This window comes from Nycticebus coucang, chromosome X (assembly GCF_027406575.1).
Source record: "Nycticebus coucang isolate mNycCou1 chromosome X, mNycCou1.pri, whole genome shotgun sequence".
In the NCBI taxonomy this organism is placed as follows: Eukaryota; Metazoa; Chordata; class Mammalia; order Primates; family Lorisidae; genus Nycticebus; species Nycticebus coucang.
The window spans coordinates 89,981,008-90,125,186 of record NC_069804.1 but is presented as its reverse complement, the minus strand read 5'-3'; the positions used below and the strand labels follow the sequence as shown (position 1 = coordinate 90,125,186).

The following is a 144,179-nucleotide window of genomic DNA, read 5'->3' as shown; positions in this document are numbered from 1 at the left end:
CATCAGGTGGCACTGTAGTTTTGGGGGATGGACAACATAGCTGATAACCTCTCTCTAGATCTCAGGCATAGACCAGATCCCCAACTTAATTTTCCACAGTGATCACCTGATTATTTCCTCAGTATTAATATTCTACTGGGTTGGGAACTCAGGTCTCTTCATAATTCTTCAGAAGCAAATCTCAGCGTGGGCCCACAAGAGTTCTCATGGAGTGCTGGAGTCCCTGAGCCTGTCATGACTGGAGGTCTGATCCTAGCAGATGGAATTAAAATGTCTATGTCCCTGTAGGAGACCTGCCCTCACAACCTTTCCATAATGGCTGACCCCTTGGTACCAGGACCAGAATGGCCATCTCTACCCTGCCAAACAGATAGAAAATCCACTTCAACGGGCCCTCAAATATGGCTGCTATATAGGTTTGCACACTCTTCCAGGCAATCCACTCAACACACTTACCCTGAGAACTGAAAAATGCAAAAAAGGCTCCCTCACATCCTGGATTTCTGCATCTCCCAGCAGCACTGCCACCTGCAGCTCTCACCAGCAGCTCCCACAAGACTTGTGTAATGTGACAGACCTTTTCCCCACCACTCCAGTTGGCATAAAGCAACAAGCACCCCCTCCCTCATAGCACATCCTGAGCTATATCACCAGGGAAACTCTCCTCACCAAACACAGACCGAGTAACTCTCATTTCTCAGTTGCTCTAGGAGAGCTCAGCCCAAATGTCTTCCTGATTCTGCATCTTGCTCTGCCTCCTCTCAAATTAGTTTTGATATGCATTTATTTGATGATTAGGGAAGATGAGCATGGAGAGTCCTAGAGACCTTAAAACATGCCTTCCTTTCCAATTTATCCTGCAATCCCATTAGTACCCATCTACCTAGAAGAAAAAATATCATTTTTTCATAATGACATCTACTTCCTAACTTCAACTACTCCAAGTTCACCTCAGTCTAGTTTCTCTCCTTCTTGATGAGACCTTCTGACCAAAACTGCCTCTAATCAGCCATCTTGCCCCCACCCTTCAAGTTTAGCAAAACACATATTTCTTTTCCCATCATCTGTTCTCAAATCATCACTAATAAGTTTAAATCATATTCTTGTATTCTTCCAAAGAATTTCCCTGATTTTTATCTCCACTCATACATCAACTTGCTTATCCATTTTGACTCTGTTATAATTTCAGAGTATTTGACTCTAACATTAGATGAAACTTATAACCCTACTTTAGGTAATAATATTTGTTTTAAATTTTTGAAACATGATGAAGATTTTTGTAGATGATCTTTTAAATAATACATTTTGAATCAAATGGAAACATCTGATTACTTCCTGTATCTCCTTACAAGGAAATATTTTATATGAGTTAGATTGTTCTCAGCTCCAAGTAACAGAATTTTTGGTTCAAAATGGCTTAAGTAATAAGACTTATCTCACAGAACAAGGATTTCAGAGGTAAGTCTAGAATTAATTGACTCAGACACTCAATAATGCTATTAATAATTCAGCTTCCTTTTATCCATCTGTTCTGTCTTCCTCAGAAAGAAAGATAACCCCTGCCAGGGTCTGTTAAGACCTGTGGATCTGGCAGCAACTGGCTGAAGAAATATGAAGCTAGAAACCATGAGAGAGAAAGAGACAAGACAAACAGAATAGAATTTTCAAAAGTGGGAGCACGAGGGACCACTGCCCATTTGTGGGATTCTGACGGTGTGCCAAGTGTTTGTTCCACACAGTTTTTATTGAAGGGTATTTGCTCATTAGCCCAAAGGGTAAGCTAAGAAGGGAACAAACATGCCAGCAGTTTCTCTGAGCAAACATATCAGCTCCTATTATTTCTATAATCATCAAATTTAAGGGTCTGATCAGTCTTGAGAAATCCGAAACCTGAGCCTTGTGTGGGGGCAGCCTCCTGTCTGAGGTCACATACACAGATTCATAGGGAGATTTTAATCTCTTCTACTTTTCTGTGGAGTAAATCACCACTGGCATCAATCTCCTCTGGGAGGAGAGGAGAATCAGTGGAAAAGAGGAATTTTCCTCTCATCAACACCACAGAGGGTCTTCCTCTGTGATAAGGAATATAAGCCCTCCTGCCCATATTTCAGTGCTCTAGCAGTTCCCTTGACCTCTGTCCCAGCCAAATACAAATCTCCACAATGGGTATTTGCTTTGACTGTTCACTGGGTAGGAAATGGCCTAGTTAATTTATCTTTATAGGCCTTGCCACAACATCTTCTGTGGCCATTATTTATTCAGAGTGTTCACAGATCCAGCAGGGGTGATTGCAAGTTGTATTCCTAATAGAACAGTCTTCTGTGAAAAGCAGAAAACTTGTTCAGATAAGAAACTTAAACTTATCAGTGGCTGGTTTAAAGATAAACTAGCTGACTTTCCTTTGTTCTGTCTCACTTAGCTTACTTTTTTATTTTCCTCATTTTCTGGGAGTATTTTCCCTTAGCAAGAATGGGGTCTTTGATCCACATTCTGTCTGAAAACCACAACAAATTATGATGTTATATCAAAACGTGACTATATTCAGAAAAAGAAGCAAGGATTTTTAATCTTGTAGTTCTTTCTTATGCTTCTAAACTACCATAGCAAATTTCATATCATGTTTTAACCAGAAAATGTTATCTACCCATGCCTAAACTAGTTAATGGCAATAGGACTGTTATCACCCTTAGACCATCATACCCTATTCTGAAGAATAAAGCAAGGTTAGCTTTTGTCCACCTCCATTCCTGGATGAAAGAAGGGGGTACATTTGACAATGGATAGACAATAAACAGTGTCTACTGCATAAGCCTGATAAAATTGTGCATTATGGGCTCGACACCTGTGGCTCAAGTGGCTAAGGCACCAGCCACATACATCTGAACTGATGGGTTTGAGTCCAGCCTGGGGCCCACCAAACAACAATGATGGCTGTAACCAAAAATTAGCCGGACATTGTGACAGGCACCTGTAGTCCCAGCTACTTGGGAGGTGAAGTCAGGAGAATTACTTGAGCCCAGGAGTTGGAGGTTGCTGTGAGCTGTGATGCCATAGCACTCTACCCAGGGTGACAGCTTGAGGCTCCGTCTCAAAAAAAAAAAAATTGTGCATTCTGGAAACTTAAAAGATGGAAGACATCAAAAATGAATATATACATATATTAATCTAGTCAAGCATGGAAATCCCACTCTGGTTTCCCTGAACCTAACTAGAAACTACAACTATCTGGCACCAACCATGTGAGCATTCATTACATTACATTCCACACTCTGTTGAGTGTTTACTATATACTAAGCTTTATAATAAGCATGCAAGTTATACAATAAAAATGAAAACATTGTCAAATTCTTAATGAAGATGAAGAACCAGCCTGTCTTCTGGTTCAGGAGCAAAACATTCTATAATATAAAAGATGCCATAGATAGTAATGTATTTAGTACATGCCAAGAAAAGTTGTATGCTTTATGTGGGAGTTATGAAGAATTGTTACTAAAAGCCACCCTACTTCTCTCTAAGGAAAATGACCCAGTCCTTCCAGTCCACACAGAGGGGTGACAGCATTGTCTTTGTGTGAATTATGTAATGTAATTATTTTTTAATCTTTGCCATTTTTTTGTTGTTTGTTTGTTTTATTTTGAATGATTAGCCATTGTGGTTTATTTTTGTCCCTGAATGTGAAATGTATGAAGGCTTTTTGCATCCCTGGGAGTAGGTGGATGTGTGGAGGCAGCCAGGGCTTACAGACTTGAGATCAGTTCAATAAAAATGCATACCTTACAATCAATAAAAAGAATTAAAATTCTACAGTGTAGACTGGAGAGATCTTCAAAGTTTTGTTCAATTTTCAAAGATTTTTTTTTACAAAATACTTCAAAACTCTCTTATACAATACTTCCCCCTCAAATCTTAGAGGTCTGAGGGTTAAGCAATACTAACTTCTATCGTATTTTAGTTTAGATATCTAACCCTCATTTAGCTAAATTCATAGAGCTCACCATTCAAAATACTAACACTCTCTGAACCAAAGCCAGAGCAAAAAAGGTCACACTATGAAGTGAGATCTCAAATTCTTCCAAGGAGTTGCTCTCCTCACTGTAACTCAAATATTATATTATTTATGTGTGTCAGGAACTTCTCTGGAAAATAAATACAAATGAGACCTATTCTCTCACTTGGTGGGTTTTTATGGAAATTACCAACAAATTTAAATTATAGGACAGAATTTTAAGATAGAGTTAGATACAGAGATAATTTTTTGAGGAAGACAGTCAGGTACACAAATCATTGTGCTAGTATAATATAATAATTTATAAAATTAGAACTAAATAAAGTGTGTTAGAAAAATTAAAGGTGAGTTATTATTTATGACCCTGGCAAATTGAGAAATCATAGGAAAGGTAACTTGGAATCAGGAAAGGTAAAATTCACATATTTTGCCTCTCTCAAAATTCTACTTTCCTTTCATCATAAGTTTGTATAGCCATGAGCTAGATATAACTCTTATTACATCCATAGTTTTTCCATTAACTCAAAAAACTATTAAATAAACCTATGAGTGACTATTTTAAATTTCCAATTGATAGCTGGAGAACCTTAGTCTTATTTCTTCAGAACTAATTTTCCTCATAACTATGAAAAGAGAAAGTTAGTTTAAAATTTTGTTAAGTCCTTTCTTTTTTGTTGTTGGGAATTCATTGAGGATACAAAGCACCAGGTTATATTGATTGCATTTGTTAGGCAAAGTCCCTCTTATAATTGTGTCCCGCCCCAAAAAGGTGAGTCACACTCCATGGCCCCCCCACCACCCTCACTCCTTCACTCTCTTTGCTCTCCCCTTCCACCACTCCCAATAATGTTATTCCATGGTATGCATATACCACATATCAGAATTGAGTAAATAGGTTTCTTGTTTCTCCATTCTTATAATGCTTTACTAAGAATAAGTTCCACTTTCATTCACATTAGTAGAAAAGATGTAAAGTCTCCATATTTTTAATGGCTGAATAGTATTCCATCATATGCATATACCACAGCTTGTTAATCCATTCCTGGGTTGATGGGCATTTAGGCTGTTTCCACATTTTGGCAATTTTAAATTGAGCTATGATAAACACCTAGTGTCCTTGTAGTAAAAGGATTATTTTCCTTCTGGGTAGATGCCCAGTAATGGAATTGCAGGATCAAATGGGAGGTCTAGTTCGAGTTCTTTGAGGGTTATTCACTCTTCCATCTAAAAGGTTGTATTAGTTTTCATTTCTACTAGCAGTGTAAAAGTGTTCCCTTCTCTCTACATCCATGCCAGCATCTGCACTTTAGAGATTTTGTGATGTGGGCCATTCTCACTGGGGTTATATGATATCTCAGTGAGGATTTGATTTACATTGCTCTGATAATTAGGTATGATGAGCATTTTTTCATGTTTGTTAGCCATTCATCTGTCTTCCTTGGAGAAGATTCTATTCGTGTCTCTTGCCCATTGATATATGGGAATAAGAGATTCAATGCCATACCTATTAGGTGGCTGTAAGATGTTAGTTTCATTTTCTTGTTATCTGTTCAATCCCAGATGTCTATGTCTCTATTTTTGTGCCAATACCATGCTGTTTTAACCACTATGGCCTTGCAGTATAGCCTGAAATAAGCCCATTGGCTTATTTCATGTGGATTAATTTGAGCTCTCTGTAGATCCTAGTTATCAAGCTTTTGTCTGATTCAAAACATGTAAATATCCTTTCCCACTGTGTAGCTTGTCTATTTGCTTTGGTTGTTGTCTCCTTCCTCTTCTGTTGTACAGAAGCTCTTTAGTTTAATTAAGTCCCATTTGTTTATTTTTGTTGATGTTGTGATTGTCATGGAAGTCTTCTTCATAAAGTCTTTCCCCAGGCTGATATCTTCAGTCTTCTCCCCACACTTTCTTTGAGGATTTTTATCATTGCATGCCTGAAATTTAGGTCTTTTATCCATCTTGAATCAATTTTTGTGAGTGGAGAAAGGTGGGGGTCCAGTTTTAGTCTATTACATGTAGATATCCACTTCTCCCAGCACCACTTATTCAATAAGGATTATTTTCCCATGTATGTTCTTGTCTGGTTTATCAAAGATTAGGTGGCTGTAAGATGTTAGTTTCATTTTCTTGTTATCTGTTCAATTCCAGATGTCTATGTCTCTATTTTTGTGCCAATACCATGCTGTTTTGACCACTATGGCCTTGCAGTATAGCCTAAAGTCTGGTAGGCTGATGCCCACAGCTTTGCTTTTATTACTAAGAACTTCCTTAGCTATATGGGATTTTTTTCTGTTTCCATACAAAGTGAAGATTTTTTTTTTCAAGTCTTGAAAGTATAGCATTGGTATTTTAATAGGTATGGCATTGAATCTGTAGATTGCTTTGAGAAGTATGGACATTTTCACAATGTTGATTCTTCCCAGCCATGAGCATGGTATGTTCTTCCATTTCTCAATATCTTCTGCTATTTTTTTTTTTTGAGACAGTCTCACTATGTCACCCTTGGTAGAGTGCCATGGAGTCATAGCTCACAGCAATCTCAAACTCTTGGGCTTAAGCAATTCTCTTGCCTCAGCCTTCCAACTAGCTGGGACTACAAGCACCCCGCAAAATGGCTGGCTATAGTTTTTTGTTGTTGGAGTTATCATTTTTGCTTTAGTTGGCCCAGGCTGAGTTCGAACCCACTAGTCTCAGTGTATATGGCCAGTGCCCTATCCAGTGAGGTATGGGTGCCGCCTGCTTTTTGTTTTCTTAGGGTTTCATAATTTTCTTTACAGAGGCCCTCACCTATTTTGTTAGGTATATTCCTAGGTATTTCATTTTCTTTGAAGCTTGTGTGAAGGGGATTGTGTCCTTAATTAACTTCTCATCTTGGCTGTTATAGGCATATACAAAGGCTACTGGTTAATGGACATTGATTTTATATCCTGAGACAATACTGTATTTTTTTTATCACTTCCACTTGTTTTGTGGTGGAGTCTTTGGCGATCTTTAGGTACAAGATCACATCATCAGCAAATAGAGAGAGTTTGACTTCCTTTGCTCCCATTTGAATGCCTTTATTTCCCTCTATTGTCTAATGCTATAGGCTAGAATTTCCAACAATATGTTGAATAGTAGTGGTAATAGAGGAAAACTTTGTCTGGTTCCAGTTGTAAGTGGAAAAGTTTTCAATTTTACTCCATCCAGTAAAATATTAGCTGTGGGGTTGTCATAGACGGCTTCTACCAGTTTACAAAATGTGTCCCCTATGCCTATACTTTTTAGTATTCTAATTAGAAAAGTATACTGGATTTTATTGAATGCTTTTTCTACATCTGTTGAGAGGAACATATGGTCTTTGTTTTTGCTTCTGTTAATGTGGTGAATTACATTTATGGACTTGTGTATGTTAATCCAGCCTTGCATCAATGTGATGAAACCTACTTGAACATAGCATATAACTTTTTGATGAAAAGCTGCAATCTATTGCCTAGGATTTGGGCGAGAATTTTTACATCTATATTGATTAGTTAAATTGATCTGTAGTTCTCCTTTATACGTGGCCTTTTTCTGGTCTGATATCAGGATAACATTTGCTTCATAGAATGTGTTGGGGAAGATTCCTTCCTCCTCAATTGTTTGGAGTAATTTCTGTAGTATGGGAATAAGCTCTTCTTGGAAGAGTTGATAGAATTCTGGTGTAAAGCCATCTGGACCAGGGCATTTTGGGGGGACACTTTTTATTATTTCCTTGATCTCAGTGCTTGAAATTGGTCTTTTCAAGAGATCTGGTTCTTCCTTGCTAAGTCTAGGGAGAGGCTGTCATTACAAATATTGATCCATTTCCTTCACGTTGTCAGATTTCTGGGCTCAGGTTTTCTTGCAATATTCAGAGATAATCTCTTGTATCTATGGCATCAGTTGTTACTTCCCCTTTATAATTTCTTATTGAGGTTACTGGAGATTTTAATTTTCTATTTCTGGTTAGTCTGGCCAAAGTTTTATCTATTTTATTTTATTAAAAAAACTCCTTGTTTCATTAATTTTCTGAATAATTATTTTGTTTTCAATTTCATTAATATCTAATTTAATTTTGGATATTTCTTTTCTTCTGCTATATTTAGGGTTAGATTGTCTTCTTTTTCCAATTCCATTAGATGTTTTGTGAGTTTGTTGATGTGCTCTCTTTCTGTTTTTCAGATGTGGGCATCTAAAGTGATAGATTTTTCTCTGAAGATGGCTTTTGCTGTATCCCACAGGTTTGGTAGCTTGTGTCTTCATTGTTGCTATAATCAAGGAAGTTAATAATTTCCTCTTTTGTCTCTTCCTGCACCCAACTGTCATTCAGCATAAGGTTGTTTAATTTCCATTTCTTTGTGTGAGGTTGAATGTTTTTGTTGAGGTTGAGTTCCACCTTTAATGCCTTGTGGCTGAGACAATACAGGTAAAATTTTATTTCTTTTGATTCTGTTGAGGTTTATTTTGTGTCCTGGGATATGATCAGTTTTGGAGAATGTGCCATGGGATGATGAGAAGAACATATATTCTTTAGCTTTGGGATGGAATGTTCTATATACATCTATAAAGCACAGTTATCGTAGGGTCACATATAGGTTCCTTGTATCTTTGTTTAGTTTATGTATAGAGGATCTGTACAGCTCTGTAAGAGGTGTGGTAAAGTCCCCTGCAATTATGGTGTTATGGGATATCATATTGCTAAGACTAATTAAGGTCTGTTTCAGGAACCTGGGAGCATTTAAGTTGGATGCATAAATATTGAAGAATATTGAATTGAAATGAATTGAATTGAAAGAATTGAAATGTCTTTCTGTTGTATTTATCCCTTGGCCAATATGAAGTGTCCATTTTTGTCTTTTTTAACTTTAGTTGCTTTAAATCCACTTATATCAGAAAATAAGATTGCAACCCCTCTTTTCTTCTGAATTCCATTTGCCTACAAAATTGTCTTCTATCTCTTAACTCTTAAGTTTCAATTTGTCCTTTTAAGCTAGGTGTGTTTCCTGAAGACAGTGAATGGATGGCTTGTGTTTTTTTTTTTTTTTATTTAATAAGCCAGTCTATGCCTCTTCAGTGGAAAATTCAAGCCATTAACATTTATTGAGATTATTGATAAGTTTTGTGGCATTCTATTCATCTTATTTTGTGGAAGTCCATTGCTTAGTTTTATCTTTTGCATCCTTGTGGAAGCTAGGTTTTATCCTTTTTTTTTTTCTGGGTGCTTACTTTGCTGGTGGTCCATTGTGATGGTCGGTGTGTAGAACAAATCAAAGTATTTCCTGTAGAGCTGGTCTTCTGGCAAACTTCTTCAATCTTTTCATATTCATAAAATATTTGATTTCTCAATTAAATTTAAAGCTTAGCTTTGAAAGATATAGAATTCTGGGCTGTAAATTGTTTTTTTTTTGTTTGTTTGTTTTGTTTTTTAAGTAGATTAAAGATAGATGACCATGGTCTTCTGGCTTGAAAAGTTTCATTTGAGAAGTCTGCGATCACCCTGATGGATTTGCTCAAGAAGGTCAATTGGTGCTTACTCTTTGTGGCTTGAAGAATATTATCTTTTGTCTTGACTTTGGACTGGCTCATCATAATGTGTCTTGGAGAAGCTTTATTTGAGTTGAGGCCACCTGGGGTCTGATATCCTCTGAAAGGAGTGTGTCAGAATCTTTGGTGACATTGGGAAATTTTAATTTATAACATTCTCCAGTATGTCTTCCATTCCTCTGGGGGCATTCTTCCCCTTGTGGGATACTTGTAACTAGTATGTTTGAAGGCTTCATGTAGTCCCATAATTCTCTTAGTGAACTTCTGCTTTCTTTTTCTGCCTCCTTAACCATCTGAAGAGCTTTGTTCTCTACCTCTGACATTATTTCTTCTGCATGGTTTAATCTGTTATTGGTACTTTCAACTGGATCTTTAAGTTTTCTAAAGCCTCAAGTTTTTAGTTCTGCTATATCCTTTCTATATTCTTCATATCATTTATTTCTTATTTGATTCATTTTTTGGATTTCCTTTTGGTTATTTTCCACTTTCTCAGCAATTTCCTTCATTGTTTTTATCATCTGTATTTTAACTTCCTCTTCTGTCATTTCTAACATATCTTAAAACATGGAATCCTCTTCAGTAGCAACCTCATGGTCCTTTGGGGGATGGGGGTGTTGTTCTGGTCTGTTTTTTCATGTTGCTAGCATTTTTCTGCTGTTTCCTCCTCATGGGTGTTTTCTTTTGTCAGTTTTCCTGTCCTAGTTTTTCCTTCACTTCTACTTGCTCTTTAAGTTACCATGACTCTGACCTAAGGTGTTCATGAGTCCTTTTGGTACAGGACTAATAGGATGAAAATATTGAAGAAAAACAAATGAAAAAAAAAAAAACAGAAAAAGAACAAAAAGAAAAAAGAAAAGGAAATAGGATAAGTAAAAGGGAAGACTTACAAGAGGAAAAGAGGCACAGAAAGAGGGATATAAGAGTAATAAAGGTATACAGTAGGGTACTTTGGACCCACACCTTAAAAAAAAACAACCTTTGTCAGTGCTGGGTTGGGTGGTTCCCTTGACATCTGCAGCTCTTTGTCAGCCTGAGCAGACACAGTACCCAACCTCCACCAATCAGAGAGGAAAAACAAAAATATAAGTCAAACCAAAGAAAACAAACAACCTTACAGGATAAAATTGGTTGAGAAACCAAATAACAAGGGCAGAAACACTAGCAAAAATGAAGTTCTTATTATTAAAGAAGAAAATAATGAAAACTTATATTTACACTTAGAAAAATTAAGAAAAAGAAAGAAAAAAGAAAAAAAGGAAAAAATCTAGGGGGGGGAGTTGAAATTAAACAAAAAGGAAAAAAATAGCAAGAACAAAAACAAAGCAACATATACATATCTTATTAAATATTGCCTGGGCAAGAGGTGACTTTGTGGAGTATGATATGCTAATCACAATGCTGATACAGCTGTATAAGATAGAGACTGAAGGCTTCTGCTGACTTCTTTGCCCTCAAACCCACAGGGTTGAGAGCCTGAATCTCTCCTCAGCCCAATTTTGGCTAAGCAGGAAAGCATGTGTCACTGAGATATCTCTTGAAGTGGCTGCCCACTTATCAGATGCACCAAAACTGGCTTCAGTCTAAGCCCCTGAGGGCCAAGACTGCCAGCCAACTCTCCTACTGATGAACACTGAAAGCTCTGCCTTCTCTAGAGGATTATCCCCAACCTCTGGGCTCTGTTCAAAGTCATTAGGTCACTCACCCAATGTCTTCTAGCATGGGCCTCGCTCTAGGACCTAGAGTGTGGGGTCTGCAGGGCAGCTCTCCCACAAAGGCTGCAGGTGCAGCCCACAGCTAACAATGAAAGCTCTATTCTGGCCCAGTGGCCAACTCCCGAACTCTGGGCACTGCTCAAAGTCACTTACACATGCACCCAAGGTCTCCCAGCATGGGCCTCACACTGGGACCTTGAGGACAGAGCCTGCAGGGCAGCTCTCCCACAATGGCTGCCTTTGCCCCACAGCCAAACAATGAAAATTCTGTTCCGGCCCAACAGCTCACTCCTGAATTCTGGATACTGCTCAAAGTCACTTACACACTCGTCCACGGTCTCCCAAGGTAATTCAAGCAAGTTCCCAAGTCCAAAAAAACAAGACAACCCATAGGGAAGTCATTCCTTGTCTGAAATCTCTGTTGCTCTAGCTACAGCCATGACAGCCGCAGCCTCAAACTGAACACAGCCACTTGCCACTTCTCCACTGCTTTTTTCCTCCATCTGGGGTCCAGAAGTCTCCCGCTGCCACTCTGCATCCCCAAAGGGATGTTTCTGGGAAAAGCCCACAAGTCAGAGATGCCTGGTTTCTTTTCTCCCCAATCTCACTGCACCCAGTTGCAAAGAAGCTGTTACTCAGCTGCCATCTTGCTCCACCCCTGTTAAGTCCTTTCTGCCTTCAACATTCTAAGATTGTCAGTCCACCCAAGACTTGCAGACATTGTTATGCAAATGTTTAGATAGTAATCTGCAGTTAATTATGGAAAAGGAATAGGGCCTCTGTCAGTTTTGTGCGGTTCTCGCATGTCAAAAACTTCAGCCTTAAATTTAGTTTTGATAATTACTAGAACCACAGGGAATCCTAAGCTATCAAATCAAGGGGACCTTTGAGATCATCTTATTTATATTATTAAGGAAATTGAAGCATCATATAGTTGGCTAGGGAATCTTTCTAAGTAAGTAAAATCTTTTTTCTTCCACCTTCTCTAACCAAAAGCATATGAAAATCATATGTAGTATTCTTCCTTTATAATCTAAAATATAATTATTTCACTGTCTTTAGAATGCAGAGAGTCATAAGAGTCATGCTATATTTAAAATGGAGTTATGAAGCATAAGAAAAATATTTATAGCTGCTAGTTAGTCAAAACAAAACAAAACAGAAAGACTGCCACAGCTCATTATATTTTGCATATTCACTTACATTCATTTGGGCAGCTACTCCTATTAACTTTAACTGGTAAGACTACAGTAGAGGCTTTATTAGTTCAAGTATATACATCCAACATTGAACTCTTTTCTAAACCAGACCAAGAGTACAACAAATATCTCAATCTGTTAATTATAGATCTGCCTGAGCAAGAAGATTTTGCACCCTTTTTGTAATTGATATAAATCCACTAATCCTAAAAATCAGTAGATTGATAGCTCTTAGGTACTACAGTTTTTATGCACATAGGTTAAATATGTTAGTTGCAGAATAACATGAGGAAGTATAAATCATGTCCAAAAATAGCTGCCAACAATAGACTTTACCATCTCTAAACTTATATAATTAGAATACTGCTTCTCTGGTGTACTCTTCTGTGTGATTTAGTATAAAATGAAGATTCAAAGCACTATGACTGATTATCAATTAGATCAAAATATAAGAATTCATACTGATAAAAATCATATTTAGTGATTAAATATTGAAGAGATTCCAATTAAAACCAGGACAAATAAAGAACTCCTATTTTTTAACTGCTCTAACAATATTCTAGAAGCTATAGCCATCAGGTGAAAAGGTGTTTTCTTCTTAACGAAATGAGAATATGTGTTTTTAAAGAGCATAAAAATATAGCTTTGGTTACAGACATGATTTTTTATATAGTAACCCACAGAAAATCAATTGAAAAATTATAAAAATCAGGCGGCACTTGAGGTTCAAAGGGGTAGGGCGCCGGCCCCATAAGCCAGAGGTGGCAGGTTCAAACCCAGCCCTGGCCAAAAATTGCAAAAGAAAAATTATAAAAATCATACAAATTCAATAATATATCTTATTAACTAATAAATATAGAAAAATTAATTTCCTTTATGTACACCAACAATAATCAGTTTGAAAATCTAATGAATAAAAAAAACTTTTTGCCTATAAGAAATTTTATATAACTGCTAGGAAAAAAGAAAGACTTGAAAGATTCATATGAAGAAAATCTCATGTCCTTGCAAAGAGTGTAGAACCATGGTTACCAGGGTCTGGACATGAGGGAAATGGGCAGATATTAATCAAAGAGCACAAACTTTCAGTTATAAGGTGAACACATTCTAGGGACCTAATGGACACAATGTGTGGTGATGGCTATGTTAATTAATTTGATTGTGATAATCATTACATAACACAGAGGGTACCAAAAATGTGTACATATTTTAAGAAAGGAAAAAACTATCTTAAAATTGTAATACTAAAGTCATGTTTCACTTCTACAATTATAAGAGCTACAAGATATATTGGGCAGCACCTGTGGCTCAAAGGAGTAGAGCACCGGCCCCATATGCTGGAGGTGGAGGGTTCAAAACCATCCCCAGCCAAAAAAAAAAAAAAAAAAAATGCAAAAAAAAAAAGATATAATATAAAGATAACAAATGTTATCAGTGTATAATGAGTACAACAATTTTAATATAAGTTTCCTTTTCTTAAAATGCATATATATACATACATATATATATGTATGTATATATATATATATAGGTGTGTGTGTGTGTGTGTGTGTATTTTGGCACCTTCTCCATACACACATATCAAATCATCGTGTTAGATACATTGAATATATAAAATCTTTATTTATTTTTTTATTAAATCATAGCTGTGTACATTAATATGATCATGGGGCACCATACACTTGGTTCATAGACCGTTTAACACATTTTCATCACACTAGTTAACATAGCCTTCCTGGCATTCTCTTAGTTATTTTGCTAATACATTTACATTCCATATTTACTAAGTTTCACATATACCCTTGTAAGATGCACCGCATGTGTAATCCTATCAATCCACCTCCCTCTACCAATCAACCCCCTCCCTCCCCACCCTTTCCCCCTTCCCCCTATTCTTAGGTTGTAACTGGGTTATAGCTTTCATGTGAAGGTCCTAAATTAGTTTCATAGTAGGGATGAGTACATTGAATACTTTCTCTTCCATTCTTTTTTTTTTTTTTTTTTTTTTTTTGCAGTTTTTGGCTGGGGCTGGGTTTGACCCGCCACCTCTAGTATATGGGTTCAGTGCCCTACTCCTTTGAGCCACAGGCGCTGCCCACATTCTCTTCCATTCTTGAGACACTTTACGAAGAAGAATATGTTCCAGTTCCATCCATGTAAACATGAAAGAGGTAAAGTCTCCATCTTTCTTTAAGGCTGCATAGTATTCCACTGTGTACATATACAACAATTTTTTGATCCCTTCGTGGATCGATGGGCATTTGGGCTTTTTCCATGACTTAGCAATTATGAACAGGGCTGCAATAAACATTCTGATACAAATATCTTTGTTATGATTTGATTTTTGGTCTTCTGGGTATATGCCCAGTAGAGAAATTACAGGATTAAATGGCAGGTCTATTTTTAGATCTCTAAGTGTTCCCCATATATCATTCCAAAAGGAATGTATTAATTTGCACTCCCACCAGCAGTGCAAAAGAGTGCCCTTTTCTCCACATCCACATCAAAATCTCTGGTCTTGGGATTTTGTGGTATAGGCTAGTCTCACTGGAGTTAGATGATATCTCAAAGTAGTTTTGATTTGCATTTCTCTGATGATTAAAGGTGATGAGCATTTTTTCATGTGTCTGAAGGCCACACACCTGTCTTCTTCAGAGAAGTTTCTCTTCAAGTCCCTTGCCCAGCCTGCGATGGGATCCCTTGTTTTTTTCTTGCTAATGCATTTGAGTTCTCTGTGGATTCTAGTTATTAAACCTTTGTTGGAGACATAACCTGCAAATATCTTCTCCCATTCTGAGGGCTGTTTGCTTGCTTTACTTACTGTGTTCTTGGCTGTGCAGAAGCTTTTTAGTTTGATCAAGTCCCAATAGTGTATTTTTGAAGCTGCTTCAATTGCCTGGGGAGTCTTCCTCATAAAAAACTCACCCAACCCAATTTTTTCAAGGGTTTTCCCTGCACTCTCTTCTAGTATTTTTATACTTTCATGTCTTAAGTTTAAATCTTTAATCCAGTGAGAGTCTATCTTGGTTAATGGTGAAAGATGTGGGTCCAGTTTCAGTCTTCTGCAGGTTTCCAGCCAGTTCACCCAGCACCATTTGTTAAATAGGGAAACTTTTCCCCATTGAATGTTTTTAATTGGCTTGTCAAAGATTAAATAATGGTAAGTACCTGGATTCATCTCTTGGTTCTCTATTCTGTTCCAGACATCTACTTCTCTGTTTTTTGTGCCAGTACCATGCTGTGTTGATCACTATCAATTTGTAGTATAGTCTGAGGTCTGGTAGCGTGATTCCTCCTACTTTGTTTTCATTTTTGAGTAATGCCTTGGCTATTCGAGTTTTTTTTGGATTCCATATAAAACGAAGTATTGTTTTTTCTAGATCTTTAAAGTATGACAGTGGAGCTTTAATGGGGATTGCGTTGAAATTATATATTGCTTTGGGTAGTATGGACATTTTAACAAGGTTGATTCTTCCCAGCCATGAGCATGGTATGTTTTTTTATTTGTTAACATTCTCAGCTATCTCTTTTCTTAGAGTTTCATAGTTCTCTTTATATAGATCTTTCATGTCCTTTGTTAGATAAACTCCCAAATATTTCATTTTCTTTGGCACTACTATGAATGGGATAGAGTCCTTAATTGTTTTTTCAACTTGATTACTGTTGGTATATATAAAGACTAACGATTTATGGATGTTGATTTTGTAACCTGAGACGTGGCTGTGTTCCTTGATCACTTCTAAGAGTTTTGTAGTAGAGTCCCTAGTGTTTTCAGATATACAATCATATCATCTGCAAAGAGCGAAAGTTTGATCTCTTCTGACCCTATGTGGATGCCCTTGATCTCCTTTTCTTCCCTAATTGCGGTGGCTAAAACTTCCATTACAATGTTAAAGAGCAATGGAGACAATGGGCAGCCTTGTCTGGTTCCTGATCTGAGTGGAAGTGATTCCAATTTAACTCCATTCAATATGATATTGGCTGTCAGTTTGCTGTAGATGGCCTCTATCAGTTTAATAAATGTCCCTTCTTTTTCCAATTTTCCAATTTTCTTAAGTGTTCTGATCATGAAGGGATGTTGGATGTTATCAAAAGCTTTTTCTGCATTGATTGAGAGAATCATATGGTCTTTGTTTTTTTAATTTGTTTATGTGCTGAATTACATTTATAGATTTACGTATATTGAACCAGCCTTGAGACCCTGGGATAAAACTGACTGGGTCATGATGTATAATTTGTTTGATGTGTTGCTGGATTCTGTTTGTTAGGATCTTGTTGAATATTTTTGCATCTATATTCATTAGTGATATTGGTCTATAATTTTCTATTCTTGTTGGGTCTTTTCCTGGTTTGGGGATCAGGGTGATGTTTGCTTCATAAACGTATTGGGTAGTTTTCCTTCTTTTTCTACCTTCGGAACAGGTTGAGTAATATAGGCACTAATTCCTCTGACGTGAAACCATCTGTTCCCAGGCTTTACTTTTTGGGGAGGTTTTGTGTGGTTGATGTTATTTCCGAACTTGATATGGGCATGTTCGACATTTCTATTTGATTCTGGTTAAGTTTTGGAAGGTGACGTGCTTCCAAGTATCGGTCAATTTCCTTCAGATTTTCATATTTCTGAGAGTAAAGTTTCTTGTAATATTCATTAAGGATTTTTTTGGATTTCTGAGGAGTATGTTGTTATTTCATCTTTGTTATTTCTGACTGATGAGATTAGAGATTTTACTCTTTTTTTTCCTGATTAGGTTCGCCAAAGGTTTATCTATTTTGTTGACCTTTTCAAAAAAACAGCTTTTTGATTGATTGATCTGTTGTATTATTCTTTTGTTTTCAATTTCATTTAGTTCTGCTATGATTTTGGTTATTTCTTTTATACTACTGGATTTGCGGTTGGAGTGTTCTTCCATTTCCAGTCTCTTGAGATGTCCCATTAAGTTGCTTACTTCCTCTCTTTCCGTTTTCCTGAGGAAGGCTTGCAGTGCTATAAATTTCCCTCTTAGAACTGCCTTTGCAGTGTCCCAGAGATTCTGGTAGTTCATGTCTTCATTGTCGTTTTGTTCCAAAAATTTGGCAATTTCCTTCTTGATCTCATCTCTGACCCAGTTATCATTCAGCATAAGGTTATTTAACTTCCATGTTTTTGTTATAGTATGCAGATTCCTGTTGTTACTCATCTCAAGTTTTATTCCATGATGGTCTGAGAAGATGGTGGAATAATTTCTATGCCTTTAAATTTACTGAGGTTAGACTTGTGACCTAAGATGTGATCAATTTTGGAGTATCTTCTGTGGGCTGATGAGAAGTATGTGTATTCAGTTTTGTTGGGATGAAATGTTCTGTAGATGTCTGCTAAATCTAAATGCTGGATGGTTAGATTTAAATCTAATTTCTTTACTCAACTTTTTTTTGGAGGATTGATCCATCACTGCCAAAGGCGTGTTAAAATCTCTGACTATTATGGAGTTGGAGGAAATCAAGTTACTCATGTCTGTTAGAGTTTCTCTTATAAATTGAGGTGCATTCTGGTTGGGTGCATAGATTTTAATAATTGAAATCTCATCATATTGAGTCTTACCCTTAACAAGTATGAAGTGACCATTTTTGTCCTTCCTTACTTTTGTTGGTTTAAAGCCTATTGTATCCACAAATAACATTGCAACACCTGCTTTTTTCTGGTTACCATTTGCCTGAAATATGGGTGACTATCCTTTCACCCTGAGTCTGTATTTGTCTTTTAAGTTAAGATGTGACTCTTGTATGCAACAAATATCTTGCCTGAGTTTTTGTATCCAGTCAGCTAACCTATGCCTCTTTAGATGACAGTTTAAGCTATTCACATTAATGGAGAGTATTGATAAGTTTGGTGAAATTAGGGGTATTGAGTTTTTCGAAAGTCCAGTGGGCATTTTTAATCCTTTTGCCATTGTGGAAGTTGGAGTTTGATCAGAAGTTTCTGAGTGAGTTTACCTTTGTGGTAGAGGATTGTGCTGGTCATTATGGAGGATAGGTCTGAGAATATCCTGAAGAGCTGGTTTGGTTATGGCAAATTTCTTCAACATATGAATGTCATTAAAGAATTTAATTTCTCCATCATAAATGAAACTCAGTTTAGCTGGATACAAGATCTGGGGTTGAAAGTTATTTTGCTTTAGGAGATTAAAATTCGATGACCACCCTCTTCTGGCTTGAAAAGTTTCAGCAGAGAGCTCTATAGTCGTTCTAATGTTTTTGCCTTTGAAGGTAATCGTTTTCTTACACCTGGCTGCTTTGAGAATTTTCTCCTTCATATTAACTTTAGTGAAGTTAATTATGATATGCCTGGGAGATGTCTTATTGGTGTTGAGTCGTGCTGGGGTTCTGAAGCTGTCTGCTGTCTGAATTTCAGATTCTCTAGGCATGTCTGGAAAATTCTCTTTCATAATTTCATGTAGAAGGGCCTCTGTTCCCATTGAGGCCACTTCATCAGTTTCAGGAATTCCTATGAGTAGGATATTTGCATTCTTCAAGTTATCTCAGAGTTTTTCTAGAGAATGATCCAATTTTGCTCTCTATTTCTCTTTCCCTCTGAGAGTTTGGGAGCATTCAAAGGCTTTATCTTCAATGTCAGAAATTCTTTCTTCTGCTTGGTCCATTCTGTTGCTGAGGGATTCTACTGTATTTTTCATATCTTTGAGGGCTGCAAATTCTTGCTTCAGTGTGTCTAAGTCTTTGCTGGTTTTGTGTTTAAATTTGTTAAATTCTTGAGACAACTTCTGAATTTCTCCTCGGATTCCTAATTCCATTTTATTAACCTTGTCTGCACTCCAAATTCTGAATTCGATTTCTGACATGTCAGCCAGTTGTTTATGAATGGGATCTTCAATTACATCCGCCATTCTTTCCTTGGGGGGTTGATCTATTCTGGTTATTCATGTTACCAGAGTTTTTCCACTGATTCCGCCCCATGGTTGTTTTACTCCCTTTGATTTTTCCCCTGGGGCTTTGTTGAGGGCCCGTACAGCATTGTGGCCTGAGAGACTGGGGCCCTGTCTGGTGTGGTGGGGCTACGTGGTTCTATCTTATTTTCAGCTGGTTTCTGTTTGACCCCAGTGAAGCACTTATTCTGGGTCGAAGTCTCAGTGCTCTGAGTTGGCCCTGCCCTGGAAGCTTCCCGGGTCTGTGAGTCACTTCAGGCAAATCCTTTACTCAGGTGTGGCCTCCTCTGGTTGCCCAGGGAGACAGTGGGTGTGGCTTCAGCCGCCTCAGGGAACTAATGCTCTGGTGTGGGTCTCTCCCGGCCTCACTCCCACACCCCAGAATCAGCACTGTCCAACTGCAGATCGGGCACTGTCCACGCCCCCATAAGTCCCCCAAGAATCTGGACTCCCAGGGGACAGGCCTCCAGATCTCAGAGTGAGGGTAGAGGGGAGCGCTGGGAGCCCAGATCTGCCAGCAGTGAGCAGACACAGTTTCACTCAGTTTTATGCCCAGCCTCACTGCCGCAGCTCAGGCCTCCAGATGTCAGAGTGAGGGCATGGGGTGGAGCGCTCGGAGCCCAGAGCCACTGGTAGCGAACACACTCTGATCTACTCAGTTTTATGCCCCGCCAAACTGCCACCGCTCATGCCTCCAGATCTCAGAGTGAGGGTGGGGGGGTTGGAGGGAGCTCTGGGAGCCCAGAGCCCCCGGTAGCGAGCACGCAGTTCTGTTCAGTTTTTTGCCTGGCCACACTGCTGGCAATCAGGCCTCCAGTTCACAGAGTGAGGTCAGAGAGTGGAACGCTGGGAGCCCAGAGCCGCCGGTAGCGAGCACACTCATTTCCACTCAGTTTTTTGCCCAGCTACACAGCCACTGCTCAGGCCTCCAGTTCATAGAGTGAGGGCGGAGAGTGGAGCGCTGGGAGCCCAGAGCTTCTGGTAGAGAGAACACTCAGTTCCACTCAGTTTTCTGCCTGGCCACACTGCCACCTCTCAAGCCTCCAGTTTACAGAGTGAGGGCGGAGAGTGGAGCGCTGGGAGCCCAGAGCTGCTGGGAGTGAGCACACCCAGTTCCACTCAGTTTTTTGCCTGGCTGCACTGCCACCAGTCAGGCCTCCAGTTTACAGAGTGAGGGTGGAGGGTAGAGAGCTGGGAGCCCAGAGCTGCTGGTAGCGAGCACACTCAGTTCCACTGTTTTTTGCCCAGCCACACTGCCGCCGCTCAGGCCTCCAGTTTACAGAGTGAGAGCAGAGGGTGGAGCGCTGGGAGCCCAGAGCTGCTGGTAGCGAGCACACTCAGTTCCACTCAGTTTTTTGCTCAGCCACATCGCCACTGCTCAGGCCTCCAGATCTTAGAGTGAGGGTGGGGGGATCACTGGGAGCCCAGAGCTGCTGGTAGCGAGCACACTCAGTTTCATTCAGTTTTATGCCCGGCACACGGCCGCTGTTCAGGCCTCCAGATCTCAGAGTGGGGGCGGGGAGCACTGGGAGCCCAGAGCCACCAGTAGCAAGCACACTCAGTTCCACTCAGTTTTATGTCCGGCACACCACCACTGCTTAGGTCTCCAGATCTCAGAGTGAGGGCGGGGGGAGGGGTGGGGCAGTGCTGGGAGCCCAGAGCCACTGGCAGTGAGCTCACACAGTTCCATTCAGTTTTATGCCTGGTTATATTGCTGCCCAAGGAGGGCTGGGAGTTCAGAGTTGCGGTCAAAGGCTATTTACAGATTTATACAGTTTTATGCCTGGCAGGAGAACGCCTTGGCACCCTAGTAGGGGAGATAGGTCCAGATTTCAGTAGGTCTCTCCCGTGGAGTGTAGTGGCAGGGCCTTTGATTTCTGCCCGTTTGTTTGTGGGGCTCTTAAGCCGATCGGATGGGGGAGGGGAGACTCCTGTCCGTCAGCTTGGTGATGGGTTTTGTACTTTTTGTTTGCATCCTTGTGGTCGCAGCTCTCCTCAGTGGGGTTGATGTGCATTCTTCAACTTTCTCTCTTGGTGCTGCTCAAATCCATCAGGTTACTTGCTAAATTTTCATCCCTTAACTCTCCTTCAGGATGGGAGCCTCTGTGGAAAGCTGGCTTCAGTCCGCCATCTTGTCTCCTAAAATCTTTATTTTTCAATTAAGTATTCTAAAATTAAGAAAGAAAGAAAAAATTAAGTGAGCAAAAGACAGGAACACACATTGCACAAAAGGGGATATGTAGACAGCAAATAAGAATATAAGTCTCCAACTTTATTAACCATTAGAGGAATGCAAATTATAACAGTAAAATGACACTATGTACCCATCAAATGACTAAGATAAATAATAGGGACAACACCAAATGCCAGTGAGGATGCTGAGATAGTATCACAATCAGAGAAACATAGTATCACAACCAGAGAAACTAGTATCACTACTCTGAAAAGCACTTTGGTAATTTCTTATGAAACTAAACATGCAAGTGCCATATAACCAAACAATTGAACTCTTGGAAATTTAACCCATAGAAATGAAAACTGTTTACCCAGAAAACTGTCTGGGTGTGCAATATGTGCAACAACTTGGATGAAATTATGAAAACTGTGCTAAGGGAAAAAATGAAAACACCAAAAGTTTGTATACTGTATTGTTCAATTTATATAACATTCTTGAAACGACAGAATTATAGAAGTATAAAGGTAACTGGTTGCCTGAGATTAAGGAGAGATAGGGTGAGATCAAAATGAATGTGGCTTTGAAAGGGCAACACAAATGTCTATAGTGATGAAAATCTTCTGTATCTGACATTATCAATGCCAATATCCTGGTTGTACTATAGTTTTACAAGATATTATCATTAGAGGAAATTAGGTGAAGAGTACATAGCATTTCTCTTTATTATTTCTTACAACTGAATGTGAATTTGCAATTATCTCAACATAAAACTTTAATTAAAAAAATTAGTGAAAAAATAGAGAATATATTCTAATATTATAGAAAGAAATTCATAGCATATTGTTAAATAAAAATAGCAGGTGGTAAAACAATATGTATGAAATAATCTCATTTTGAAGGATATATAAACATATATAAAAAAACATAAAATTCTATAAACAAATGTTAAGAGTGGATTTTTTTTAGTTATTTCATTTTTACCTAGGGATATTTTGTAATTTCATATAACCTCAATAAAATGAAGTCACTTTAAAAAATAACAATTTCATTTTATTTACACTGAAGTGTTATTGACTTCTCAGATTTACTTTCTTTCAAACTGTTGGAATTTCAGTCACCATGAGAATAGGTATACTATTTATGACATAAATCATAAGTTTTTTAGAGATAAAAAACCCACCTTTTGAAAATTGACATAGGACAATTAAGCCTATCATGCACAAAATAAAAGCAAGACTAAAGTATATTTTGAAAAATTATAATTGTCTGCTATTTAAGCAACATCTTATACATAGAAATTGCATAATTCCTTAAAAAAGGAAAATGAACTTTAAAAGTATTATTATTATTATTATTGGTAAAAAATGTTTTAAATGACTTTTTTTTTAACTAAGTCTCACTATGTTGCCCTCTGTAGAGTGCCACAGTGTCATAGCTCACAGCAACCTCAAACTCATAGGCTCAAGTGATTCTCTGGTCTATGCCTCCCAAGTAGCTGAGACCACAGATCCCCACCCCAGCACCTAGCCATTTTTAGAGATGGAGTCTTGCTCTTTTTCAGGCTACTCTTGAACTCCTGAGCTCAAGCAATCTGCCCATCTCAGCCTCCCAAATGGCTAGGATTACAGGCGTGAGCCACTGAGCCCAACCTAAATGACATACTTAAAATTAATAAGTTCCAGCATATTTATTTATGTAGAGTACATTTTTAATTATAAATGAATGAGTATTACATGAAAGCTAAGATAACGTCTAATGGAAAATCATTTTCAACTGTATGTACAGCTAACATAAAGTAGTTATGTTTATAACTGCATTACTGAATATTTTCATTTAAATAAAATAATCTTTACTTGATTAACTTTTATTCTTTTCAATTTGCATTTACAGATTTAAAACTTCTAGGTGATCAGTAATTATAGATAATCTTTTCAATATTTCATATGCAGCTATACATAAAACATAAGATTACATTTTAAAGGAATTGGTTATAGAAACATTAACTGCAATGAGAATTTAAATAATCAGTATCACAGAGGTAAGATACAGCATTAATTTTCTAAGGAAAATAAATTACACAAATTGAAGTTAATGACTATGTTTTGTTGATGGACCAAAATAAGTTTCTAATAAAAACGCAAATTACACTTGAAGAAAATGCGATTAATCAATTAAAATTATTGGGCAAAGCTTTTTTACCTCAATCTGTGTAAAGCAATCATTAAAAGCAGCATTCTAATGAATATTTCATGATTAAAAAGATAAAAATATAGATGCTCTGGATATACGTATAGAAAAGGGAATAAAGAGGAGGAAAAGAGCTATAAATAAAAGACAAGTCAAGAAGGGCTCATTTTATTGCCTAATTTTCCTCAGAGCTGATTACTGAACTGACAAATTTAGAGTCAATATCACACATTTGGCAGGAAAACTATGCCTCCAAGAAGACATAAACAGGATTAACCTTCTTTCTTTAAAAAGACCTTCTGACTCTCTTGTGAATACCTGCAATTTGCAACAAGACTATCTGAGGCACTCTTCAAAATCTAAAAGGCAAAAACTGTTATGCAAAATGGAGTACTTATTTATATAGAATGCTATCAGCACTTCCTGCTTAAAACAGGAAGGAAGAGAAGGAGTGACAGTTAAAAACCCAAAATGAGTAAAATGAGGAGGGCCTTTTATCTCAGGAACAAAAAGGTTCTTTCTTACAGCTATTGTCTGCTCATAACTGCAGCTTGTTCAATTGTTTATTAAAATTACATTCAACTCAAAATAGCCTGGAGATTGAACAGTTATCAAATTCAAGAATGTGCTTCATTTAGAAATCAAAGTGCCCATTAAAACCATTTTAGGAGAGAGCAAAAGAGAAAGTTCAACATTATCTAACAAGAGTATTCTATAACCAATACTAAACTGATAAAAATAATAATCTCAGAAATTTATAATGTATTCTCATTTTCAAACTTCTTTTACAGACTTCATTTGATCAATAGTGAGAATTATTTTTTATACTTACAAATGTAGTTTTATTAAAAAGGATGCAACTAAGGACATCCAAGTGAAAAATGCATAGGATAAAGTCCAGGAGGAAGAGAAACCAAGCTTTCATGCCCTCTTCTTATAGAGGCTGGATACATCACATTCCCTACATGAACCAGGAAGCTCCACTGGGAATGAGACATTAAAAAAAAAAAAATGTTCAGGCTGTATGTTGTGAGATGTGACAAAAGTAATTCATTTGAGTACCTGAACACCAGATAAACATTCAGTACTCATCCTTTTAAGTGCATTTCCTCCTTTCCTGATTCATCTAGTTTCTATGAAGGAAAATGTTCAACTAACCAGTAACCACATATTTGCCCCCCGACACACACAATTTGGCCTGCAATTTTGCTGTATGGATGGGAAATAAATTGTTAGGCACAAATTCATGGAGCCAAAGGCAATCTGTGAACTTCAAAAATGAATTTGAGGTTGAACCCCAGAAGGTTCAGAGGTTGATCCCCAAATCAGAAATGATGAAACAAAACAAGCCTAGCTCTTGTTCCATAGCTATATCTATTTTACTTTTAGGGAGGGATCTAGCTTAATCCCATGAGACACATACACTCTTTTGTGTTCTCTGTATTCCAGTAATAAACTTCATTTTTATTAGTTTGTTTTAGTCAAAGTCAAAGCATTAACCAGCCAATATAGACTCTAATTGGCCAGTGGTAAAGGGCTCTGGACAGAACAATGAAGCAGGTATTTATTAGGAAATAATAAGTATTAAGAAAAGCATTTCTGATAATCTGTAAACAAAGACAAAAGGAAAATCACCCAGAAGTGTAACATTAAAAAGCTGTGGAAATAGCATTCCTCCCCCAAAATCAAGATTTAGTTTTTTATTCAAATTTGTTCCCATTAATGTCTGAGGGCTCATTTGTACAAACCACGAAATCAGCAGTTAAGAGATGGGAAAGTGTGTCTGTGTGTGTGTTTGTGTGTTTGACAGGGTCTCACTCTGTTGCCCTGAGGGTCATGGTGTCATCATAGCTCAAAGCAGCCTCAAAATCTTACCTCTGCATGTGCCTGCCACAACAATCAGCTAGTTTTGTTTGTTTGTTTTTCTATTTTTAGTAGAGTCAGGGTCTCGTTTGTTGCTTGTTCAAGGCTGATCTTGAACTCCTGAGCTCAAGCCATCCACCCACCGGAGCCTCCCAAACTGCTGAAATTACAGGCAAGAGCCACTGCTCCTGGCTGAGAGAAAGGAAAGTTCTTAATGCTCCAAATCAGCAGTCATGTTCTGAAACAGTGTGTAAAATTTAGTCTGGTAACTTCAAAATACAAATAACATTGAGAGAGCAGAAACCATAGTGTGGATATACACATAAAACTAAATTTATTGAGAATAGAATTTGTGCCAGGCACTATTACATTTAAGATTCATAAAAATCCCATAAAATAGTGCAATTATTGGCTCCACTTTATAGACCAGGAATCTGAAGAAGGAATCCAAGAAGTCAGATAACTTCTTTAAGATCACAATTAGTAAAAAGTGCAACAAAGCTTCCGCCTAGATGTCTCTACTTCCATAGTTTAAGCTGTAAACTGCTAGGGCATAAGACCTCTCAGGATGTAGTTTCTTCTGCTACTCTCCCTCTACCCTCTCTAGAAGAAGGAATGCTGAAAAGAAAAAAAAAGTCATTGAAAACATACTTAGTATGCTTCAAAATTTTTGCTCAACACTATTTCTGTTTGTGGAGGGATTTTTGTTTGTTTGTTTTTTGAAAGCCAGGGTGTCTCATCAAGAGAGTTAAGTTAGGTTAAGGGCTAGACCCTAAAATCAAATATTCAAATCAATTTCCTTTGGCTAGAGGATTAGTGGTCCCTGCTGAGATAAAGAAAATGTGTCAAAGACAACTTCTGAGTACAACCCTGGGGGATTTCCTCTATTACCAGGAAATAACTATGAGGTTGTTTTTACAGCTATTTACAGTTCACAAATAGAATTTCACATGCATTAGCTCACTTTGATTCCCAGTGCAGAGTGGATAGCATCATCTCTTTAGTCTTATTAATTACAAATGATAAAACTGAGGCCCATAAAATTTAAGTGACTTGCTCTGCCCCAGGTCATAACAAAAATGATGAAGTCACAGTAAGCCTAAATCATGGGACTCCAATTTATTTTATTTATTTATTTATTTTTGCAGTTTTGGCCAGGGCCAGGCTTGAACCCACCATCCCTGGTATATGGGGCCTGGCGCCCTACTCCTTGAGTCACAGGCACCAGCCCTGGGGACTCCAATTTCGAATCAAATGAATATTTTCCCTTCATCTTCAGAACTCCAGTGCCTGAAGTGGTTTTACAAACAGTACTTCAGTAATCCCTAAACCTCATTTTCATACCACTTACACGCATGCACACACACACACCTATACATACAGAGAGAAAACACATACAAATACACCTGGAAGATGCTGTCATTGTGGTGAACTTAGCTCCAAATATAAAGGTGGACTTTTGCAACTAGATACTCGCTCACAGGCAAAAATTCCCTTCCCTGGGAATATAATACCCAACATGACCCCAGATTATCTCAAATTTACCCAAATATCTCTCTCCCAAAAAAATTATTTATAAGATGTCATGCAATATTTGAAAGAAAGCACTAGATAGGAGAATAGGATGGATAAATAGCTAATGAAATAATTTTATCTACATAATACTTTACAAATTATAAAGCCCCTTTATGGCCCTCATTTTATTTGATTTTTAAGTTCTATGATATCGGCAGATCATCTTTTTAAATAGTAACACTACGACTCAGAATAACGAAATAACATATCCAAGAATGGGGGAAAAATCACCTTTAAAGATCTTCAAAGCACTTGAGAAAGCCTCTCTGGACCCCACTTTCTCATTTGTAATAGGAGAGGATTGGAATAGATTTATTTATTTAGCAATCTAAACAAGGCTACACTACAGCTAATTTGTATTATAAGGTTCCTCATGTTTAGAATGAGAGGAATACATGGACACTCCATGTTTCTCTCCAGTTCCAGCAATTTATGGGGGTAGAATCTGTAGGACTCTAGAACTCGTTCATAGTTACAGGGAAAGCTGAAACTCGGCCCAGGCTCTGTGTCTCCTAAATCTGGCTTGGGAGTGGGAGTGGTAGGTTGACTCTAAATCTCAACATCCCCTCTGTCGGGATAAAATCATCATTATCCCTATTCATTCATTGTATAATCCAAAGTAAATGTTTCCTATCCAATTCTCCCCATCCATATTGGAAAACCTCTCCTAAGGGAGTCAGGCCATTTCTCTTTAATGGATCTGAATTTCAAAGCATCTAAGAGAGGACTCTCTCCACAAATTACAGTTAAAATCATTTAAGGCTCATGCTAGCAAGTTTCAAGTAGCAGGAGATTTGAGAAGTTACAGACTTTTGGATCCTCCTAAAATAACTCTTAGTAGACCAGACTCTAGGTATGGTACCACTTTCAGTGAGAATATTGAAGTGATTTCTCAGCAAATTTTCTTTCACTTTCCTGGAAAAACCTAAAATTTACATATTTTAAGTGATTTTAGACAATCCCTCTAATTAAGCAAAGGCCTAGATTTCACCAAAGGTCTTTGCCTACTTCTTCCATTACTGGTCCTCTCTTGGAGCAAAGGCTGATGTGGAATAAAGTTCAGATGGCTCCAGTTCATAGGTTTGGAGTCTATTAGCAGGTTACTTAATCACACACAACAGAATCCCTCTCGCTTCAGCTGCCAAAATGTCCTACCACCTAGCCCACTTTACCATCATAACCATCTCCAGCAGGACTCCTTGGAAAATACTAAATATTGGGGAAGTAATGCTGGAGATTATCATATTCACTACACTTTCTATTTGTACATTTTTTCTTTAACTACACCTTTATGTATATTTTTTCTTTTGGTTCTGTCAGGGGATAATGGCAGGAAATGTACAAACCTATGTATAGGGGATTCCTTGTTCATACTAACCAGATGTTCCCCCCCTAAAAAATGGCAAAACCCACACATGGAATCACACACACTCAGTGTGTTTCAACCATGACATAGATCTACACTGAGATATAAATAAATGTGAATGGGATAATAAATTTTCTTACTCTTGATTGGAAATCCAGAAACCTAGATTCTTTCCCTAACTTTGGGACTTAACTATATGACCTTGTACTAGTAATAGCCTCTTCTCCAAACTAGATACTAATTTTAACATATGTTCTAAATCTCTGCTATGTGATATAATAGCTATATCTAAATGTAACTATGACACTGAATATCTAAAATGTGGTTACTGTGATTGACCAACAGGATGTTTTCCTTTTATTTTGTTAATTTACACTTAAGTTTAAATAACCACATATGACTACTGGCAACCTCATTGCCAATGGTGACAGCACAGAATAATGTGGGGAGTTATATTACCCACTAAATTATTTGATAACCTATACCGTCTCTCCTTGGTAGTCTATACTATTCTGTTTAATAGGATTCATTCAAACTAATCCAGCATTCCCAGTTAGGTTGTACATACCTCACTATGAATGATAACCCAGGGTTGTTTTATATCCATGAGGTAGGCCCCAGAATAGGAAGAGGGAAATTGATGTTAGCCATATTCCCAAAGCCAATCTGATTTTTTTTTTTTTTTGCATTACCTCCAGGTTACCATAAGCTGGAACTAAAAGGTGAATCACAATTATCACTGCTTCTATGAATGGATGTGTGAGTGTATAAAACTGGGATGTAAGTACAGTAAAACTCTATCCACCCACCCAAAGTACAATTAATATTGACTATGGAAAATTTTCAATCCTGAAGAAAAAAAAAATTGACTCACCTTGATTTTGTGCTAAAATGAATGCATCTTGAGACAGCATTTTTCATTATGGTCTCAGTTTCCTCATCTGTAATATGGGAGTGCTGGACTAGATTTATTTATTCAATAGACCAAACAAGGCAACGAGCTAACGGTTGTGGACAGAAAGATGAATTAGACATGTCATACCTTCAGGAATTCAGTTTAATATAAAGTATAACCAAGATTATTTTTCACAGCCTTTTTCAGCTCTGAGTCCATGTAATCTAGGAATTCTGTGACTCTTGTGTGAATGCTGTATGACTGAAAATTCCTTAACCTGGACGAGGCGGAGCAAAATGGCAGCCGAGTAACAGCTTCCTTGCATCTGGGCACCGTGAGTCTGGGGAGATAGGACTCCAGGCATCTCTGGCTTGTGGGAACTGCCTATCATCACTCCTATGAAGATACAGGGAGTCAGCGAGAGACTTCTGGACCCCAAGAGGAGGACTAAAACAGTGGAAAACCGGCAAGTGGTCGCATGTGTTCAATCTGTCTAAACCCGCCCACAACTGTAAGTTCAGTAGCAGCGAGACTGCAAACCAGAAAGGCCTTACCTGTGAACTGTTTTGATGTCCTTGGACTTGGCACTGAGTTGAACTGCCTTGGGGAAGGCCTGAGCGGGAGTGCGGAGAACTTTGGCCGTTGTCTAGGGCCCCAGTCTGAGCCACTGAGCCAGACGGAGCTAATAGTGTTTGGCGGTGGGTCACACGGATCCATTGTCAGTAATCTGCCCCAGCAAGCTCCGCCCTCAGGGTCGCAGAGCTAGAAATGGGTGGGAGCTGGTAACCCAGCAACCAAGTAGCCTAAGGGTGGGGTCTGAGCCTCCTTGCAGCCCTAACCCTCAGGGGCAGAGTGAGACTGGTTTTGGCACACTGGGTAAGTGGATACCACTTCAGCAGCGATTCCAGCGAGAAAGCTGGGAAAGCTTCTGCTCAGCAAGTTTACAAGTTCAAAGTGCCTTTTAAGTAGGCTGAAGAGAGATTTAGGGTGTCTACATGCTGGGGTTTGAGAAATCAGCAGCCTCCAGTCGTATCAGAACTGTGACTAACGTCTCATACCCCAGAAGACCACGTGTTGCCCAGACAATATTCAATAACATATACAAACTGCTTTGTTTTTGGGTGTGTATTTTTTTTTGTTGTTGTTTGGTTCTTTTTTTGATGTTTATTTTGACGTTGCTGATGTTCTCTTGTTTTTTTAATTTCAATCTTTTCCACACAGATCCCTTTTTCTTTCTCAATTTTCCTACTTTAATTATAATTTTCCATTGCTGCCTTTTTTAATAAATTCAACTTCATTTTTGCTAGTGTTTCTACCGATATAATTTGGTTTTTCACCCAATTTTATCCCCGTAAAGTTTTCTGTTTTCTTCTTTGATTTGATTTATAGCATTTTTGTCTTTCCTCTCTACTTGGTGGAGGTGGGGTACTGTGTCTGATCAGGTTAGCAAAGAGCTGCTGACCTCAAGGGAACCATGCAACTGGGCACGCCCAGAAGGTGGGGTTTTTTTAAGGTTGTGTCAAAGTACCCTACTGTACACCTATATTGCCCTATCTCCCTCTTTCTGTGCCTCTCTTCTTTTTGTCAATATTCCTTATACCCACCCCCTCTCCTTTCTCTATCTTTCTTTTTTTCTTATCACTCGGTCCTCCTTTCTTTCATCCCCTTTTTTTGTTCTTCAACCTTCTCACACTTCTGGTCCTATAACCCTTAGTCCACAGGCACAAGAACTTAAAGAGCAAGAGGAAGTGAAAGGAAAATTAGGGCAAGGAAACAGATAAAAGAAATCACTCATGAGGAAGGATCAGCAGAAAACTCCAGGCAACATGAAGAACCAGTCTAGAACAACCCCACCAAGGGACCATGAGGTAGCTACTGCAGGTGATTCCACCAGTATAGAAATGTTAGGAATGACAGAAAGGGAATTTAGAATACACATGTTGAAAACAATGAAAGAAATGATGGAAACAATGAAGGAAACTGCTAATAAAGTGGAAAATAACCAAAAGGAAATCCAAAAACAGAATCAAGAGATGAACGATATGAAGAATATAAAAAAAATATAGCAGACCTGAAGGAACTGAAACAGTCAATTAGGGAACTTAAAGATGCAATGGACAGTATCAGCAACAGGTTAGACCATGCAGAAGAAAGAATTTCAGAAGTAGAAGACAAAGTTCTTGAGATAACTCAGACAGTAAAAGAGGCAGAAAAGAAGAGAGAGAAAGCAGAACGTTCACTGTCAGAATTATGGGACTTTATGAAGCGTTCCAACATACGAGTTATAGGAATTCCAGAAGGGGAAGAAGAATGCCCCAGAGGAATGGAAGCCATACTAGAGAATATTATAAAAGAAAATTTCCCAAACATCACCAAAGATTCTGACACACTGCTTTCAGAGGGATATCGGACCCCGGGTTGCCTCAACTCTAACCGAGCTTCTCCAAGACACATTGTGATGAACCTGTCCAAAGTCAAGACAAAAGAAAAGATTCTGCAAGCTGCCAGGAGTAAGCGCCAGTTGACCTACAGGGGCAAATCCATCAGAGTTACCGCAGACTTCTTTAATGAAACTTTCCAAGCAAGAAGACAATGGTCACCTACCTTTAATCTACTTAAACAGAACAATTTTCAGCCCAGAATTCTGTACCCTGCTAAGCTAAGCTTCAAAATTGACAGAGAAATCAAATCATTTACGGATATACAAACATTGAGGAAATTCGCCACAACAAGACCAGCTCTACAGGAAATACTTCAACCTGTTCTGCACAATGACCACCACAATGGATCAGCAGCAAAGTAAGAACTCAGAAATCAAAGGACAGAACCCAACCTACACACTGATGCAAAAGATAAAACTAAGCAATGGACTCTCACCAAATAAGACGAATAGAATACTACCACACTTTTCAATTATCTCCATAAATGTTAATGGCTTGAATTCCCCACTAAACAGACATAGATTGGCTGACTGGATTAAAAAACACAAGCCATCCATTTGCTGTCTGCAAGAAACACACCTGGCTTCAAAAGACAAATTAAAGCTCCGAGTCAAGAGTTGAAAGACAATTTTTCAGGCAAATGGAATTCAGAAGAAAAGAGGAGTTGCAATCTTATTTTCAGATACATGTGGATTTAAGGCAACTAAAGTCAAAAAAAGACAAAGATGGTCACTTTATATTGGTCACAGGAAAACTACAACAAGAAGACATTTCAATTCTAAATATTTATGCACCCAATTTAAATGCTCCCAGATTCTTGAAGCAGACCTTACTCAGTCTGAGCAATCTGATATCTGATAATACCATCATAACAGGGGACTTTAACACACCTCTTACAGAGCTAGACAGATCCTCTAAACAGAAATTAAACAAAGATGTAAGAGATTTAAATGAGACCCTAGATCAACTATGCTTGATAGACGCATATAGAACACTCCACCCCAAAGATAAAGAGTATACATTCTTCTCATCGCCCCATGGAACATGCTCCAAAATTGATCATATCCTGGGACACAAAACAAATATCAACAGAATCAAAAGAATTGAAATTTTACCTTGTATCTTTTCAGACCATAAGGCACTAAAGGTGGAACTCAACTCTAACAAAAATGCTCAACCCCACCCAAAGGCATGGAAATTAAACAATCTTCTGTTGAATAACAGACGGGTGCAGGAAGAAATAAAACAGGAAATCATTAACTTCCTTGAGCATAACAACAATGAAGACACAAGCTACAAAAACCTGTGGGATACTGCAAAAGCAGTTTTGAGAGGAAAATTCATCGCTTTAGATGCCTACATTCGAAAAACAGAAAGAAAGCACATCAACAATCTCACAAGAGATCTTATGGAATTGGAAAAAGAAGAACAATCTAAGCCTAAACTCAGTAGAAGAAAAGAAATATCCAAAATCAAATCAGAGATCAATGAAATTGAAAACAAAAGAATCATTCAGAAAATTAATGAAACAAGGAGTTGGTTTTTTGAAAAAATAAATAAAATAGATAAACCATTGGCCAGACTAACTCAAAATAGAAAAGTAAAATCTCTAATAACCTCAATCAGAAACGATAAAGGGGAAATAAAAACTGATCCCACAGAGATACAAGAGATCATCTCTGAATACTACCAGAAACTCTATGCCCAGAAATTTGACAATGTGAAGGAAATGGATCAATATTTGGAATCACACCCTCTCCCTAGACTTAGCCAAGAAGAAACAGACCTCCTGAACAGACCAATTTCAAGCACTGAGATCAAAGAAACAATAAAAAAGCTTCCAACTAAAAAATGCCCTGGTCCAGATGGCTTCACTCCAGAATTCTATCAAACCTTCAAGGAAGAGCTTATTCCTGTACTGCAGAAATTATTCCAAAAAACTGAGGAAGAAGGAATCTTCCCCAACACATTCTATGAAGCAAACATCACCCTGATACCAAAACCAGGAAAAGACCCAAACAAAAAGGAGAATTTCAGACCAATCTCACTCATGAATATAGATGGAAAAATTCTCAACAAAATCCCAGCCAATAGATTACAGCTTATCATCAAAAAAGTCATTCATCATGATCAAGTAGGCTTCATCCCAGGGATGAAAGGCTGGTTTAACATACGCAAGTCCATAAACGTTATCCACCATATTAACAGAGGCAAAAATAAAGATCATATGATCCTCTCAATAGATGCAGAAAAAGCATTTGATAAAATCCAGCATCCTTTTCTAATTAGAACACTGAAGAGTATAGGTATAGGTGGCACATTTCTAAAACTGATTGAAGCTATCTATGACAAACCCACAGCCAATATTTTACTGAATGGAGTAAAACTGAAAGCTTTTCCTCTTAGAACTGGAACCAGACAAGGTTGTCCTCTGTCACCTTTACTATTCAACATAGTGCTGGAAGTTCTAGCCAATACAATTAGGCAAGACAAGGAAATAAAGGGAATCCAAATGGGAGCAGAGGAGGTCAAACTCTCCCTCTTTGCTGATGACATGATCTTATACTTAGAGAACCCCAAAGACTCAACCACAAGACTCCTAGAAGTCATCAAAAAATACAGTAATGTTTCAGGATATAAAATCAATGTCCACAAGTCAGTAGCCTTTGTATACACCAATAACAGTCAAGATGAGAAGTTAATTAAGGACACAACTCCCTTCACCATAGTTTCAAAGAAAATGACACACCTAAGAATATACCTAACGAAGGAGGTGAAGGACCTCTATAAAGAAAACAATGAAATCCTCAGAAAGGAAATAGCAGAGGATATTAACAAATGGAAGAACATACCATGCTCATGGATGGGAAGAATCAACATTGTTAAAATTTCTATACTTCCCAAAGCTATCTACCTATTCAATGCCATTCCTATCAAAGTACCTACATGGTACTTTCAAGATTTGGAAAAAATGATTCTGCGTTTTGTATGGAATCGGAAAAAAACCCGTATAGCTAAGGCAGTTCTTAATAACAAAAATAAAGCTGGGGGCATCAGCATACCAGATTTTAGTCTGTACTACAAAGCCATAGTGCTCAAGACAGCATGGTACTGGCACAAAAACAGAGACAATAGACACTTGGAATCGAATTGAACACCAAGAAATGAAACTAACATCTTACAACCACCTAATCTTTGATAAACCAAACAAGAACTTACCTTGGGGGAAAGACTCCCTATTCAATAAATGGTGTTGGGAGAACTGGATGTCTACATGTAAAAGACTGAAACTGGACCCACACCTTTCCACACTCACAGAAATTGATTCAAGATGGATAAAGGACTTAAATTTAAGGCATGAAACAATAAAAATCCTCAAAGAAAGCATAGGAAAAACACTGAAAGATATTGGCCTGGGGGAAGACTTCATGAAGAAGACTGCCATGACAATTGCAACAACAACAAAAATAAACAAATGGGACTTCATTAAACTGAAAAGCTTCTGTACAGCTAAGGACACAATAACCAAAGCAAAGAGACAACCTACACAATGGGAAAGGATATTTGCATATTTTCAATCAGACAAAAGCTTGATAGCTAGGATCTATAGAGAACTCAAATTAATCCACATGAAAAAAGCCAACAATCCCTTATATCAATGGGCAAGAGACATGAATAGAACTTTCTCTAAAGATGACAGACGAATGGCTAACAAACACATGAAAAAATGTTCATCATCTCTATATATTAGAGAAATGCAAATCAAAACAACCCTGAGATATCATCTAACCCCAGTGAGAATGGCCCATATCACAAAATCTCAAAACTGCAGATGCTGGCGTGGATGTGGAGAGAAGGGAACACTTTTACACTGCTGGTGGGACTGCAAACTAGTACAACCTTTCTGGAAGGAAGTATGGAGAAACCTCGAAGCACTCAACTTAGACCTCCCATTCGATCCTGCAATCCCATTACTGGGCACCTACCCAGAAGGAAATAAATCCTTTTATCATAAGGACACTTGTACTAGACTGTTTATTGCAGCTCAATTTACCATTGCCAAAATGTGGAAACAGCCTAAATGCCCACCAACCCAGGAATGGATTAACAAGCTGTGGTATATGTATACCATGGAATACTATCAGCTATTAAAAAAAAATGGAGACTTTACATCCTTCGTATTAACCTGGATGGAAGTGGAAGACATTATTCTTAGTAAAGCATCACAAAAATGGAGAAGCATGAATCCTATGTACTCAATCTTGATATGAGGACAATTAATGACAATTAAGGTTATGGGGGGGGAAGAAGAAAAAGGGATGGAGGGAGGAGGGTGGGGCCTTAGTGTGTGTCACACTTTATGGGGGCAAGACATGATTGCAGGAGGGACTTTGCCTAACAATTGCAATCAGTGTAACTGGCTTATTGTACCCTCAATGAATCCGCAACAATAAAAAAAAAAAAAAAGAAAATTCCTTAACCTTCTACCCAAGTCCTACTTCTTGATGATAGATTATTTGGTCTTCTCTACCCCAATAAGAAAGTAAAAACTGAAAGATTTTTGGGAAAGAGTGGAGAGATGGTGCTCTCTAGGGAAGGGAACTTCACTCTTTCCGAAAATGATAGAAAATATGATAGTATATATTTAGTGAAAATGAATGTAGAGAAAAGAAAAGATAAAAAAGTAAGGAAAGGAGATGAGGAATCTGCTGTCAATTATAGCAAATGTGAAACAAACTGATGCAGCTTTACAAAGCAAAGACCCATTTGTGGATGGCTGTAACACCACCCTTCCCATCAATCAGAAACAGAGAAACAGCTAATGAAGGAAACAAGTAGGGAAGCACATAGAAGAACCAAAGGGTGCACCCTCTCTGCCATAGCTATAGTGAAGACATCTTGAAGCTCAAGGTTCTAGTCACTTTCTCTTTTCTTCATTACCTAAGAATGAATTATCCTTCCACAATAACTCAAAATCCTTATCACATTTCAGAGTGTAGGAAAAATGATTATTCACCCTCTGTCTCCCTTATAAAATTTCCCATAGATCTCTGGGGATCCAAATTCAGTTGTTGAAATACTAGGTAGAATATCGGTTTAGTTAGTAAAACTCCCCAGGAGAGAGATTGGAAAGTCTGGTCTTGAATATGAATGTTATCTTTCCCTTTAATATGCTTGGATGGCCTTTTCTCCAAACTAGCACCATCACCATCATCACTAAGGATTCTGTGAAAGGAGAGAAAGATTCAAGGAACCTTAAAGCCTTGATCCCATGTTGGCTGTGAGGTTATTCCATACATTAAGTTTGCAAAGTTTGAGTAAATGACTTTGTTCCTGCAGCAGCTAGGAGGCCAGGAGGCTATTTATGGGCCCACATTTTATGACCACATCAAACTAGTTATTAATTATGGCATCTTGTTTACAGAGTATTAAAATCACTTCATTTCTGCCCATATCCATATAGAATCTTCTTAATATAGCAACATAATGATGCAATCAACTCATTTTGGTCTTATCCATTTGGTTTGCAACATCAAGGTGCCATCCCAGGCTCAAATTAGCACATACCAAACTGCTATGTCCCTGTTCTCCAGAAGTCAGCCTAAGCTCTGTACAGCTCCAATACTTCAGAGCCTAGACAAAAGCCAAGAGCACTTACCTTGTCCCCAAATTCCTAAAAAAGGACACCAGACAGCAAGCTGTATCATTCAAGACCATTTTCAATGGCACAGAAAAAGAAGCCATTTTTTTTCCAATGGAGGCAATATATTGCTATGGGGAATTTTGAAAACAAAACTCAAACTAAGCCACTCACTTTCCAGCACATAAGGTACCAGAAAAGAAAAGGCTTTTCGGAATGTGGATAAAGCCACAAGTGTTGGATAGGAAACAGAAAGAGAGGAAGAAAGAAAGAGCGAGATAAAATATATCTACCTTAAGATCAAGTTTCACATAATGTCAGTTATATAAGCATATACTGGTAAGTTTATCTTTTCCTGACTGCAAATAATCCAACCACCCCTCAGTCATAAAATTCACAGAGGACTAAGCCAAACAGGATATACTTCCTTCTTGCATCCCATCTCAGAATAGTTGAATTATTTCCTGAAAATTCTATTACTGGAGCTAGGGATAAAAGCTCATTTTATACAAACAAGGGCAAATCTCCAGTTTCTATTCTTCCTCTCTGTGTCCCTTCCCCTCCCCCACTTTGCACCAGAGAAGCCAAACTCCGGGTGTACTTTAAACAGTTTGAATACAAGTCTGAAAGAGAAAGAAGAATCTGTATACATTAGCTAGCACATGTGCCCTTCTCTCTCCCCTCTTGAAAATAGCAGCAACTCATCTTTTTTAAAGATACTTGCCTAGAGAGCAGGCACTCTGTGAATAGTGTTCTTTTAGGACCCTCCAGGGTATCCAGAATCAGGGGCGCAGGTCACCAATAGGCTTAACTCTGCACTGACTTATTGAAGACTTGAAGATTACTTCTGAGAGTGAACACAAAAGGACCCTACACTGTGAACCTTGGAGCTAGCAGGTAAGGAGTTTCAGTATTTCAGTGTTAGGACCAGAACAGTTTGTAGTATAATACTGCTGATGTTAGGTGTTAGCAAGTTCCTGGTAGTATGAATATAACTAATCTGCTTCTCCTGCTTTACATTAGACTGCTAGTATAAATTCTTTCTGCTTTATTTCTTGCCCAGAGATTTGATAATCTAACCCAGTCTGTTAACAAGTATTATTCAGTGCTTCTGCTATGGCTCAATGTGAATAGAATACAGAGGGGACCCTCCTCAAGCCTACACCACCTTTTCAATTAAACCAGAAATGTAAGACATATTTTAAAATCTTATTTTAAGAGCTCAGTGTAGTTTCTCTAATGTAGTGGCAATTTCCTCCAATATAGAATATATGTGTGTGCGTGTATAAATATATATACTTAGATAAGGCAAGTGGTATCGTCTGCATTTTACAAATGAGGAAATAGACTCAGGGAGATTAAAAAAAGTTCTTGAAACACACCACATGACTAGAAATTGATGAGTTTTGACAAGAAACTGCAAAAAAAAATCTCTCTCAACTATATATGAATATAAGAAAATTGTGTGATCTATTTAGTAACTTTAACATGTTTAGCACAGCACAGGTTTACACAGAGCCAGCAATTCATGCATTTTAATTAAAATTTTTGGCCAGAAGCATTTTTCTACTTAGCAACAAAGAAACTGTTTTCAAGAGTAAACAAATGGGTTAGTAGGCTCTACCTATGGAATTCAGTGGTTCTGAAACCTAAAGAGTGGCCACACACCCTGTATTTACCAGGTTATAATTTAAAAAGAAAATGCAACTAAGCCTGGACTTGTTTGAGCATTATTTTAAAAATTAAAATATTTTATTTGTAAAATACTTTCTAAAATGCAGTTGATTGCATTGCATTTTAAATGTATTAGTGAAATTTGTTTCTAGACAATTTTGAGTTTATACTATCTATTGCAACAAGAATTAATCATTCAAAAATATATGTTTTTGTTATTGTACTATTAATTGCCCAATTAAAACTAGAAGCCACCTGGAAGCATTATATTTACATTCATCTCTATAACAAAAAATACTGCTCCCCAACTCCCCTAATTATTGACTACACTTGCCAGTCAGCTCCTCCAAATAAAAAAAAGTCAATCTGGGAGTCCGTGAGCACAAAAAGAATGGTATATTAAGAAAATTTTGCAATTTGCTGGGCGTAGTGGCTCATGCCTATTATCCCAGCACTTCAGAGGCCAAGGAGGGTGGATTGCCTAAGCTCACAGGTTCAAGACCAGTCCGAGCTAGAGCAAGACCTTGTCTCTAAAAATAGCCAGGCACTGTGGCTAGTGCCTATAGTCCCAGCTACCTGGGAGGCTGAGGCAAGAGAATCACTTGAGCCCAAGAATTTCAGGTTGCTGTGAGCTATGTCACTCTACTGAGGGTGACAAAGTGAAACTGTCTCAAAAAAAAAAAAAAAAAGAGAGAGAGAGAGAGAGAAAAGAAAATAAAACTTTGAAAATAGCCGGGTGTTGTGGCAGGCGTCTGTAGTCCCAGCTACTTGGGAGGCTGAGGCAAGAGAATCGCATAAGACCAAGAGTTAGAGGTTGCTGTGAGCCGCGTGAAGTCATGGCACTCTACACGAGGATGGTACAGTGAGACTCTGTCTCTACAAAAAAAAAAAAAAGAAAAGAAAAGAAAACTTTGCATAGACTGAATCTAGCATTTCAGTACCTCCCAATTCCAAATCATTAGTTATCATTTTTCACTACCTTTTCCCTCCTACACTTAAACATTTTATGCATTTAGGAACTATGTATCCAAGGTGAAAGAAAGATTATTCCACAATACAGAAAAATAAATTTGCCTTTTCAGTGCCACTGGATGATAATAAGGAATACTAAAGGGAAGGCACTGATTCTTAAGATATATGCCCAACCTTGCAGATTTAAAACCATGAAGAGTAACTATCATAATCTCCAAAAAAACATAGTTCTGTACATATGTCTACTTCAATTCATTGTGTTATTTCTCATTTTCCTATTAAAATATCTTGAATTTGTTTTAATCAAATTTATTTTTTTTCTTTTTTTATTTTTATTAAAACATAGCTGTGTACATTAATATGATCATGGGGCACCATACACTTGGTTCATAGATCGTTTGACACATTTCCATCGTACCAGTTAACATAGCTTTCATAGCATTTTCTTAGTTATTTTGCTGAGACCTTTACATTCCACATTTACTAGGATTCATATATACCCTTGTAAGATGCACCGCAGGTGTAATCCCATTAATCCACCTCCCTCCACCTACCTCCCCCCTCCCTCCCTTCCCTTTCCCCCTTCTCCCTATTCTTAGGTTGTAACTGGGTTATAGCTTTCATGTGAAGGTCCTACATTAGTTTCATAATAAGGGTGAGTACATTGGGTACTTTTTCTTCCATTCTTGAGACACTTTACTAAGAAGAATATGTTCCATCTCCATCCATGTAAACATGAAAGAGGTAAAGTCTCCATCTTTTTTTAAGGCTGCATAATATTCCATGGTGTACATATACCACAATTTATTAATCCATTCATGGATCGATGGGCACTTGGGCTTTTTCCATGACTTAGCAATTATGAATTGGGCTGCAATAAACATTCTGGTACAAATATCTTTGTTATGGTGTGATTTTTGGTCTTCTGGGTATATGCCCAGTAGAGGGATTACAGCATTGAATGGCAGATCTATTTTTAGATCTCTAAGTGTTCTCCATATCTCTTTCCAAAAGGAATGTATTAATTTGCATTCCCACCAGCAGTGCAAAAGTGTTCCCTTTTCTCCACATCCACGCCAACATCTCTGGTCTTGGCATTTTGTGATATAAGCTAGTCTCACTGGAGTTAGATGATATCTCAAAGTAGTTTTGATTTGCATTTCTCTGATGATTAAAGATGATGAGCATTTTTTCATATGTCTGAAGGCCATGTGCCTGTCTTCTTCAGAGAAGTGTCTCTTCGAGTCCCTTTCCCAGCCTGCGATGGGATCCCTTGTTCTTTTCTTGCCAATGCATTTGAGTTCTCTGTGGATTCTGGTTATTAAACCTTTGTTGGAGACATAACCTGCAAATATCTTCTCCCATTCTGAAGGCTGTTTGCTTCCTTTACTTACTGTGTTCTTGGCTGTGCAGAAGCTTTTTAGTTTGATCAAGTCCCAGTAGTGTATTTTTGAAGCAGCTTCAATTGCCCGGGGGGTCCTTCTCATAAAAAACTCGCCCAACCCAATTTCTTCAAGGGTTTTCCCTGCACTCTCTTCTAGTATTTTTATAGTTTCATGTCTTAGGTTTAAATCTTTAATCCAGTGAGAGTCTATCTTAGTTAATGTTGAGAGGTGTGGGTCCACTTTCAGTCTTCTACAGGTTGGCAGCCAGTTGCCAGCACCATTTGTTAAATAGGGAATCTTTTCCCCACTGAATGTTTTTTTTTTTTTATTAAATCATAACTGTATACATTGATATGATCATGGGGCATCATACACTCGCTTCATAGACCATTTGACACACTTTTATCACAGTGGTTAACATAGCCTTTCCAGCGTTATCTCAGTTACTGTGCCAAAACCTTTACATTCTACATCTACCAAGTTTCTGACAAAGATTAAATAATGCTAATTAGCTGGATTCATCTCTTGGTTCTCTATTCTGTTCCAGACATCTACTTCTCTGTTTTTGTGCCAGTGCCATGCTGTTTTGATCACTATTGATTTGTAGTATAGTCTGAGGTCTGGTAGAGTGATTCCTCCTGCTTTGTTTTTATTTTTGAGTAATGTCTTGGCTATTTGAGGTTTTTTCTGATTCCATATAAAACTAAGTATTGTTTTCTCAAGATCTTTAAAGTATGACAGTGGAGCTTCAATGGGGATTGCGTTGAAATTATATATTGCTTTGGGTAGTATGGACATTTTAACAATGTTGATTCTTCCCAACCATGAGCATGGTATATTTTTCCATTTGTTAACATTCTCAGCTATCTCTTTTCTTAGAGTTTCATAGTTCTCTTTATATAGATCTTTCACGTCCTTTGTTAGATAAACTCCCAAGTATTTCATCTTCTTTGGCAGTACTGTGAATGGGATAGAGTCCTTAATTGTTTTTTCAACTTGACTATTGTAGGTATATATGAAGGCTACCAATTTATGAATGTTGATTTTGTAACCTGAGATGCTGCTGTATTCCTTGATCATTTCTAAGAGTTTTGTAGTAGAGTCCATAGTGTTTTCCCGATATACAATCATATCATCTGCGAAGAGCGAAAGTTTGATCTGTTTTGACCCTATGTGGATACCCTTGATCGCCTTTTCTTCCCTACTTGCAGTGGCTAAAACTTCCATTACAATGTTAAAGAGCAATGGAGACAATGGGCAGCCTTGTCTGGTTCCTGATCTCAGTGGAAATGATTCCGATTTAACTCCATTCAATATGATATTGGCTGTGGGTTTGCTGTAGATGGTCTCTATCAGTTTAAGAAATGTCCCTTCTATACCAATTTTCTTAAGTGTTCTGATCATGAAGGGATGTTGAATGTTATCAAAAGCTTTTTCTGCATTGATTGAGAGAATCATATGGTCTTTGTTTTTTAATTTGTTTATGTGCTGAATTACATTGATAGATTTACATATATTGAACCAGCCTTGAGATCCTGGGATAAATGGACTTGGTCATGATGTATGATTTGTTTGATATGTTGCTGGATTCTGTTTGTTAGGATCTTGTTGAATATTTTTGCATCTGTATTCATAAGTGATATTGGTCTATAATTTTCTTTTCTTGTTGGGTCTTTTCCTGGTTTGGGGATCAGGGTGATGTTTGCTTCATAGAACGTGTTGGATAGTCTTCCTTCTTTTTGTAACTTTTGGAACAGGTTGAGTAATATAGGTACTAATTCCTCTTTAAAGGTTTGGTAGAATTCTGATGTAAAACCATCTGGTCCTGGGCTTTTCTTTTTGGGGAGATTTTGTATGGTTGATGTTATTTCTGAACTTGATATGGGCCTGTTCAACATTTCTTCTTGATTATGGTTAAGTCTTGAAAGGTGACGTGCTTCCAAGTAACGGTCAATTTCCTTCAGATTTTCGTATTTCTGAGAGTAAAGTTTCTTGTAATATTCATTAAGGATTTTTTGGATTTCTGAGGAGTCTGTTGTTATTTCGTCTTTGTTATTTCTGATTCATGAGATTAGAGATTTTACTCTTTTTTTCCTGATTAGGTTGGCCAAAGGTTTATCTATTTTGTTGACCTTTTCAAAAAACCAGCTTTTTGGTTTATTGATCTGTTGTATTATTCTTTTGTTTTCAATTTCATTTAGTTCTGCTCTGATTTTGGTTATTTATTTTCTTCTACTGAATTTGGGGTTGGAGTGTTGTTCCATTTCCAGTCTCTTGAGATGTCCCATTAAGTTGCTTACTTCCTCTCTTTCCGTTCTCCTTAGGAAGGCTGGCAGTGCTATAAATTTCCCTCTTAGAACTGCCTTTGTGGTGTCCCAGAGGTTCTGATAGTTCATGTCTTCATTGTCGTTTTGTTCTAGAAATTTGGCAATTTCCTTCTTGATCTCATCTCTGACCCAGCTATCATTCAACATAAGGTTATTTAACTTCCATGTTTTTGTTATAGTATGCAGATTCCTGTTGTTACTCATCTCAAGTTTTATTCCATGATGGTCCGAGAAGATGCATGGAATAATTTCTATTCCTTTAAATTTACTGAGGTTAGACTTGTGACCTAAGATGTGATCAATTTTGGAGTCAGATCCGTGGGCTGATGAGAAGTATGTGTATTCAGTTTTGTTGGGATGAAATGTTCTGTAGATGTCTGCTAAATCTAAATGCTGGATGGTTAGATTTAAATCTAGAATTTCTTTACTCAGCTTTTTGTTGGAGGATCGATCCATCACTGCCAAAAGAGTGTTTAAATCTCCAACTATTATAGAGTTGGAGGAAATCAAGTTGCTCATTGTCTATAGGCTGGTGATCCCCTAAGGGCCACGTGCATCTTAGGCTCAGTAGAGCGGTCCTCTGGATCAGCCCCACCCTGGGAATTTCCCGGCTCTACGGGTGTGTTTTCTAGTCCCCATGTTCCACCCAGGTGGGTACCGTCTCAGGAAAACCCTTTACTCATGGGGCCTGTGTTTCAGTCCCAGGTCTGTTCCATGATGGTTGCTATCTGAGAAGATGCTTGGATTCATCTGGTTGCCCAGGAAGACAGGAGGAGAGGCTATGGGTTATCTGGGGGTGGGCCTTGTTATTGCTGAAGACGGCTGTTGCTCTGCACCTCAGGGCACCACCGCTCCAGTGTAATTCCCTCTCAGTCGACCATCGTCTTCTCGCTCCTTTGCTACAGAGTCAGCACTGGCCAGCTGCAGTCCAGGTCCTGTCTACACCTCTCGAGAGTTCACCCAAGAATCTGGACTCTTGGGGGGGCAGGTCTCCATATCACAGAGTGAGAGTGGAGGGGAGTGTTAGGAGTTCAGAGTTGCAGGTCGTAACACCAAGCTCATTGAGACCAAATGAACAAATAAACAGATACAAAGGTTACCAGGCACATGGGCCCATAGATACAGAGACAGACGGAGACACATAAACATACAGGCAACAGCCATGACAACAGCAATATAAGAACAACTGCAATAAAAATAGTGATAATCGTAAAATAATTGAAAGAAAGGAAAAAAAGAGAGAAAAAAGTGGTGTTAGAAGGAATGTTAAATGAGAATAAAGAAGAAATTAAAATTAGAAGAGATAGAAATAAAAGATATATCTATATCAAAAGTAATAATAAAAAATTATTGAAATCTCCTCTAAGAAAATGGTGAGGAAAAAAGACAAAAACAAAACAAAACAAAAAAACCCACGAAAACCAAAAACAAAACAAAACAAAAAAAAGGCATCAACTCCAAAAGTATTCTTGTGCGTAGAAATATACCTATAAATAGCTATATGTCTGCTGTAGGGATCAACTTTCATAGGAATATATTCATACTGTGATATACTTTCTGGACACCAGGTGGCGCTGTGAGTAGTTCCGACACTTGTACCTGATTTACAGTTTATACTGTTACCATGGTAACCACCTTCCATGGTCAATCGCCATTTTGGAGTTTCCATAAAAGATTGTCGCCTAAGAATTGTGCAAACTCCGCTGTTCTTTTCCAGACAGCACTTGCGACGGACTTTCCCACTCAGTGCAGGTGTCCATGCTTCCTAAGTCCCTCCACTCTGTTCCCAGGTTCCCCTGCAAACTGGCGACTGCAATCGGCCATAAGGGGAGCCGTGCTGAGTTAGTGCTTTCATTGGTGGGCTCCCGGCTCTATCTCCTGTAGCTGGTTCCTGAGGTTTCAGCAGCCAAAGCCGTATGCAGCTCCAGTAGCTTCGCGGCTCCAGAAGCCAAAGCCGGGTCCTAGGCTTCAAGCCAGTTCCCATGGTTGGAGTGCTCGGGGGACTTATTCTGATTTTTATGGATCAGAGTTTCCCATTTGGATGGGCGCCCGCCAGTTCGCTGCGCAGCCTGAACCACCAGCCCCCTCCAATGCCTGGGGGAAAGGTGCCGGCCCTTTTGGGTAGTTCAAAATGTCTGTTTCCCGGGCAGGGTTGCTTCCCTTCAATTGTCCAACAGTTTGCCCAGCTCGCCGTGGTTTTGAGTGGCTCTCCTTTCGGAAGCCTCCCTCAGTTCAGGATTAATTATTTGTCAATTGGATTTTGTCAGCATTTACAAGCTGCTGACCTCCATAGGGGAGGGGCCTGCTGGCCAGCACGGCTGAGCAGGGAAGAATCTTTACAACAGAGTCTGTGATTTTAAATTACTCCTCATATATAGCAAACCGCCAGTTCGCTGGGCATCTCCAGCTTTCTGTCCACTCCAGTAATCCACACACAGGGAAGGTCCAGACCGCCTTTCCTCTCACCTGGTGGCTTGGGAGAGGTGGGCTACATGTCCGTCCTGTCTGCCCTTTTAATCAAATTTAAAGAAGTGTTGGTTAAACTCACAGTATGTGGCACAAAGTAACATAAAACATAGTCCCTGATCTTGGGAAACTTACAATGTTTGTGGATATACAAGGCATACAGTTTATAAAATTATGAGACAGTAAACTAATGCCATTTTTTTAATAGCAGAAAAGTTCAGAGAAGAAAGATAACAATGGGCTGGGCCCCATGTAGGTTTCTTAGAGGAGACAAAATGAGATAGGGCTAAGATAGTATCTAAAATTCGGGACTGTGCAGAACAAACTAATTGTGCACATAATAAGTGGACAATATATGTTGCTTAAATTCAATTCTAGTCACATAAATGATGTTAGAAATATATTGTGTCAGGAGTGAGCTTAGCACTTGCAGGGTACATCAAGGATCCTGATCTGGTTACAGTAAAGGAATTGGATTAAACAGTAACATAAAACTAATTTGAATAGGAATTTAAGGCCAGATTATTAGATAGTGAGTTGCAGGTCTAATGGGAAACCAACAACAACATAAAATAGGTGAGAACATAATAGAAACCATTTTGAACTCATCAATCTGGTAGAATTTCATTGGCTTGACTACACCTAGGGAAAACTGGAGATAGAGAGATCACCTAAATAGTGTAAGTTTGTGAAGCCATAGGCTAGGTTGGTGACAATGGAAGTGGAATGAAGAGAAACTCAAGAAATATTTGAAAATTAAAAAAAAAGATGAAACTTTGTGACTGATTAGATGCAAACTGCATAGGAGAGGAATACATCATAGATTTTTTCTGAAATTCTAGACCTGTAGAATCTAGGCAATAGAGTTACTACTATTTATGGACATAGGTAACTTGCTGATGGAAATGGGAAGTACAGGACATAATGAAATCTGGTTTTGATTTGTTGAGTTTGAGGCAATCACAAGAATTCCAAGGAAACATCTGGTAGATGATTGGGAAAAAATGACCATGAGTAGGAGTAATGGGGAAGAGACAGAGGCCAAAGTTAAATCTGGAGAGTGTGATAGCCATGGCCATAAAAATGACTTAGTTTACAGAAAGGAAATTGAAGAGATGACTAAGGCCTGAAATTTTTGCAGAACCTATAGTTGTGAGAAAGAGAAATAAAAGTTACAGAAATGTAATTATTTTCCTCTAAAAATAACCAAAAGTCTTAAGGAAATGTACCTAGTATTTATTTTTCAAATTTCTCCTGCCCAACAAAAAACTAACATATTTCCTTATACATACCTCAAGCACTCAATAAATGTTGTTTTCTAACATAAACAACTTTTACCTCAAGCTGTCTTACAGCTTGAACTGTGTTATAAATTCTTCACAACCTAAGAGTGGGTATTCTGAACTATCTTGATACATGTATTTCAGCGAAAAGAAAACTGGACATGAATAGCTGGGAACTTATCCTTCCTTTGACATTTAATGAGCTGTGTGTACTGTATCAACTTATTGGCAATCAGTATTTCTTCATACTTTCATGTATGAAATGCACCAATGAGCTGATAGGGAAATTTTCTAAATATGTTAAAGGATAAATATGAAAGCAAGTTGAAAGTACAAACCACCATACAAAGGGTTTTGTTTAAAGTACATTCATTCCAGAAGGATAAAACATTTAACAAAACTGATTGGATGTGGACAGAATAGGGCCAGTTACTTTCTTCTTCCTACACTGTGCCTCTAGGCCACAGGTATCACCTTAAGTCTCAGCAGTCTCATCCTTTTAGAACATGTCTGTACAGTCTAGTCCCTTGTAGTCATTAGCCCTTCAAAATGTGTACGTATCTCAAGGTGAATTCTGAAAGGAATAATGTATTTAAGAGTAATATTTAAAAAGTATTTCTGTGAAAGCACTATCTACCTTTTTCATTAATTTTTACTTCCACTAAGCATTGATTCTTAGCGTTAAATGCTAAAGATCAAAATTTTTTTACAAGTTCTGAACATAACACAGTATTCTACTGCTCTTTCCTAAAGCCACTTGTCCAATAATAGATTTGGTTATGATTCAAATCTTACTCCTAGAATATATAAGTCAATGTAGTACTTGCGTCTCTCACTAAAATACAGAGATCTAAAGTCACTTTTATTACTCCAGTATTATTTGAATTTCAGGCTACATGGACATCTTTGTGGTACAGTTTTTTGTTTTTGTCTTTGCAGACGTTGATGTTTTTATTTTTTTCTTTTTATTTTTTTATTTCAGATTAATATGAGAGTACAAATGGTTGGGCTACAATGTCTTCATTTGTTAGGTAAACTCCAAGTTGTACTAGAGCCCTTTACCCAGGAGGTGTGCCACATACCCTTACATTGTACCCAATGGATGAGAGGTAACCAGTCCCCCTGCCTCCTGCCCAGTCTTCCTTCCCCACTCCCCTTGCCTCCACTTGAATTTAATTGTGTTTTTACTTTATGTGAGCATGTAGTTGTTCATTTAATGGTTTCATATTAATATTGAGTACATTGGATACTTTCTTTTCCATTCTTGTGATACTTTACAAAGGAGAATGTTCTTCAACTCCAGCCAAGTAAATACAAATGATGTAAAGTCTTTATCTTTCTTATAGCTAAATAGTATTTCATGGTATACATATACTGCAGTTTATTAATCCATTCATGGATTGATGGGCACTTGAGTTGTTTCCACATCAGGAAAATTATAAATTGAGCTGTGATGACCAATCTAATGCAAATGTCTTTATGATAAAATGATTTTTTTTTTTTTTTTTACTTCTGGGTAGATACCTAGCTATGGGATTGTGGGAAAGTATACTTTTAGATCTTTGAAGATTTTCCATACTTCTTTCCATAGAAGTTGTATTGGTTTTCAGTTCCACCAACAGTATAAAAACGTTTCCTTCTCTTCACATTTGTGCCAGCATCTGTAGATTTGGGACCTTGTGATGTAGGCTATTCTCACTGGGGTTAGGTGATATCTCAGGGTGGTTTTGATTTGCATTTCTCCGATGATAAGGGAGGATGAACTTTTTTTGTATGTTTGTTAGCCATTCATCTGTCTTCTTCAGAGAACATTCTCTTCATATATCCAGCCCACTGAATAATGGGATTGTTTGCTGTTTTCTTGATGATTAGTTTGAGTTCTCTGAAGATTCCAGTTATCAACCCTTTATCAGATTTACAGCATGCAAACCAATTCTCCCATTCTAAAGATTGCCTGTTTTTGTTGTTGTTGTTGCTGTTGATGAGCCCTTAGCTGTGTAGAAGCTTTTTAGTGTGATCATGTCACATTTATGTATTTTTAGCATTGCTGCCAAGGGAATCGTAAAATCTTGCCCAGGTCTTTTGCAAGCCAGCGTGAAGAGTAAAAAAACCAGAGTGGAAATTGTAGGGAATGAGAAAATAAGACACATAACAAAGATCACACAAGAGATAAGGATGGGGTCAGCAGGTTTGATGACTACAGCCAGCACTGAATTGTGTGAACAGTTTTATTTATATAGTACCTAAACTAGGTTGCTATAATAACAATGTTGCAAATAAACAAGCAAGTGGGAATGTTTTAATCTTACAAGGTTGAGGGGAATTAAATAGTACATGGGGTAAAGATTAACTTTAGGGAGAGAAGGCTATGTGCTTTCAGGCAAGAGATGTACCAAAGCTACATGACTTCTGGCAGAGGGAGCAAGGAGAAAGAACTACTGTTTTTTCAGGAAGGGAGGAGAAGTAGATTGGGGGTGTCTTTCCTTCAATGCACCTCCTGGGCTGTTGGGGTCTTGTCACCTCACAATCCACACACCATATCCCCTCCTTTTTTTATTTTTTAGTGCTAATTAGTAAACAAATAAATTTAATTGGAGGAGTTGCTTGACTCCAACTCCGCAAAAGAATAATAAGAAACAATAGCTATCACAGCTGTGAAAAGCTTTTCGGGGGTGACTGGCTTCCCGCAACATTGCACAAGATCAGTTCTTTCATGCCTCAGTTTCTTCAGTTGTCCCCATGTTGGGGACTTTGATTTCTGCCATGACTTGGCTTGATGGTAGATCACTTGGGATGTCAATCTCAGCTTCCTCATTGGTGGCACAGGGAGGTTTTTCGGGTCCATGTCTGACCAACTATTCAAGGAGCCAGTAAGGGCTGTCATCTCTTCTAGGAAAAACACAAACATGTCCTCTCCCCCATATTAGAACAGGGTCAGGTCCTTGCCAAATACCAGTCAGAGGGTCTTTCCATAGCACCTCAGGGTGTTTAGAATTAGGTGCATTCCAAAATCGCTCTGCTGGCATGTTCCTGGATATCAATATTAAAAAAAAATTAAAGTAAAAATGGCATGAAAGAGAAGGTTATGAGGTGTATTGGGGTATATTTCCCCCTTCTATAAATTTTCAAGTAGAAATTTAAGAGTACAGTGAGTGTGTACAACAACTCCTTGGCCTTGAATATTGTATGGAATACCTGTTTTGAAAGTAATAGAAAAGGTGGAATAGAAAGTAAGGAAAGTCTTACTAGTGTAAGCAGGACTCTTATCAGTTTTGATAAGATGTGGAATACCTAAAGCAGAAAAGTCAATCAAACAATGGACTGTGACATGTTTAGCACCTTCTCCTGTTCCAGCAAAAGCAAAAATGAAACTTAGTAAGTATTAATGGTAACATGAACAAAGGAAAGCTTTCTAAAAGAAAGGATATGGGTTATATCCATTTGTCATAACTGATCAGGTGGAAGACCACGAGTGTTCACACCAAAATGAGGAACAGGGAGAGTATGAGGACAAGAAGGAAAAATTATAGCAATTTGTTGGGCAGCTTCATGGGTAATGTGAAATTGTCAAAGAACAGCAGCATTTTGGTGATGAAGGGCATGAGATAATTCTGCAAAAGAATGTGGTGAAAGAAAGAAAAGATGAGTCTGTTTGTCAGTGAAGACATTTCTATGGGTAAGTAGACCTGGAAGAGAAGAGTGAGCTCTAAGGTGCCCCAAAAAGCATTGTCCTCAGTGTGCATGTACAAGCCTCTGTAAGTGAAGAAATTGATTAAAGAGAGACTCAACAGCAGTGTGTCTGATGAGATCTGTTTCAATAGTGGCCAATATTTCAAGTAAATATTTGCTATCTATGTAAGTTAAAAGAAGTTTGAGAAAAATGAGTAAAAGCCATAATAACAGCATGTAACTCTACTTTGTGAACTGAAGTATATGATACCTTCTCACTAAACACTTCATTATTAACAACCATAGAGGCAATACCTGTAGTAGAGCCATCAGTAAAAACTGTAGGAATGTGAGGAAGTGGCTGAGAAACAATAGTGGATGGGAAAAGGAAGGAAGTGGTAGAAGCAATTGAACAACTTTATGTGGGGGATAGTGACAATCTGTCTGTACAGTAAAATTAGCAAATGCAGTTTGCCACCATGAGGAAGTTTCCCAAAGCCATTGTTGTTGGTCAGAAGAATATGGTACAACAAAGAATGTGAGATCAGTGCCCAGGAGCTTCCAAAGATATTTTCAGCCTTTTTGTACCAATGTGGCAATCATTTCATAATAGGGAGTTAAAACCCGTTTGGTGTTATACTCAAATGCACCCATTACAAAGAACCAAGAGGTTGCCATAGTAAAGCAGTAGGCACATGAGAAGTAGGAAAAATTAGTAGATAGACAGGAAAATGAGGATCAATGTAAGCTGTGCCCTTTGCAAAGCACAGTTGACCTTGGTTAGAGCTTCTATTGCAGCAGGTGTTAAATAAAGAGAAGAGGAAGGGTTAGATGGTCCTTTAAGAATGTCAAAAAAGGGTTTTAAGTCTCCTGTAGTAACTTTTAATGAGGGATGGAGCCAATTAATATCTCCCAGTAACTGTTGAAAATCATTTAGGGTAGTTAACTTATCAGTACAAATTTAGAGTTTCTGAGGGTGCTGTATCGGGTGCCACTTTTAGCAAGCCAGCACAAAGAGTAAACAAACCAGAGTGGGAATGATGGGGAATGAGAAAATAAGACACACATAGACTAATATCACACAAGAGATAAGGATGGGGTCAGCAGGTCTGGTGCATCTGATGGCTGCAGCCAACTCCAAACCATGTGAACCTAGGTTGCTATATTAACAATGTTGCAAATCAGCAAGGAAAGTGAGTGGGAATATTTTCATCTTACAAGGTTGAGAGGAAGTAACAGTACATGGGGTAAAAATTAACTTTAGGGGGAGAAGGCTATGTGCTTTTAGGCAAGAGATATACAGAAGCTACATGACTACTGACAGAGGGAGCAAGGAAAAAGAACTATTGTTTTTCAGGAAGGGAGGAGAAGAAGTTTGGGGGTAATTCCTTGAACACACCTCCTGAGCTGTGGGGGTCTTGCCACCTCACAATCCATGCTCCACACAGGCTGATATTGTCAAGAGTCTTTCTCACACATTCTTCTAGATATTTTGTCATTTTTGTCATTTTGTGGCTGAAATTTAAATATTTTACTCATTGTGAGTCAATTTTTATAAGTGAGGAGAGGTGTGGTTCCAGTTTCAGACTTCTAAATATGGTTGACCAGTTCTCTCAGAACCATTTATTAAACAGGGATTCTTTTCCCCTATGTATGCTTTTGTTTGGTTCATTGAAGAAAAGATAGAGATTTGCAACTGGTTTCATCTCTGAGTACTCTATTCTATTCCATAGATCTATGTCTCTATTTTTGTGCCAGACCATGCTGTTTTGATTACTATAGACTTGTAGTATGACCTGAAGTCTGGTAATGTGATGCTTCCATATTTGTTTTTATTTAGAAGAATTGTGTTGGCTATTTGGTTTTTTTTGTTTCTATGTGAAATAAAATACTATTTTTTCAAGTTCTTCAAAGTATGACATTGATACTTTAATGGACATTGCATTAAATCTGTAGATTATATTGGTAAGTTTGAACATTTTTACAATGTTCTCTATTCATAATTATGAGCATGGTATGTTCTTTCATTTGTTAATGTCTTTGGCTATTTATTATCTCAAGTTGTCACAGTTCTCCCCGTAGGGATCCTTCGCATCCTTTCTTATATATAACAGGTAGTTCATATTCTTTGAAGCTACTGTGACAGGTATTATGTCTTTCATTTGATTCTCAGCTTTACTGTTATTGGAGTATATGAAGGCTACTGATTTGTGGACATCAACTTTATATCCTGAGACATTACTGTATTTCTTGATTACTTCCAGGAGTGTTGTGGTTGAATCCCTGGGGTTTTCTAAGTATAAGATTATATCAGCTAAGAGAGAGAGAGAGTTTGACCTCCTCTATCCCCATTTGAATACCCTTGATATTCTTCTCTTCTCTGGTTGCATTGGCTATGGTTTCTAGCACTATGTTCAATAGTAGTGGTGACAGTGCACATCCTTGCCTTATTCCACTTGTAAGTATAAATGCTTTCAGTTTTGCTCCATTCAGTATGACATTGTCTGTTAGTCTTTTTTAGATGGCTTCTATCAGTTTAAGAAATAACCTATTTGTGCTTATTTTCATAAGTATTCTTATCTAAAAAGTATGCTGTACTTTGTCAAACATGTTTTTCTGCATTTATTGAGAAAATAATATGGACTTTTTTTTCTGTTTATGTGGTGAATTACATTTATGGATTTGTGTATGTTGAACCAGACTTGCATCCCTGGGAAGAAGCCTACCTGGTTGTGATGTATTTTTTTTTTTTATATGTGGCCAAATTCTATTTGGTAAGATTTTATTGAGTATTTTTGCATCAATATTCATTAATGATATTGGCCTGTAGTTTTTTAATTTTCTTTTTTTGTTAAGTCTTTTCAGGGTTTTGGCATCAGGGTTATATTTACTTTATATAAAATATTGAGAAGGGTTTCTTCCTTCTTAATGGAATAGGTTCTGCAGTATAGTTACAAGGTTATCTTTGAAGCTTTAGTACAATTGGTGGAATTCTAGTGTAAATCTATGTGGTCCAGGACTTTTCCTTGTTAGAAGTATTTTTATTGTTCCTGAAATCTAGGTGCTTGGTATTGATCTACTCAAAAGCTTTCTTTGTGATTAAGTTTAGGATGGTCGTGTGATTCCAGGGATTGGCCCATTTCCTAAACATTTTCAAATTTCTAGGCATATAGTTTTGGGGGCTAATCAGTGATGATATTTTGTGTCTCTGTGGTATGTCCTATTATTTCCCATTTTTCATTTTTAATTGGGGTTATTAGAGGTATTATTTTTCTGTTTCTACTTAATCTGGCCAACAGTTTATCTATTTTATTAATATTATCAAAGGACCAACTCTTTGTTTCACTGATCTTCTGAATGGTTCATATGTTTTCAGTTTCATTTAATCCTGACCTAATTTTAGTAATTTTTTTTTCTGCTACATTGGGATTAAATTGTTCTTCCTTTTTATGTTCCTTGAGATGGTTCATTAGGTTGTTGATTTGTGCTCTTTCTGTTGTTTTGGATATGGGCCTTTAATGTGACAAATTTTTCTCTTTGTATGGCCTTCGCAGTATGACACAGGTTTTGATAGCTTGTGGCCTTATTTTTATTTTGTTTGAGACCATCTAATAATTTCTTTCTTCATCTCCTCCTTGACCCAGGTTTCATTCAGCATAAAGTTGCTTAGTTTCTGTGACTTTGTGTGGTGATGAATATTTTTCTTGGAGATGAGTTCTATTTTTATTCTATAAAGGTCTGAAAAGATACACAGTGCAATTTCTATTATTTTAAATTTGTCAAGATTAGATTTGTGCACCAATGTAAGATCAATTTTGAAGATTTATCGGTGGCAGAAATAAGATGGCTGACTGAAGCCAGCTTTCCACAGAGGTTCCCATCCAGAAGGAGAGTTAAAGGACAGAAATTTAGCAAGTAACCTGGTGTATTTTAGCTGCACCAAGAGAGAAAGTTGAAGAACTCACATCAACCCCACTGAGGCAAGCTGTGACCACAAGGATACAAACAAAATGTACAAAATCCATCACCAAGTGGACAGGGGTCCCCTCCCCCATGAGAATGGCTCAGAGTGCCCCACAAACAAATGAGCAGAGTTCAAAGATCCTCCCACTACACTCCATGGGAGAGACTCTCTAAAAACTGGACCTACCTCCCCTACTAGGGTGCCACAGCGTTCTCCTGCCAGGCATAAAACTGTATAAAACTGTGTATGTTCTCTACCTGCAACTCTGAGCTCCCAGCACTCCCCTCCACTCTCAATCTGAGGTCTGGAGGCATGTCCACCAGGATTCCAGATTCTTGGGTGATTTCTCGAGGTGTGTGGACAGTGCCTAGACTGCAGCTGGTCAGTGCTGACTCGGGGGCATGGGAGTCAGGAGAGGACGGTCAGCTGAGAGGGAACCACACTGGAGCAGCAGTGCCTTGAGGCGCAGAGCAGCAGCCATCTTTTAGTAACAATAGAGCTCAGTCCTGGATATTCTGAAGCCACACCCCCTGTCTCCCTGGACAGCCAGAGGAGGCTGGGCATCTACTCAGGTGGCAACCACAAAGGAACAGATCTGGAACGGAAAGGCAGGCCCCGTGAGTAAAGGGTTTACCTGAGGCGGTACTGACCTGGGTGGAGTGCAGGGACTAGAAACACACTCGCAGACCCGGGAAGTTCCCAGGGCAGGGCTGACCCAGAGGACTGCTTTACTGAGCCTAAGATGCACCAGGCCCTCAGGAGATTGTCAGCCTATAGACAAAGGAAGAAAGGAGGCTAGAACTGACAGGTAACTGAATACAAACCTGCAGGAGCAAAGACAGGGCCAGAGGTGCAGGCTCTGGAAACTCAAAACAGCTTCTCTTCTGCAGGGGAATTTATCAGGAACAGAAACAAATTCCTGCAAAGTTGTTCTGTTCTGTTCTGTCAGTAACATCAATCAAGGGCGGGGCTGGAACTGAGTGAACACCCCCCAGCCTCCCAGGGTTGTCAGGCCTCACTTCACCCTGCTAGATAGAGGCAGAGTACAGTGGCCTGGCTGAGCATATATAGATTTCCTTGTGATTCAGGCAGGTGCAAACCCCTGGAGTATCTGTTCACTACAGGCAACTGGGTCAGCCAACTGCCAGGCTATCAGTGACTGGGTGTGACAGAGGTGCAAGGTGGGGAAGGAGGCATCAACCTTCCCAGACTGATCTGTTTGCTGGGTGGCTCCTCCTGACTCCACGCAGCTCTAGAGCAAGCCATATCAGAGTAGTCACCAGACCCCTGTGATCCAGGTGCCAGAGACCTTTTAAACTCTCCCACTTGAGACAGGTGCTGACTGAGACAATTGATTTGAACCTTTTGAACTGAGCCAATTGCCTGAGAACTATTTAGGTGGTGCCCTGGGTGTGTGGTTGTAGGAAGGTTTGATTTTCCTTTTCCAATTATTGCCTGTGGGCGGCGGGGTTACTGAATTGCTGGTATTTCTCCACAGCTGAGACTTCAACCCAGAGTAACTGTTGCACTAGGGTCAAACAGAAACCAGCTGAAAACAAGACATAACCACTTAGCCCAACCACAGCAAACAGGACCCCAGGTTCTCAGACCATAACACTGTAAAGGGTCCTCAACAAAGATCCAGGGGAATAATCATATGGTATAAAACAATCATGGGGCGGAATCAGTGGAATAACACTGGTAACATGAATGACAAGAATAGATCAACCCTTCCAAGGAAAGATATGGCAGATGTAACTGAAGATCCTATTCATAAACAGCTGGCCAAAATGTCAGAAATCAAATTCAGAATTTGGATTGCAAACAAGATTAATAAAATGGAGGAAAATTTGGAATTAGAAATTTGAGCAGCAATTCAAAAGTTGGAATTAGAAATTCAAAGAGAAATTCAAAAGTTGTCTCAAGAATTAACAAATTTAAAGACAAAACCACCAAAGATTTTGATACACTGAAGCAAGAATTTGTAGCCCTCAAAGATCTTAAAAATACAGTAGAATCTCTCAGTAACAGAGAAGAGCAAGCAGAAGAAAGGATTTCTGACATTGCAGACAAATCCTTTGAATGCTCCCAAACTCTCAAAGAGGAAAAGAAATACAGAGCAAAAATGGATCACTCTCTCAGAGAGCTCTGGGATTATTCAAAGAAGGCTAATATCCACCTCATTGGAATCCCTTAAAGTGATGAAGTGGCCTCACTGGGCACAGAGGTCCTTCTCTATGAAATTATGAAAGAGAATATTCCGGACATGCCAAGATTCTGAAATTCAGATAGCAGGCAGTTTCAGAACACCAGCACTACTCAATCCCAGTAAGACATCCCCCATGCATATCATAATTAACTTCACTGAAGTTAATATGAAGGAGAAAATTCTGAAAGCAGCCAGACATAAGAAATCCATTACCTACATAAGGGGTAGAATATTAGAATGACTGCAGATCTCTCTGCTGAAACTTTTCAAGACAGAAGAGGGTGGTCATTGACTTTTAATCTCCTAATGCAAAATAACTTTCAACCCAGGATCCTATATCCAGCTAAAATGAGCTACATTTATGATGGAGAAATTAAATACTTTAATGACATTCATATGTTGAAGAAATTTTTGAAAACCAAACCAGCTCTTCAGGATATTCTCAGACCTATCCTCCATAATGACCAGCCCAATCCTCTACCACAAAAGTAAACTCACTCAGAAACTTTTGATCAAACTGCAACTTGCAGAGTGGCAAAAGGATTAAAAATGTCCACTGGACTTTTGAAAAATTCGACACCCAAAATTTTACCAGACTTATAAATATTCTCCATTAATGTGAACGGCTTAAACTGTCCTCTAAAGAGGCACATGTTAGCTGACTGGATACAAAAACTCAGGCCAGATATTTACTGCAAACAAGAGTCACATCTTACCTTAAAAGACAAATATAGACTCAGGGTGAAAGGATGGTCATCCATATTTCAGGCAAATGGTAATCAGAAAAAAGCAGGTGTTGCGATTTTATTTGCAGATACAATAGGCTTTAAACCAAGAAAAGTAAGGAAGGATAAGAATGGTCACTTCATATTTGTTAAGGGTAATACTCAATATGATGAGATTTCAATTATTAATATCTATGTACCTAACCAGAATGCACCTCAATTTATAAGAGAAACTCTAACAGACATGAGTAACTTGATTTCCTCCAGAGCCATAATAGTCGGAGATTTCAACACTCCTTCGGCAGTGTTGGATAGAGCCTCCAAAAAGAAGCTGAGCAAAGAAATTTTAGATTTAAACCTAACCATCTAACATTTGGATTTAGCAGACAACTACAGAACATTTCATCCCAACCAAACTGAATACACATACTTCTTCCTCTGCACACAGAACATACTCCAAAATCGATCACATCTTATGTCACAAGTCTAACGTCAGTAAATTTAAAGGAATAGAAATTATTCCTTGCATCTTCTCTGACCACCATGGAAAAAAAGTTGAGCTCAGTAACAACAGGAATCTGCATACTCAACAAAAACAGGGGAGTTAAATAACCTTATGGTAAATGATAGATGGGTCAGAGATGAGATTAAGAAGGAAATTGCCAAATTTTTGGAAAAAAACGACAATGAAGACAAGAATTATCAGAACCTCTGGGATACCGCAATGGCAGTGCTACGAGAGAAATTTATAGCACTGCAAGCCTTCCTCAAGACAACAGAAAGAGAAGAAGTTAACAACTTAATGGGACATCTCAAGCAACTGGAAAAGGAAGAACATTCCAAACCCAAACCCACTAGAAGAAAATAAATAACCAAAATTGGAGCAGAATTAAATGAAATTGAAAACAAAAAAAATTATACAACAGATCAATAAATCAAAAAGTTGTTTTTTTGAAAAGGTCAATAAAAGACATAAAACTTTGGCTAACCTAACCAGGAAAAAAAGAGTAAAATCTTTATTGTCATCAATAAGAAACGACAAAGACAAAATAACAACAGACTCCTCAGAAATTCAAAACATCCTTAATGAATATTATAAGAAACTTTTTTCTCAGAAATATATAAAAATCTGTAGGAAATTGACCAATACTTGGAAGCAGGTCACCTTCAAAGACTTAGCCAGAATCAAGTGGAAATTTTGATCAGACCCATATCAAGTTCTGAAATATCATCAAGCATACAAAAACTGCCGAAAAAGAAAAGCCCGAGACCAGATGGCTTCTTGTCAGAGTTCTACCAAACATTTAAAGAGGAATTAGTACCTATATTACTCAACCCGTTCCAAAATGTAGAAAAAGAAGGAAGACTACCCAACACGTTCTATGAAGCAAACATCACCCTGATCCCCAAACCAGAAAAAGACCCAACAAGAAAAGAAAATTATAGACCAATATCACTAATGAATGTAGAAGCAAAAATATTCAACAAGATGCTAACAAACAGAATCCAGCAACACATCAAACAAACTTTACATCATGAACTAGTCAGTTTTCTCCCAGGGTCTCAAGGCTGGTTCAATATCCATAAATCTATAAGTATAATTCAGCACATAAACAAATAAAAAAAAAGACCATATGATTCTCTCAATTAATGCAGAAAAAGCTTTTCATGATCAGAACACTTTAAAAAATTGGTCTAGAAGGGACATTTCTTAAACTGATACAGGCCATCTACAGCAAACCCACAGCCAATATTGTATTGAATGGAGTTAAATTGAAATCATTTCCACTCAGATCAGGAACCAGACAAGGCTCCCCATTGTCTCCACTGCTCTTTTACATTGTAATGGAAGTTTTAGCCACCACAATTAGGGAAGAAAAGGAGATCAAGGATATCCATATAGGGTCAGAAGAGATGAAATTTTCACTCTTCGGAGATGATATGATTGTATATCTGGAAAACACCGGAGATTCTACTACAAAACTCTTAGAAGTGATGAAGGAATACAGCAGCATCTCAGGTTACTAAATCAACATTCATAAATCTGTAGCCTTTACATATAGCAACAATAGTCAAGCTGAAAAAAACAGTTAAGGACTCTATTCCATTTCACAGTAGTGCCAAAGATGAAATATTTGGGAGTTTATCTAACAAAAGATGTGAACAATCTCTAAAAATAGAACTATGAAATGCTAAGAAAAGAAATAGCTGAAAATGTTAACAAATGGAAAAACATACCATGCTTATGGCTGGGAAGAATCAACATTGATAAAATGTCCATACTACCCAAAGCAATATAAAATTTTTATGCAATCGCTATTAAAGCTCCACTTTCATACTTTAAAGATCTTGAAAAAAATAATACTTCGTTTTATATGGAATCAGAAAAAACCTCGAATAGCCACGACATTACTCAGAAATAAAAACAAAGCAGGAGGAATCACTCTACCAGACCTCAGATTATACTATAAATTGATAGTGATCGAAACAGCATGGTACTGGCACAAAAACAGAGAAGTAGATGTCTGGAACAGAATAGAGAACCATGAAATGAATCCAGCTACTTACCATTATTAGATCTTTGACAAGCCAATTGAAAACGTTCAGTGGGGAAAAGATTCCCTATTTAACACATGGTGCTGGGTGAACTGCTTGGCAACTTTTAGAAGACTAAAACTAGACCCACACCTTTCACCATTAACTAAGATAGACTCTCACTGAGTTAAAGATTTAATCTTAAGACATGAAATATAAAAATCCTAGAAGAGAGTACAGGGAAAACCCTTGAAAAAATAGGTCTGGGTGAGTATTTTATGGAGAGGAACCCCCAGGCAATTGAAGCAGCTTCAAAATTACACTACTGGGACCTGATCAAACTAAAATGTTTCTGCACAGCCAAGAACACAGTAATAAAGCAAGCAAACAGCCCTCAAAATAGGAAAATATATTTGCAGGTTATGTCTCCGACAAAGGTATAATGACCAGAATCCACAGAGAACTGAAAGGTATAAGCAAGAAAAGAACAAGCGATCCCATCGCAGGTTGGGCAAGGTACTTGAAGAGAAACTTCTCTGAAGAAGACAGGTGCACAGCCTACAGGCATATGAAAAAATGCTCATCATCTTTAATCATCAGAGAAATGCAAATCAAAACTGCTTTGAGATATCATCTAACTCCAGTAAGATTAGCATATATCACAAAATCCCAAGACCAGAGATGTCAGCGTGGATGTGGAGAAAAGAGAAAACTTCTGCACTGCTGGTGGGAATGCAAATTAATACATTCCGTTTGGAAATATGTTTGGAGAACACTTAGAAATCTAAAAATAGATCTGCCATTCAATCCTATAACTCCTCATCTATGTATATACCCAGAAGGCCAAAAATCACATTATAACAAAGATATTTGTACCAGAATGTTTATTGCAGCCCAATTCATAATTGCTAAGTCATGGAAAAAGCCCAAGTGCCCATTCATCCATGAATGGATTAATAAATAATGGTATATGTACACCATGGAATATTATTCAGCCTTAAAGAAAGATGGAGGCTTTACCTCTTTCATGTTTACATGGATGGAGCTGGAACATATTCTTTTTAGTAAAGTATCTCAAGAATGGAAGAAAAAGTATCCAATGTATTCAGCACTACTATGAAACTAATTTATGGCTTTCACATGAAAGCTATAACCCAGTTATAACCCAATAATAGGGGTTGGGGGAAAGCGAGGGGAGTGTGGGGGGAGGTGGGCGGAGGGAGGGTGATTGGTGGGATTATACCTGTGGTGCATCTTACAAGGGTACATGTGAAACTAAGTAAATGTAGAATGTAAATATCTTAACACAATAACCAAACAAATGCCAGGAAGGCTATGTTAATCAGCGTTATGAATATGTGTCAATCGGTCTATAAAACCAGTGTATGGTGCCCCATGATCGCATTAATGTACACAGCTATGATTTAAAAAAATGAGAGATTTATCCATGGGATGATGAGAAGAACATATATTCAGTTTTATTTGGGTGGAATGTTCTATGTATCTGTTAAGCCCATTTGTTCTAAAGTCAGGTTTAAGTCTATTGATTGTTTAGTTTCTGATATGTCTAGTTCTGTTGGTGGGGTGTTGAAGACCTCAGTTACTGTAGTATTGCAGGATATCCTATTGTTGAGATTGGTTAGGGTTAATTTTATATATCTAGGAGCATTTACATTGGGTGCATAGATATTTAGAACTGCAATGTCTTCTTGTCTTATTGTTTCCTTAACCAGTATATACCATCTATCTTTGTTTTTCTTTGATTTTCTTGCTTTGAAGCACAAATAATTTTCAAATAAGATGACTATTGTTTTTTTCTGATTTGCATTTGTCTGAAATTTTCCAACCCTTCCCCTGAATCTTGTTTTGTCCTTTGAGATTAGATGTGTTTCCTGAAGTAGGCATATACTTAGCTGTTACCATTTTATCCAGTCAGCCATCCTTTGCCTGCCTCTTCAGTGGGGAATTCAGGCCATTAACATTTATTGAGAAAATGGATAATTGTGGTGGAATTCTGTTCATCTTGTTTTGTTGAGGTTTGTTGCTTCTTTTTATCACTTGCGTCATTGTGTATGCTAGGCTTTGCCCTTTAGTTCCTAGATATCATTAATTTGCTGGTTGTTCATTGTGATGGTCAGCGTGAGAACAAGTCTGAGTACTTCCTGCAAAACTGGTCTTGTGGCAAATTTCCTTACAGTTTTCTTGTCAGTAAAAGATTTGATTTCTCTGTTTAATTATGTAGTATGATTTCAGGGCCAATGAGAAGAGCTTTCCCAGTTAAATCAGGTGTGAGTAAACTCCTGAGAGATCTTCATACTAATCAACCTTACAAGAGTTGGTTTCATCAGTCAAAATGCCAATTGGTAGATCTTTAGTGAGTAAATATAACAGCTAACAAGTATGACAGACTCAGTAGATAGTCACATATCCTCATTCCTACAGAAAAAAAAAAAAAAACAATAAAGGAAGCCATGTAATCTGTAATCTGATTTGATATATCCAGACATAGGTTCACTAACTTTTGATGCATTCTTGGTGCTAAAATATCCTCAAGTGACAATTGCTTTTTCTGTGAATTAAGAATCCTACATAAGTTAGTAGAGAAGGCCACTTTATAAGCATAATTTGCACTCTAAAAAACTCTTCTATTCTGCTTCTTCATTCTGCCCCATCCTACTCTATTATCATGATCTTATGTGTGCTCCACAAGTACTTCTGGATATATATGGGATAAAAAAAGAAGTGAAAATCTTTTAAATTTTGGGAAAAGTTATGGAGAATTCCTCATAGTAATAGGGAAAAGCCACAAAACAGAAGAGTAAACATAGGACCTTGAATATCTAAGCACATAATTGAGTTTCCTTTTGATGAATAAAATGCCATTATCTTATTCAGGTTGTTTTTGGAATTAATACATCTCAGACATTTAATTACATTCGAGTTACTTAAATGTAACTGATGGAAAAGAAAAAGGAGTTGAGATATAGACTTAGAGTTCCCTGATGCATTCAGGATTTATGTTTTATCCATCTTTTTTTCCACAAAGGAAAGAAAATTCCAGTTTCAAATAACATGTTGAGATGCTTAGGGCATTAAAACTCGTTAAGCCGGAACCCTTCCAAGCAGCCACTTATATACTTCTGTTTCTGAGAAACAACAACAAATAGACATATTTAAATCAGATTTTTCTGTACTTTCAGCCAAAAATACTTTTAACTGATCCAATGCCACCTTACCCAGAAATAAAACCAATATTTAATGAGACCTCTCTGCACAGCCTCCAAAGATACATGGTGTGGTAGTCTTCAGAGAGTGAACCTGGTTCATGGAGTTACCTATGGGAGACCTATTAAGGGTCTGAAGTTTGTATGTAATCACTTTTGCATGTTGTAATCTTTGGGAACCTGGATTCAGATTGAGGAAGAAAATGAAATGAGGGTTGTAGTAGTCAGAATAATGTCCTACTCAAATACGTTTGCATCCTAATTTTTATCTTAAGATAATATGCTACCTTACATTGTAAATAGGAATCTTTAGTTAAAGATCCTGAGATGAAGAGATGATCTTGGATCATTTGGGTGAACTTAATATAACCATGAGTGTATTTATAAGAAGGAAGCAGGAAAGAGGGAGAATCTTCCTTGACCACAGCAGATGAGGCCCGAGTAATGCAGCCACAGGACAAGTCATGTGGCAATCTGGAGAAGCTGCCAAAGGCAAGGATGGATTTGCCTCTAGAACCTCAAGAAGGAACACAGTTATGCCAACACCTTTGATTTTATCTCGATAAGACTTATTTTGTACTTCTGACCTCAGGAACTATAGGATAATAACTTTGTGTTGTTTTAAGCCACTACATCGGGTAATATGTTACAACAATAACAGGAAACTTCTACTTTCTAATGTACTTTATTCTTTTCCAAGACCATGGATCTAACTTTTATCTTATTATAAAATTCAAAACTCACTCTATTAATTAGCTCTAGCCCAGAGAAAGTACAATTTTCCAATTATATATTTAAAAAAAGATTGAGCCTTTCAAAAACAGTTATTAGAATTTGTCATCAATTTCAGATTAAAAGTTTTTGTTTTTATATAATGTGGTCTTTGTGTTGTCATAGATTCAACATGCTAAGTGGAATAGAGTTAATAACAATACTCAACCCTCTCTAATGTATCTTTCATACTTATTCCAAAGTTCCTATGAAGTCTTCAGGCCTCAGAAAATAATAAACTTTCTTTTCATTCCAAATTGGTTACCCTGGCTCAGTGCCTGGGCACCAGCCACATACACCCAGGGCTGATGGGTTTGAACCCAGCCTGGGCCTGCTAAACAACAATGACAACTACAACAACAAAAAAATAACCAGGCATTGTGGTGGGTGCCTGTAGTCCCACCTACTTGGGAAACTGAGGCAAGAGAATCTCTTAATCCCAAGAGTTTGAGGTTGCTGTGAGCTGCCATGCCATGGTACTCTACTGAAGGTGACAGTGAGACTCTGTCTCAAAAAAAAGAAAGAAAGAAAAATTGGTTACCCTTTATGCTTAACAGAATTTGAATTATTATTTAAGACAAAGGGCCTTTAACAGAAATCAGTCCCCTAGAGAAAAATTAATCTTGCTTCCAAGATCCAGGCATCTAAATGTCAAGAATTTAGTGACAAATCTCAGAGTTAACTGTGAGCAATGACCTGAGAACCTGAGGGAATTTCACGTTACTGGTAACTAGGCTGAGACTTAACAGGTCTCCCTGGGAAAACAAAAAGTAGCCCCTCTAATTAGTGCTTTACAAAAAGTTTGAAAATTTGTAGGCTGTCTATAACATATTTCTATCACAAAACTATAGGTGGGAGTATTTTCCACCATGCAACCACATTCACTCTCATGAACTCAATTGCAAAAAAAAAAATCTCAATTGTCTTTTCATGACTTGAATTTCCCCTAAGGTCTGGTGTTATGCACTATTTAATATGATTATACAACATAAAACATTTGTGGCACAATTCCATGGAAGGTGACACATTGTGACATTAGCTCTGAGTGTCACAGTCCAAGTTCCTTTTGGCCTTGACTGGGTTCTGTGTTTGGATTCCTACTCAGACAACATAATGGTCTGTTTTGATAGGTATGACATTCTCCCCTTGAGAAAAATGAAATACTGCAGAAGAGACATCTGAGATCTGGCAACAATGAAGAAATAAGCTTCCCTATAGTTTTTAATACCAGTGAGAATACTGCAAAGCATAACTATTAAATACCACTTAAGAAAGTTACTGATTTGGGGCAGCACCTTTGGCTCAGTGAGTAGGCCCCAGCCAAATTGCAACAAAAAAATAGCCAGGCATGGGTGGCACCTGTGGCTCAAAGGAGTAGGGCGCCATCCCCATATGCTAGAGGTGGCAGATTCAAACCCAGCCCCAGCAAAAAACTGCAAAAAAAAAAAAAAAAAATAGCCAGGCATTGTGGTGGGTGCTTGCAGTCCCAGCTACTTGGGAGGCTGAGGCAAGAAAATTTCCTAAGCCCAAGACCTGGAGATTGCTGTGAGCTGTAATGCCATGGCACTCTACTGAGGGCAACAAAGTGAGACTTTATCTCTAAAAAAAAAAAAAAAAAGCTACTAATTTTAATGACAGGGCTACATTGATGACAGGAGGATCTTTTTGCCCTCCTTCCTGAAATCTTTTATTACCCCTGGGATTATTAGTAGAAGCCTAATACTTTATAGAAAAAAATCTCCATAGAGGATAAGTAGCTTTGCTCCATTCTACCTATAACCAATCAGTCAATAAACATTTATCACATATTTTTCTGTATGCAATTCTCTGAGGTAGGCTAGGCTTGGGGATCATAGAGCTTATTTAAAAAAAAAGAAAGAAAGAAAAGCCTGGATTTTTTTTTTCCTGCCTGAGGAGTGGTCACAGTCTACCTAGGCAAGATTCCTACATATTAAAAAATACAATTCTAGGTAGTAAAATAGTGACTTCCATATTATTGATACAGATAATAAACAGAATGCAAGCTCAAAGACAGTGATCAGAGCGTGATGGTGAGGTTAAAGTAGGTGTTAGTGAGCAGGACCTAAACTGAGCCTAGTTTGAGTAGAAAAGAGAATAATAAAGATTTACATTTATATAGAGCTTTGTAGTTTATAATATACTCATGTTTGATCTCTTATTCTTTCATATATTCATTCAACAAACATTAATGTATGTGTGCTGCATCAAAAGATTAATATAGCCAGGTGCAGAGGTTCACACCTGTAATCCAAACCCTGTGGGAGGCAAAGGTGGGCATACTGCTTGAGCTCAAAAGTTTGAGACCAACCCGAGAAAGAGCCAAGACCCTTTCTCTAAAAAAAATAGCCAGGCATTATGGCAGACACTTGTAGTCCCAGCTACTGAGGAGAGTGAGGCAAGAGGATTTTCTGATCCCCAGAGTTTGAAGTTGCTCTGAACTATACTTCCAAGGCAATTTACCAAGGGTGACAGTATGAGACTCTGTCTCAAAAAAGAAAAAAAAAAAAAAAGATTAATACAGCACCATATCTGACCTACCAGAGCTCACACTTACAGGATGAACACCACCATTACCTTTTCCCATTTGACAATAATAAGTACATGGCAAGAAGGAAAGAGGGCATCAGAAAGTTGGCCAAATAAAAGGGGGACCATACTGAGCTGCACCCTCATAAAATCTAAGTTTGTGTGTTGCCACTGCTCAGCAGAAGGAGAGGAAGTATCTGCTTTAGGAGGTTGAACTCTGAGTCCCACCTTCCCCTACTTCCTCTTCTACTATGGCCCTACCCTGGTCACTCCACCCCTGTTGACAGTCCTCCAACATACACAGACCATCCCATCCAGTGCACACTAGCATTATCTAGAAAGGTAAAGGAAATCTTGGGGAGCCATTCAACTTAATACAATCATAGAACTACATCCAGATAGTAATTTAATCTTTCAGTCTCTCCTGTCATTTCAATTCCAAAACATCCATGATCAGTCTCATCTAGGCCCTATAGTCAAACACAGCTGTGGATCTTTGGATTCTCCTTAGTCGCTGACCTAGGCTACTTTAGAACTTTTTTCTAGCCCAACCAGACCACATATGCTTCCTTTAAGCTCTTTGCTTTTCCTTCCTGCCCAAATGTGTGGATTCCCTCTGTCCCATTGCCTTTTCTTTATTCTCCAGTAATTCGTAAAGTATCCATCACGGTCTCCTGCACTGTTTGGACTTTTGGGGGTTCTTTTTAATAGACTCTACAATTCTAGCAATGTCCACATTCCATTTCCACTTTGCACAATTATTTAGATTCCTGCACAATAGCACCTACATTTCCATACCAAAAACATCTTCCTCCCTCTGTCCTCACACAACTACCACAAGGAGTTAAATACTCTATTTCTCAAAAGCACTTAAAACCACACAGTTCCTCTTCCAAAGTTGCCTAATAAGGAGATTAAAACACATTTGCTAACATAAATGGGTTTACTGTTTAAATGGGTAAGACAGACAAATAAACAAAAAGTAATTATAGCACTACAATAAATAAGAGAATAGAACCATGCACAGGGGAACATTTGTAAATAATTGCCACTCACTCCTGCTTGAAGGACACAAGGTAAATATGTATGGCACAACTTTTTGGTGCAGGAAACAAGTACAAGAGGGATTATAACAAATTCTTAATTTGTGACCTGGTTTTTGTACACTTACAATAACCTGAAATTAAAAGAAAATAATTATATCTTCAACCAAAACTTTGAGGTGTAAGTGGCAATTTTCCAGGTTTACCTCTTTGACCAGGTACGGATAAAAGAGGATGCATATATCCTCTTCATATTATTCAATGTACCACACTCTGACCAGAGCTTCTAGATTTTCAGTTTTTTCACTCCCTGATGACCACTGCACCAGCTCTTCTATCTCAGTGAGTCTTCAAGTCCCTTGGTCTCTCTGCTAATTGGTTAAATTTCTTCATGGTTTCACTTTTAACCATTCCTTTAGTAGCATTCTTTAATTCTTTACCCTATTGTCCTTCTTGAACATTTATTTTATGGCCCCCATGCTTAGATCAATTTAAGTGTTTGTGCTTTTTCTCTCCTACAGCCAGGCTGCGTACTGAGTTCTATTGAATTAGATCACACAATCATGCAGATTGGGGATGTTAAAAACCCACACTCTAAAAGCTCTGTTGAGTCTCAGTCCCTTCTTTAGCCATAGTCCTCTCCTATTCCCTTCTATTAACACCATCACCCAATATTCAGAAGAGTTGAACCCTACCACAGCCCTCTTTTATATTAGCAGATAACATTGTCTCTTACTTTATCAAGAAAATTAAGCTTTGCCTGGATGAGCAAACTCCATCTTTGTGGTTCCTCTTTCCTTTATATTCTGGTATTCTTTTCTCACTCTGGATCCTCTATTAGCTCCCCATTCCCTAGAAAATATATTCATATTTTCTATATCCATTTACTGCATTTCTAATTTCTCACTTTAAATCCTACAGTCCAGTCACAGAAAGACACACCCAAATATACATAAATACACATAAACTGTCATACTTTAGCTATATCAAACTCTTAGATGTTCTGTAAATATTTCACATCTCCATGGCTTCCTCATTCTGCTTTTGCCCCCTGCTTAGAATGCTCCTCTCAATCTTCCCTAACCTTCTCTCTTTTATAAAGGCTTTTATAATATGCATGTACCATTTACTACTTCCATTCTCTGTATCTTTTATTTACTTCTCTCCCAGCAATGGTAGTGATGCAGTGCATTAATTAGTTGACATATCTGTTTCTCCTTAGTATAATGTAATTCCTTCATTGACAGAGCTTGTGTTTTATTTTGCAAAGATCTAGCACTGAATTCAAACATATTGAGTTTGTTATACATCCCTTTTAATATAACTAGTATTTCACAGTAGTACAGAGAATTGGGAAAGTGTTTACAGAGAAGGTGATATAAGAGATTACCTTAAAGATGATTAAAATTACATGTAATACCTATGAGGACAAAGGGCATTTTACACATAGAAAATAGCCTGAGCAAAGGAAAAGACACCAAATAGAGTAGGAAGTTGGTAGCTGGTAATAGATTCATTTTTATGACACACATAATGAACAATGGGAAAGTGACTCTGTATGGTTAGGATGAAATGTAATCTTGAGTAGTTCTTTGAACTTAATTAATAGGTCATCAGAGATCTTTGAGAGTATAATGACATGATTATAGCTGTGCATTGAGAAGAATAATCCAACATAATCAATAAGGACCAATTGAACAGAAGAAAAACAAGACAATTCAAAAAAAAGTTAATGGCTACACATGGTGGCTCACATCTATAACACTAGCACTTTGGGAGACCAAGGCAGGAGGATTGTTTGAGGTCAGGAGTTTGAGACCAGCCTAAACAAGAGTGATATCTGTCTCTACAAAAAAAATACTGGGCATTGTGGCACTCACCTGTAGTGCCAGCTACGCAGGAGGCTGAAGCAGACAGATTACGTGAGCCCAGGAACTTGAGGTTGTAGTAATCTGTGATGATGCCACTGTATGCTAGCCCAGTTGGAACAGCCATATTCTGTCTCAAAAAAAGCTGTCATTTTTAATATTCAGCAAACAATACTCCAATACTGTAACAAAACAGAGGGAAAAGAAATGGATCAATTCTTGGCTTTTGTATAGTCTCTTGCACAACAGTTTGTTCAACTGCCTTGATTTGTAGCAGTATATGAATTCATTTTATGGCAATATTTAGTGACAGGCCTTACAGAATCTTAAATTTAACCATGTGCTGTCATGAAATAGCACTCGAGTGTGAGTCAGGTGTCCTGGCTCTGCCACTAATTTTGTGTGTTACTTTCACTAATTGTTTTACCTTTCTGGTTCATCAAGTGAGGGAGTTTGGATTTCAGGGGTTCTCAAACTGTGGCCCACAGGCCACATGAGACGATGTGATTGCATTTGTTCCCATTTTGTTTTCTTACTTCAAAATAAGATATGTGCAGTGTCTCAAGCTAGACCTCCCATTTGATCCTGCAATCCCATTGCTGGGCATCTACCCAGAAGGAAAAAAAATCCTTTTATCATAAGGACACTTGTACTAGACTGTTTATTGCAGCTCAATTTACAATCACCAAAATGTGGAAACAGCCTAAATACCCACCAACCCAGGAATGGATTAACAAGCTGTGGTATATGTATACCATGGAATACTATTCAGCCATTAAAAAAAATGGAGACTTTACATCCTTTGTATTAACCTGGATGGAAGTGGAAAACATTATTCTTAGTAAAGCGTCACAAGAATGGAGAAGCATGAATCCTATGTACTCAATTTTGATATGAGGACAATTAATGACAATTAAGGTTATGGGGTGAAGCAGAAAGAGGGATGGAGGGAGTGGGGTGGGGCCTTGGTGTGTGTCACACTTTATGGGGGCAAGACATGATTGCAGGAGGGACTTTGCCTAACAATTGCAATCAGTGTAACTGGCTTATTGTACCCTCAATGAATCCGCAACAATAAAAAAAAAAAAAAGAAAAAGAAAACTATAGCAATAAAGTAGAAAAAAAATAAATAAATAAATCTTTAAAAAAAAAAAGATTATGTGCAGTGTGCATAGGAATTTGTTCATAGTTGTTTTTTTTGTTTGTTTGTTTGTTTCTTTTTTAACTATAGTCCGGCCCTCCAATGGTCTGGGGGACAGTGATTTGGCCCCCTGTTTAAAAAGTTTGAGGACGCCTGGATTAGATGTTCTCAAAGTGCTCTTCCAGCTCCAACAGTCTATACAAATAAGTCATTCAATCTAATACAGGGGATAGGGTAGGGGAAAGAGCGATTGGAATAAGGGAGGGGGATGGGGGATTATGGTGTATGACGCACCTCTTTGGGGCGGGACATAATTACAAGAGGGACTTTATCTAACAACCGCAATCAGTGTAACCTCATTCTTTTACCTTCAATGAATCCCAAACAATTAAAAAGAAAACTAGGTCATTCAATCCCAAACCTATTTTTAGTAGCCATTTCTGGTAGTTTCCATTCACTGAATAGCTGTTTGAGAATTGCTTTCAGTATCCTGATACATACTTCTTTTTCACTGACATATTCACAGTAACCTAGTTCACCTCACAGTGGCATGGAAACATAACATTTTTTTTTTGTTTATTAAATCATAGCTGTGTACATTGATATGATCATGGGGCATCATACGCTAGCTTCACAGACCGTTTAACATACTTTCATCACACTGGTTAACATAGCCTTCCTGGCATTCTCTCAGTTACTGTGGGGAAAAAGCCCAAGTGCCCATCGATCCACGAATGGATTAATAAATTGTGGTATATGTACACCATGGAATATTATGCAGCCTTAAAGAAAGATGGAGACTTTACCTCTTTCATGTTTACATGGATGGAGCTGGAACATATTCTTCTTAGTAAAGTATCTCAAGAATGGAAGAAAAAGTACCCAATGTACTCAACCCTACTATGAAACTAATTTAGGGGCTTTCACATGAAAGCAATAACCCAGTTACAACCTAAGAACAGGGGGAAGGGGGTTGGTGGGATTACACCTGCGGTGAAACATAAATTTCTTATCTTTTCATATTATTCACTCTGTGGTCATGTCTGTTCTCAAATATTTATGAAAACCAGAACACCAGAACACTTATGAGTTATTCTTTGTCATGCCATTTCTTATTCCAAAAACTTTTGGCAGCCCTGGTGTCTCAGCTTACTACCAGAAATCTTACTGATAAGCCCATCATGAGTATTGAAGTGCACCTGTACAATAAACAATGGTTTTAGGATTTTAAGGTTAAAAAAAAAAAAACACCCATTGGGGGGTTACCATGTCCCAAGCCCTGGATTAAACTGCCAAGAACACAAAGACGAGTGAGATATGCTCTTTGTCCTAAGGAAATTCAGTTAACAAAATGTAATCCAAGTGCATAAATAGACCTAGTCAAAGCTTGGAAAATACTAGTACTGTTGAATGAATGCACATAATAACAGGCAGAAAGTAGGAAATTATATAGTTATGTCACATTTTCCTGTTTTGTCGCAAAGGATGGAATTTAAAGTTTTAAAAGAAGCTCATAATCTCTTCTATTTAAAAATACAGCTTAATTTGTTCTTACTATTACTTAATATTTAATATAAACTGATCTTGTATCTTTATAAACATCTTTCTAGATATAAAAGTTAAACTTAGATACATTATCTTTTAAAAATTTCAGTTGAAACTCAATAAGTTTAGCTCCATTTATTAAATTAATAATCTGGAGTAGTTTAATCAAAGCTAAGCAGATATTTGATTTTATTCTATTTGTGGCAAAACCATAAACCATTAATCATGTAATCAAAATCAGTTCAATTCAATCCAATTTATTGCAGTTAATAACTTTCCATATACCATTTACCATTTACTCGCATAGTCATAAGGTCACTTCTAATTCACTCTACTCACTAAGAACAGCTACCTGGATATAGATTCCTGAAAGGAATATAACTGCATCACTATTTTCTGTAACACTCAGATAAAGTATAGTATGCTCCTCCACACTCAAAGGTACTCAATATCAGACAACTGAATAGTCTTCCACTTCCTCATTTGGACCTTCGTTAATGGTACAATCTGATTTTTTTCAGTAACTTATTTTAGCAGTGCAAAAACATTCCTTTGTAGTCAGCTAGCTTACCTTTAAACCAGCCACTGCTAAATTTCTTATTTGAGCAAGTTTCATGCTTTTCCTAGAGCTCTGGCCTATTGTGGATACAGCTTACTAAAACCCTTGCTGGGTCTGTGAACACTCTGAAGAAATAATGGCCACAGAAGATGCTTTGGCAAGGCCTAGAAAGATATATTAACTAGGCTGTTTGCTGCCCAGTGGACATTCAAAGCAAATACCCATTGTGGAGATTTGTATTCGGCTCATGCAGAGGTCAAGGGAACTGCTCAAGCCCTGAAATGTGGGCAGGAGGGCTTATATCCCTTATCACAGAGTAAGACCCTCTGTGGTGGTGATGAGAGGAAAATTCCTCTCTCCCACTGATTCTTCAGAGGAGATTGATGCCAGTAGCATTTTAATCCACAGAGAAGTAGCAGAGATTAACATTTCCCTAAGAATCCGTGTGTGTGACCTCAAACAGGAGGCTGCCAACACACAAGGCCCAGGTGCCAGATTCCTCAAGACTGCTCAGTCCCTAAGTTAATAATTAAAGAAACTATAGGAGCTGATATGCTCTCTCAGGGAAACTCCTGGCTTCTTTGTTCCCTTCTTCAGCTTACCCTTTGGGCTAATGAGCAAATAGACTTCAATAAAAGCTCAGTGGAAATGACGTTCATGGCCACCATCAGAACCCAACAAGGAGGCCGTAGTCTCCTGGGTTACCACCATTGAAAATTCTGTGTGTCTAGTCTCTTTATCTCTTATCATTTCCAACTTTCTATTTCTTCAGTCAGTATCCACCAGATCCACAGGTCTTTTTTTTTTATGTGATTTTTTTCTTGCTAAATGTATATGATTTTATTTTTTTCCTTTTATTAAGTCATACACACATAGATCATGAATACATTTGTGCATATGTGGGGTGCAATGTGTTAATTTTTTGTACAATTTGGAGTGCTTACATCAAAAAAATCAACATAGCTTTCACTTCATTTACTTAATTATTGTGTTAAGACATTTATGTTGTATTCTTGATAAATTTAACTTGTACCCTTGCATTATGCTCCATAAGTGTAGTCCCACCGTTTATCCTCCCTGTATCAAACCTCCCACATCCCCTCCCATCCCCCTCTTCACCCTGTACTATAGTTGTTAGCCATCTTTCATAAGAAAGTGTGAGTATTTATAAATTGGTTTCATAAGAGTACTGAGTACGTTGGAGACTTTTTCTTCCATTCTTGAGATATTTTACTAAGAAGAATATGTTCCAGCTCCATCCATGTAAACATAAAAGAGGTAATGTCTCTACCATTTTTAAGGCTGCATAATATTCCATGGTATACATATACCAAAATTTATTAATCCATTCATGGGACGATGGGCACTTGGGCTTCTTCCATGACTTGGCAATTATGAAATGAGCTGCAATGAACAATCTGGTGCAAATACCTTTGTCACAAAGTGATTTTTGGTGTTTTGGATATACATCTAGTAGAGGATTGCAGGATCAAATGGCAGGTCTACTTTTAGATCCCTGAATGTTCTCCAGCCTTCTTTACAAAAAGGACATATTAGCTTTCATTTCCACAAGCAGTGAAGAAGTGTACCCTTTCTCCACATCCATGCCAACATTTATAATTTGGGGGTTTTGTTATGTGGGCTACTCTTACTGGAGTTAGATGGTATCTCAAAATGGTTTTGATTTGCATTTCTCTGATGATTAAAGATGATGAGCATTTTTTCATGTGACTGTAGGCCATGTGCCTATCTTCTTCAAAGAAGCTTCTGTTCAAGTCTCTTGCCTACAATGAAATGGTATCATTTGTTCTATTCTTATTGATAATTTTGAGTTCTCTGTGAATTCTAGTTATCAGACCTCTGTCAGAAACAAAACTTGCAAATAACCTCTCCCATTCTGAGGGCTGTCTACTTGCTTTACTTACTGTGTTCTTGGCAGTGGAGAAGTTTTTAGTTTGATCAAATCCCAGTAATGTATTTTTGGTATAGTTTCAATTGCCCAGGTGTCCTCCTCATAAAGTATTCTCCCAGGCCAATTTCTTCAGGTGTTTCACCAGCACTCTCTCCAAGAATCTTTATAGTCTCATGTCTTAAATTTAAGACTTTTATCCAGTGAGAGTCAATTTTTGTTAGAGGTGAAAGGTGTGGGTACAGTTTGAGTGTTCTACAAGTCACCATCCAGTTCACCCAGCACCATTTGTTAAATAGGAAATCTTTCCCCCAATTTATATATATATATATATATATATATATATTTTTTTTTTTTTTTTTTTTTTTTGTAGAGACAGAGTTTCACTTTATTGCCCTCGGGTAGAGTGCCGTGGTGTCACACAGCTCACAGCAACCTCCAACTCCTGGGCTTACGCGATTCTCCTGCCTCAGCCTCCCAAGTAGCTGGGACTACAGGCTCCCGCCACAATGCCCAGCTATTTTTTTTTTGTTGTTGTTGTTGTTGCAGTTTGGCCGGGGCTGGGTTTGAACCCGCCACCCTCGGTATATGGGGCCGGCGCCCTGCTCACTGAGCCACAGGCACCGCCCTCCCCCAATTTATATTTTTGATAGGCTTATCAAAGATCAGATGATGATAAGTGTCTGGGTTCAACTATTGGTTCTCAATTCTGTTCCATACATCTACCTCTCTATTTTTGTGCAAGTACCATGCTGTTTTGATCACTATAGATTTATAGTTTAGTCTAAAGTCTGGTACTATGATTCCTCCTGATTTGTTTTTATTTCTGAGTAAAGTCTTGGCTATTTGAGTTTTTTCTGTTTGCATATAAAATGAAGTACTAGGGTGATGCCTGTGACTCAGTACTAGGGTGGTGCCTAGAGTGGGGCACCAGTCCCATATACCTATACCTAGGGTGGCAGGTTCAAACCCTGCCCCAGCCAAAACTGCAACAACAAAAACAAAATAATAATAAATAATTTAAAAAATAAAATAAAATTATGTACTAGTTTTTCCAGATCTTTAAGGTATGACTGTGGTGCTTTAATAGTGATTGCATTAAATCTGCATATTGCTTTGGGTAGTATGGACATTTTAACAATGTTGATTCTTCCCAGTCATGAGCATGGTATGTTTTTCAATTTGTTAATATCTTCAGCTATTTCCTTTCTCAAGGATTCATAGTTCTCTTTATAGAGCTCTTTCATGTCCTTTGTTAGGTATACTCCAAGATATTTTATATTCTTTGGCACTACTGTAAAAGGAATAGAGTCCTTGACTATTTTTTTAGCTTGATGATTGTTCATATTTGTAAATGATACTGATTTGTGAGTATTGATTTTGTATCCTGAAACACTGCTGTATTCCTTGATCACTTCTAAGAGTTTTGTAGTTGACTACCTGGGGTTTTCCAAGTATATGATCATATCATCTGCGAAGAGAGAAAGTTTGATTTCCTATGATCTTATATGAATACCCATAATTGCCTTCTCTTGCCTGATTGCAATGGCTAAGACTTATGTTACAATGTTAAAAAGCAGTGGAGACAGTGGAAAACCTTCCCTCGTTCCTAATCTAGGTGTAAATGTTTTCAATTTTACTCCATTCAATATATTGGCAGTGAGTTTGCCATAGATGGCCTCTATCAGTTTAAGAAATGTCCCTTCTATAACTATTTTCTTAAGTGTTCTGATCATGAAAGGATACTGGATGTTGTCAAAAGCTTTTTCTGCATCAATTGAGATAATAATATGGTCTTTGTTTTTTATATTGTTTATGTGATGTATCATATTTATAGACTTACATATATCAAACCAGCTTTGAGAGTCTGGGATAAAACCCACCTGGTCGTGGTGTATAATTTGTTTGATGTGTTGCTGGATTCTGTTTGCTAGGATCCTATTGAATGTTTTTGTGTTAATACTCATTAGAGGTATTAGTCTGTAATTTTCTTTTCTTGTTGGGTCTTTTCCTGGTTTGGGGATCAGGGTGATATTTGCTTTGTAGAATGTGTTGGGGAGCATTCCTTCTTTTTATATGTTTTGGAAAAGGTTATGTAATATAGGTACTAATTATTTTTTACTGATTTGGTTGTCAGTTTGGTTGCTATGGTGCATATAAAGGCCAGTGGTTTTTTACACTGAATTTATAACCTAACACTTTGCTTAATTCATTTATCAAATCTAAGAGTCTTTTGTAGAATTTGCACGGGTGTCCAACCCATGCCCTGCGGGACACATGCAGATTAGGTAAGGACATTTTGTTTATCTGTGGTGGTGGATATCATGAGAATTATGTTTTTTTTTCTTTGCTTACCAGTTTTTATTATATTTGTGCATTTAACGTATGGCTAAAGACAAGTCTTCCTCTTCCCATGTGGTATTGAGAAGCCCAAAAGTTGGAGACACACACACATCCAGGATTTTTAGGTATATGATCATAACATCAGCAAACAGGTAACTTGAATTCTTTTTTTCTACATGGATGCACTTATTTATTTTTTTCTTGCCTGATCACTTTGGCTAGGTTTTCTAGTATTATGTTGAATATAAGTAGTGAAAGTGGGCATCCTTGCTTTGTTCCAATTCTCAGTATGATGTTGACTGCAGGTTTGTCACCTATGGTTTTTATTAAGTAACATTTTGATATATGTTCCTTCTATGCCAAGTTTTTTTATTGTATTTATCATAAAGAGATGTTGCTGGATTTTATCAAATGCTTTTTCTGCACCTGTTGAGATGATCTTATTGTTCGGGTTTTTTGTTTGCTTTTTAGAGATAGTCTCACTCTGTCATTGAGGTTAGCATAGAGTTGCACAATCATAGCTCACTGCAACCTCAAACTTCTGGGCTCAGGCATTCTTCCTGCCTCAGTGTCCCAATTAGCTGGGATTACAAACACATACAATCACACCCAACTATTTTTTTCTTTTTAATTTTCAGTAGAGACCAGGTATCACTATGCTACTCAGGCTGTTATCAAATACCTGGGGTCAAATATTCCTTTCACCTAAGTCTCCCAAACTTTTAGGATTACACAAATGAACTACCACATCTGGCCGAGGTTTTGTTTTTAATTATGTTAGTTTGGTTAATCACATGTATAGCCTTGTGTATGTTGAACCATTATTGTATCCCTAAAATTAAACTCACTTGATCAAGGTCAATTATCTTTTTGTTGTACTATTGGATGTGGTTTGATAGCACTTTGTTGAGTACTTTTTCACTATGTTCATCAAGGAAAGTGGTCTGTAGTTTTCTTTTTTATTGCTGTTGCATTTTTTCTTGACTTTGTTGTCAGGATGATACTGGTTTCATAAAATGACTTAGAAAAGATTCCCTCATTCTAAATTTTTTGTAACAGTTTCAGAAGGATTGGTGCTAATTCCTAACTTTCACAAATGAAGGAGAAGTAAATTCTTTCCCAGGTAAGAAAATGCTAAGGAAATTTGGCACCACTAGACTGGCCTTAAAATAAATGGTCAAAAGAATTCTAAGCATCAAAATAAAAGGTTGATACCATTATAAAAATCTTTCAAATATGAAAAACTCACAGAGCTTTTAAAACAGCAACAGAATTGCTAATACAAAAGCAACCTTGTAACAATAATATGAAGATTGTGATATTATCTCACATATCAATATTGGCTTTGAATGTAAATGGTCTAAATGTCCAATTTGAAATAAATAGATTGGTGGAATGAATACTAAAACACAATCCAAACATCTGCTGCCTTCTAGAGACTTATTTAACTGGTAATACATTTTATAGACTTGAAATAAAGGAGTATAAAAAATATTTCACACAAATGGAAGCAAAAATCAGCACATGTAGCTAGACTTGGATAAAACTGACTTTATATCAACAAAAGCAATAAAGGACAAAGATGGAAATTATATAATAATTAAGGGATCAATTTAACAAAAAGATAAAAAGATATAGCAATCCTAAATATATATAATAGTACTTTGAAAGCAACCATAGTGACACTTTTCAATGAGGTATGAAAATTTTCTGGGATGAGTTCATGAACTCAATTATCTTACCTTGTATATACACGTAAAATCAGAGCTCCTGGATTCATAAGACAAATACTACTATACCCAAGAAAAAGAGATAGACACCAATATAGTAATAATATGCGGGACGTCAACAATCCACCAACAGCTCTAGGCATATCATCAAGGAAGAAAATTAACAAACAATAGACTTAAACTGGACTCTAGAAAAAATGGATATAACAGACTTTTACAGAACATTCTATCCTCAAACTATGGAATAGACTTTCTTCTTATTAGCACATGCAACACTTTCCAAGGTAGACTATATGTTTGGCCACAAAACAAATCTCAATATATGTATATATATATATCTTTTTTTTACGTAGCATTAATCTTTTGTGCTGTATTGTCCACACTTACTATGTATGCTACTTTACAGATCTTTATTGTGAGAATTGAGGTAATATATGTACAGTGTTTAGCATAATAGGCCACTAACATGTTAGCTATTAAATACGTTTGGGAAACATTGTGAATCATACCCTATTTAATAACTTCATAACACACATTAGATTCCCAGTAAAGTATCAAGCAATTCCTATGGTTAAAGCAAAACTTGTTTGTTAAGGGAATAGGGAATGACTTCTTTTTTTTTTTTTATTAAATCATACCTGTGTACATTAGTATGATCATGGGGCACCATACACTTGGTTCATAGACCGTTTGACACATTTTCATCACACTAGTTAACATAGCTTTCGTGGCATTTTCTTAGTTATTTTGCTAAGACCTTTACATTCCACATTTACTAGGATTCACATACACCCTTGTAAGATGCACCACAGGTATAATCCCATTAATCCCCCTCCCTCTCGTCCCTTTCCCCCTTCTACCTATTCTTAGGTTGTAACTGGGTTATAGCTTTCATGTGGAGGTCCTACATTAGTTTCATAATAAGGGTGAGTACATTGGGTACTTTTTCTTCCATTCTTGAGACACTTTACTAAGAAGAATATGTTCCAGCTCCATCCATGTAAACATGAAAGAGGTAAAGTCTCCATCTTTTTTTAAGGCTGCATAATATTCCATGGTGTACATATACCATTATTTATTAATCCATTCATGGATGAATGGGCACTTGGGCTTTTTCCATGACTTAGCAATTATGAATTGGGCTGCAATAAATATTCTGATACAAATATCTTTGTTATGATGTGATTTTTGGTCTTCTGGGTATATGCCCAGAAGAGGGATTACAGGATTGAATGGGAGATCTATTTTTAGATCTCTGAGTGTTCTCCATATCTCTTTCCAAAAGGAATGTATTAATTTGCATTCCCACCAGCAGTGCAAAAGTGTTCCCTTTTCTCCACATCCACGCCAACATTTCTGGTCTTGGGATTTTGTGATGTAGGCTACTCTCACTGGAGTTAGATGATATCTCAAAGTAGTTTTGATTTGCATTTCTCTGAAGATTAAAGATGATGAGCATTTTTTCATATGTCTGAAGGCTGTGCTCCTGTCTTCTTCAGAGAAGTTTCTCTTCAAGTCCCTTGCCCAGCCTGCGATGGGATCCCTTGTTCTTTTCTTGCTAATGCGTTTGCGTTCTCTATGGATTCTGGTTAATAAACCTTTGTCGGAGACATAACATGCAAATATCTTTTCCCATTCTGAGGGCTGTTTGCTTGCTTTACTTACTGTGTTCTTGGCTGTGCAGAAGCTTTTTAGTTTGATCAAGTCCCAATAGTGTATTTTTGAAGCTGCTTCAGTTGCCCAGGGGGTCCTTCTCATAAAAAACTCACCCAACCCAATTTCTTCAAGGGTTTTCCCTGCACTCTCTTCTAGTATTTTTATAGTTTCATGTCTTAGGTTTAAATCTTTAATCCAGTGAGAGTCTATCTTGGTTAATCGTGAGAGGTGTGGGTTCAGTTTCAGTCTTCTACAGGTTACCAGCCAGTTTACCCAGCACCATTTTTTAAATGGGGAATCTTTTCCCCATTGTATGTTTTTAATAGGCTTGTCAAAGATTAAATAATGGTAATTAGCTGGATTCATCTCTTGGTTCTCTATTCTGTTCCAGACATCTACTTCTTTGTTTTTCTGCCAGTACCATGCTGTTTTGATCACTACCGATTCGTAGTATGGTCTGAGTCTGGTAGCGTGATTCCTCCTGCTTTGTTTTTATTTTTGAGTAATGTCTTGGCTATTCGAGGTTTTTTCTGATTCCATATAAAATTAAGTATTGTTTCTCAAGATCTTTAAAGTATGACAGTGGAGCTTTAATGGCGATTGCGTTGAAATTATATATTGCTGGGCGGCGCCTGTGGCTCAAGGAGTAGGGCGCCGGTCCCATATGCTGGAGGTGGTGGGTTCAAACCCAGCCCCGCCCCAAAAAAAAAAAAAAAAGAAATTATGTATTGCTTTGGGTAGTATGGACATTTTAACAATGTTGATTCTTCCCAACCATGAGCATGGTATATTTTTCCATTTGTTAACATTCTCAGCTATCTCTTTTCTTAGAGTTTCATGGTTCTCTTTATATAGATCTCTCACGTCCTTTGTTAGATAAACTCCCAAGTATTTCATCTTCTTTGGCACTACTGTGAATGGGATAGAGTCCTTAATTGTTTTTTCAACTTCACTATTGTAGGTATATATAAAGGCTACTGATTTATGGATGTTGATTTTGTAACCTGAGATGCTGCTGTATTCCTTGATCACTTCTAAGAGTTTTGTAGTAGAGTCCCTAGTATTTTCCAGATATACAATCATATCATCTGTGAAGAGCGAAAGTTTGATCTCTTCTGACCCTATGTGGATACCCTTGAAAGCCTTTTCTTCCCTAATTGCGGTGGCTAAAACTTCCATTACAATGTTAAAGATCAATGGAGACAATGGGCAGCCTTGTCTGGTTCCTGATCTGAGTGGAAATGATTCCAATTTAACTCCATTCAATATGATATTGGCTGTGGGTTTGCTGTAGATAGCCTCTATCAGTTGAAGAAAAGTCCCTTCTATACCAATTTTCTTAAGTGTTCTTATCATGAAGGGATGTTGGATGTTATCAAAAGCTTTTTCTGCATCGATTGAGAGAATCATATGGTCTTTGTTTTTTAATTTGTTTATGTGCTGAATTACATTTATAGATTTACGTATATTGAACCAGCCTTGAGATCCTGGGATAAAACTGACTTGGTCATGATGTATGATTTGTTTGATATGTTGCTGGATTCTGTTTATTAGAATGTTGTTGAATATTTTTGCATCTATATTCATTAGTGATGTTGGTCTATAATTTTCTTTTCTTGTTGGGTCTTTTCCTGGTTTGGGGATCAGGGTGATGTTTGCTTCATAGAATGTGTTGGGTAGTCTTCCTTCTTTTTCTACCTTTTGGAACAGGTTGAGTAATATAGGTACTAATTCCTCTTTAAAAGTTTGGTAGAATTCTGACATAAAACCATCTGGTCCCGGGCTTTTCTTTTTGGGAAGATTTTGTATGGTTGATGTTATTTCTGAACTTGATATGGGCTTGTTCAACATTTCCACTTGATTTTGGTTAAGTCTTGGAAGATGACGTGCTTCCAAGTAAAATTTTCAATTTCCTTCAGATTTTCGTATTTCTGAGAGTAAAGTTTCTTGTAATATTCATTAAGGATTTTTTGGATTTCTGAGGAGTCTGTTGTTATTTCATCTTTGTTATTTCTGATTGACGAGATTAGAGATTTTACTCTTTTTCCTGATTAGGTTGGCCAAAGGTTTATCTCTTTTGTTGACCTTTTCAAAAAACCAGCTTTTTGGTTTATTGATCTGTTGTATTATTCTTTTGTTTTCAATTTCATTTAGTTCTGCTCTGATTTTGGTTATTTATTTTCTTCTACTGAATTTGGGGTTGGAGTGTTGTTCCATTTCCAGTCTCTTGATATGTCCCATTAAGTTGCTTACTTCCTCTCTTTCCGTTCTCCTGAGGAAGGCTTGCAGTGCTATAAATTTCCCTCTTAGAACTGCCTCTGTGGTGTCCCAGAGGTTCTGGTAGTTCGTGTCTTCATTGTCGTTTCATTCTAAAAAATTGGCAATTTCCTTCTTGATCTATTCTCTGACCCAGCTATCATTCAGCATAAGGTTATTTAACTTCCATGTTTTTGTTATAGTATGCAGATTCCTGTTGTTAATCATCTCAAGTTTTCTTCCATGATGGTCTGAGAAGATGGTGGAATAATTTCTATGCCTTTAAATTTACTGAGGTTAGACTTGTGACCTAAGATGTGATCAATTTTGGAGTATCTTCTGTGGGCTGATGAGAAGTATGTGTATTCAGTTTTGTTGGGATGAAATGTTCTGTAGATGTCTGCTAAATCTAAATGCTGGATAGTTAGATTTAAATCTATAATTTCTTTACTCAGCTTTTTGTTGGAGGATCAATCCATCTCTGCCAAAGGAGTGTTAAAATCTCTGACTGTTATAGAGTTGGAGGAAATCAAGTTGCTCGTTTCTGTTAGAGTTTCTGTTATAAATTGAGGTGCATTCTGGTTGGGTGCATAAATATTAATAATTGAAATCTCATCATATTGAGTCTTACCCTTAACAAATATGAAGTGACCATTTTTGTCCTTCCTTACTTTTGTTGGTTTGAAGCCTATTGTATCCGCAAGTAAAATTGCAACACATGCTTTTTTATGGTTACCATTTGCCTGAAATTTGGATGACCATCCTTTCACCCTGAGTCTGTATTTGTCTTTTAAGTTAAGATGTGAATATTTTATGCAATAAATGTCTGGCCTGAATTTTTGTATCTAGTCAGCTAACCTATGTCTCTTTAGAGGGCTGTTTAAGCCATTCACATTAATGGAAAGTATTGATAAGTTTGGTGAAATTTGGAGTATTGAGTTTTTTGAAAGTCCAGTGGACATTTTTAATCCTTTTGCCATTGTGGAAGTTGGAGTTTGATCAGAAGTTTCTGAGTGAGTTTACTTTTGTAGTAGAGTGACCCAGCCCGTGGGTCAGTCGACAAGGATACCTGGAGGAGGGGGTGAGAATGAAAAAGGGGCAAAGGGGGCGAAGAATGGAGACAAGACAGGAGTCTGATCAAGTCCCGTTTATTGCAAAGTTCTTCCAGGGTATATAAGGGTAGGTGAAGGAGGAGGTTTATGTCACCAGGTATCCAAGCAACCTGGCCTTGGTATAGATAAGTTCCAACAGCAAGCTTCAAGGTTTTGCTCACGTGATTTATGAGAAGAGGCCTGGCGTTAGCAGGGAAATAAGCAGAACTTAAGCAGACTTAAGTTAGCAGGAAATAAGCAGAACTTAAGCAGACTTAAGTTAGCAGAAACTTAAGTCTGTTAGTACTGGAAATAGCACTTGGCCTAAAAAATAGATGCTGTGGTGTCAGCCTTCCACAGTAGAGGATTGGGTTGGTTATTATGGAGGATAGGTCTGAGAATATCCTGAAGAGCTGGTTTGGTTATGGCAAATTTCTTTAGCATACGATGTCATTAAAGTCTTTAATTTCTCCATCATAAATGAAACTCAGTTTAGCTGGGTACAAGATCCGGGGTTGAAAGTTATTTTGCTTGAGGAGATTAAACGTTGATGACCACCCTCTTCTGGCTTGATAAGTTTCAGCAGAGAGATCTGCAATCATTCTAATGTTCTTCCCTTTGAAGGTAATAGTTTTCTTTCACCTGGCCACTTTGAGAATTTTCTCCTTCATATTAACTTTAGTGAAGTTAATTGTGACCTGCCTGGGGGATGTCTTATTGGGGTTGAGTCGTGCTGGGGTTCTGAAGCTATCTGCTATCTGAATTTCAGGTTCTCTAGGCATGTCTGGAAAATTCTCTTTCATAATTTCATACAGAAGGGCCTCTGCGCCCAGTGAGGCCACTTCATCTGTTTCAGGAATTCCTATGAGTTGGATATTTTCCTTCTTCGAGTTATCCCAGAGCTCTCTGAGAGAGTGATTCCATTTTTGCTCTCCATTTCTCTTCCTCTTTGAGAGTTTGGGAGCGTTCAAAGGATTTATATTCAATGTTGGAGATCCTTTCTTCTGCTTGGTCCATTCTGTTGCTAAGGGATTCTACTGTATTTTTCATACCTTTGAGGGCTGCAAATTCTTGCTTCACTGTGTCTAAGTCTTTGGTGGTTTTGTCCTCAAATTCGTTAAATTCTTGAGACAGCTTTTGAATTTCTCCATGAATTCCTAGTTCTATTTTGTTAATCTTGTTCACCATCCAAATTCTGAATTCGATTTCTGACATCTCAGCCAGTTGTTTGTGAATGGGATCTTCAATTACATCTGCCGTATCTTTCCTTGGGGGGAGGTTGATCTATTCTGGTTATTCATGTTACCAGAGTTTTTCCACTGATTCGGCCCCATGATTGTTTTACTCCCTTTGATTTCTCCCCTGATGTTTTGTCAAGGACCCATACAGTGCTGTGGCCTGAGAAACTGGGGCCCTGTTTGGTGTAGAGGAGCTAAGTGGTTCTGTCTTGTTTTCAGCTGGTTTCTTTTTGACCCTAGTGAAACAGTTACTGTGGGTTGAAGTCTCAGCTGTGGAGAAATACCAGCAATTAAGTCACCCCACCCACCACAGGCAACAAATGGGAAAGGAAATTCAAACCTTCCTACAACCACACACCCAGGGCACCACCTGGATAGTCCACAGGTGAGTGAGTCAGTTCAAAAGGTCCAAATCAATTGTCTCAGTCAGCAGCTGCCTCGGGTGGGACAGTTCAAGGGGTCCCTGGGAACTGGATCTCAGGGGTCTGGTGACTGCTCTATTATGACTTGCTCCAGTGCTGCGTGGAGTCAGGAAGAGCCACTCAGTAAATAGATCAGTCTGGGAAGTTTGATGCTTCCTTCCCCACCTTGCAACTCTGTCACACCCAGTCGCTGCTAGCCCCACAGGGCTGTGACCCAGTCAGTTGTCTGCAGTAAGCAGATACTCCAGGCGTTTGCACCTGCCTAAGTCACAGGGTAGTCTGTGTCTGCTAATCTAGGCCGCTACTCTCTGTCTTTATCCAGCAGGGGTTGGTGCGGCCTGTCAACCTCGGGCACTTGATGGAGGCTGGTGGTGTTCACTCAGTTCCAGCCCCACCCTTAGTTTATGTTACTGGGTGAACGGAACAACCCTGTGGGAGTTTGTTTCTGACCCTGCTAGATTCTTCTGCAGAGGAGAAGCTGATTTGAGTTCCCAGAACCTGTGCTTCAGGCCCTGTCTTTAGTCCTGTGGGTTTGTATTCACAGCACGATCAGTTGTCGGCTGTAGCCTCTTGGCCTCCTTTGTCTATAGGCTGGTGATCCCCTGTGGGCCAGGTGCATTTAGGCTCAGTCAAGTGGTCCTCTGGATCAGCCCCACCCTGGGAGTTTCCCGGCTCTGCAGGTGTGTTTTGTAGTCCCCGTGTTCCACCCAGGTCAGTGCCACCTCAGGCAAATCCTTTACTCACGGGGCCTGTGTTTCAGTCCCAGGTCTGTTCCATGGTGGTTGCCATCTGAAAAGATGCTCGGCCTCATCTGGTTGCCCAGGAAGACAGGAGGAGAGGCTATGGGATATCTGGGGGTGGGCCTTTTTATTGCTGAAGACGGCTGTTACTCTGCACCTCGGGGCACCACCTCTCCAGTGTAATTCCCTCTGAGCCGACCGTTGTCTTCTCACTCCTTTGCTACAGAGTCAGCACTGGCCAGCTGCAGTCCAGGTCCTGTCTACACCTCTCGAGAGTCCACTCAAGAATCTGGACTCCTAGGGGGCCAGGTCTCCAGATCATGGAGTGAAAGTGGAGGGGAGTGTTATGAGCTCAGAGTTGCAGGTCGTAACACCAAGCTCATTGAGACCAAATGAATAAACAAACAGATACAAAGGTTACCAGGCACATGGGTCCATAGATACAGAGATTGACGAAAACACATAGACATACAGGTAACAGCCATGACAACAGCAATATAAGAACAACTGCAATAAAAATAGTGATAATCGTAAAATAATTGAAAGAAAGGAAAAAAAAGAGAGAAAAAAGTGGTGTTAGTAGGAATGTTAAATGAGGAGAAAGAAGAAATTAAAATTAGAAGTCATAGAAATAGAAAATATATCTATATAAAAAGTAATAATAAAAAATTATCAAAATCTCCTCTAAGAATATGGTGAGGAAAAAACAGACAAAAACAAAACAAACTCACAAAAACCAAAAAGAAAAAAAACAAAAAACAAAAAAAAAGACACCAACTACAAAAATATTCTTGCGTGTAGAAATGTACCTATATATATCTATATGTCTGCTGTAGGGATCAACTTTTGTAGGAATATATTCCTACTTCAATATACTTTCTGGACACCAAGTGGCTCTGTGAGTAGGTCCAAGGCTTGTACCGGATTTACAGTTTATACTGTTACCATGGTAACCACCTTCCATGCTGATCGCCATTTTGGAATTTCTGTAAAAGTTTGTTGCCTTAGAATTGTGTAAGCTTGGCTGTTCTTTTCCAGACAGCACTTGCGACCGACCTTCCCAGTCAGTGCAGGTGTCCACGCTTCTTAAGTCTTTCCACTCTGTTCCCAGGTTCTCCTGCAAACTGGCGACTGCAATTGGCTGTAGGAGGACTATTGATGAGTTTGGGCGGTCTTGCGGTTTTATCTGCTGTAGCTGGCTCCCGGGGCTGAAGCCAAGTTCGTGGCCTCAGCAGCTAAAGCCGGGTCCATGGCTTCAGTAGCTTCCCAGCTTTAGCAGCCAAATCCGGGTCCGCGGCTTCAAGCCAGTTCCCCTGGTTGGAGTGTTCAGGGGACTTATTCTGGGTTTTATGGTTCAGAGTTTCCCTTTTGGATTGGCGCCCACCAGTTTGCCGCACAGCCTGAACCGCCAGCCCCCTCCAACACCCGGGGGAAAGGTGCCCGCCCTTTTGGGTAATTCAAAATGTCTGTTCCCCAGGCAGGATCCCTTCCCTTCAATTGTCCAACAGCTTGCCCAGCTCCCCATGGTTTTGAGTGGCTCTCCTTTCGGATGCCTCCCTCAGTTCAGGAATAATTATTTGTCAATTGGGTTTTGTCAGCACTTACAAGCTGCTGACCTCCGTAGGGGAGGGGCCTGCTGGCCGGCACGGCCAAGCAGGGAAGAATCTCTACAACAGAGTCTGTGATTTTAAATTACCCCTCATATATAGCAATCCGCCAGTTCGCTGGGTGTCTCCAGCTGTCTGTCCACTCCAATAATCCACACACAGGGAAGGTCCAGACCACCTTTCCTCTCACCTGATGGCTTGGGAGAGGTGGGCTACACGTCTGTCCTGTCCACCATCATGCTCCGCCCCCAGATCAATAAATTTTTAAAAGTCAAGACTTGTCTCAGACCACCATGGAATAAAAGTAGAAATCAATTCTGAGATGAATTTTCAAAACTATGCAAATAAATGGAAATCAAGCAACTTGCTCCTGAGTGATCTTTATGTCAATGATGAAATTAAGATAGAAATTAAAAGCTTTGGCCAGTCACAGTGGCTCATTACTGTAATAATAACACTTCAGTTGAATGAAGTAGTAGGAATTGTTGAGGCCAGGAGTTTGAGACATTAAGTGTCATAGCAAGGCCCAAGTTGTACAAAAACAGAAAAGTTAGCTGTACCTAAAGTCCAAGCCACTCAGAAGACTGAGGCAAGAAAATCACTTTATCCCAGTAATATGAGATTGTGGTGAGCCATGAAGATGTCACTGAACGCTTGCTTAGGCAATAAAGGACTTGTGTCAAATAATACATGAATAAATAAATAAATAAAAACATGAAAAACAAACATTTTCTAAATGAATGATAATAACAAAACTCATCAATATGTCTGAGATTTAGCAGTGCTGAGAGGAAAATTTATTGTGCTAAATGCCTATATCAAAAGACATAAAGATCACAAATGAACGACCTCATAGTTGAGGCAACTTTAAATTATAAAAGTGGCATTTTATTTAGAAATCACCATCAAATCTAGAAATACTGTACTGCCTTTAGGGGGTGTGTTCCAGCCAATTATCAGCATAGATGATTGTTGAAAGAGGAATTAAGTGGGCCTTTCCCTACAATATTCATCAGAGAGAAGTTCAGGGGACACCTAATAGTCTTAAGTTAAACTCTCAAAAAACGTTATGTCCATGTTCCTTTTAATTAAGCTATTGATCTCTTATATTTATTGCTCTCATGGAAAAAAACTATCTAATATTCATTCATTTTCAGAATGGTGGAATTGAATTCATATAATACTCCACATCAACAACCTAATGATCCATCTCAAGGAGTTGCAAAAGGAACAGCAATACAATCCCAAAACTATCAGAAGTAAAGGAATAACCAAAATTAGAGCATAATTAAATGAATTTGAGAACATAAGAACCATTCAGAAGATCAGTGAAACAAAAAAGTTGGTACTTTAAAAAGATTAATAAAATCAGTAAGCTCTTAGCCAGATTAAGTAGAAACAGAAATGTAAGATCTCTAATAATCTCAGTGAGAAATTAAAAGGGGAAAATAATAAAGATACCACTGAAATCCAAAAATAATCACTGATTAGGGGCGGCGCCTGTGGCTCAGTGAGTAGGGCACCGGCCCCATATGCCTAGGGTGGCAGGTTCAAACCCGGCCCTGGCCAAACTGCAACAAAAAAATAGCTGGGCGTTGTGGCGGGCGCCTGTAGTCCCAGCTACTCGGGAGGCTGAGGCAAGAGAATCGCGTAAGCCCGAGAGTTAGAGGTTGCTGTGAGCCGTGTGACGCCACGGCACTCTACCGGAGGGCGGTACAGTGAGACTCTGTCTCCACAAAAAAATAAATAAATAAATAAAAATAACAATCACTGATTACTTCAAAACACTCTATTCCCTATTCCCAAAAGTGTGAAAATGAGGAGAAAATGGACAAATATTTGAAATCATGCCACCTCCATAAACTCAGCTAGAAAGAATTAGAAATTTTGAATAGACCTAAATCAAGCACTGAAATTGCAACAATATAAAATCTTTCAAAAAAGAAAAGCCTTGGACCAGATGACTTCACACCAGAATTCTTCCAAAACTTCAAAGAGAACTGAGTACCCATATACTGCATAGCCTATCCCAAAACATAAAGAAGGAAGAAATTCTCCGCAACATGTCTAGGAAGCAAATATCACCTTGTTACAAAATGGAAAAGAAAACAGCAAATGACCAAACAAAAGAAAAACTAAAGACCAATGTCATTACTGAATATTGACACAAAAATATTCAATAAGATCCTAGCAAAAAGAATACAGATAAACATTAAAAAAATTATACATCATAGTCATATGGGCTTTATCACAGTGAAGCAAGATTGGCCGAACACATGTAAATGCATTAATATAATTCAACACATAAATAGAAACAAATACAAGGACCATAAAATCCTCTCAAAAGATTCAGAAAAAAAATTAGACAAAAGTCAGTATTCCCTTCTGATAAGAACACTTAAGAAAATATGAATAGAAGAGACATTTTTATTTATTTTTTATTTTCTTGTTTTTATTAAATAATAACTACATACATTGATGCATTTATGGGTTCAGTGTACTAATATGATATACAATGTGAATTGCTTACATTGAACTGATTAAAACATTTATCACAATTATACTCTTTTCAAATAGTTTTGAAATGTACCATTGCATCATGCACATTAGGTGAAGTCCCCTCCTCTCAACTCCCTACTCCCTCCCTCTCTATACTCTTCCCTTTGACTTTCTGAACCATAATTATGTTTTATCATTCCTATGAATGTGTAGGTGATTATATATTGATTTCATAACAGTATTGAGTACATTGGATAATTTTTCCCCCATTCTTGAGATACTTTACTAAGAAGAATATGTTCGAGTTCCATCCAGGTAAACATAAAAGATGTGACGTTACCATCTTTTTATGGATGCATAGTATTTCATGGTGTACATATACCACAATTTGTTAATCCATTCATGGCTCGATGGGCACTTGGGCTATTTCCAAGTCTTGGCAATTATGAACTGGGCTACAATAAACATTCTGGTGCAAATGTCTTTGTTGTAAAATAATTTTTGTTCATCTGGTCCAATAGAGGAATTGCAGGATTGAACATTAGGTCTACTTTTACTTCCTGAAGTATTCTACAAACTTCTTTCCAAAAAGGTCGTTGTAGCTTGCATTCCCACCAGCAGTGTAGAAGTGCTCCCTTCTCTCCACATCTACACCAACATCAGTAGTTTGTGGATTTTGTTATGTGGGCTAATCTTACGGGAGCTATGATATTTTGAAGAGGTTTTTATTTGCATTTCTCTAATGATTAAAGATGATAAGCATTTTTTCATATGCTTGTAGGCCATGTGTCTATCTTCATCAGATAAATTTCTGTTCAAGTATCTTGCCCACATAGAAGTGGGGTTATTTGTTCTTTACTTATTGATTAGTTTGAGTTCTCTGTGAGTTCTAGTTATCAGACCTTTGTGAGAAGCATAACCCACAAAAATCTCCCATTATGAAGGCTGTCTGTTTCCTTTACTTTCTCTGCTCTTGGCTGTGCAAAAGCTTTTTTAGTTTGATCAGATCCCAGTAATGTATTTTTGGTGTTGCTTCAATTGCCATGGGTGTCCTCCCCATAAAATATTCTCCCAGGTTGATATATTCCAGTGTTTTCCCTCCACTCTCTTCTAGTATTTGTACAGTTCATGTCTTAAGTTTAGCTATTTTATCCAGTGAGAATCAATTTTTGTTAATGGTGAAAAGTGGGGGTCCAGTGTCAGTCTTCTACAGGTCACGAGCCAGTTCACCCATCATGATTTGTTAAACAGGGAGTGTTTCCCACACTGAAAAATTTTGATAGGCTTGTCAAAGATCAAATGATGATAGGAAGGTAGGTTCATCTCTTGGTTCTATGTTCTGTTCCATACATCTACCTCTCTGTTTTTGTGCAAATACCATGCTATTTAGATCACTATAGATTTATAGTATAGCCTAAAGTCTTGTAACTTGATACCTCCTGATTTGTTTTTATTTCTGAGTAATGTATTGGATATTCAAGGTTTTTTGTAATTCCATATAAAATGAAACACTATTTTGTCAAGCTCTTTAAAGTTTCACAGTGGTGCTTTAATAGGGATTGCACTAAATCTGTATATTGCTTTGGGTAGTATGGACTTTTAACAATGTTGATTCTACCCAACCATGAGCATGGTAAATTTTTTCATTTGGTGAAAAGCAATGGGGAGAGTGAGCATCCTTGCCTACTTCCTGATGTGAGTGAAAATGCTTTCAGTTTTTCTATATTCAATAAGATATTGGCTGTGGGTTTGCTGTAGATGGCATCTATCGGTTTAAGAAATGATGTATTATATTTATAGATTTGCATATGTTGAAACAATCCTGTAACCCTAGAATAAAGCCTACTTGAACGTGGTGTATATATTTTTTGATGTTGTTGAATTTCATTTGTTAAGACGTTTGTGAATATTTTTGCATTGATATTTATGAATGATATTTGTCTATAACTTTCTTTCTTTGTTGGATCCTTTTCTGGTTTGGGGATCAGGGTGATATTTGCTTCATAGAATGTGTTGGGAAGTATTCCTTCCTTTTCTATGCTTTGGGAAAGGTTATGTAATATAGGTACTAGTTCCACTTGAAAGGTTTGATAGAATTTGGGTGTGAAGATATCTAGTCCCAGACTTTTCTTTTGGGGGGTATTTTATTGTTGATGATATTTCAGTGATTGATATAGGTCTATTCAAGATTTCTAATTCTTTCTGGTTGAGTCTACAAAGGTGGTGTGATTCTGGATATTGGTCCATTTCCTTCAGATTTTCATATTTCTGGGAATAGAGTTCTTTGTAGTAATCATTGAGGATATTTTTGAATTTCTGAGGTGTTTGTTGTTATTTCTCCTTTATTGTTTCTGATAGACAATATTAGAGATTTTACTTTTCTGTTTTTGTTAGGTTGGCCAATGGTTTATCAATTTTATTAATCTTTTCAAAAAAAACAACTTCTTTTCGTTGATCTTCTGAATGATTCTTGTGTTTTCAATTTCATTTAATTCTGCCCTAATTTTGGTTATTTCTTTTCTTCTGCTGGGTTTGGGGTTGGAATGTTCCTCCTTTTCCAGTTGCTGGAGATGACCCATTAAGTTTTTGGCTTCCTTTCTCTATGTTTTCTTGGTAAAGTCTTCCAATGCTAAACATTTCCCTCTTAGAACTGCCTTTGCAGTATCCCACAGGTTTTCATAATTTGTGTCTTCATTAACATTTTTTTTTAATTTTGGTGATTTTCTTCTTAATTCTCATCTTTGATCCAGCTATTGTTTAGCATAAGATAATTTAGCTTCCCTGACTTTGTTTGAGTGTGAAGATTCCTGTTGCTGTTGAGTTCAACCTTTATTCCATGGTGGTCCAAGAAGATACAAGGAATAATTTCTATTCTTTTAAGTTTTCTGAGGTTATAATTGTGTCCTAAGATATGGTCAATGTTGGAGGATGATCTGTGGGCTGATGAAAAGAATGTATATTCAGTTTTATTAAGTTGAAATGTTCCATAGAAGCCTGTTAAGTCCATTTGTTTTAGTGTCAAGTTTAAGTCTAATATTTTTTTGTTTAGTTTCTTCTTGGAGGTTCTATCCAACACTGTCAAAGGGGTGTTAAAATCAGCTATTATAGTGCAGGAAGATATCAATTTGTTTATATTTATAAGAGTTTGCTTTATAAATTGAGGCGTATTCTGCAAGGGTGCATAAATGTTAATTTTGAAATCTCTACATATTTGGTGTTTGCTTAACAAATACGTAGTGACCATCCTTATCTTTCTTTATCTTTGTTGGTTTAAAGCTGATTGTATCTGCAAATAAAATTGCAACCCCTGATTTTTTGTAATTTCTATTTGCCTGTATTATAGACGTCCTTCCCTTCACCCTGAGACTATTAAATCCTGTAAGGTAAGACAAATTTCTTGTATTCAGCATATATCTGGTCTGAGTTTATGTATTCAGTCAGCCAACCTGTGTCTCTTTAGAGGACAATTTAAACTGTTCACATTAATTTAGAGAATTGATAAGCCTGGTAGTTTTTTGGGTGTCATGTTTCTCAAATGTCCAGTGAACATTTTCCATCCTTTCACCACTCTGGAAGTTGGGTTTTGCTCAAAAATTTCTGAATGAGTTTACTTTGGTGGTAGAACATTGTGCTGGTCATTGTGGAGGATGGGTCTGAGAATATCCTGAAGATCTGGTTTAGTTATGGTAAATTTCTTAACCATGTGTATGTCATTAAAGTATTTGATTTATCTATCACAAATGAAACTCAGTTTAGCTGAATACAGGATCCTGGGTAGGAAGTTGTTTTGTTTAAGGAGGTTGAAGTTCTATGACCTCTTCTGGCTCTAAAGGTTTCAGTTGAGAGATCTGCAGTCATTCTGATATTTCTTCCTTTGTAGGTGATGCTTTTCTTATGTATGGCTGCTTGCAGAATTTTCTCCTTCATCTTAACTTTGGCGAAGTTAATTGCAATGTGTCTAGGAGATGCTTTTTTGGATTGAATCTTGCTGGGGTTCTGAGACTGTCTACTATCTGAATTTCTGTATCTCTTGCTATGCTTAGGAAATTCTCCTCCATAATCTCTTAGAGAGTATCATCTGTACCTTTAGTACCATCTTCTTCTCTTTCAGGAATTCCTATAAGAAAAATGTTTGATCTTTCATAGTGATCCCACATCTCTCAAGGAATGATCACATTTTGCTCCCCATTTGTCTGCCTCTTTGTACATTTGGGAATGTTCAAAAGCTTTGTCTTCAATTTTAGGGATCCTTTCTTCTGCCTGGTCAACTCTATTACTAGGGGATTCTACTGTATTTTGTAGCTTCTCAAATAACTTTTTAATTGTCTTCAACTTTGCTAACTCTTTTCTCATTATGTCCATATCTTTTGTGACTTTGTCTCTGAATTCATTAATTTCTTGAGAAAACTTTAGAACTACTCTTTAGATTTCAATTTCTAACTTTTTTTCATTCTATTCACCTTATTTGCCATCCATATTCTGAATTTAATTTCAGACATTTCAGACATCTGTGTATGCATGGCATCTTCAGTTGTATCTCCTTTGTCATTCCTTAGGAGGGTTGACCTACTCTGGTTATTCATGTTGCCAGAGTTCTTATGTTGTTTCCACATCATGTTTATTATCCACCATTTGGTTATTAGAACTTGTAGGGTGATATTGTTTGGGGTTCCCAGGTAGTAGACATAATCAGCCACATGCCAAAGTGCTATGCTTTGTAATGGTGGCTTATTCCCTACAACCTTACAAAGGTCCCTTTCAGAGTTTTTCCCAGAACTCTGAGGACCTACTTGGTGATATAGCACAAACTAGCTCTGTTTTAATATCAGCCAACCTCTATGCTATCCTACAAAGCCACAGTATGAGATTTAAATCTCAACTGTGGAAAGATACAGAGAGTTGTGACACCTTGCCCCCACCCTTCAGTTCCTTTCCACTACAGAAATTTGAAAGTCAGCTGCAGAGTGTCCCCAGTTAGACAGCCCCAGACATTAGTTCCAATCAAATTGTCTCAGGCATTACAAACCCTGTTCAACAGAGATGGATCCAAGGGTCTCTAACAGCACAGTTGGAGCCTGGGGTCCACATCTCAACCTGCCACACTCAGTTCACACTGGTATCTGCTTCTCTGCTCTCCAGCCCAGTTGGAGCTGAGGACCATGCCCCTGCCTGCCAGTCTCAGTCCACACCCGGCAAGCTTACTGGCTCTCTTAGAGTCAGGGGACCATGCCCCCACCCACCAGTCTCAGACTACACCCAGAAAACCTCTGCTGGCCTACCCAATTGGAGTCAGGTCTTGCCCTGAGGAGTCAGCTTGCCCTCAGGTCTCAGTTCACACCCAGAAAGCCTCTGTTCACAGGTTCTGTTGAAGTCAGAGGACCACATCCTTGCCCTCACATCTCAGTCCACCAATGGCAAGCCTCTGCTCACTGGTCCAGCTAGGGCTGAGGACAAACCCCTCCTGCCAAACTCAGTCCACTCCAGGCAACTACTCTCCCACTTGTGGTCGCTGTCAGAGCTGGGGTTTCTACACCCCCTCCCACCAGATACAGCTCAAACTGAGGATCATACCAACACTGGCTGGGCAAAGTCATCACCAGGGCACTGCTCCTCCTCCCACCAAGTGTCCCTTTCTTTCCACACCCTCTTTATTCTCCAGTAGTCACTGATTCTGTCCTGATGCTCAGAAGTCTACACTATGACCAGATCTCTCAGGAAAAGATCAAACACTCAGCACTCTGCAGGGGGCAGAACTTGAGTCCGCCATGCAATAGGGGAAGGGTGAACTGAGAGTTTGGAATTGTGGGAGGAAATATTTGTTCAATTTTATGCCTGGTGGGGTGGTGTCTAGGTTCATAAGTGCAACCTCCCTGGAGAAAGAGACCCAGTGTTTAGCTGTTCTCTCCAGTTAGGTAAAATGAGAGGTCTTTAGTTCCTTTCTCACTCTGACAGCCTGAGGCAGGCCTCCCATTTGAAGGAGGGGGGTCTCCCATTCTCTAGTTTTGTGCCTGTAATTTGTTTGCTTGAATGCTCTTCCTTGGAGTCACAGCTTGACAAACTTCTTTCTTGGCTCAGCTCCCCACTTTTGCCATCATAGAGTCTGATTCTGTCCAGTTTTTCTCCCTATGGTCAGGAGCCTCTTCCTAGGGTTGCTACTAGTTGGCAATTTTCCCAGAATCAAGGGACATTTTTTAAACTGATAGAGGCTAGCTGTAACAATTCCACAAACAATGTCATACTGAATATAGTAAAACTGAAAGCATTTCCATTTACCACAGCAACCAGGCAAGGATCTCCACTATTGCCACTGCAATTCAACATATTGCTGGAAGTTCTAGAGAAGGATATCAAGTGCATATTCAAATGGGGACAGAGGAGGTCAAATTCTCGTTATTTGTGAATGATATAATCTTACATGTAGAAAACTCCAAGGACTCAACCACAATACTCCAGGAAGTGATAAAGAAATACAGTAACAAACATCTGAGGATATAAATCTACAAATAAGTAACCTTCATATAATCCAATAACAGTCAAGTTGACAATAAAATAAAAAAACTCAATACCCTTTAGTATAGCTTCAAAGAAAATAAAAGACCTGGGATTATACCTAACAAAGGATTTGAAGTATGTCTACAGAAAGAACTATGAAATCCTGAGGAAAGAAATAGCAAAAGCATTAACAAATGGAAGAAGATACCATGCTCATGGCTGGGAAGAATCAACATTGTTAAAATGTCCATACTACACAAAGCTATCTACATATTTAATGACATCCCAATCAAAATACCAATGTCATACTTTAAAGAACTTGAAAAAAATAATTCTTCGTTTCATATGGAACCAGGAAAAAAAAAATCAGAATAGCCAAGGCAATTATAATAAATAAAAATAAATCTGGAAACATCACATTGCCAGACTTCAAGTTATACTACAAGTCTGCAATGATTAAAACAACATGATACTGACACAAAAATAGTAATATGCATCTATGGAATAGAATAAAGACCCTAAAGATTAAACCTACCATTATCTCCATCTGATCTTTGATAAACTGAACAAAAGCATGCACTGGGGGAAAATTCCCTATTTAATAAATGGTGCTGGGAAAATGGTTAGCTACATACAGAAGACTGAAAATTGACCTACATTTCTCACCACTTGCAAAAATTGACTCCTGCTGGCTAAAAGATTTACATTTAAGACACACAAAAATAAGAATTCTGAAAGAAAATGTAGGAAAAACTCTTACCAATATTGGTCTGGATAATCATTTTATGAAGACTCCCTTTATAATTGCAGAAATAGCAAAAATAAATGGACCATTTAATCCAAACCATATTGTATTACAGATAGTGAAGAAGCCACAAATAGGAATTGATTTGCCCAAGATTACTCAATCAATTATCCAATTTACCAGAGCCTGAATTGTGATCCAGATCTTTGCCTATCAGTTCTCTAAATTTTCCACCATACCCATTGTCTTTCTCCATGCAAGGATTCCAATTTATTTTGATAAGATATTAAATGACAGAGAAAATAGATTAACCCAAATAAACCAATATTTAAAAGGGACCATATAAGAAAGTGAGGCAAGATGGCTGACTAGAGGCAGATTTCTTCAGAGCTCCTATATGGATGGAGACAAGTTGGACTGAAGTAAACTCAAAGAAGTCAAATTTGGGAAGTTGAACACAAAGAAAATAAATAGCAGAGCACATCATCCCCACTGAAACAAACTGCAATGGTGAGAAAGAAGAAAAAAGATAACAGAGACCAGGTACAGAGAAACTAGACTGAAGTTGCCTGGTGGTTAAAGGGAAGGGAGATCATCTTCCCCAACCAGGAGGCCCTCCACAGGCTTTCCATGAGCAAGCAAAGAACATAGGACCTCTCATCTCACCTCACATGAGAGAGCAGTGAGCTGTCAGTTCTCTTGAACCAGGAAATTTTTACCTCTGTGTCCCCATGTTGCCAGGGGCAAAAGTGAGCAAATTTTCTCTCTGCAGTCTTGAGCTCATAGCCCACCTTCACCTCCATCTGGTTCCCTGATGACTGCTCCCTGCAGAGATACAAAAGCTCAAATCTAATATCTTCTGTCTCTGAGATAAAAACCTGACCTGTAAGAATGAAAGAAGACTCAGGGTGAAGAAATGGAAAACAATATTCCAAGAAAATGGAAATCAGCAAAAAACATGGTTGCAATCTTATTTGCAGATACAATTGAGTTTAAACCAAAGGCGGTGTGGGTGGAGGGGGAAGACAAGGATGGACACTACATACTTGTCAAGGTAAGCATAAAACATGAAGAGATTTCAATCATTAATGTTTATACACCCAACCTAAACACTTCTAGATACAGAAAATGAACTCTAGGGTGGCACCTGTGGCTCAAAGGAGTGGGACACCAGCCCCATATACCGGAGGTAGTAGGTTCAAACCCAGCCCTGGCCAAAAACTGCAAAAAAAAAAAAAAATGAACTCTGTATGATCTGAACAATATATCATCCAGCTCCATAATAGTAGAAAATTTCAACACAAATTTGACAGAACTGGAGAGATCATTCAAGAAGAAACTGAACAAAGAAATAATGAACTTAAACATGATCCTATTACAAGTGGACTTAACAAACATATACAGAACATTTCATCCTAATAAAACTAAATACACATTCTTTTCATCAGTCCATGGACCATCCCCCCAAATTGATCATCTCTTAGGGCACAAATATAACCTCAACAAATTTAAAATAATATAAATTATTCATTTTATCTTCTCAGACCATCACATAATAAAAGTTGAACTCAATGCCAACAGAAATCTTCATACTCACATAAAGTCAAGTAAACTGGGTTAAGGATGAGATAGAGAAGGAAATCATTAGATTTCTCTTTAAAGAGAATAATGAAGCCACATACTATCAAAACTGTGGGATACTGCAAAGGAAGTCATAAGAGGGAAATTTATAGCAATAGATGCCTTCATCCAGATAACAAAAAAGAGAACAGGCAACAACCTAAAGACCCATCCGAAGCAACTGGAAAAGGAAGAACAATCCAACATTAAACCAAGCAGAAGAAAAGAGATAACCAAAATCAGAGCAGAATTAAGTGAAATAAAGAACTGTAGAATCATTAGGAAGATCAGTGAAACAAAAAGCTTATTCTTTGAAAAGATTAATAAAATCAATAAATATTTAGCCAGACTAACCAGAAACAGAAACGGAGTATCTATAATAACAAAAAGGTTTCTAATAAACTCAATCAGAAGCGATAATAGGGAAAACACAACAGATAACTGCAGAAATACACAGATCCTGAACAATTACCACAAAAAAACTCTACTCCACATTCTAATATGTAGAGGAAATGGGCCAATACCTGGAAATACATCACTTTTATAAACTCAACCAGAAATAATTATAAATTTTGAACAGACCTATATCAAGAACTGAAAGTGCCTCAACAATGCAAAGACATCCAAAAAAGAAAAAGCCTGTACCACATGGTTTCACACCAGAATTCTACCAAACTATCAAAGAAGAACTAATACCTATATTGCACCACCTATTCAAAAAAAACACAGAAAAGTAAGAAATCATCCCCAACACATTTTATGAAGCAAATATAACTCTGAAACAAAAACCAGAAAAGGACCCAAGGAAGAAGAAAAACTATAGGCCAATATCATTAATGAATAGTGACACAAAAATATTCAATAAGATCCTATCAAACAGAATACATCAACACATTTACAAATTATACATCAAGATCAAGTTGATTTTCTTCACAGTGATGCAAGTTTGGTTCAACATACATAAATCCCTAAATGTAATTTACTACATAAATAAAATAAAAAACAAAGACTATATGATTCTCTCAATTAATGCAGAAAAGGCATTTGACAAATTTCAGTATTCCTTTCTTATAAGAACACTTAAGAAAATATGGATAGGTGAGACATTGTTTTTTTTTTAGTTTTTATTAAATTACAACTGTATACGTTTATTGGGTACAATGTGATGCTTTGATATACCATATGGAATGCCTAAATCAAACTGATTAATATAACTATCACATCACTTACTTATTTTTTATTTTGAGGGTACAACCAGGTCACAATTTTTGAATTTGGTAAGCAGAGTCCCCCTTATAGTTGTGTTGCACACCTCAGAACTGTGCCATATACCTCTGCCTTATGCCCTTTAAGTGGTAGCACATCAATTCCCTCTCCTCTCCTTCTTTACTCATTCCCCTTCCCCCAATTTCAATAGAAATGTTTCTGCTATGTGGGTGTGTATTAGATCATCTACTGGCTTCATAATAAAACTGAGTACATTGAATATTTCCTTTTTCATTCTTGTTATCCTTACTAAGAAAAAATATGTTTCTACTCCATCCAGGTTAATACAAAAAATGTAAAGTCACCATGTTTTCTTACAGATGAATAGCACTCCATGTTATACATATCCCACAGCTTGTTAATTCATTCCTGAGTTGATGATTAATTTTTTTTCCACATCTTGGTTATTGCAACTTGAAGTATGAAAAACATTCTAGTGCAAATGTCCTCATGATAAAATAATTTTTTTCTTCCAGGTAGATACATATTAGTGGGATTTCAGGGTCAAATGTGAGGTCTAATTTAATTTCTTTAAGTATTCTCCATACATCTTTCCAAAGAGGCTGTATTAGTTTGTAGTCCCACCAACTGTAATACTGCCCTTCTCTTGACATGCGTCCCAGCATCTGCAACTTTGGGACTTTCTGATGTGGGCTATTCTCACTGGGGTTAAGTTATATCTCGGGGTAGTTTTGATTTGCATTTCTCTAATGAGTAAAGATGATAAGCACTTTTTCAAATGTCTGATAGCCATTCATCCGTCTTCCTCCATGAAGGTTCTGTTCATATCTCTTGGCCAGTGATAGATGGGATTCTTTGATCTTTTTTGGATGATTAACTTGAGTTCTCTATAGATCCTAGTTATCAAGACTTTGTCAGATTTGTAGCATGCAAATATATTTTCCCATTCTGAAGGTTTTTTATTTTCTTTAATTACTGTGCCCTTAGCTGAGCTGTTCAGTTGAAATAAGTCCCATTTGTTTATTTTTGTTTAGTTGTGAATGCCACAGAAGTCTTCATAAAATATTTTCCAGGCCCACATCCTCAAGAGGTTTTCCCTCACATTCTTCTAGGATTTTTATCATTTAATGTCTTAGATTTAAACCTTTTATTCATCTTAAGTCAATTTTTATAGGGAGTGAAATGTGCAAGTTCAATTTCACTCTCACAAGTGGTTGCACAGATTTCCAGCACCATTTACTGAAGAGGGATTTTTTTCCATAGTATATGCTTCTGTTGTTTTTGTTGTTGTTAAAGATAAGATGGCTATAAGAGACTGGTTTCATCTCTTTTATTTCTATTCATTTCCATATGTCTATTTCTCTATTTTTGTGCCAATACCATGCTGTTTTGATTACTGTGAACTTATAATATAACCTAAAGTCTGGAGAGGAATGCCTCTGGCATTATTTTTATTGCCAAAATTGCCTTGTCTATACAGGTATTTTTCTGGTTTCATAAAAAAACAAAGAGCCATTTTTTCCAGTACTTCCAAGTATGATGATGTTATTTTAATGAGGATTGCATTGTATCTGTAGATTGCTTTGGGTAGAATAGACAGCTTAACAATGTTCACTCTTCCCAACCAAGACCATGATATATTGTTCCATTTGTTGATGTATTCTGCTATTTCTTTTCTTAGGATTTCATAATTCTCTTTGTAGAGGTCCTGAAGGGGATTGTGTTCATGATTAGCTTCTGGAATTGGCTATTACTGGCATATACAAAAGTTACTGATTTGTGGGCATATATTTTACACCTTGAGATGTTAATGTATTTCTTGATCACTTCAAGGAGCCCTGTGAATGAGTCTCTAAAGTTCTCTAAGTATAGGATTATATTGTCAGCAAAGATCTAAATTTTGACCTCTTCTGCCCCCATTTGGATGCCCTTGATAGCCTTCTCTTGCCTGATACCATTAGCTATAACTTTTAGAACTGTTGAATAGTAGTGGTGATAAAGGACATCTTTGTCTGGTCCTGTTCTAAATGGAAAAGCCTTCAGTTTTACTCCATGCAGTATAATATTAGCTGTGGGTTTGTCATAGATGTCTTCAATTAGTTTTTAAAATGTGCCACCTTTTATACCTATTTTATTAAGTGTTCATATTATAAAAGGGTACTGAATTTTACCAAATGCATTTTCTGAATCTATTGAGAGATCGTACGGTCTTCTTTTTGCTTCTATTGATTTTGTGAATTACATTTATGGATTTGTGTATGTTAAGCAAGTCTTACATCCCTGGGATGAAGCCTCATTGTTAGTGATTTATAATTTTTTAATTATAATCTGTTGGCTAAGATTTTATCGAGTATTTTTGCTCAATTAATGAAATTGGTCTGTAGTTCTCATATTTAGTTGTTTCCTTTCCTGGTTTTGGTATCAAGGTAATGTTTGCTTCATAGGATGTGTTGGAGAAGGTTCTTTTCTTTTCAGTGTTTTAGAATAGGCTATGCAGCATTGGTACAAGCTCATCTTTGAATGTTTGAGAGAATTCTGGTGTGAAGCCATCTGCTCTAAGACTTTTGGGGTTGGAAGATTTTTTGTTGTTTCTTTAACCTCAGTGCTTGATATTGGTCTGTTCATGAGGTCTATTTCTTCCTGGTTAAGTCAAGGGAGATTGTATGATTCCAGGTATTGGTCCATTTTCTCCAAATTGTCAAATTTCTGGGCATAGAGTCTGTTGTAGTAGGAAGAAATAATCTCTTTTGTCTCAATGGTATCTGTTCTTATTTCCCCTTTTTCCTTTCTGATTGAGGTTATTAGAGATTTTAATTTTCTCTTTATTGTTTACCTGGAGAAAGGTTATTGTTTTTATTTATCTTATCTAAGATCAAATTTTTTGTTTTGTTAATTTTCTGAATGATTCTTCTGTTTTCAATTTCATTTATTTCTGATTTAATATTGGTTGTGTCTTTTCCTATGTTGGGTTTGGGATTGAATTACTTGTCCTTTCCCATTACATAAAATGATTCATTAGGTTATTGATGTGTTCTCTTTCTACTTTTCAGTTGTAGGCATTTAATGTGATAAATTTCCCTCTCAGGATTGGTTTTGCAGTATCACACTGGTTTTGGTAACTTGTACCTTCATGGTTGTTATGTTTGAGCAATTTAATAATTTCCTCCTTTATCTATTTCTTAACCTAGCTCTCATTCAGCATTAGGTTGTTTAATTTCCATGCATTTTTGGAAGACTAATATTTTTTGGTTGGAGTTGAGTGCCACCTTTATTTCCTTGTGGTCTGAGAAGATACAAGGTATAATTTCAATTTTTTAATTTTGTTGAGGTTTAATTTCTGCTCTTCAGTATGATCTATTTTGAAATATGTTCAAAGGGCTGATAAAAAGAATGTATATTTCTTAGCTTTGGCATGGTGTGTTCTGTATAATTTTATTAAGCCCATTTGTTCTATGGTCACATTTAAGTCCCTCATAGATTTGTTTAGCTTTTGTTTAGAGGATCCATCCAGTTCTGTCAGAGGGATGTTAAAGTCCCTAGATATTATTGTGTTATGGGACATCATATTACTCAGACCAATAAAGGTCTGGTTTCATAAATATGAAAGCATTTAATTTGGGTGCATAAACATTTAGAATTGAAATGCCCTCTTGTTGCATTGTTCAGTAGACCAGTATGATGTGTCTGTATTTGTCATTTTTTACTTTAGTTGTTTTAAATCGACTTACATCTGAAAATAAGATTGTGACCCTCCTTTCTTCTGATTTCCATTTGCCTGAAATACTGTTTTCCAATCCTTCATCCTGAGGCTTCTTTTGTCCTTAGATGCTAAGTGTGTTTCCTGGATACAGCATATGGATGCCTTGTGCTTTTTCTTCTCCAATTGGCCAGCCTATATCTCTGTAAAACATTTATTGAGAGAATCAGTAAGTACAATGAAGTTATAGTCGTCTTATTTTGTGAAAATTTATTGCTTAGTTTTGTCTTTCATGCCACTGTTGAAGGTAGGTTTTGTCCTTTAGTTTTGTGTGCTCATTTTGCTGGTGGTCCATTGTGATGGTCAGAATGAAGAAAAGGTTATACTATTGCCTGTAAAACTGGTCTTGTTGTGGCAAATTTCCTCAGTGTTTGCATATTAGTAAAAGACTTGTTTTCTCTAACAATTTAAACCTTAGTTTAGCAAGATTTAGAATTCTGTGCTGAAAATTGTTTTGTTTAAGAATGTTAAATGAAGATGATCATTCTCTTCTGGTCTGACAATTTTCAGTAGAGAAGTCCTCTGTCACCCTAACGGATCTGCCCCTTTGGGTCAATTGGTGCTTACTTCTGGCTGCTTGCAAAATTATCTCTTTCTTCTTGACTTTGGACAGGTTCATTACAATGTGTCTTGGAGATGCTCTGTTTGTGCTGAGATGATATGGCATTTTATATCCCTCTAGAAGGAGTGTTTCAGAATCTTTAATGAAACTTGGCAAATTTTCATTTCTGATACCTTCAGTAGGGCTTTCATTCCTTTTTGACATTCTCTTTTCCTTTCAGGGATTTCTATATTTTGTATCTTAGAATGCTTTCTGAAGTCCTATAGTTCTCTGAGAGAATATTCTTCTTTCTTTGTCTTCATTTATACCTCTTACCTGCCTGGATTAGCTCAAGAGCTTTATCCTCTAGCTCTGAGATTCTTTCTTCTCCATAGTACAATCTCTTATTGATTCTTTCTACTGAATCTTTAAGTTCCCTGATTGACTCCTTCATTCCACTCAGCTCTGCCATATCCTTTCTATATTTTTCATATCTTTTGTTCATTTTTTGTTTCTGTTTTTCTGATTTCTCTTCAATTTTGTTTATTATTTTTGCCATCCATATTTTAAATTCCATTTCTGTCATTTTCATTAATTCTTTATATGTTGAATCCTTTCCAGTAGCTACCTCACGATATCTTGAGGGGGTTACTCTATTCTGGTTTGTGATGTTGCTAGAAATTTTCTATTGGTTCTTCCTCATGTGTGTTTTCTACTTGTTCACCTCTTCCCCTACTTTTTCTTCTCACTACCTCCTTCACTTTAAATTACCTTGTATCAGAGCTTACATGTTGAACTGGCCTTTTGTCATGAGGCCAAAAGTAATGTATGGTTAAAGAGCAAGGAGGGAGAAAGAAAAGAAAAAAGATAAAGAGAAAAAAGAAGATGGGGAGTTCAAGGAAATAATTGAAGAAAAGGAAAAAAAAAGGACAGTAAGCAAGAAAGATAGTGACTGGAGAAATGGTGGTGTTTAGCAGGTTGCTTTAACCACACCCGCAGTTCTAAAAATTTTGGGGCCTGGAGCTCCTTACGAGCCTGGGCAAAAGCAAGACCCCACCTCTACCAATTATTGAAATAAATAAGCACTGATGTGCTAATATGATCACCACTCCACTCACAGTGGAGACCTACCAATACATTCTTTCCAAAGGCCAAAGTTAGAAGGACACTCAAGATCATGAGCTCATGGCCTCTTTGAATCAGACCAATGCCATGATATCCCAGCTCTCAGAGAACAAAAATGAAAAATTAATAAAAATATATTTACAAAGTAAATATATAATCGCATAAAATAAAGAAGGGGGAAAAGATCTATCTTATATGTTGCATGAGGATTTCATGAAAATTAAAAAGATGATAAAAGTAGAAAATTCTTTACCAAAAATGAAAAAGGAGATAAATTTAAAAAGGAAAAGAATAAAAGGCATTATAAAACATTAGAAAAAATATAGGAGCCCTTGCTATTGCAAAAAAGTAAAAATGAAAAAATAAAAATACAACCAAAAACAACTAAACAAAAACAATAACAAATGAGAAGAGGAAAACTAAGGAAAAAAAAGGAAATAATTTAAGACAATGTTTATGCATGTGTGTGTGTGTGTACTGTATTTCAATATATTCCATGAACATCAGGTGGTGCTGTGGTGTTAGGAGATGAAGAACACATATTGGATTTACTTATATGATGGTGGTTGGAAGCCACTCTGTAGTTGAAAAGGAGATCAGATCTTGTCTTCTTTTTTTTTTTTTTAATTTTTTTTATTAAATCATAACTATATACAATGATATGATTATGGGGCATCATACACTCACTTCATAAACCATTTGACACATTTTTATCACAGTGGTTAACATAGCCTTTCCGGCGTTATCTCAGTTACTGTGCCAAAACATTTACATTCTACATTTACCAAGTTTCGCAAATACCCCTATAATATGCACCACAGGTGTGATCCCACATTGTCCTAAATCTGGACCTGTTAGCTTTGACAGTATTCAGTTCCCATGGGACTTAGGTCCCAATGTTATCACCAGAATTCCCAGGAGGTCCATTAGATGGTGTTTCTTGACAACAAATGGCCAAGCTCACACCAAGGATGGCCTCTTCAGGTCAGCAGGAGTGCCAGGACCAGTCGTGCACTAGGACCTTGTGAACTGTTCCTCCCATGCGGGTAGTCTTCCCACAATGGATAACCTGATGGGGGAGCCACCCCACCCTGTGTTCAGCCCCAGCCACCAGAGTCTACTCAAGTCTACTCACTGCTCCAACAAGCAGCCATTTGAAACCCTGAGAAAATAAATAATTGAAGACATTAACAAATGGGGAACATACTACACTCATGGCTGGGAAGAAACAACATTGTTAAAATGTCCGTACCACCCAATGCGATCTGTAGATTTAATGCAATTACCATCAAATCACCAACATTATACTACAAAGAACTTGAAGGAAAACTACTTTATTTCCTATGGAACCAGAAGAACCCCAAAAAACCAATAAAATTATAAGAAGAAAAAATAAATCTGTTTGTTTTTGTCAAGACCTCAGCTTATACTACAAGTCTATCAGTGATCCAAACAGCATAATACTGGCACAATAATAGAGGTATACATCTATGGAATAGAATAGACAACATAGGGATGAACCCAACCACTATCTCCATCTAATATTTGATAAACAAAACAAAACATGCACCCGGAAAAGGAATTCCTCTTGAATAAATGGTGCTGGAAGAATTGGTTATTCACATGTAGAAGACTGAAACTGGTCCCACACCTTTCACCATTATAAAAAATTGACTCTCACTGGATAAAAGATTTAAATTTAATATATGAAAACAACAAAAATTCTAGAAGAAAGTGTGGGAAAAACACTTGACAAAATTGGCCTTGGGGAAAGATTTTGTGAAGAAGACCCCATTGACAATTACAGCAACATCAAAATAAATAAATGATATATGATCGAGCTAAAAAACTTCTGCCGAGCTAAGAGCACCACAACTAAAACAAACAGCTTTCAGAATAGAAGAAGATATTTGCATGCTATGAATCTGACAAAGGGCTGATAACTAGAATCTACTGAGAATTTAAACTAATCAACAAGAAAAGAGCAAATAACCCCATTTATAACTGGGCAAGGGACTTAAACAGAAACTTCAGAGGAAGATAACACATGACAGGCCAACAAACACATGAAAAATGCTCATCACCCCTAATCATCAGACAAATGCAAATCAAAAAAACTCTGAGATATTACCTAACTCCAGTGAGATTAGCCCACATCACAAAGTCCCAAAACTGCAGATGTTAGCATGGATGTGGAGAGAAGGAAATACTTTTGCACTGCTGGTGGGATTGCAAACTAATATAACCTCTGTGAAAAGAAGTATGGAGAATTCTCAAAGAACTAAAAGTCTACCTTCTGTTTTATCCCACAATCCCATTGCTACATATCTATCTAGAAAAAAAAATGATTTTACTACAAGAGTATTTGCAAGAAGGTTTATTGCCACTCAATTCACAGTTTCTATGATGTGGAAGCAACCCAAGTGCCAATAAACCTATGAATGAATTAACAAACTGTAGTATATGTATACCATGGAGTACTAATCAGCCACAGGAAAAGATCGAGACTTTACATCTTTGTGTTTACCTGGATGGAGTTGAAACATATTCTTAATAGTGAAGTAGCTCGAGAATGGAAGAAAAATGTATCCAATGTATTCAATACTAATATGAACCAATAAGTAGACAACTATATGCCCGCACAAATGAAAAAGCACAGTATAGTCAAGCGAGGAGGAGGGGAGAATAATGGGGAGGGGGATAATTGAGGGAGATTGGTGTTATGTCACCTAATGTGCACAATGTGAGGTTTTTCAGCATGCCTCCTGGGTGAAGGGTTCAACTACAACTTGAACTTTACCATAGAAATGAGAACAATGTAATCTAAACATTTGTACCCTTATATTACTCTAAAATTCAAAATACGTATTTATAACCACCATACTATTTATAGAAGGAAATAAAAAATGTATAAGACTTGTTTATTGCCTTTTTGGTTTACTGGGAAGGGGCTCAAATAATGGGAAATGTAAATTGAATGACCAAAAGGCTAAGTAATAAATGAAAATTATCAAGGAAGGAACAAAAAAATACTGCAGAACTTCAAGGAAGATAAATACGAAATTGGGTTAAAAGGATCATGAATGGCTTTTTGTTTGACTAGAAACAAGAAAAAGGCATTATTGCCATTTTATCTACTAGAAGATACCAGATGGGACAACGCTTTGAACAATAGTGTATACCTGAGTCTTGCTCATACATAATTCTATTGCAGCAACAATAAAATCCGTATGGTGTATAAACTGGGACCTTATAGTCTTAGAAAATACCTAGGCTGTCTTAGTTACTATGTTCACTAGATCTTGACAATATTATAGGTTCAATAGAGGTTAAGGGCCAGTAGGGAGAGAATATCCTTTTCCTTATTAAATTGCACTGGCCTTAATATGAGTCAAATAAAACACCTGAGTAATTTCTGAATTAAAAAATTTAACTCAAAATCATATATCCACACTTTCACTTAATTATCTCACCTTTATCCACCCTATCACCCAGATAAGAATGGTAGAGTCCAACATTAGCCCAAACTCCTGTCAGAGACAAGAATCCATAAGCAAACTGAAAGGAAAGTGGGGCAAAATGTTAATGTATTTAGTTCCTAATATTTGCAAAGTTTAGGATTACAAAAGTTACTATAAAATACCCCCTAAGAATACCAAACTTTAAAAAAATAGAAATTATTCCTTACATCTTCTCAGACCATCATGGAATAAAAGTTGAACTCGATAACAAGAGGAATTTGCATACCCATACAAAAACATGGAAGATAAATAACCATATGCTGAAGGATAGATGGGTTATAGATGAGATTAAGAAGAAAATCACCACATTTTTGGAACAAAACAACAATGAAGACACAAATTATCATAACCTCTGGGATACTGCAAAGGCAGTCCTAAGAGGGAAATTTATGGCACTGCAAGCCTTCCTCAAGAAAATGGAGAGAGAGGAAGTTAATAACTTAATGGGACATCTGAAGCAACTGGAGAAGGAAGAACATTCCAACCCCAAACCCAGCAGAAGAAAAGAACTAACTAAAATCACAACAGGAATTAAATGAAATTGAAAACAAAAGAATTATACAACAGATCAATAAATCAAAAAGTTGGTTTTTTGAAGAAATCAATAAAATAGATAAACCTTTGGCAAACCTAACCAGGAAAAAAAAAGAGTAAAATCTCTAATTTCATCAATTAGAAATGGTAATGATGAAATAACAACAGACTCCTCAGAAATTAAAAAAATCCCTAACGAATATTATAAGAAACTCTACTCTCAGAAATATGAAAATCTGAAAGAAATCGACCAATACCTGGAAGTACGCCACCTACCAAGACTTAGCCAGAAGGAAGTGGAAATGTTGAACAGGACTTTATCAAGTTCTGAAGTAGCATCAACTATACAAAATATCCCTAAAAAGAAAAGCCTAGGACCAGATGGCTTTACGTCAGAATTCTACCAAACCTTTTAAGAAGAACTAGTACCTATATTACCAAACCTCTTCCAAAATACAGAAAAAGAAGGAATATTACTCAACACATTCTATGAAGCAAACATCACCTTGATTCCCAAACCAGGGAGAGACCCAACAAGAAAAGAAAATTATAGACCAATATCACTAATGAATATTGACGCTAAAATACTCAATAAGATCCTAACAAACAGAATCCAACAACACATCAAAAAAATTATACACCACGACAAAGTGGGATTTATCCCAGGGTCTCAAGGCTGGCTCAATATACGTAGATCTATAAATGTAATTCAGCACATAAACAAAGTAAAAAATAAAGAACATAAGATTCTCTCAATTGACGCAGGAAAAGTTTTTGATAATATCCAGCATCCCTTCATGATCAGAACACTTAAGAAAATTGGTATAAAAGGGACATTTCTTAAACTAATAGAGGCCATCTACAGGAAACCCACAGCCAATATCATATTGAATGGGGTTAAATTGAAATCATTTCCACTTAGATCAGGAACCAGGCAAGGTTGCCCATTGTCTCCATTGCTCTTTAACATTGTAATGGAAGTTTTAGCCATTGCAATTAGGGAAGAAAAGGTGATCAAGGGTATCCACTGGGTTAGAAGAGATCAAACTTTCACTCCTCGCAGATGATATGATCATATATCTGGAAAACACTAGAGATTCTACTACAAAACTTTTAGAAGTGATCAAGGAATACAGCAATGTCTCAGCCTACAAAATCAACACCCATAAATCCGCAGCCTTTGTATAGACCAACAATAACCAAGCCAAAAAAAGAGTTAATGACTCTATTTCTTTCACAGTAGTGCCAAAGAAGATGAAATATTTGGGAGTATGCCTAACAAAGGACGTGAAAGATCTCTACAAAGAGTACTAGGAAACTTTAAGAAAAGAAGTAGCTGAAGATGTTAACAAATGGAAAAATATACCATGCTCATGGCTGGGAAGAATCAACATTGTTAAATGTCTATACTACCCAAAGCGATATATAATTTTAATGCAATTCCTATTAAAGCTCCATTGTCATATTTTAAAGATCTTAAAAAATAATACTTCTTTTTATATGGAATCAGAAAAAACGTCGAATAGCCAAAACTTTACTCAGCAATAAAAACAAAGCAGGAGGAATTATGCTACCAGAGCTGAGACTATACTATAAATTGATAGTAATCAAAGGAGCATGGTACTGGCACAAAAATAGAGAAGTAGATGTCTGGAACAGAATAGAGAACCAAGAGATGAATCCAGCTACTTACTGTTATTTGATCTTTGACAAGCCAATTAAAAACATTCAGTGGGGAAAAGATTCCCTATTTAACAAATGGTGCTGGGTGAACTGGATGGCAACCTGTAGAAAATTGAAACTGGACCCACACATTTCACCATTAATTAGGATAGACTCTCACTGGATAAAAGATTTAAATTTAAGACATGAAACTATAAAAAATACTTGAACAAAGTGCAGGGAAAGCTCTTGAAGGAATCGGCCTGGGTGAATATTTTATGAGGAGGACTACCCAGGCAATTGAAGCAGTATCAAAAATACACTTCTGGGACCTGATCAAACTAAAAAGCTTCTGCACAGCCAAGAACGTAGTATGTAAAGCAAGCAGACACCCCTCAGAATGGGAGAAAATATTTGTGGGTTATTCCTCCGATAAAGGTTTAATAACCAGAATCCACAGAGAACTCAACAGTATTACCAAGAAAAGAACAAGTGATCCCATCTCAGGGTGGGCAAAGGACTTGAAGAGAAACTTCTCTAAAGAAGACAGACACATGATCTACAAACACATGAAACAAAGCTCATCAACCTTAATCATCAGAGAAATGCAAATCAAAACTACTTTGAGATATCACCTAACCCAAGTAAGAGTAGCCCACATAACAAATCCCAAAACCAGAGATGTTGGCGTGGATGTGGAGAAAAGGGCACACTCCTACACTGCTAGTGGGAATGCACACTAATATGTTCCTTTTGGAAGGATGTTTGGAGAATACTTAGAGATCTAAAAATAGACCTGCCATTCGATCCTATAATTCCTTTACTAGGTATATACCCAGAAGATCAAAAATCAAAATATAACAAAGACATCTGTACCAGAATGTTTATTGCAGCCCAATTCATAATTGCTAAATCATGGAAGAAGCCCAAGTGCTCATCAATCCATGAATGGACTAGCAAATTGTGGTACATGTATACCATGGAATATTATGCAGCCTTAAAGAAAGATGGAGACTTTACCTCTTTCATGTTTACATGGATGGAGCTGGAACATATTCTTCTTAGCAAAGTATCTCAAGAATGGAAGAAAAAATATCCAATGTACTCAGCCCTACTATGAAGCTAATTTATAGCTTTCATATGAAGTCTATAACACAACTATAGCACAAGAATATCAGGAAAGGGCCAAGGGAGGGGAAGGAAGGGGGGAGGTTAGGATGGAGGAAGGGTAATAGGTGAGGCCACACCTACAGTGCATCTTAGAATGGGTACAGGTGAAACTTACTAAATGTAGAATACAAATGTCTACTTACAATAACTAAGAAAATGCCGTGAAGGCTACGTTGAACAGTTTGATGAGAATATTCCAGATTGTTTATGAAAACAGCACATTGTACCCCTTGATTGCACTAATGTACAAAGCTATTGATTTTACAATAAAAAAATAGCCCAATGTATTTTAAATATGTAACTACTAAAATTTATTTTAGTAATGATAGAACATGATTTTATTAAACTTATACATTTCAACTAAAAAAAAAGAAAGAAAGAAAAGTTACATGATTGCCCAATGTGACATGTCTGTGCAAAGATTGGGCTAAATTGTGATTGTACAGCCTCCATGGAAATGGATAATTAGATAGGGCATTAGGCTGGTAATATTGATGCTGGAATTTCTTCTCCAGTAGGTCTTTGGTCTCAGTGATTCAAAGAATGAATCCATGGACTGCAGATCAGTGGTAAGACAGGATTTATTTTACAGAAAATAATACAGAGAAAAAAACACCAAAGCTTCTGGAAGAAAGAAACACCAAAGTAGGAAGGAAGACTGCTCTCTCTCTCTCTCTCTGTCTGCAAGAGTTCTTTATCCAGAGGTATATGTATTTGCATGGGTCCTCCGTAGTTCTATTTGTCCAGGACTTGGTAACAAATGAATGGATGCAACCCTTTTGTTCCCAGGCTTAGGAAAGTTACATGAAATCCACCAAGCCTAGAAAATGGGGGGTTCCCTGTTAAGCTGCAAGTGCAAGGGTGGCTCCAAAGGGCTGGTGTCTCCCCAGCAGTAACTCCTCTGTCTACTAGAGCCTCCTACTGCCACCCTCCCAGTGCCTACCCTCCAAACCACTGGTTCTTCTGCCTGCTGCAGCAACAACACTGCCAGGGCAGAGGCCGCAGGTCTTCCCCCTCAACTCCCGCCCAGCTGGCTTGGGAGCCACTGACCCTGTATCAATGTTATGTTTCTCTTAGATGGGTCTTAGAAATTCATAAGCTTTTATTATCATTCCACATTAGAAAGAAATATAAGCTTTGTCTAAATGCTAAACTGTGAAAGCCAAAGTTAATGTTTTTCACAGATGTGTGAAATAGTAATATTTCAGTATCAGAAAAGATTTTTATAAATTTGACATTCAGTCACTGCAACCTTTATTGATGTATAGACCCGGTTTGAGCTAAACAAAAAGTTTACTACCTAACACAAATAAAAGCCAACTCTAAGCAATTCCCCACCTGAAATCCACACTTTACCCAGACTGTAGTAGGTTACCTGTGTCAACTTGGATAAGACAAGACAATTTGGAGAGGGAAAATTAAATTGGAGATATGAAAATGATCATCTAAGCAAAGTGTGTACTCAAACTACAACATTGTAACTGTAGGTTCATGTTTCTCCTTTTAAAATGAGAATGTTTTATATTTTTGTATTTCTTTTATTTTCCTTTTTATTTTCTTTTACTAAGTGGAATTACTTTAGAAAATTCCAGCCTGTTTCTACTTTTTATGAATAAATTAGAAGAATGCATTTAATTTGCTGGCCCATGGACCACAGATAAAGGAAAAGTGCCAAGTCTCTGGTTACTTTGTAGACAGAAGTGAAATTTACAAGATTACAAAAATTTAGAACAAAATGTTCGGGTTGCTACTGCTTTAGGAAAGTTTGCGTATGTTCATTTCTTATATTTTATTAGATTTTTCAAATACAATTTAATCGAAGAGAAGAGACATACACTTATGAAAACTTAACTATACCTGGTTACAAAACATTTGATTTATAAAAATCTATGATATGTGTAAATTAGTTATCTAAGCAATAAATGTTATTATGAGTCTGTAGGGGGAGAAGTCTAAGGTTCTTTAAGCCATTCTTCCTTCAAGGAAAACTATCCTTAAGCCATCCAAGCAAATATACTTAATAGTTAAAATATTTTAATGCCTATTCCTAGCAAACTATATCTGAATGTGACCTTCCAAATTATTTCCCCTTTTAACTTTATAATGAATGGTCTAGAAAAGAATGTAGAGGAAATCTCATGGTTTCATAAAGGAATATTTATGTTCATCTTTTCATACAGTAGCTACAAGTACATAGCAGCAAACATCTGTTACCAGCCATTGTTTGAATTCCAAGTTTTCCCCCCTGGTAATTTAAGAATGGGTAAAGGGAAAATAAGAAGGCAATGAATCAAATGACTATCCCTAAATCTGTCAATAAAACTTTGATATTTCATCACATACTCTGTATCTATACTCAAGACTGATAAGCTCCCATGGCCATTTGTGAACTGCTTCTACAGCTATTAACTTTCTTTTAAATCTTTTGATTTCAGTTTTGGATTTCTCTAATATTACACTGTAAGAAGCACTGACTACCATAAGAAGTAATTTTTGTGCAGGGTACTGCAGTACCAGAAAAAGGTATGGCTGTCATTTTCAGAACCTTGTTTGTGCAACTTACAATTATCTTTAAAAAGTAACTTCCTTCATCACCTGCACCAAAATAAAATCAATTCCATTTATGCATATTGCTTTCTTTTATTTTAAAAAAGTATGATCCACTCGTTTTATGCTAAGATGACTTTTACTATATTGCATTGTACCTTCTTCACATTTGTGAAATATTGCTTCTCTCCCCCATCAGACTATGAGCTGCTTGAAGGCAGGGATAGGGCCTTAGGTATTTTAAGTTTCCAAAGAAACTCACTGTATCTATCTAGAGGATATCACATTGTTGGAAGATTGAAGTAAATTCTATAAAAATTAATTAAATGTTGTTTCAGACAAATGAAGCCATCATGGGTGGAAATGAAGGATTTGAACCAAATGATCTCTACCCCTGTAGGGTTTACTACTTGTTTGAAAGTTTTACAATCATCTTCTTATAGCATAATATAAATCATTGACTTAATTTAATTATAACTAAACAATTGAACCTAAATATTAAAATTTCTATGAAAGTTTATTTTGATCTATAAGGGCTGAAAATTTTATTAATGGGACTAGAGATCATCTATTTCTTCATATGTTTTTAATGTTATTTATCAATTTTATTTGACATATGTTATTCAAAGATCTTGGAATTTCAAATTTATTTATAACATGTAACAAATAAACAAATGATAAGTCTGTGTCAATAATACAGGTGTTTTTTTGACCTATGGTTGGCCTTATGATTTGTTACCTCCCTAAATATTTTAGGGAGCAACTTTATTTACACAGCAACTTTATACACTAAGACAGGTTTTTACTCTAGGAAAGGTTTTTAATTATATTGAAATGAGAAGATAATTCTAAATTGTTTTTAATATCTTCACATGATAAATTAATTCTATCATTCATTTACTATTTCACCCAATTAAATTTCATTGAGGACTTCTGGTCAAAGTACACATGTGACAGGCCCTGAATGTATTTCTTATGCATTTCTTACGTATCAAAAAGATAGTCTAAAGGGGAAGATAACACATTTATACAAATCATTGATTTTAAAGATAGATATAAAGATCTCTAAAAGTTCTTTAAAGATAGAAACTACTTTGGGCAGAAGCTGAGGGAAGATGTAGTCAGAAAAGTATAATTTGAGTTGAAGTATGGGTATTTTTTGCATATGCACAGAGGAAAGGGCATTTCCAAAAGGAATAAATATAAATTCAAGGAGAAATACCAAGAAAAGAGACAAAAATGTTGGAAAATCTGTAGATCATAATCCTGGTATACAAAAACAGTTGTTTGATTTACCTGTACAGTGTGCAAAAGGAGAGAAGTGAGAGAAAAACTGGAAAAGGTAAAATGCAGACAGACTGTAGGGACCCTTAAATATAATGCCAAAAAGTCTAGATTTTATTCTGAAGGTACTCAGGAATCATTGAAGTTATTAAAACAAAGACATGCCATACTTGGAAGCTACATTGTGTCAAAAATTATTCTGATAAGCATTTACATCAAGATAGATTGAGGATTGATGGTGTTAGGAAGGGCTACTGATAATTATCCTCCATACCTTTCAAGTGTGGCTCTCTCAAAGGCTCTATCAGCACAGGGTAGAAGGGTGGTTTTCAGAGGCTGAGGACATGTTGGTCAAAGGGCAAAAGGTTTCAGTTATAAGATAATAAGCTCTGGGGAACTAATGTATAGCATGTTGACTATTGACAATAACACTGTATCATATATTTGAAATTTGGTAAGAAAGTAGATCTTTAGCATTTTCACCACACACATACACACACACACACAGTATGTGAGGTGATGGATTTGTTAATTAACTTGATTTAGGTAATCATTTCACAATGTATACATATAACAAATCATCACATTGCACAGATTTAGTATATGCAATTTTTGTCAGTTACACTTCCCTAAAGCTGAGGGTGGTGGGGGAAAGACTGTGTCAAAAAACTCAACAGCACCATTGAGCGCTCTATTGCATAATACCATCAGTTTTGGGAAAGCATCTAATACAGGCCTTAAAAAAAACTGAATTCACTTTACGCAATTTCTCTTCTGTCTTCCACAACTGCACCTAAGTTCACAATATCAATGGTGAAAGAGACAAGTAACTGGAAAGGTAAATGCAGATGTTGAGAATAGTGGCCCCATTTTTCTCTGTAGCCTTAGAATGATTCCTATTCAATTTTTATCTCATATTATCAATTCTTTTTAGAAAAAGTGATGACTTATTCAACAACAGAAAAAATGGAACAACTAGCTGGGATGGCTAAATGGATGGATAGCACATCCCCAACAGCAAATATAATTATTAGCAGTAGTAAACCTGGGAAGTTATACCTCACTTTTAACTATTACCATAGTTATCTTTTTTTGTAGCCCTGGTATAGATCTGTCCCCTCTATGGGCAGAAGTTCTTGCATGCTCAAACAGACTTTCCACCTTATAAACCCCAGTCCCTCTCTTATCAGAGAGCAGCAGTTGTGTGAAGTCCAACGAATCAGACGTCAATCAAAGATTATCTGCCATAATATATGTTGATCAGTTGCTTCTACCTTTGTAAAGCATAAAAGAGGAAAATCTTGAGGAACACCAAAAAAATTTCCTACTTCCACACTACAGTATCTCATCCCAAGCTCTCTGATAATAGCTCTGATTGACAGAGCTGAACTATGCTAGTTCACACTCCAGCATTTTGTTTATAAGATAAATGACTATAGATTGCTAAATCATAAGGCTTTGATTAAAAGTCTAGGAAGACAATGAGCATAAACAGCTACAACAATTTCAATTTCCTCACCCAACAAGTACATTCAAACTATTACACCACATTTCTTCATAGCCTTAAATATAATACAGACTTAAGAAACATATTTCACCTCTCTAGAACATTTCCGTCATCATTAAAATAACTAAATAGCTTCTAACTTTTCTCCAGTCTTGGGGTTCTGTGAGTCTAAATTGAATCAACCATGTACTAGATTAGGAATCTTTCCCAAGTGGGTGAGCTTCATTAATTACAAATTAGATCATTTTTCCTAGGTATGAGCAGCACTCAGTAAATGTTATACAGAAAGCCTTCTTGAGGAAACCAGGAATTTTCATCCATATTTTATTCTCTAAGATGATTCAAAGCCCTTCCAATAGATTAGATAGATATTCGTATATGCAGAATGACTTTCCTTGAAATTTAAAGGGTAAAGCTTTTCTCTAATAGGAAAAAAACTCATTTAAAAGGAAAATTTAAAAAATAGTACTGAAGTAATGACCTAAAGTACAGGAGAGCTGTTTTATCTAGGTCTTAAAGATTAAGAGGAAGTACACCAGGAAAACATAGGTGTGAAAAGAGAAAAAAAAATAGTTTTCTGGGTGCCTGCAGGACCTAAGTCCTTCTCTTTAATGCAGGGTACAACTGAATCCCTCCTCAATGTCTCCCCACCCTTACTTCCTGCTATGGTAGAAAAGTATATATAGTGAAACTATGAAATGAAACATTTGTACATTCTATAACTTATGCTCTGACAAATAACATGTAATTTATATATTTCAGGCACCAATCAGACATTCCTAGAGGAACATGGATGGAGCCAGAAATATAACAGTATTTTCTGTCAGTAATAACACATGTCGTGACACCATTGATGACTTCCGCAATCAAGTGTATTCCACTTTGTACTCTATGATCTCCATTGTGGGCTTCTTTGGCAATAGTTTTGTGCTCTATGTCCTCATAAAAACATGTCATGAGAAATCAGCCTTCCAAGTATACATGATTAATTTAGCAGTAGCAGATCTACTCTGTGTGTGCACATTGCCTCTCCGTGTGGTCTATTATGTCCACAAAGGCATTTGGCTCTTTGGTGACCTTTTGTGTCGTCTCAGCACCTATGCCTTGTATGTCAACCTCTATTGTAGCATTTTCTTTATGACAGCCATGAGCTTTTTCAGGTGTATTGCAATAGTTTTCCCACTCCAGAACATTAATTTGGTTACACAGAAAAAAGCCAGGTTTGTGTGTGTTGGCATTTGGATTTTTGTGATTTTGACTAGTTCTCCATTCTTAATGGCCAAATCTTACAAAGATGAGAAAAATAATACAAAATGTTTTGAGCCTCCACAGGGAAATCAAGCTAAAAATCATGTTGTGGTCTTACATTATGTGTCATTGTTTCTCGGTTTCATCATCCCATTTGTTGTTATAATTGTCTGTTACACAATGATCATTTTCACCTTACTAAAAAATTCAATGAAGAAAAATAAGTCAAGTCATAAAAAGGCTATAGGAATGATCATAGTTGTGACAGCTGCCTTCTTAATCAGCTTCATGCCATATCATATTCAACGCACCATCCACCTTCACTTTTTACACAATGAAACTAAACCCTGTGATTATGTCCTTAGAATGCAGAAGTCAGTAGTCATAACTTTGTCTCTGGCTGCTTCAAATTGCTGCTTTGACCCTCTCCTATATTTCTTTTCAGGGAGGAATTTTAGGAGAAGGCTGTCTACGTTTAGAAAACATTCTTTGTCCAGCATGACTTATACACCCAAGAAGAAGCCCTCCTTGCCAGAAAAGGGAGAAGAAACATGTAATAAATAGTTTAAACCCAACTCCAGGGCAAACCAATTAAAATAGTTTCCCAAGCATTTGCTCAAATCATTTACAATCAAAATTAAATTTCCCACTAATAATTAACAAATACTTCATTTTGTGTACCTACAAATCTAACTCATTTATGTATCTACATTATTGTGTATTTAAGATATTTTAAGTGCTAAAATTCCTCAACTATAAGGTAAATTGTAAATATGTATTTTTTGAACCTTAATGGGAAGGTAGAGGATATTAGTGTCTTTGAACTGTAAAACATTTATTCTCCTCAAATAAAATCTTTACAAAGCATAAAAATTAGACTTTTAAGATATAAAATTTGCAAATAGTTCTCAGTCATCCCAAAATAACTCTTTGCATGTGTACCATCAGATGAGAACTGTAGATGACTCAGAGTCAGTCTCTTTTGTAGTACTGACTGACTAGCCAAGGTAGGGCCATTTATTACAGAAGAGAACTTACAAATGCTATAATAAACTAGTATTCAGCCAGATGGCCCTAAAGGCTCCAGGCAATGTATAAGCTGGAAACTGAGGACAATAAAACTAGTCAAAGGTCAGTTTGGCTCCAATTTTTTTTTTTTTTTTGCCCCTGGCAGAACTACAAAATAGATTAGAAAAGTTATTGAGGTTCTTATAGGGAATTCTCTCCCTCAACAATGTGTAATGCTTCCTTAAGAAGCATGACACCTGGCACTCCCATATACCAACAGAAATATGTTAGGAAGAGACAAATGGGTCTACTTTACTTTTCCACGTTTTGATTATTGAGGTCAAAATTAACTGCAATGGATTTTTGAAGAAAATTTTGAACTTCCATGTTTCAATACTTTTAAGAAGTGCAAGTATTTATGTACATGTGTATAATAACTATATGTAAGAAATTTTGCTCTATGATATGCATTATGATTCAAAGTTAATTGTAGTCTTCGTTATTGTTTTATTACTTTTATGGACATGTTGACGGGAATATCAAGGATACGTTGAAAGTGGTTTTTACATTACAGTGGAAGCTTTGTTCTTAAAACAGCAACAGCTTGCCTGTGCTTGAAATAAAATATTAATGGGCAATATTTTGCTGAAGTGTAGTTACTTAACTTTGTATTTCAAAAGGTACATTACCTCAGAGGGAATAAGTGATAATGTTGAAGAAAAAGAAAAGCTATGAAAAAAGAGAAAGTATATCTGAATCTGCCACATGTACATTATTTCTATCTCATTTCTGATCTTTCAGTCCATTGAGAAAATATTATAAAACCAAAAAAGAAAGTACCTCAAAGGTACAGTAATAACTGGTATCCATTTATTTTTGTTTAAGATACCTGTGTATTGAAAGTACCTATACTTTTACCCTGTACTATTTTCCCTTGCTTGAAACAAAGATCAAATGTCATTATTTATCACAAAAGTCAGGCCTCATTCCTCATTTCTATGTCATCTGCTATTCAGCAAGCAGCATAGTATAGTATAAGAGTACTACATTGGAAACCAGAAGACCTGGATAGTAATTTGCACTCTATTACTTGCTGGTTATGTAATTTTAAACAACTGATACAAACTCTGATCCTCAGCTTCCTCATTTGTAATATGAGGATAATAATAGTTGTTTTGCCCTTGCACTGGTTCTCAACCTTCCTAAGCTGCAACCCTTTAATACAGTTAAAAGGGGTCTTGACCCACAAGTTGAGAACTGCTGTTAGAGCATTTATGAAACTAAAATGAGATCAGGTATGTTTAGTCCCCAAGTTACAAACATCTGACTTACATACAACTTGGGCTTATGAGCAGAGGCTATTACAGTAAGTCCCTGAATTACGAACATCTGACTGATACATGACTTTTATTTTTGAATGGAGGCTATTACAGGTAACAGGTAAACATCCTGTTCTAACTTACATACAAATTCAACATAAGGACAAACCTACAGAAAAACCTATCTCACTTGTAGCATGGGCACTGCCTGTATGTTAAGGTTTTACCTTAAAAATATATACATACAGCAAAATATAATTTTAAACTGTTAGAGATAGTTTTGTTTCTTAAATATAAATATATTTATATTTACTATATAGATTCTCAATTTATTTTTTTTATTAAATCATAGCTGTGTACATTAGTATGATCATGGGGCACCATACACTTGGTTCATAGACCGTTTGACACATTTTCATCACACTAGTTAACATAGCCTTCCTGGAATTTTCTAGATTCTCAATTTAAAAAAAAAAATTACAACCAAATATGGCCATAGTTAAATTATACTCTGCATAAGAAATCTGTTGCTCGTTTATCCCTACTTCCAGGTTTTTGCCTATATTCTCAGCCCCGCTTCTTTCCATACAAAAACATACCGCCACCATAAAATTTTCAATCACCTACAAATCCACAATGAATTTGTTCTTCTCTCATATCTCATGTATTTACAACCAATACTACACTGTTTAGTACTTAATTTCCTCCCCCCAGTTTCTTCATTATTATTATCTCCCAAAGTGGTGTTAACCCCTTGTAAAACTATCAATTCCTTGAAGTTGGAACTTGAAGTTGGAAATTAAGTCTTTAATGGCAGTATCTAACATTTAATTATCTTTAATTATATACTATATTCTGTTTTAAGTGCTTTACCCATATCAATACATTTAATGCTTAAAAGTACTTTGTGAGGTAGATATCATCATTATGCTGTTTTGCTGAATAAATACTGATGTGCAAAGAGGTTAAGTAACTTGTCCAATATCAAACATCTAGTAAGCATCAGAACCAAGGTTCAAACCCAGGGAGTTTTATTCCACAACTCGTGTTCTTCTTTTTTTCTTTTTCTTTTTTTTTTTTTCACAAATTAACCCACTTTTTATAGGCTAGTGATATCTGAAGCTGGAGCTTCTATTGGTCTTTCAATTTCTTCAGTCTTCTGATGGCAGACTTTACTTTAATGGTAGAAGTGATGTTACAGGTCTAGGCACCTCCACCTACTGTCTTCATTAAGGAACCACAGTGCCAGATTTCCACAGCTAATCTCTTCATCTAGGTTTTGCCATATAAAAAGCAAGTGTACTTGGCATGGTGGCTGATTTCAATTTTCTTCATCATTTTCCGGAGGAAGCACCATAGTGGGTCCTGTATATACTAACAATTTTGACCTTCTTGATGCATTTAGCCATTAAATGCATCACCTCTCAACTCATGAGTTGAGTCACCTCTCAACTCATGTTCTTAATTTGCTATTGTATCCTGTGGGACCATTTTCGGGTACAAAGTTTCAGTTATACAAGATGAACAAGTTCTAGAGATCTACAGCATGCCTATAGTTAATAATACAGTGTTTTGCACTTAAAATTTTGTTAGGAGGGTAGATCTCATGTTAAGTGTTCTAACCACAACAAAAGACATATATAAAATTCTGATACATATACGTGTGTGTGTATATATATATATACACTAGCATATATATAAATATATATATGAGGGAAAGCATGAGCTTTTTTTTAATGATATTTATTTTAAAACCAAGTTTAATTAAATTATATGCTTGATTATGTGCTTTTAATTACAGGAACACATGAACCATGGCTTAAAACCTATGATTTTATTCAAAAGAATATCTTAATAATGTTATATAGTATCCTAGAACATTGACATTAGAAGAAACTTCATGCTTAGAATTTTTTTTTTATTTATTTTTTTATTGTTGGGGATTCATTGAGGGTACAATAAGCCAGGTTACACTGATTGCAATTGTTAGGTAAAGTCCCTCTTGCAATCATGTGTTGCATGTGTGACACACACCAAGGCCCCACCCCCCTCCCTCCGTCCCTCTTTCTGCTTTCCCTCCCCCATAACCATAATTGTCATTAATTGTCCTCATATCAAAATTGAGTACATAGGATTCATGCTTCTTCATTCTTGTGATGCTTTAATAAGAATAATGTCTTCCACGTCCATCCAGGTTAATACGAAGGATGTAAAGTCTCCATTTTTTTTAATGGCTGAATAGTATTCCATGGTATACATATACCACAGCTTGTTAATCCATTCCTGGGTTGGTGGGCATTTAGGCTGTTTCCACATTTTGGCGATTGTAAATTGAGCTGCAATAAACAGTCTAGTACAAGTGTCCTTATGATAAAAGGATTTTTTTCCTTCTCGGTAGATGCCCAGTAATGGGATTGCAGGATCAAATGTGAGGTCTAGCTTGAGTGCTTTGAGGTTTCTCCATACTTCCTTCCAGAAAGGTTGTACTAGTTTGCAGTCCCACCAGCAGTGTAAAAGTGTTCCCTTCTGTCCACATCCACGCCAGCATCTGCAGTTTTGAGATTTTGTGATGTGGGCCATTCTCACTGGGGTTAGATGATATCTCAGGGTTGTTTTGATTTGCATTTCTCTAATATATAGAGATGATGAACATTTTTTCATGTGTTTGTTAGCCATTTGTCTGTCATCTTTAGAGAAAGTTCTATTCATGTCTCTTGCCCATTGATATAAGGGATTGTTGGCTTTTTTCATGTGGATTAATTTGAGTTCTCTATAGATCCTTGTTATCAAGCTTTTGTCTGATTGAAAATATGCAAATATCCTTTCCCATTGTGTAGGTTGTCTCTTTGCTTTGGTTATTGTGTCCTTAGCTGTACAGAAGCTTTTCAGTTTAATGAAGTCCCATTTGTTTATTTTCGTTGTTGTTGCAATTGCCATGGCAGTCTTCTTCATGAAGTCTTTCCCCAGGCCAATATCTTCCAGTGTTTTTCCTATGCTTTCTTTGAGGATTTTTATTGTTTCATGCCTTAAGTTTAAGTCCTTTATCCATCTTGAATCAATTTTTGTGAGTGGGGAAAGGTGTGGGCCCAGTTTCAGTCTTTTACATGTAGACATGAATTTCTAATGGCAATACACTGGCCAGTGCCATTTGAATGCCTCAGTCTTCAATCACATTCCTTTGGTTGCCAATAATCCTTGAAAATCTCATGAGCTATATAAACTCTCATTATTCACTTAATTTTTATTTCATTTAGCCAATATGGTTTTTGTAACTCAGAAAAATAAGTGCAGATCTTAAAATAATTCTTTGCATTTTAGTCTCCAGAATAAACATAGTTTTTTGTGTTCATATTACATTGTAAATTTTGGTTTTCTTGGTTGTCAAAATATCTTGGCTTTTCATTCTAGTGACATAATTTTTCATTTTTAATTGACTTTTAATTAGCTTTTAAAGATAATTAAATACATCTGTCAATATCTACTTCTTACTAGCCCTTACTTATGTGAAAGTAGAAAATGCAGAAGCTTGAAAAGTACAATTAGATCTTAGCAATGTAAATTTGTGGGCTCTTTTTAGTAAGCATCATTACACTGGAGGTAGAAAAAGTAGCTCACTTATAATCTAATTCATGTGTACAACCAGGGTTAGATTTGCTTTGTCTGATACTAAAATAGCAAAATGTTTCTCAGAAGCCAAATATAAAACATTTTCTTTGATCTATCCCAGAACTCTGTTACTCCAGAAAAATCATGAGACAATTTTTAAGTCCTCAATCATCTACTCATTACTTCTGTTTTCTCTGTACTACATACAATTTCTTAATATAATTCCCACCATAATAAATTTACTAAATCACAAGAATGTATTTCTATTTTAAACTATAAAATGATAACTTAAATTTTATCAAACAGATATACATGGAACACTTGGTCAAGTTACATTTAAATTTGTATCTCCAAGCAGCTGATCTTTAGTGTCTCTTCATAGTTGGTTACTTGATCTAATGTTTTGTACATCACTAACACTATCTTAGAAATTTAACACAACTAAATTATCCTTATGAAAAAGTGTCCTTTTGGTGCAGAAATTTATATTACTGACTTTCTAAAGGAAAATACAAAGTAAAGGTTTACTATTTCCCAATCTCATTTCACCCTAGGTAAACAAAAATTAAAATCCTTATTCCTGAGTACTCAACTACGTTTGGTTTGGTGATATTTTTTACCTTCTTACTTTGGTCTTTGACAAAACAGACAAATAACAAAATTAGACATTGAAAAATAATATCCTGGGGGGCAGAGACAAGATGGCTGACTGAAGACAACTTTCCACAGAGGCTCCCGTCTAAAAGGAGAATTAAAGGACAGAAATTTAGCAAGTAACCTGGTGAATTAGAGCTGCACCAAGAGAGAAGGTTGAAGAACGCACATCAACCATGCTGAGGCGAGCTGCAACCCCAAAGATACAAACAAAAGGTACAAAATCCATCACCAAGTGGACAGGAGTCCCCCCCATGAGAATGGCTCAGAGTGCCCCACAAACAAACAAGCAGAGTTCAAAGGTCCTCCCACTACACTCCATGGAAGAGACCCTCTAAAAACTGGACCTACCTCCCCTACTAGGGTGCCATGGCATTCTCCTGCCAGGCATAACACTGTATAAAACTGTATATATTCTCTACCTGCAACTCTGAGCTCCCAGCACTCCCCTCCACTCTCACTCTGAGGTCTGGAGGCCTGCCCACAGGATTCCAGATTCTTGGGTGATTTCTCGAGGGGTGTGGACAGGGCCTAAACTGCAGCTGGTCAGTGCTGACTCTGCGGCATGGGAGTGAGGAGAGGACAGTCAGCTGAGAGGGAACCACACGGGAGCAGCGGTGCCCCAAGGCGCGGAACAGCAGCCGTCTTTTGGCAACAACTGGGCTCACTCCTGGATATTCCGAAGCCACACCCACTGTCTCCCCAGGCAACCACAGGAGGCTGGGCATCTACTCAAGTGACAACCACCACGGAACAGATCTGGGATGGAAACACAAGCCCCATGACTAAAGTGTTTGCCTGAGGTGGTACCAACCTGGGTGGAGCGTGGGGACTAGAAACGCACGTGCAGAGTTTTAAAGTTCCCAGGGCGGGGCTTACCCAGAGGACCACTTTACTGAGCCTAAGATACACCTGGCCCTCAGGGGATCATCATCTTATAGACAAAGGAAGACAGGAGGCTAGAATTGACAGCTATCTGAATACAAACCTGTAGGAGCAAAGATAGGGCCTGAGGCGCAGGCTCTGGAAACTCAAAACAGCTTCTCTTCAGCAGGGGAATTTAGCAGGGACAGAAATAAATTCCTGCAAAGTTATCCTGTTCTGTTATGTCAGTAAAATCAATCAGGGGCAGGGCTGGAACTGAGTGAACATCCCCCAGCCTCCATCAAGCACCTGATGTTGTCAGGCCTCATCTCCCCCTGCTAGATAGTGGTAGAGCCACTGGCCTGGCTGAGCAGAAATAGATTTCCTTGTGATTCAGGGTGGTGCAAACCCCTAGAGTATCTGTTCACTACAGGCAACTAGGTCACAGTCCTGAGGGGCTATCAGTGACTGGGTGTGACAGAGGTACAAGGTGGGGAAGGAGGCATCAACCTTCCCAGACATATCTATTTGCTGGGTGGGTCCTCCTGACACCATGGAGCACCAGAGCAAGCCATATCTGAGTAGTCAACAAACCCCTGTGATCCAGTTGCCAGAGACCTTTTAAACTCTCCCATTAGAGACAGGTGCTGACTGAGACAATTGATTTGGACCTTTTGAATGGAGCCAATCACCCGAGGACTATTCAGGTGGTGCCCTGGGTGTGTGGTTGTAGGAAGGTTTGATTTTCCTTTTCCAATTGTTCCCTGTAGGGGACGGGGTGACTTAATTGCTGGTAAATCTCTCTGAGACTTCAACCCAGAGTAACTGTTTCACTAGGGTCAAACAGAGACCAGCTGAAAAGAAGACAGAACTACTTCGCCCCACAACACCAAACAGGACCCCAGTTTCTTAGGCCATACCACTGTACGAATCCTCGACAAAGCTCCAGGGGAAAAAACAAATGGTGTAAAACAATCATGAGGCAGAATCAGCAGGAAAACTCTGGTAACATGAAAAACCAGAAGAGATCACCCCCCCCCCCCAAGGAAAGATATGGCAGATGTAACTGAAGAACCCATTCATAAACAACTGGCCGAGATATCAGAAATTGAATTCAGAATTTGGATTGCAAACAAGATTAATAGAATGGAGGATATTTTAGAATTTGAAATTCGAGGAACAATTCAAAATTTGGAATTAGAAATTCGAGGAGAAATTCAAAAGTTGTGTCACGAATTTAACAAATTTAAAGAAAAAAACACCAAAGATTTTGATGCACTGAAGCAAGAATTTGTAGCCCTCAAAGATCTGAAAAATACAGTAGAATCCCTCAGTAACAGAGTGGAGCAAGCAGAAGAAAGAATTTCTGACATTGAAGACAAAGCCTTTGAACGCTCCCAAACTCTCAAAGAGGAAGAGAAACGGAGAGCAAAAATGGACCATTCTCACAGAGAGCTCTGGGATAATTTGAAGAAGGCTAATATCCACCTCATTGCAATCCCTGAAAGTGATGAAGTGGCCTCATAAGGCACAGAGGCCCTTCTCCATGAAATTATGAAAGAGAATTTTTCAGACATGCCAAGAGATTCTGAAATTCAGATAGCAGACAGTTTCAGAAACCCAGCACCACTCAATCTGAATAAGACATCCCCATGGCATATCATAATTAACTTTACTAAAGTTAATATGACAGAGAAAATTCTGAAAGCAGCCAGACATAAAAAATCCATTACCTACACAGGGGGTAGAATATTAGAATGACTGCAGATCTCTCAGCTGAAACTTTTCAAGACAGAAGAGGGTGGTCATTGACTTTTAATCTCCTGAAGCAAAATAACTTTCAACCCAGGATACTATATCCAGCTAAAATGAATTACATTTATGATGGAGAAATTAAATACTTTAATGACATTCATATGTTGAAGAAATTTTCCATAACCAAACCAGCTATTCAGGATATTCTCAGACCTATCCTCCATAATGACCAGCCCAATCCTCTACCACAAAACTGAACTCAATCAGAAACTTTTGATCAAACTCCAACTTGCACAGTGGCAAAAGTTTTAAAAAGGTCCACTGGACTTTCGAAAAACCCGACACCCAAAATTTTACCAGACATATCAATATTCTCCATTAATGTGAACGGCTTAAGCTGTCCTCTAAAGAGGCACATGTTAGCTGACTGGATACAAAAAAACTCAGGTCAGATATTTGCTGCATACAAGAGTCACATCTTACCTTAAAAGATAAATATAGATTCAGAGTGAAAGGATTTTCATCCATATTTCAAACAAATGGTAATCAGAAAAAAGCAGGTGTTGCAATTCTATTTGCAGGTAAAATAGGCTTTATACCAAGAAAAGTAAGAAAGGATAAGAATGGTCACTTTATATTTGTTAAGGGTAATACTCAATATGATAAGATTTAAATTGTTAATATCTATGCACCCGACCAGAATGCACCTCAATTTATAAGAGAAACTCTAACAGACATAAGCAACTTGATTTCCTACAGCTCCATAATAGGTGGAAATTTCAACACTCCTTTGGCAGTGTTGGATTAATCCTCTAATAGAAGCTGAACAAAGAAATTTTAGATTTAAACCTAACCATCCAACATGACATCTACAGAACATTTCAACCCCAAAAAACTGAATACACATACTTCTCATCAGCCCACAGAACATACTCCAAAATCGATCACATCTTAGGTCACAAGTCTAACTTCAGTAAATTTAAAGGAATAGAAATTATTCCTTGCATATTCTCTGCCAACCACGGAATAAAAGTTGAACTCAGTAACAACAGAAATCTGCATACTCATACAAAAACATGGAAGTTAAATAACCTTATGCTGAATGATAGCTGGGTCAGAGATGAGATTAAGAAGGAAATTGCCAAATTTTTGAAAAAAAAGTGACAATAAAGAAACAAATTATCAGAACCTCTGGGATACAGCAAAGGCAGTCCTAAGAGGGAAACTTATAGCACTGCAAGCCTTCCTCAAGAGAACGGAAAGAGAGGAAGTGAACAACTTAATGGGACAGCTCAAGAAACTGGAAAAGGAAGAACATTTCAACCCCAAAACCAGTAGAATAAAAGAAATAATGAAAACTAGAGCAGAATTAAATGAAATTGAAAAAAAAGAGAATTATACAACAGATCAATAATTCAAAAAGTTGGTTTTTTGAAAAGGTCAATAAAATAAATAAACCTTTGGCTAACCTAACCAGAAAAAAAAAGAGTAAAATCTCTAATCTCATCAATCACAAACGACAAAAACAAAATAACAACAGACTCCTCAGAAATTCAAAAACTCCTTAATGAATACTGCAAGAAACTTTATTCTCAGAAATATGAAAATCAGAAGGAAATTGACCAATACTTGGAAGCACGTCACCTTCCAAGAATTAGCCAGAATCAAGTAGAAATGTTGAACAGCCCAATATCAAGTTCTGAAATAGCATCAACCATACAAAATATTCCTAAAAAGAAAACCCGGGACCACATGGCTTCACATCAGAATTCTACCAAACATTTAAAGAGGAATTAGTACCTATATTACTCAACCTGTTCCAAAATGTAGAAAAAGAAGGAAGACTACCCAACACGTTTATGAAGCAAACATCACCCTGATCCCCAAACCAGAGAAATACCCAACATGAAAAGAAAATTATAGACCAATATCACTAATCAATATTCATGCAAAAATATTCAACAAGATCCTAACAAACACAATCCAGCAACACATCAAACAAATTATATGTCATGACCAAGTCATTTTTATCCAAGGGTCTCAAGGCTGGTTCAATATACCTAAATCTATAAGTATAATTCAACACATAAACAAATTAAAAACCAAAGACCATATGATTCTCTCAATTGATGCAGAAAACTTTTGATAATATGCAGCATCCCTTCATGATCAGAACACTTAAGAAAATTGGTATAGAAGGGACATTTCTTAAACTGATAGAGGCCATCTGCAGCAATCCCACAGCCAATATTGTATTGTATGGAGTTAAATTGAAATCATTTCCACTCAGACCAGGAAACAGACAAGATGCCCACTGTCTCCACTGCTCTTTAACATTTTAATGGATGTTTTAGCCACCACAATTAGGGAAGAAAAAGCAATCAAGGGTATCCATATAGGGTCAGAAGAGATCAAACTTTCACTCTTCGCAGATGATATGATTGTATACTTGGAAAACACCAGGGATTCTACTACAAAACTCTTAGAAGTGATGAAGGAATACAACCTGAATAATCTCAGGTTACAAAATCAACATTCATAAATCGGTAGCCTTTATATATCCCAACAATAATCAAGCAGAAAAAAAAGTTAAGTACTCTATTTCATTCACAGTAGTGCCAAAGATGAAATATTGGGAGTTATCTAACAAAGGACATGAAAAATATCTATAAAGAGAACTAGGAAAAAAGAAATAGCTGAAAATGTTAAAAAATGGAAAAACATACCATGCTCATGGCTGGGAAGAATCAACATTGTTAAAATGTCCATACTACCCAAAGCAATATACAATTTTAATGCTATCCCTATTAAAGCTCCACTGACATACTTTAAAGATCTTGAAAAAAATAATACTTCGCTTTATATGGAATCAGAAAAAACCTCGAATAGCCAAGACACTACTCAGACATAAAAACAAAGCAGGAGGAATCACTCTATCAGGCTTCATACTATACCATAAATCGATAGTGATCAAAACAGCATGGTACTGGCATAAAAACAGAGAAGTAGATGTCTGGAACAGAACAGAGAAACAAGAGATGAATCCAACTACTTACCATTATTTGATCTTTGACAAGCCAATGAAAAACATTCAATGGGGAAAAGATTCCCTATTTAACAAATGGTGCTGGGTGAACTGGCTGGCAAACTGTAGAAGACTGAAACTGGACCCACACCTGTTTCCATTAACTAAGATAGACTCTCACTGGATTAAAAATTTAAACTTAAGACATGAAACTATAAAAATACTAGAAGAGAGTGCAGGGTAAACCCTTGAAGAAATCGGTCTGCGCGAGTATTATATGAGGAGGACTCCCCGGGCAATTGAGGCAGCTTCCAAAATACACTACTGGGACCTAATCAAACTAAAAAGCTTCTGCACAGCCAAGAAAACAGCCCTCGGAATGGGAGAAGATATTTGCAGGTTATGTCTCCAACAAAGGTTTAATAACAAGAATCCACAGAGAACTCATACGTATAAGCAAAAAAGAACAAGTGATCCCATCGCAGGCTGGGCAAGGGACTTGACGACAAACTTCTCTGAAGAAGACAGGTGCACAGCCTACAGACATATGAAAAAATGGTCATCATCCTTAATCATCAGAGAAATGCAAATCAAAACTACTTTGAGATATCGTCTAACTCCAATAAGATTAGCCCATATCGCAAAATTCCAAGACTAGAGGTGTTGGCGTGGATGTGGAGAAAAGGGAACACTTCTACACTGCTGGTGGGAATGCAAATTAATACATTCCTTTTGGAAAGATGTTTGGACAACACTTAGAGATTTAAAAATAGATCTGCCCTCAATTCTATAATTCCTCTACTAGGTATATACCCAGAAGATCAAAAATCACATTATAACAAAGATATTTGTACCAGAATGTTTATTGCAGCCCTATTCATAATTGCTAAGTCGTGGTAAAAGCCCAGTTGCCCATCAATCCATGAATAGTTTAATAAATTGTGGTATATGTACACCATGGAATATTATGCAGCCTTAAAGAAAGATGGAGACTTTACCTCTTTCATGTTTACCTGGATGGAGCTGGAACATATTCTTCTCAATAAAGTATTTCAAGAATGAAAGAAAAAGTATCCAATGTACTCAGCCCTAGTATGAACCTAATTTATGGCTTTCATATGAAAGCTATAACGCAGTTATAACCTAAGAATAGGGGGAGGGGGAAAGGGAGTAGAGGGAGGGGGCAGGTGGGCGGAGTGAGGTGGGATTACACCTGCAGTGCATCTTACAAGGGTATATGTGAATCGTAGTAAATGTATAATGTAAATGTCTTAACACAATAACTAAGAAAATGCCAGGAAGCCTGTGTTAACCAGTGTGATGAAAATGTGTCAAACGGTCTAAAAAAACAGTTTATGGTGGCCCATGATCACATTAATGTACACAGCTATGATTTAATAATAAAAAAAGAAAAATAATATCCTATATTCCATTGACAAAGATTCTTTATTCTGCAAATTTTGTAAAAAATAATTCAGATTAATACCTAATTCTAGTCTCCCTCAGGGATTGGAAACCAGACAACTGATGGAAAATCAGGAAAGTTTATTCACTTTTACTCTTCCACATAGTTTTTATTCCTACTACATTCCTACTACAAAAGTTTTAGTAGCTCAGCTGAACATTTAGATCTTTCTTTCATACACAGAGGGAATTTTAATTGCTAAACCAGCACCACAACATCTCTTCATGTATATCATTTTTGTATTTAAATCTAATTATCAAGTCTAATGTATTTAAATTTAATTATATGGTCATTCCAAAGCAGATCCTATAGCCCTATAGTGCTTGATTTCTGACTCTGTGTTTTTTTGTTTGTTTGTTTGTTTGTTTGTTCCTCCTATGCCACATTTAGTATTTAGCATAACTGGCATCTTGACTGAAACTTTACTTCCCCTGTTTCCGAAGGGTTCTGTTGCCAATATATAGTCTAACATTTTCATAATATTAGAAGAAGACTAAAACTCCTTAATTAAAGTGAGTTTGGAGTTAATGTAGTAATAGAAAAAATGGGCCTCTCTCAAGGCTGCAAATAATTAGAGACCCTTAGTGTGAGTGCTCATATCATTAGAAAGCCTCAGAAAACACCTTAGAATGTATGAAAGGAGCAACTTGAGATGATACTAAGACAGTATATATGTAAAGACACACTCAGGGAAGTGTTCAGATCAACGACATGAGATTCTGGTTAGTTTGTACCATCTCCTTTTTGATTAACCACATTATTTACCAATAAACCTTAGGATATCCATTTGGTTTCTTGACTTCTTGACTAGCCAATAGGAATATACATCTGGGTGGCTATTTCACTTTTGCTATAAATTATTCAACTGGATTTCTAAGATAGATTCTTCTCTATTGGGTTTCAGCAATACGAGCTAGTTTCCCCAGGACCTGGCCTTAATACCCTCTCCTCTCCACCCCAAACTAGCTCTGAAAAAATTAGTTGACAAAGGTTGGAGGTTTATAGAACCAACATTTTGGAAGCCCAGACTCTGAAATAGATAAAAATGCAACCTTAATGACTTGTTCTTTAAGCTATTACTCAATAATGGAAATATGGCTATGGTACTTTAGAAGTAGAATCACCATTATAATATCCTTGACTATGTTTTCAAATAACTTTTGAATAATTTAACTAATTAGGAATCTCAGAAGCTGAGTATCAAAAGGGGCCTTAGAAGTTACATAGCTTATAATTCCATACTTTGTTTGAGTCTCCTCTAAATCTTTTGCCACATGACTATTTAACCTAATTTTTAAATGATAAGTATTCAAAACCAGAAAAGGCAGAAATAATGGGAGACAAAAAAGGAACCAAAGAACAATGAATGGACAGCAGTTATAAATATTGTAGCTATTAATCCAACTATATCAATAATCACCTTGAATATGAATAGTCTAAATACATTAATTAAGAAACAGAGACTGAGAGCCAGTTAAATAAAACAAGACTAACCTGTATACTGTCTATGAGAAAAGCACTTTAAATATAAAAATTAAAAAGTGAAAAAATATGCCATGTTAGCACTAATCAAGAGAAAGCTAGATAGGATATTAAATTTCTGAAAAGAGATTTTAGTTAGATCAAGGAAACTTATCAGGAATAAAGAGAGACATTTCACAGTGATAAAGTCAATTCTCCACAAATAGCAATCTTCAATGTATCCCTAACAACATAGCAACAAAACGTGTGAAGCAAAAATAGAACTACAGTAAAAAATGGATGAATCAACTATTACAGTTGGATACTTTGACATCTCTCTATAAGTAGTTGACAGATACAGCAGTCATAAAATCAGCAATGACTCAGTTGAACTGAACATAACCATCAGTCAACTGAATCTAATCGACATATATGGAATATTTCATCCAACAGCATAAGTCATGTTCTGCTCAAGCATAATCAAAATTTGCCATATTGTAGGCCATACTGTAGGCCATAAAAACACAGCTTAACAATTTTTTTTTTTTAGCTATTTCCTTGTTTATTGTCTCTTTAGGTCATCATCATCTGTACACAGTGTCAAATGATCATCCTGGCTGACAAGTTGGCAGACCTTCCCAACATCTAGGATTTACAACATGAGCCCACCTGGACAGTAAGTGGTTCATGTAGTCTCAACACATATTTTGTTTACATATGTTTAATATTCAAGCATCTTTTAACACTATTGCTGTCAATAGAACATAAATTAATGTAAAAATGACAATAAATTTGTAGTAGTTTTGCCATAGTTTTTTACCAATTATATTTCTATCATCATCTAAGATAATTGTGCTCTATTTGTATTTTATTTTATTTTTTATTAAATCATAACTGTATACATTGATATGATCACGGGGCATCATACATTCGCTTCATAGACCATTTGACACATTTTCATCACAATGGTTAACATAGCCTTCCTGGCATTATCTCAGTTACTGTGCCAAAACATTTACATTCTACATTTATGAAGTTTTGCAAATACCCCTGTAAGATGGGATCCCATCGCAGGCTGGGCAAGGGATTTGAAGAGAAACTTCTCTGAAGAAGACAGGCACACGGCCTTCAGACATATGAAAAAATGCTCATCATCTTTAATCATCAGAGAAATGCAAATCAAAACTACTTTGAGATATCATCTAACTCCAGTGAGACTAGCCTATATCACAAAATCTCAAGACCAGAGAGTTGGCGTGGATGTGGAGAAAAGGGAACACTTCTGCACTGCTAGTGGGAATGCAAATTAATACATTCCTTTTGGAAAGAGATATGGAGAACACGCAGAGATCTAAAAATAGATCTGCCATTCAATCCTGTAATCCCTCTGCTGGGCATATACCCAGAAGACCAAAAATCACAACATAACAAAGATATTTGTACCAGAATGATTATTGCAGCCCAATGCATAATTGCTAAGTCATGGAAGAAGCCCAAGTGCCCATCAATCCACGAATGGATTAATAAATTGTGGTATATAATGAGATACCAACTTACACCCATGGTAGTTATGTGTTGCTGCTACTTTGCAGAAATAGCAGCCAGCCCTTTATATCTACAGGTTCTCCATCTGTGAATTCAACCAACCACAGAATAAAAGTATTAAAAAATAAAAATATGCAGATTAAAAAAAATAAATAAATAAATAAATTGTGGTATATGTACACCATGGAATATTATGCAGCCTTAAAGAAAGATGGAGACTTTACCTCTTTCATGTTTACATGGATGGAGCTGGAACATATTCTTCTTAGTAAAGTATCTCAAGAATGGAAGAAAAAGTACCCAATGTACTCAGCCCTACTATGAAACTAATTTGGGGCTCTCGCATGAAAGCTATAACCCAGTTACAACCTAACAATAGGGGGAAGTGGGAAAGGGAGGGGAGGGAGGGGGGTGGTGGGTAGGGGGAGCTTAACAAATTTTAAAAATAAAAATCAAAGTATGCTTTCAGACCATAAATGAATTAAACTAGAAATTAATAACGGAAATGTAGCTGGTCAACTCTAAAACATTTGAAGATTAAACAACACACTTCTGAATAATTCATGGGTCAAAGAATAAATCTCAACAGAAATTTAAGAATAATTTTAACTAAATTAAAGTGAAAATACAGGGCAGTCATGGTGGCTTATTCTTGTAATCCTAGCACATTGCGATGCTGAGGCCAAAGGATTGTTTGAGCTCAGGAGTCTGAGACCAGCCTGAGCAAGAGCAAGACCCCATCTCTACTAAAAATAGAAAGATTATCCAGGTGTGATGGGGGACACATGTAGTACCAACTACTCTGGAGGCTGAGGCAGAAGGATCAAATGAGCCCAGGAGTTTAGATTGCAGTGAGCAACAATGACACCACTGCTCTCCAGCTGGTATGACAGAGCAATACTCTTGTACCAAAAAAAGAAAGAAAGAAAAAGAAAATAGAAATTATCAAATATGTGGGATTCAATGGTACTTGTGTTTCTAGAGAAAAATGTATAGCATTAAAGCATGTATTAGAAAAGAACAGTAATCTAAGACCAACAATCTAAATTTTCACCTTAAGAAACTAGACAAGGAAGAACAAATTAAATACAAAGCATCGACAACATCAAATGCTGACAAAGATGTAAATTAATAGGAACTTCCATTCTTTAATGCTGGGAATGCCAAATGGTAGAGTTGCTTTGGAAAACAGTTTAGTAGTAGCTTATGAAACTAGTCATAATATTACCATATAATCCAGTGATGTTTCTACTTTGTAATTACTCAAACAAGTTGAAAACTTATTTTCACACAAAAGCCTGCACACAAATGTTTATATCAGCTTCATTAATAATTACCGAAACTTCAAAGTAACCAAAATGTTATGCAATGAGTGAATATATAAATAAACCGTGGTATATCCATAGAATGATATATTATTCAGTGATATAAATGGAAAGCACGAAAATGAGTTATGAAAACATGAAATATTTGAGGAACTTTAAACATATAGTTCTTAGTGAAAAAAAGCAGTCTGAAAAGATTGCATCCTGTATAGTTCCAACTATATGTCATTCTAGAAAACGCTAAACTACAGAGATAGTACAAAAGATAAACTATTTCCAGGTGTATGAGAGAGAAAGAAAAGATGAATAGGTGGAGTGTAGGGAATTTGGGTGACAGTAAAACTATTCAGTATGATATCACAATGGTAGATACATGACATTATACGCTCATCAAACAAAAGACCTTTACAACACGAAGCATAAAACCTAATGTAAATTATGAACTCTAGTTAACAGAATGCAAGGTGTTTAATAATAGGGGAAATTGTGGGTGGCAGGGGAGATGTGGTATATGAGAACTGTCTATATTTACTGGACAACTTTCTATAAACAGAAAACTTCTTATTCTTCTTACTTAAGTATCTCAAGAATGGGAAAAAATACCAAATTCACTCAATACTATTATGAAATCAATATATTATCACCCACACTTTCATATGAAAGATATAACACAATTACAGCCCAGAAAGTAGAGAAGAGGAGGGTGAGGTGATGGGAGGGGTTGAATGGGTGGAGGGAGGCTAATCAGTGTGACCTCACCTACTGTGCATATTGCAAGGGTAAATGTCAAATATGTTATAGTAGAGTACTAATGTCTAAGCACAACAATTTAGTAAGTGAGATGAACACTATGTTAACCAGTTTGATGTAAACATTCCAAACGATATATAAAATCAGCACATTGTACCCTACAAATGCAGTAGTGTACACAGTTATGATCTAATAAAAAATTTTAAAACTTTCAAAATTGATAAAATAATAGCTAGACTAACCAAAAACAAAGGATGTCCAAATAGACAAAATCAGCAATGAAAAAGGAAACATTACAACTGATACAACAGAAGTACAAGAGACTATTATGAACAACTATGAACTGACAAACTAAAAAACCTAGAACTTTTTAGATAAATTCTTAAAAACATATAAATTACCAATATTAAATCAGGAAGAACTACAAAACCTGAACAGACCAAAAGCAAGGAGAGGGATTGAATCAATAATAAAAAGTCTCCCAGGAAAGAAAAGCCCAGGACCAGATGTACTTACAGGTAAATACTACCAAACACACAAAGAAGAACTAATACCAATTACTAATACTAATTCATGAAACCATTCTAAAAAATAAAAAAGGAGTAAATTCTCCCTAATATATTAAACAAAGTCAGTATCACTCTGACACCAAACCCAGAGGAGGATACAAGAGAAGGAGAGAACTACAGGCCAATATCCTGAGACTATAAGCACAAAAATACTTAACAAACTATTAGAAAACCAAATGCAACAGCAAATCAAAATGATAATACACCATGACCAAGTAGAATTCGTACCAGGGAAACAAGGGTGGTCAAACATATGCAAATCAATAAACATGGTATATTGCATTAACAGAATAAAGACAAAAACCTTATATTTATCTCAGTAAATGTAGAAAAAATAATTTGATAAAATTCAACATTCCTTCATAATAAACATCATTCAACAGACTGAACAGAAAAAGAACATACCTCAAAATAATAAATGTCATATGTGGCATCCTTATTATTATATTATTATAATTATTATCAATTATTATTTATTATATTATTATATATTAGTATACTATGATAATATAATTATATTAATAATTATATTAATTATATTATCAATTGTTATAAATATAATTATTGATAATAATTAATAATTATTATTATTATATAATAATAATGCCACATATGACAAATCCATAGTTAACATCATATAAAATGGGGAAATTTTAAAACCTTTTCCCCTAAAAAGTGGAAAAGGCAAGGATGTCCACTGTCACCCCTCATATTTAACATAGTACTGAAAGTGCTAGCTGGAGCAAATAAACAAGAGAAAGAAATAAAAATCATCCAAGTCATAAATAAGAAAGTTAACGCATTTTCTTTGCTGATGATAAGACCATACATATAGGAAAAAACAAAACATAATGATTCCACCAAAAAAAAATCATATTTGATAAATGAATTCAGTAAAGTTGCAGTGTGCAAAATTAGTAGTATTTCCCATACAGCAATAATAATCTAGACAAGAAATAAATCGAGAAGGCAATTACATTTACAATAGCCACAAAAAAGTAAACCAAAGAGGTGAAAGATCTCTGTGAGGAACACTACAAAACCACTGTTTAAGGAAATTGAAGATGACAAAAACTAATAACTATCCCATGCTCTTGAATCTGGAAAATCAATATCATTAAAATGACCATACTGCCCAAAGCAATCTACAATAATTATATAATTTCTATCAAATATAATTTCTATCAAAGTGCCAATGTCATTGTTTGCAGAATTCAAAAAATGCTAAAATATATTTGGAACCACAAAATATCCTGAATAGGCAAAACAATACTGAGAAAAACAACCAAGTGGAGGGTATCACATTACCTAACTTTAAAATATAGTACAAGGCTATATAAACAAAAGAGCATGGTATTAGTATAAAAATGTACACATAGACCAATAGAACAGAATACAAACCCCAGCAATAAAACAACAAATTACAGCCAATTGATCTTTATCAAAATGAATAGGAACTTACACTGGGGAAAGGAAACCTTATTCAATAAATATAAGTGGTATGGGGAAAATTAGATAGCCACATGTAGAATAAATCAGGACAATCATTAGTTCACCATATACAAAAATCAACTCAAGATGAATTAAAGACTTGAATGTAAAACTGGAAATTATAAAAATAATATTGCAAAAGAAAACCTAAGAAAAGCTCTCCTGGATACTGGTCCAGACAAAGAATTTATGATGAAGAACTCAAAAGCATACACACAGAGAGTGAGAGATGTAGGACTGAATTAAAGACATAATCAACAAACTTTCCCAATTTAAGATGGCTGAACAGAGACAGCAGTGCCAGACCACCTTAAAAAATAGGAAAAGTTTTAGATGAAAAAGAGAAAAAACTAACTAACAAACAATTAGAGAATAGGAGTAACTCCAACAGAAATATGCCAGAACATACAAGAGATTACATGGGAAGACGTTTCAGAGCAGAACAAGGAGCAAATATCAACAATAAATAACCCCAGAGAAACCTTTACCCCAATGAGAAGGATAGTCTGGTATAGCCTGTCAGCTTCTGTAGAGACTGAGGGCAAGCTTGCCCAGTTTAGATCTGCCCAGCTGCATTCACCCACCAGCCTCAACTGCAGCAGAGATTAAGAATTCATCTGGAAGCACAAGGGCCCCACCCACCTCTAGAGTTATTTGAGTGCTTCTCCTGATAGGAGCCAATCCAACAACTGGAAACAGCACTGTGACTTCTTCCTTCATGCGGGTTCCACCTAATAAAAGAGAGGGTCACACAACTGAGACATGAACTACCATGACTCTACTTACACTTTGGTGATGGTGGAGTTAAAGAAATCCCCTGGAAGCTACAGGTCCCTCCAAGATCTTGGGGCACTCAACTACACCACCTGGGAGACCAGAGTCTACCACAGTCACAACAGAACATCTTGGCTGCTGGCTCACTCACACAAACATCAACTAATAACTAGGAGAACAACAATATAGCCTTCAAAGTGTCTTACAACTAAAGCAAACAGGGTGAGGCAAACTATCACACACAAGTACCACCTACTATGACTAAGAGTAAGCTGGAGGACCTACCTCATTACACTCTGCCAGAAAGAGGTGAAGACAAAAGTCAGAGGTAACCCAAGAGTTTTATTAAGCCTGTTAGAGAAACCCACAGGCAACTCAGGACTGGTACTCTTCTCCCTGATTCAGTCAGGACCTGATTTGGGAGGTTTCATAGATAAGACCCAAATAAAGTCCCAACACCCCTGGCTATTGACAGAGGGGCCAGGTGAGAATGAATTACCAGAAAAACTGAGGATATGTGAAAAATAAAAGTAATAAGTCACTAAAGAGAACAATAACCCCTAACCAATGGATACCAACCAAAATGAAAGGATGCAAACAACAACTGATAAATTTTAAACATGTGCTGTAAGTATGCTCATGGAAACACAAGGGAAAATTAAAACTCAACACAAAGAAACCACAAAAACAATGAAGAAAATTACTAAATAAATCAAAGTATTAAAGAAAAACCAAAGAGAACTCCAAGGAATGAAAAATTCATTCAAGGAATGACAAAGCATGATGGAAACTCTTAAAAACAGGCTCAATCGGGCAGAATAAAGAATCTCAGAACTTGAAGATAATGCTGTTGTGCAAAATAAATCAGCTGAAGAGAAATAACAAAGAAACAAGAAGTGGAGGCAGAGCAAGAGGGTGGACTAGAGACAGTTTCTTTGCAACTGGGCATGGTGATATTGGGGAGAGAAGACGCCAGGCACCTCTGGCTTGTGGCCAGAGAAACGTGCATGGGCGTTTTTCTTTTTAAAAAAATTAGCTTTTTCCCCACAGATTTTTTTTCTCGTGTAAATATAATTTTTCATTGCTGCTTTTTTAATAATAAGGTCTTCATTTTTGCTAGTATTTTGACTCCTGTTATTTGTTTTTCCACCCAATTTTATCACTTAAGGTTTCTTATTTGTTAGTTTTGGATTGATTTATACTATTTTTGTTTTTAATCTCTGCTCAATAGAGATGAGGTCCTATGTCTGCTCAGGCTGGCAAAGAGCTGCAGAATTCAAGGGACTCACCCAACTCAGCCATCCAAAAGTTAGGATTTATGGGTAAGGTCAAAGTATCCTACTGTGCACCACTATTATTCCTGTCTCACTCTTTCTATTCCTCTCTTCTTTTTTGAATGTCCCTTTTACTCTCTCCCCTTTACTTTTTCTTATCTCTTTTTTATCTTTTATCTCCTTGGTTCTTCACTCTCATCTTCCTTTTGGTTCTGCCTCTCTTTCTGTTCCTCTCTTCTTTTTGTCAATCTTAATTTTTCCCACCCCCTTTCCTTTCTCTCCTCTCTCCTTTTATCTGTCTTCATACTCTTCACTCTTCTCATCCTTTTAGTCCTTTGACAAAAGTACACTTCAACCCCTTATGCTGGAGGCATAGTAACTTAAAGAGCAAGCAGAAGCAAAAGGAAAAAGTAGAGCAAGAAAACAGACCCCCCCCAAAAAAAAATTCATGAGGACAAACAGCAGAAAAATCCTGTCAATATGAAAAATCATAACAGAGCAAACCTCCCCCACAACAAAGGGATAATTAGGTAGCTACTGCACAGGATTCCACCTATATAGAAATGTTAGAAATGACAGAAGAGGAAATTAAACTATGGATGGTAAAAACAATGAAGAAAATTGCTAAGAAAGTGAAAAATAACCAAAAGGAGATCGAAAAAGATAATCAAATAAGAGATTAATGGTATGAAGAATATAAAAAGATACAGCAATGCTTAAGCAATTGAAGACATCAATCAGGGAACTTAAAGATGCAGTAGAAAGTATCAGTAACAGATTATACCATGCAGAACAAAGAATCTCAGAGGTAGAGGATTAATCTCTTCAGCTAACTCAGGCAGTTAAAGAGACAGAAAAAGAAAGAAAAAGCAGAACATTCACTGACAGAATTATGGGACTTCATGAAGCATTCAAACATTTGAGTTATCCCAGAAAGGGAAGAATGCCCCAGAGAAACGGAAGTCTTACTAGACAATAACATACATGAAAATTTCCCAAATATTACCAAAGATTCTGCAACACTCTTTTCAGACAGATATCAGAGCCCAGGTTGTCTCAACTCAAATAGAGCTTCTCAAAAGACATTGTGATTAACATGTCCAATGTCAAGACAAAAGAGAAATTCTGCAAGCTACCAGGAGAAAGCACCGATTGACCTACAGGGACAAATCCATCAGAGTGAATGCGGACTTCTAAAATGAAACTTTTCAAGCCAGAATATAATAGTTCTACATTTAATATACTTGAACAAGACTATTTTAGACCCAAAATTCTATATTCTGCTAAGCCAAGCTTTAAAATTGATGGAGAAATCAAATAATTTACTGATATAAAAATGCTGAGGAAGTTTACCACATCAAGATCAGTTTTACAGGAAATATTTAGACCTATTA

The 144,179-nt window shown here is 37.1% G+C and overlaps 1 protein-coding gene across 1 annotated transcript; it reads left to right on the top strand.

Annotated features, from left to right (window-relative positions):
- Positions 1-38,299: 38,299 nt before the first annotated feature.
- On the top strand, positions 38,300-120,558 carry CYSLTR1 (cysteinyl leukotriene receptor 1). The gene is made up of 3 exons (XM_053580105.1): positions 38,300-38,419; positions 115,750-115,837; positions 119,415-120,558. Exon 3 carries the CDS (start codon positions 119,442-119,444, stop codon positions 120,462-120,464), a length of 1,023 nt encoding a protein of 340 aa, XP_053436080.1. The 5' UTR covers positions 38,300-38,419; positions 115,750-115,837; positions 119,415-119,441; the 3' UTR covers positions 120,465-120,558.
- Positions 120,559-144,179: the final 23,621 nt, after the last annotated feature.

Bases quoted from the DNA above. Each gene is read 5' to 3' on its own strand.
- CYSLTR1 (XM_053580105.1), top strand. From the start codon at position 119,442: ATGGATGGAGCCAGAAATATAACAGTATTTTCTGTCAGTAATAACACA.